We start from the raw sequence: 119,137 nt of genomic DNA on the forward strand, positions 1-119,137 counted from the left end.
CCTCATTCTCTCTGTTCCTGCAAGTGTCCCCAGAAAGATCTTACAGCCTTTTGCACTCTTTGACAGAAGATTCCTGGGTCTGACCATCTCCTTCTTGTGGGGCTTGTGTCACCACTTCTGCAGTGGGAAATCAGATTCCGCTGCAGGTTATTCCAAGGATGCCACAGGAGGCAGAGACATGCCATCATCCACTGATTGCCTCTTGGGTATGGGGGAGGGCAAGGATCAAGGGGACGCCACTTTATCAGATCCTTCTGCTTCATGCTCTGGCTAAAAGAATGACCTACCCAGGAGTCTGCGCTGCAGACATGCTGATTTCTCTGGAGGCCTTTGGAGACTATGCTCAGATTTTATCCAAGGCAGCTCCCTAGGGTAACTCAGCACTGTGATTTTCAGAATTGCTGAGCTGGGGCCTCACTAGCTGTTGCCACTTCTAATACCTCTTCTCCATCTGAAGGGCCGAGAACATCAAGCCCAACATTAAATGAAATGCAAAGGGAGCAGAAAATAAGTGAGACACAGGCTCTGATTTTCACGCGTGCAGATGCCCTCAGGAGGTCAGGCTGAGCACTAAATACCCATGGCCTGAGCCAGGTGTCCAGGACCCAGGTGTCCCTGCTTTGGTAGTCATGCATTCCCATAGGCTCAGTGTGAACTGGTCTCACATGCAATACAGTGCTTGGGGGATTATTAGAATGCATAAGCAGAACAGCTAGGGAAAGGTCTGTAAAACTAAGCAGAATTAAAATATTTTTTTCTTTTGAGTAGAGAAAAGTGAAAAGCACAGAAACAAGCCAGAACTCTCTCATGATACAGACTCCTTCTGCAGGAGCTGGAGAGGTCAGGGAAGTCTGGTCCTCACCCTGGGTGTGAGGTTGAGACGGAATTACAGTTCTAATTTCTCTGCAAGAGTTTGGCTTTTCTTAGGTGGGCAAAGATTAAATCCAAGGGTTTTCTGTTTGGGGTGCTGTTTTTTGGGTTTTTTTTACCTCAAGCATCCAGATGCAGAAGATGGTGGGACTGGCTGATGTGCACACAGGCAGACACACAAGGTGCAAAGAGCTTTTTGTGGTTACTGAGAAAGTATCTGGGTTCAAACAAGCTATGGAGTCTACTAGCAAGGGTCGAGATTCTGGATCCAGTGTTTCTTGGTCCTCTTGCTGTGTCTTAAGTACTTGAGTGACAGCCCAGAGATGGGAATTTGGCAGAACTGGAGAAAGGGGAGAGCTATCGAGGGTCTGGAGCAGCGTGCTAGAAAGGGAGAAGAAAAAGCCTTTTGCATCTGCTGCTACGGTTCGTGTCAGCATTGCCCATAGGGAGATTCCCGTTTTAAACTGCTCATCTTAAAAGTCTGCACACAATCTATTTTCTGCTCTAGTAAGAAGACACGCAACCATTTGCCTTGCAGACATAAAAGAGCACTTTAGCTGGGAGAGAAATCAATGCAGAGCAGGGGGAGGGAGGAGTATTACAGATGCAGCAAATAACCCAGGCCAAAGGGCTGCTCCAATTCAACCCCAGAGGGATGATTATATCTCCAGACGGCTCACAGGGTATTTGCTTCTGTTGTGTTAGTGCAGGCTACGAGCTGACTGTGGTGGCTGCTGCTGTCAGCCCCGACTATCCCCTTGCATAACAGGTATGTTTCCAGCCTAAGCCCTCTTGCACTTATTGCAGGAGGTGTCCAGAACACACATGAGTCTGTGCCCACCTAACAGCCCAGGCTGCTGGAAACATCTGGTAGATACCCATCCACAGAGAAAAGTTTGTGCTAAAAATGGTGCGCTCTGCCCTTGCTGCTGAGGTGAAGAGCAGCAATGTTCCCTCTTCTCCTTCCACACCTGAACAGCCCCCATCCTGCAGCAGCAGGAGGAGCCAGGAGTGGAGGGCTGTGCCTGATAGCTGACACCAGCCATTTGGGCAGTTCAGAGGGTGGGTCCACATATCTTCTGGTGCAGGTAGTGAGGCCATTAATCCTGTTACGTTACCATCCTGGGCGACTGCCTCTTTTGCTTGTGCCTTGGGCCAGATTTTAGGAGGGGGTCTACTGGCCACCTGCCCATAACCTTGAGCACAATCCCTTCCCTGCACCTGGAGAAGGAAGACACTTGTTCTCACTGTCTGTGTTTAGGTCTCTACTGAGGCTGTCACACTGTAAAGGATTGTAGTAGCAACTGTCTGTAGGTATAGCTGTGGAAACTACAGGGAATAGAAGAAATGGTTGAGCGACCATCCCTGGAGGTATTTAAAAGACATGTAGATGTGGTACTTAGGGACATGGGTTAGTGGTGGACTTGTTAGTGCTAGGCTAACAGTTGCACTCAATGATTTTAAAGGTCTTTTCCTACCTAAACAATTCTATGATCCTATGATTCTCAGTAAGATGGGAACAATACAGTGGGAGAGGAAGCAGAGAATATTGCTTTTTGGTTTGTCCTTAAGTCATGGAGGAAAGTGCCCAGAGAAGGCTGAGGCCCCGACAACCCTGGGGAACTCTTAGTGCTGGAGCTTAATGGAAAGTGGTTCATGTTCCGCTTCTTGGTATTGACCACAGTCTACAGCTCTTGCTTCCTCTCGCTGCTATTCCCATGGGCAAGTGAAAGCCCCCATCAATAACAGCAGAGACCTGCTTTTCCACTGCACCTCGGTGGAAATCTCCAGCTTGCTAAAGCCACTTTTCTAGGACCTCCACGCTGAAAACAAAAGAGGAGAGAAAAGTTATCCTGGTGTTCAGCATGATGAAAGTTGACAGGACTCCCCCTGCTTTTGCTTCTTTAGTGTTATCTCTTCGGCATTGTAACCAAATGCTTTACAACTGTGTCATATTATTTTTCCTGCAATAGTGTGCAGTTCTCTCTGATGAAAGAAAAAGGATTTGGTTTACAAGGTCAGTGTAGAGATATTAGGAGTTGTATTCCATTCACTGAAAAAAAGCCAGGTTTCCACTGAAAAGTAATTAAAGGCCACCTCTCTCATTTGTGTAGTAGTAGCCATGCCTGATGACTCTTCTATGGGGTCACTGCCAGCCAAAAACATCGTGAGCTGGTTCTCAGAAGGAAGAAGAGGTGCCATACCCAAGGGAGGTGGCTCCTTCCTTCTGGACTACCCTCAGGTGGGCCGGGCAGGGTGGTGAGGGAAGTGAGAGTCAAATGCTCTCTGGGAGTGCCTGCCTTGGGGTTGCCTGCAAGGGGATGGAGTGCTGGGGCCCACCTGTGGCTGAAGGAGCAGTGCTGGTGGCAATTAATATCTCCCAGCCATGCCTGCCTGGCATCTTCTCTGCAGCTGAGCAGTCTTACACCAAGTGCTGCCCATTGTGCTGTGCAATGCAGTCCCTCTGAGGCAGGAGGTGGGAGGAGGTATGAGGTATTGTGTATGAGTGGGCAGAGGATTCTGCTGGCTTCTTACAGGAGTGGATCGACCACAAGCTCTCCTGGAATCCAGAGGAATACGGTGGGATCACCGCCATCCGTGTCCCCTCTGAGTCCCTGTGGCTTCCTGACATTGTTTTGTTTGAAAAGTAAGTAGCATGTCTCCCTGCTCTGGGTTTAGGCCAGAGCTTGGGCAAGGCATGACTGCCACCACGAAGCCTGCACATGCTGTCAGAAGGCAACGTGAATGTTGGCTTCCCTTGTGTTCTGGGGAGGGAGTAGGACTGGGGCAAATGTAGTCCTGAACTTGGTACTATTTCTTCCTGTCCAACTCCCAGTGCTGATGGACGTTTTGAAGGATCCCTGATGACCAAAGTCATAGTGAAGTACAATGGAGTGGTGACCTGGACGCCACCGGCCAGTTATAAGAGCTCCTGCACGATGGATGTGACCTTCTTCCCCTTCGACAGGCAGAACTGCTCCATGAAGTTTGGGTCGTGGACATATGATGGCAGTATGGTGGACTTGATTTTAGTGGATGAAAATGTAGACAGAAAAGACTTCTTTGATAATGGGGAGTGGGAGATCTTAAATGCCAAAGGTATGAAAGGCAACAGGAAGGATGGGCTGTACTCTTACCCGTTTGTCACTTACTCTTTTGTGTTGAGACGCCTTCCGCTGTTTTACACTCTTTTCTTAATAATCCCTTGCCTGGGATTGTCTTTTCTAACTGTCCTGGTGTTTTATCTTCCTTCAGATGAAGGAGAAAAGCTTTCATTGTCTACATCAGTTCTAGTCTCCCTCACTGTTTTCCTTTTAGTAATTGAGGAAATAATCCCTTCTTCTTCCAAAGTCATCCCTCTGATTGGTGAGTATCTTCTGTTCATCATGATTTTTGTGACCCTCTCTATCATCGTGACTGTGTTTGTAATCAACGTCCACCACCGCTCATCAGCAACTTACCATCCCATGGCTCCCTGGGTTAAAAGACTCTTCCTCCAAAAGTTGCCTCGGCTGCTCTGCATGAAGGGCCATGTAGATCGTTACTCTTTCTCAGAGACTGAAGAAAAGGAAACCACCTCGAAATCAAAGTTCCTGGGGAAGCATAAACACAAACAAGCAAAAGACGGAGAGAAAATTGTTATTGCCTTTCTGGAAAAGGCAGCTGACTCCATTCGATACATTTCCAGGCATGTTAAAAAGGAGCATTTCATCAGACAGGTAGGTGAAGGGAGGGCAAGGGGTACCACGGTTTCCTTGACGGCAACGGCTTCCAAGCTCTTACCTTTTCTGCATGCCTTTCCCTCTGCCTCTGCCTCCTGCTCATATCTAAGACATGTCCTGGGAACTTCCTCTGCTTGATGGATAATATGTTTTCTGGGAAAATGCATTGCTTCATGGAGAACTGTACTGAGCTCTGAGAGTCCCTGCTCTTGACAGACGCAAGAGGCTACAGCAACCTCTCCTGGAGGGATTCCTGTTTTGGGATTATTTGCATAACCTTGTCCTGCTTAAGTTAGTGGTAGATAAGAATCTGGAAAACCTCTGAACTGTCACATGCTCTGACATTGTGTGTTTCACAACACTTACAGGCAGGCTCTACGGCAGTTGCCAGGTCTGCAGCTGCAGGGAGTCCAGGCCTCCCAGTGACAATACACAGTCCAACTGCTCTGTTTCGAGTGGAGGTCCTCTAGATTTTCATTAACATCTCTTCAGATTAGACCCTAACCACCACCTTCATCCTCCTCCCAACAATCCACCTGGCAATTAACGATGGAAAATTACTGAGTGCATCTCATGCAGGGTAGAACAGCAAAGCAATGCACCTAGCAGCACACAGAAAGAGAAAAATTTCTCTTAGCACCCTCCTGACAAAAGCCAGGGCTTTGTTCAAACTATGCTGAGAGGATTTCAGCAGAAAGATGACCAGTAAATTGAAAATGCATTATGTGAGCATATAGTGTCCGTGACTGAAGCCTTTTATTTTAAGTTGAAATAATTTTTAATAAAAAAAGTCCTTTGAATTGCTTTTATAAATAGCTCTTTTGTGTGTGCAGGGTTGTGCTGGTACTCACAATGCAAAATCCCCTTCCTGAATGCACTCAGTCTGAGCCAACAGAGCACTTAAGCAAGCACAAGCCAATGGGACCACTTGTGCTGGAAGCAATGTCTGCGTTGAAGTGCTGTACTGGAGCCAGGTCCTGGCGCTCCAAGGGAAATGCAGTTCTGTGAAAAGAAACCCAGTTCATTATGAAGCCATCTTCAAGCTTGAGTCTGTAAACTTCCATATATGCACTTAGCTAAAAGCTTTTGCACAAGCTGAAAGAAGTCTGATTACCATGTGTGTAAAACTATGGAATTGTTCTGGTGTTTTGAGTGACTTGCAGCTATGGGCACTGAAAAGGTGATCCATGTCAGTTTTAGGATACAGCAAGCTACAAACTTCTAATTTCAAACACAGGCTTTTGAAATTAAAATATATGTAGCAGTATCAACAAAGTCCTGGGCTCATTACTGTTTCTGTTTGTACTCCCTCTCTCCTTCCCAGGTTGTCCAAGACTGGAAATTTGTAGCTCAAGTCCTGGATCGCATCTTCCTGTGGTTGTTTCTGGTGGTGTCAGTGACGGGTTCAGTTCTCATCTTTACCCCGGCGTTACAGATGTGGCTGAACAGCACCTTGTAGAAAACGCTCCCACAGTGGCATACAAGTGCAATGCCAAGGGATGGTGGTGCCTTTGAGCTTGGTCTCTGCTGTATGGGATGGAAAGCAACAGCAAGAACGAGGGAAGCTGATGGTAACAGTGGGCATTGAGTACTGCTTTCTATCTTCATACGACTCTACCAGTTACAGATTTGGCTGAGATCAGAGAAGGGCTTCGGGTGCAGCCGAGTCCTAAGTTAAATTGGGGTTGCACAATTGGGTTATAAGTATTTTACTAGTAGCCCTGTTATATTACAATAAAAGCCAAGATTAATAGTTAAAATTGGAAATAGTACTTCTGGCACAAAAATTATACTTAAAATACAGATCTGTCAGTTAAAATGCTGCTTTATGGAAGAAGTTGTATTATGAACACAAACCAGTACTCAGTTTATCTACATTTCCAAGTAAAAACCACAAAGGCGCTACAGATCGCTTTGTGTATGTCTCAGAACTGGCAGCTGAACAGCATGTGTGCCAGAAAAAGTACAAATACCTCTCAGATGGGATGTTTGAAACCTTGACTCCATGGTCTCCCCTTAGCTGCAGGATAAGCTCAACAGTGGCAGAACTTACCACTCTGCCCAGCTGCTGCCAGCCTTTATGGCATGGACACTTCATCTCTCCTCTTGGGCATCAGGAAGCTACAATGTGTTAACCACTTTTCAGTATTATTTGCAATTTTGTCTGCTGCTTTGTGATGTAACAAAAGGCTGAACGAAGAAGGATTTTCCCCATGCTCTGCACTTAGAAATTATGATTCCTGCACCTGCTTGTTCACAAGACAAGTGGAAGATCACCTCAGGCATATTGCATGGAGAAAGGTGGCTATGCTACTCCGCAAGGCAGCAGGGATCTTCCTAAACAGTCAGTTGGAGGGAAGCTGCAGACATCACTTTCAGCAAATGAAACTTGTGGTTGGTGCAGAAGTGGAGTTTCACCTGAGAGCTGTGGGGTTGGCTGGCTACCAGGAAGACACATTTTTCGGTTTTGGCTTGTTCATGTTTCCCAGGCAATTCAGAATTTTATTCCTTTGATTCATTTAAATGGGATTCTTCTGCAAGATTAGAAACAGCTCTTAAAAGTGTAAATGAAACCTGATAGAAAACACACAGGTGAGGCTCTTACCACTTTTGCTGGGGCAGTGATTTGCCAACATGGAGTGCTTTAGAAAAGCCCATTCAGAATTTGCAGATATTTTCAAGGCTAGCAGGGGATTTGCAGATCCAATTCTTGACAACCTAAGTGTGAATATGGTGTTAAAGCTTTAGCTAGCCTTGAAACTTTCTCCCTAGGGATGGAGGTTAGAAGGTGTTAAAAGTACATGCCGGTATTCTTGTGCTCTGATTATGTGTGCACGCAAGACCTTTGTGAGTTAATATCATCCCATCCTGTTGTGTCACTGCAGAAAGTTCTGTTCACTTGTGCAATCGTTATTAATAAAGATGTATTTAGTAACAATTCCTGGGGTGAGAGTGCTCGTACACTAGGCTTTGTTGTTGTTTTGTTGTCAACAAAGCCTGCACCACAGCCCATTTTAAAAGCCTTGTCTCAAAACTATTCAAACAGAGGGGTTGTCACATTCTTGGAAAGTCCTCACAACTTTTTAGCTCTGTCTGCGTTTGAGGAGGGAGCATTCAGATCTGGTTATTGCAGGAACCTAGAAGAGACCCATTTAGTTTAGCATATATAGATAGATGTCTTGACATAAAACTCTAGTATAAAATCCTTACACATTGACCTTACTACCAGCTGCTTGCCCCTTCTAGCTTTGTTTGAGTCAGTTTGTTCCCCTGGCCAGCACCGTGAAATATCCATAGGAAAACAGCCAGGAAGCTCTTCTTTCCAGCGTTTACAGACTTTTAAAGTCAATTAGTGGCAAGTTTTCCCTCTGAGCAGTGCTGCCAGGGGGCTGGCTCTTAGCCGTGACAGATGACAAAATCCTCTCCTGGGCAAGTGCTTCAGGTGTTTAGCTAGCAGATGGTCCTGTCCTCACCGTGCGACATTTCAGTTGCCCACCCACAGGCAACACATGGCTGCATCTTATGTGGCTGTGTCTGATGCCACGCTGCTTTTTCTGGCTGATGCTGGTAGAGGTCAGCAGGGCTGAGGTGCTTTGAGTAGATGTATGAACACTGCACCAGTATGGCTTTTGGCCTATGGCCTTCCTAGCATTGCAATCTGGAACTGCTACATCCGTATCTCACTACTTGTTATTTCCTTGTGCTGACTGTTTCCGAGCTTCCCTGAATCTCTTTGCTGCTGGCCCACAAATGCATTCGGCATGTCCCACAGCCTGGCCTGCCACTAAAAAACACAACTAGGGAGGACATTCGGGCAGACAGTCCTCTGATGGGCTCCTTCCCTCTGCTTGTCCTGGTTCCGGCGGGGATAGGGTTAATTTTCCCTGGTATTCCATGCCATGTGAGCCATGCCCACCCTGAGCTGCCGGGGGAGGGGGCAGGAAGTCGCCGCGGAGCCGGCTGGGGCGTCCCAGGTCCGGTCGGTCGGTGAGCCATGGGCTCCCCGCAGTTCCGTAATCGTGTTTGTATATGCCTCTGTCCGTGTTATTGTTGTTGTTTGCCTGTTCCCTTTGCTGTTCTGTTAAACTGCCTTTGTCTCAACCCAAGAGTCTTGCCCTTTTTCTTACGATTCTTCCCGTATCGGGAAGGCCCGAGCGAGCGGCACGTGGCTCTTTGTTGCCGTCTGAGGCTAAACCAGGACACTGCTCCATGTGCTCTGCCTGTGGATGACAACGTTGCAAATTGCAAATGTTTTTAAAAAAACAGCAACCCTCTGCCTTACTACTGCCTCAACACTGCCTTGGTTTCTGAGCGCTGGTTAGCAAGGGCCTCGGCACTACTTGGCAGGACCATGTGTATCATCCACTCACCAACAGACAAATAGGGCAAACTCCTCTGGGCCTTTTAGAGGGGGGAAGTGGAAAGACTTTCTCCCTTGGGAAGAGAATGTAACAAGATGGTTGAGCTGTTATGTTGCTCCTATACTTTTAAAACTAATTAATAGATGCCATCACTCTCAAGGAAAGGATTTTTCTCGCTGCTAGTGCTACGCTTGTCGCTGGGACATATAATAAGAGGTGTTGCTGATGTGGTTTTGATGAGGTGAGAACAGACATACCACTCTGTGCGCCCTGCAATGAACATGGGTACTTTTCCTGTGGCTGGGCATGGTGTGCGACCCAACTTAGTGTCTGGGATGGCACCAGCTCTGGTTGAAACTTTTCCTGGTATTTCAGTTAGAAGGTCCCCAACATGAGTTGGGACAAGCAAAAATGTCACTTTTGTGGGGGTTCTTCCATGTCTGCTCAGAGGTGGGCCCCTACTGCAGGTTTTCCCAAGGTGAGATGCTTATTATGTCCCTCACTCCCACTATCTCTATTCAGCCAACAACTTTCACAAAGCTGACAGGAGTACACAAGGTTCCCAGTCTTCAATGTGCCAAATACATCTGAAAATGGCAAAAGAAGGATCCAGAAGTTACTGGGTGGGGGGAAGGAAGGGAAATAGTAGACTCAGAAGGACACAGAACGTGACTTTGTAAATCTTGCTTTCTTAGGATACCAGGCTGATGAGGTAAACTGTCCAAACCCCATGTTTGAGGTCCAGAGGCAAGATAGAGAGATGTGTAGTACTGTAAGTGACAAAGACAGGGAGCTGGTGCATGGAGGTCTTCTAACTGGAGACGAGGAGCTGTACAATTTTGAATGATTTGACAAAAAGTCAAGGATTTTGCTAAAGTCAGCTTACTGGCTGTGGGGTAGTAGCTGTCACGCCTAAGACACCAACGGGCACTTGCAGCCCAGAAAGCCAACCACATTCTGGGCTGCATCAAAAGAAGTGTAGCCAGCAGGGAGAGGGAGGTGATTCTGCCCCTCTGCTCTACTCTGGTGAGACCCCACCTGGAGTACTGCATCCAGCTCTGGAGTCCTCAGTACAAGAAGAACATGGACCTGTTGGAACGGGTCCAGTAGAGGAACACGAAGATGATGAGAGAGCTGGAGCACCTGTGCTATGAAGACACGCTGAGAGAGTTGGGGTTGTTCAGCCTGGAGAAGAGAAGGCTCCAGAGAGACCTTATAGTGGCCTTCCAGTACCTAAAGGGGGCCTTCAGGGAGAATGGGGAGGGACTCTTTGTCAGAGAGTGTAATGACAGGACGAGGGGTAACGGTTTCAAACTGAAAGAAGGTAGATTTAGATTGGAGATTAGAAAGAAATTCTTTACTGTGAGAGTGGTGAGGCACTGGAACAGGTTGCGAAGTAAAGTTATGGATGCCCCATCCCTGGAAGTGTTCAAGGCCAGGCTGAATGGGGCTTTGAGGAACCTGGTCCAGCGGGAGGTGTCCCTGCCCATGGCAGGTGGGTTGAAACTAGATGATCTTTAAGGTCCCTTCCAACCCAAATCATTCCATGATTCTATAATGCAGTACACCTTCAGCCACAATATTTTGATTGTTTGTATGGTCATAGACTGCAACAGTGAATGCTGGCAGTCAGATGTCTTTCCTGTAGAAATGAAACTTTCAGGCTCAGAATGCAGCTCTCCTCTTCAAATTCCCTTTCTTTCCCCTCCCCTCTTTTCTGCTTAAAGAGCCAGCATAGCCAATGTAATTTAGTAGCATCTCTAAACACATTGTACAGCAGGGTATTTTTTAATAATCAGGAATTCTTCAAGAAAGTATATCCCAGGAATGATATTTAATTGACAGGCTGACAAAACAATCCATGCTTGTTCATACATCTGTCGGTCAGTCACTGCATAATTATGCAACATCCAGGGCAATTACAGAAAATATGGTTTTCTTCTAGAAAAACATGACATTACATATTTCAACTACTGGATTAAGACAGTTATATTCTTGTCATTCCACCTTTATCTCCAACGTATAGATTTATTCAGTCCTATTCTCTTTATTATGGAGCATCAAAAAGAGTAAAAGGCCAGTCAGAAACAGAGTGTCATACTTTCCATGGATTGGTGATGCTCAAAGCAGAGACTGACACATGGCAGACATTGAAAACACTGTACTGACACTGTACAATTAAATTTAGAGCCTCCTATAGGACTTCTATAAGGGCTTTATACTCTTGAAGCCATTGGCTTTAATTGGAATGGTGCCTTTTAGAGAAGGATCCTTCAGCACTAAACCAACAGGAATCTAAACAGAGAAGGGACATGAGGGAAACTGTCCACATAGTATAGAAACCACATCAGGTGCACATTTACAAAGTGTTTCGGCATTAAGCGCACTACCACTGGGAACCTGGCTACACAGCAGCAACCTCAGCCCCAAAGGAAGTGTTCCTACAGCGACAGCTTTGCATACACAGCACTGACCCATAAGGAGTCAGCTCAGAAAATTACTGCAGAGCTGATTGTACCAAGGTGCCTAGCTTTACACTGGATTCATGATTGCCAGTCTTCTCCTGCTGGGATGTGTGTAACCCACGTTGGTCTTGAGTTTTAAAAACACAGAAAAACTCAGATCAACCCAATCCTGTCAAGCCAATTCTGCCTGTGATGAGACAGAAAACCCCTTCCCTGTTAGGCTTATGTCTCAGCATGAGCAAGTAAGAGTTTTCAGAGCAGAACCTGTGGACAGGGATCACTGTTAACCTGACAAGAGAAATGTGCCTTGCAAATCCTACTGGAGCTCACCAAGGTCTTGATATTCAGTATCAGGAAGTAAAGGAGACTTTGGTCACCTGCAAATTAAGTGGCAGATGAACTAGTTTTTAAATGTCGTAGAAGCATGTAGGTTTCAAATGTGGGTGCCTTCCATGGTAACCAGAGATAGTTCAGGTCTTTTCTGGTTTTCCATAGTGCATCCAGGTTATTCCTCTTTGGTGACTCTAGGATGCTTCAAATGATGTCAGCAGGGCTACATGCAGTGCAAAATACTTACTCAGTTTGTCTTTGACTATGATTAAGTGTTTAAGACCTGTCTGACTTCAAACATAAACGTAAACGTGCTTTGTTGATCTGGGACCCTCATTTGTGTACATATATTGCAGAAGATGAGGTCCGCTTATTTTAGATTGTATTGAAAATGTTACAGGGTCAATGGATTGGTTTGATTGTACTTTTATTTTGATTATTGGTTGCCCTGACACAGGACCACTACAAAAAGCATTGGTCCAGTCAGTAGGACTGTGTTACCTCATCTAAGTACTGTACCAAAGACTAGCTGTTGTACAAGGAGAGAAATAGAGAGGAAATGTAAATTAACTCAAAGGTGAGCAAGAGTTCTGACCAGGAGAGAAAAATGAAGCCAGGTAGAGTCCTCTCTGGGCAATGCACTCAGAAGTGCCTGAACTGTCCCAGTAGCCCCCTGTACTGAAACCAAGGGAAAAGCTCAATAACTTCAGTCTGCTCCTGTGATCTTGAGTGTGATTGTTATTGCTGATCTCACTGAGGGGAAGGACAGGAAGGCACTCTAAAAATCCCAGGCATTCTGCTCTAGAAATACCACATGCTCATCTCCTATTTTCAGTCCTCTTCTCATTCCATTTTGGGTTGTTTGCTTTCCTAGAGGACCCTTCCCTCTCTTTCTCCTTTTCTCTGTGCCTGGGTGCTGAGGGGACGATGAGCAGAAGGGTTATGTAAAAGGACAGAAATATAGGGGACAGTTCCAAACCGAAAAGGAAACAAGAACAAAAGTGCATAAAAAACTGTGGATCAAGTTATGTATCTGCTATTAGTGGCTGGATAAAGAGCCCTGCTGTCCCAAACACACAAAGGATTATAAATACCCAGAGAAATACTCTGTCTATCACCATAGCTACGTATTTCCAATCATCTTCCACCTGTAAGAGAAAAAAAAAGAAAAGGATAAAGTACATGTAATGTAACGTGCAACCGTGAGTTGACATTATGCAGTAGAAATGTCCCTTGTGCTTTTGAACATGAGGAAGAACACACTTGCAGTCAAGAATGTTGCTTGTTGTGCTTATAGTTGCTGCAGATTTCAAGTGTCTTTAGAGGGGGCTGATTTTCTAATAGTATTTAGCACTTTTGGCTGAGAACATTCAACACTGCCCTAGTCTGCTGAATTTTTCTAAATATTCAAATCTGTTGGCAAGCTATGGCTGTGACGCTGACATTAACAAATAGGACCCCATCACGTGGTGGATGCTGAGTGGGGCAGTTTAACAGCAGGCAGAATCATCATAGCTGCACATCACTAGACCCTGTCAAAGGATTTATCCTAACAGCCCACACAAGAAACAGTTCGCTATTCTGGCCTGATTTGCCACAGCGTCACTCTAATCAAGCCATACTGATTTCAGCAAACTGGACAGCTGGACACATGGACTTCAGCAAAGCAAGGGCCCTGACTGAGCAAACCACGGTGTCGTGTGCTAAGCAGGCCAGGCTGGATCTTTTATGTCTGAGAGATACATCTTAGAACCACATTCAATGAAGTTGCTGTCCTTTAAACTGTAGCTACCTACAAGAACCACTGCATCAAAACATTCACTCATAAAAAACTAGTGACTGGTTAAGAGCTATCTGCTGAGGGATCTTCCACTTGTTTTCACAACTTCTTGGTATTTTCCTCCAAGAGGCTGCTGCTGTGCTTTCTGTGAAAAAACAAACAAACAAACAAAAAACCCCAAAAAACCCACCAAAAAACCAAAACCGCAGCAAGAACTCCAGCTTCTTTAAATGTTTCCACAATTTTTAAAGGGATTTTATTTATACAGGACTAGTGCATAATAACACCCATATGGCTTTGTATATCTGGCAGAAGCTGCCGGCAGAATCATTTCCTCAGTGACTGCCCTAGAAAAAATTTCTCAAATTAAAAATCCTGCTTCCCATCCCTAGTATGCTTTGAAAGGTAAGATACAGAGCTGCTGACGCACACTCCAGACTAAGAATACAATTTCATGTGGCGGGAGAGATTTGCAAAATGCAAATCAGCAAAACTGGCAATGGAATAAGCTCTATAATCAAGGCAGCATGTTATTCAGACTGCTTCATACAAAGCCTCTTCTTTTTTGGAGTGCATTGGAGAAATCAGCTGAATACGGTACATGGATATGTTTTGGGCAGCTGGTGTGTCAGTGACAGCAGGGCTAAAATGTTGGGGTCAAGCAAAACGTGAAGGGCACAGTTACAAAGTAAGGCTCCACTCAATCCCCATCCTCCTCTGTGCTGATAGATTCCTGTATTTTGCTTTGGGCTGGCATGTATTATCCGCTCATCCCAGGAATTCAGTCACGGGGCCTTAATTGTAACCCTTTATTCAGAAAGTTATGGACTTCATTTTCAGATGCAACTTCTATAGGACATAAATAAGGGGAAAAAAAAGCAATTTGGGGATTGCACGAATGGGATTGCAGCATGAATTTGTGCTGATTTTGACAAAATATTCTGATAGAAAGAATGGCTCTCAATGTTTCCCTCTAAAAGTATTAGTTTTTCAATAAAAATACAACAGTATTTAATTTTTAAATGAATTTTTCCATCATAGAGCACCTAAAAAACTTCAAAACCTAAAGCAAACATTTCATGACAGGTCAAAGATAAATATTTCATTAGGTTCTAAACACTTTTAGAGAACATCTTGAAGTGTCAGAGAGGCCTGGGTGTGGGGGGATTTCAGATAATGTTTCTTGGAGCTGCTTTTAGTTGCTTGTGTTTACACCTGAGGACATGGCCCCAGAATTCTCTAAATTCCAACATGCATCATTTTCTATGACAGTAATCCCAGCCAGGATGAAATTTTTATTACCTCATACAAGCAAATCCATTAGTTCAAATGCTAAGTCTCATTTTTAACCCCCCCCCTTTTTTAATCTGTTTTTATTCAGCTGTCTTCCCCCAAAACTCAACATTTATTTCAATATATGTTTGTCATGCCTGAAAATACTGTATTGCTGAAGACACAATTAGTCAAATCACTGTAAAAAAAAAAGAAACAGAACACACCAGACTGAAACAAAGTACAGACAACAATATTCTGAAAGAAATATCTTTACCAGATTTATCACTGGCCAAGAATGACTCTTCTCCAGGTGAACTTACTGTGCTGCTAGACAAGCCCTGTTCTTTAAAATGCAGTTCCCAAATTTTCTTGTTCCATTACTAACACAGAAAAGCACCCTGATTGGCAAACAGCATCCTTAGTATCGAGATGTCTCTGCTTACCAGGGCTGAGCAGTTGGTGAGCAGTGGAAGAGGGTTGCTTCTGAGGATCTACAGAAGAAGGGTTGTAAGAGACCTTGAAAGGTCTCGACTAGTTTATCCTCTGCCCCATGGCAGGATCAACTCTACCTGAACCACTGCTTATCAAAGTTCATTCCTCAGCCTGACACTTGTCTTCTTTTCCTTTGGAGGGTGAGCCTCATGTCTAATCTAAAACTGTCTTGCTGCTTAAATTATCCACTGGAGATAGAGGAAGAACAGATGAGATCACTTTTCTTGTTCCATCCCCAATGGATGATTTATCTCCTCCCTTTGAGACCCATTCACAGGTCTCAAAATTTTCTTCTCTAGACACAACTCCAGTTCCTCTGGCCATCCATCCTAGATCATGTTTTCACTTGCTCGAAGTGTGGCCCCATGCCCAGCTGAGGGGTTATCTGCCTTACCTCTTTGGTTTCATTTTGAGACCTCATGTTCTCTGCGATAAATTGAACGCTGCTAATGACGTCCTTCACTTCTGGGGAGTACTCCGTGTGCTCTGCCATCCATTTCAGTGACTGATGGCTCAGTTGTCTTCTTTTGGTGGTAGTGAGTTCAGTTGCCTTATCACAGTGACTGCATCGCTGCTCTTTGTGTAATTTGGTACCTTTGTGCTTGCTGTGCTTTGACTTGCCTGATGTATCAGCTGATCCTGTCTTGGATTTTCTGGAGGCATTTTTTTTCTGCAGTTCTAGCGGTCTCTGCATCAATAGGACTTTGGGGAGCAGGCTAAGAAAGACGGTTTTTACCCATTTGGGCATTGTGTGTGTGGTTGGAGTCCTGTAATGTATATTCAGGACAAACACTGTGATGACAATTGACAGAGTCACAAATATCATAGTGAAGAGTAAATATTCACCTACGAGGGGAATTACTAAAGAGGTGGATGGGATTGTTTCTGTGATCACCAGTAAAAATACAGTCAAAGAAAGGAGCACAGAAATGCAAAGAGTCACTTTCTCACCACAGTCAGATGGCAGGTAAAAGACTAACACAGTCAGGAATGAAATGAAGAGGCAGGGAATTATCAGATTTATGGTGTAAAACATTGGCAACCTTCGAATGTAAAAGGAATATGTTATGTCTGTGTAGATTTCTTCACAGCAGTTATATTTGATGTCATGTTTGTAGCCAGAAGCATCAACTATTTCCCATTCACTGTTTTCCCAAAAGTCATTCATATCTACTTTGGATCCAATGATCAGAAGATCAATTTTGGCTTTGTCATAGGTCCATGAGCCAAATTTCAGTGAACAGTTCTGATGATCAAATGGGAAAAAGGTAATATCCATAGGACAGGAGCTTTTAAAAATAGCTGGTGGTGTCCAGGTGATCATTCCATCATAGCGAAGGAGGGCTTTGGTCTTGCCTTCAACTTGAAAGTCTCCCACAGCACTAAAAACACAAATGAGGCAAAGAAAATTACCATGAAAGAAAAATGTCTTTCATGGACACTGCAAGATGATACTTTTGAGAGAAAGGGTAAAATGGAAAAGTATTACTCATACTTATTATACAAGACAATATCTGGTTTCCAAATTTTATCTGCTGGTACCCGAACAAATTCAATGCCATTGTATTCTCTGGGATCCCATCGCAATTTGTAGTCATTCCAAATCTGAAAGAAGAATGGATAAGGATTTTAAAACCTTGAACTATCAGTAAATATCTGCTTCTCGGATATTCCTGTAAAATGGCAGGCTATGATAAAGACTGAAAGTGCAGCACACGTAGAAGGGGACAATGGACTAAAAGACAACAAGGCCATGACCTGGAGTAACACTGGACACATATGAATATTGTTCCTGTTGATTTGCTATTCCCTCCTCTGTGAGGGGATGGGATGCCAACTCTTATTCATTGCTGACATGCTGAGATGTCTGTCTTACTACATCAGTATAGCCCCCTACCTGTGCAAGGTTACCTCCCCACTGCAGAGAGGAAATAAAGGCCTTGCTGCTGCTGTCATGAGAGAGCACCTCACAGGATAAAGGAGGCCAGCATCAAAGGAGACCAGGATCCAAATCACTCAGTCTGCAAGGAACACAGCAGCGGGCACAGTAAGTTCTGTGGCTGGGTGCTAGATTGAGGAGGACAGGGGGTTCCCAGAGCCAGGGAAACCCGAAAAAAAGCAGAGTGCCCCACCAGGAGCTGGCATCTCTCTCGAGCAAGGCTGACTTGGTGGAGTGGGTGTTCCTGGAAGCAGCCGTGGGAGATTTAAACACCTCTAGGGAGCTCGAACACCCAGGAGTGCTGGCGAGTCAGTCAGGACATGGCATGGCAGTTTGCGCAGAAGAGCTCTGCACCCTGATTGTGGGCCCACAGCCCAGGGAAGTGCTCAAGGTCTCTGCCAAAATGCTTGTCACTTGTCTTAGAGTTAAACCTATGGAGTCTCCTCAGTGCTCCTATGGAAAAAGCCCCTCAGATGTGTGATGCATCCACCCAGATGGAACTGGTAAGGAGGGAGACTTCAGTGCAGGTGGTAGGTTGCAGTGAGAGCCCAGACACTTCTCCTTCTCCTGGCAGAAAGGTACGTACTTGCACAGGGTGTGCACAGGTTGGTGATCTGTTACATCAGGTGGCTGAGTTGTAAGAAATGATTAAAAGGTTGCCCAGTATCAGAGGAGCAGAGGCAGAGATAGATAGGCGGTTTCATTACCATGTTCCTGTAGTGTACAATGAGTACATCCCATGTACTGAGAATGAGGCACCTTGGACCCTGGTGACCACAAAACCAGGAGGGATGGGATCAACCTGTCTAGAAGGGACAAGGGAATCTTTGGCAGCAGGCTGGCCAACTTGGTGAAGCAGGCTTCAAACTGGAGGACTTGGGGGGTGGGGTGCAGGGTGGCAATGCTCATGCCAACTTATCCAACTGGGGAATAAGCCAGGCCAACCAGAGCAGTGACAAATGTTTCTTAGCTGACTCCCAAGATGAGATCCAGAAGGCCAACCACCTCAAGGGTGTGAATGGCTCCTGTGGATCTTCTTGCTCCCCTCCAGGGAAATCTGTGTGTTCAACTACCTCTCTGAAATGCCTGTACACCAACGCACACACCAAGGGGAATAAACAGGAAGAACGAGAGATCTGTGTGCAGTCGCAGGACCATGATCTCATTGCAATTACAGAGACATGGTGGGATAGTTCACATGACTGGAATGCTGTCATGGATGGCTATATACTTTTTAGGAAAGACAGGCCAGCGAGGTGAGGTGGTGGAATTGCTCTCTATGTGAGAGAGCAACTGGAACATATTGAGCTCTGCCTAAGGGTGGATGAAGAACGTGCTGAGAGTTTATGCGTTGGAATTAAAGGGCAGGGTAATATGGGAGACACTGTTGTGGGTGTTTAGTACAGACCACCAGATCAGGAAATCAATGAGGCCTTGTGCTGACAAACAAAGAAGGACTAGTTGGGGATGTGAAGGGGGATAGCCTTAGCTGCAGCCACCATGACATGGTGGAGCTCAGGATGCTGTGTGGAACAAAGCGGGGCAAAAAGTAGAATTACAATCCCAGACTTCAGGAGAGCTGACTTTTGACTCTTCAAAGACATGCTTGGAGGAATCCCATGGGTTAAGGCCCTAGAAGGTAGGGGGGCACAAGAGAGCTGGTTAATATTTAACGACCGCTTCCTCCAAGCTCGAGATTGGTGCATCCCTACGAGCAAGAAATCAGGCAAAGGAGGCAGGAGACCTGCACGGATGAACAAGGAGCTTCTCAAAAAACTCAGATGGAAGAAGGAAGTTTACAGAATGTGGAAAAAGGGACTGGCTGCTTGGGGGAAGTATAGGAGCATCGTCAGAGTATGCAGGGATGCAACGAGGAAGGCTAGGGTTTGCTTGGACTTATCAAATGAGGTCAAGGACAATAAGAAGGGCTTCTTCAACTACATCAGTAGCAAAAGGAAAATGTAGGCCTGCTGCTGAATGAGGTAGGTGCCCTGGTGATGGAGGATGCAGAGAAGGCAGTTACTGAATGCCTTCTGTGCTTCAGTCTTTACTGCTAAGGCCAGCACTCAGGAACTCCAGACCCTGGAGGTAAGAGAGACAGCCTGGAGTAATGAACACCCTCCCTCGATCTAGGAGGATCCGGGTCAGGGATCATTTAGGCAAACTTGACACCCACAAATCCACGGGCCCTCATGGGATGTACCCTCGAGTGCTGAGGGAGCTGGCAGATGTTATTGTGAAGCTGCTCTGCAACATTTTTGAAAGGTCATGGAGAACAGGAGAGGTGCCTGAGGACTGAAGAAAAGCTAATGTCACTCCAGTTTTCAAAAAGGGCAAGAAGGAGGACCCAGGAAACTACAGGCCAGTCAGCCTTACCTGCATCCCTGGAAAGGTGATGGAACAGATCATGCTGGATGTCATCTCTAAGCATGTGGAGGAAAAGAAGGTTATCGGGAGTGGTCAGCATGGATTCACTAAGGGGAAACAATGCTTGACCAGTCTGGTAGCCTTCTATGACTGGCTGGGCAGATGAGGGGAGAGCAGTGGACATTGTCTACCTTGACTTCAGCAAGGCTTTTGACACAGTCTCCCATAACATCCTCATAGGGAAGCTTAGGAAGGGTGAGTTAGATGAGTGGAGAGTGAGGTGTATTGCGAACTGGCTGAATGGCAGAGCTCAGAGCATTGTGATCAGCGGCACAGAGTCTAGTTGTAGGAATGTAACTAGCAGTGGTACCCAGCAGTCAGTACTGGGCCCAGTCTTGTTCACTACGTTCATCAACGACCTGGATGGGGGGACAGAGTGTAACCTCACCAAGTTTGTTGGTGATACAAAACTGGGAGGAGTGGTTGACACACCAGATGGCTGTGCCAGCATACAGAGAGACCTGGACAGGCTGGAGAGTTGGGCGGAGAGGAACCTTATGAAATTCAACGTGGGCAAGTGTAGACTCCTGCACCTAGGGAGGAATAACCCCATAGACAGGTACAGGTTAGGGGCTGACTGCTGGAAAGCAGCTCTGCAGAGACTTGGAAGTCCTGGTGGACTCCTCCCGCTCTACTCTGCCCTGGTCAGGCCACATGCAGAGTACTGCGTCCAGTGCTGGGTCTCCCTGTTCAAGAAGGACGGGGAACTACTGGACAGAGTCCAGTGGAGGGCTACAAAGATGATCAAGGGAATGGAGCACCTCTGTTATGAGGAAAGGCTGAGAGACCTGGGTCTGTTTAACCTGGAGAAGAGAAGACTGAGAGGGATCTCATCAATGCTTATAAATATCTAAAGGGTGAGTGTCAAGCAGATGGGGCCAGACTCTTTTCAGTGGTGCCCAGTGGGCACAAGCTGAAACACAGGAAATTCCATCTGAACGTGAGGAAAAACTTCTTTACTTTGAGGGTGGCAGAGCACTGAAACAGGCTGCCCAGAGAGGTGGTGGAGTCTCCTTCTCTGGAGATATTCAAAACCCACCTGGACGCGTTCCTGTCCAGCCTGCTCTGGGTGAACCTGCTTTGGCAGGGGGGTTGGACTAGATGATCTCCGAACATCCTTTCCAACCTCTACAATTCTGTGATTCTATGATTCTAATGAGGAAGGAGGTACATATATACACTAAGAGGCAGTTGCTGCCAGGGGACTTTATTGATTCCACAGGGGTAGCAAATTACCACATCAGGAGCAGCAAGGGATGCCCAACAGCTCTCTTGTATTGCTGTCTAGTGCCCTATCATGGGACCATGCTCCATGCTCTCGCAGCCTATCCCAAAGATCTTGATCATAAATACAGTGTCTTTTACAGAAATCAATGTCTGAAAGAAACTGGTTTTGTGGAAGTTGGCTTATTTTTCTCAGCACTTTATGTCCTGTAAAGGTCTTTGTCTATGTATAATTGCTAAAACCATCAGGAAAAATGGAAGCATGTTCCTCTTGCTAATAAATATTTTGGTTGGAATCTTCAATATGGAGATGACCTAGGACTGCAGAGGTGCACATTTAATCACTCTTTAACGGGTACATCCAGCTAGATTTATCAGATAGACTAATGATCTTGAAATTGGAGAAGAACATACCACACAGGAAAGATGGGAGATGTAACTTTATGGAAATAAGAATAAAAGATGGGAGAGGTAACTTCATGGAAATAAGAATAAAGAAATTACTTTTTCAAATTTGGCTATGGTTAATGGAGCTTCTCCTTATTCATATGTTTAAAATCCTTGTCACAAAACAAGCACTTATTCTATAGATATAGCTTACAAGGTAACACACTCTTTATCATACCAATGAAAAATGCATGAGAAATGCAAGGCAGTCACTTACATGTCTTAGCCACAAATTTGTTTCCATAATCTGATTTACTTCATCCTAGAAAGAAACACAGACATGCATATCTTCACTCCATAAATCAGTTACAGTAACCTGAGATGGCAACAAACTTACTCTGCTAAAAATGGAAACTAGAATTCCACATTAGCTGACACCAGATTTTTTCTGTCTGTTTTCAGGGGGCTTACATATTGTGCATGGTCACGTGCATTTTTCTACCGAAAAATTTTTAAAGATCTACTGAAAAATTATGCCCCACCAATATGAGACATACAAAGAGCTGTACTGTTCTGCCAGAAGCCTGAGTACCTGGAGAACACAAAACTTAAAATTGCTCTAACCAGTACCAGAGAAATAACGTTCTGATGGTGGCTATGTGTTTTGTTGGATTCAGTGTTTATAATACTCTGTTTACACACAATACAGCACTGGTCAAGATTCAAGGAAAATGGCATCTGTACCACAGTGTTCTTGCATTTCTATACAAACCTCTAGAGCAGATACACTCAACCAGCACTAGATTAGGTCACTGTCATACTGACACCTTCTTTTTACCGTCAATTATGGTTATCGTCAATCATCAATGAATCAGGAAGGTGCTGTGAGAGAGACAAAAATAAAAGCTTGGATCCTGTTCTAATGAGCCTTCAGCCTAAAAGTGTTCACAAAAGACTCATGTTACATATATCTATGAATTCAGGCTGACATTCACGATGAAAATATCTGCAAGAATATTGCTTTGGGTAGTTCTCTGGTTTTAAGCATGTGGACTTGAAAAATTTAAGACTTTTACAAGCCAAGGGTAAAAAATGTTATAGATGAATTTTCAACATTGCGTACTAAAGATCAAGCACAAAGATCATTTTGAAAGGCCTGTAGGGTTCCTACCTATGGGTTAAACTACCTAAGTTCTTGTAAAAATCATGACTGTTTCTTGAGAAAATTCAACCGATTCACTTATGATGCTCCTTTTTTTCTCCAAAGACAGCACTGGGAGCCAGGGGCTGCAATGTGAGACAGAACTGCTGAAACCTACCAAACCACCTGTAACATGGAAACAAAATACTTTGACTAAGGAACTCCAAAAGTTGACAAATGCCTTTACCACGAGGACTTCCAATGCTTTCATTTATACTCTCAAGATAACTTATCTCCCTGGCTGCTGTTGAATATTGCTCCTCAGTCTTTGCCTGTCACTTCATCATGGGCTCACTAGGTACCTCAGAATCAAAACTGAGCCTCTGTTTTGTGGATAATTTGCTTCACGGAGCAGACTTCAGCAAGGGTTAAGGTCAGGTTTTGCTTCTTCCACAGTTCCTCTGCCCTGCCCAGCAGGTCTCCACCTCAGACACACTCACCCTTGTATACAGTGCACCCCAGAACGCAGAACATTCTTCCCCAGCTCAATCAGGTGTCTCTGGAGTGGGCTAGCCCTGTGGAGAATGGACTTGAACATTTGGTACTACTGCTCTGGGTGCCACTGGAGCTGCTGCTGCCCGGAGCAGAGGGATTTGATACCACAGAGCAAGTAGATGAATCTGTGTATTCGAGCAACTGGAACAACTGTGCTGACAGGAAGAACAGCAAAGGTCTCAGTATGCACACGTATGCACACATGACTACGTCAGCTATGAGAGTTGCAGGTGCAACCACGACAGTTACATCTGCTGCTTTAGCAATTGGCCTGTTCGTAATTTGCAACCATCCCCAAATCTCAGCAGTATTCTGTAATGAGTCTTACCACATTTGTAAGCTGGGTAATGGCCAGTTCAAAATACACTGTGACAGGATCAGACACATTTTCCACTGGCCTGATGAACTGGTTGTACTGGGAGAAGAGTTTGTGAAATAAACGTTCCTCTGATTCACAGGCTGTGGTATCTGCGTTGTAAAGATAAAGAACAGCTATGTAAGTGGTAAGGAAGAGGGAAAGAAGGTGCTGCATAACATACTAGTCCATGCTTGTGTCCATATATCAAGACACAGGAGCACAGAGAGAAGAGGGCCACCAGAATGCTGACACTTGAAAGCATTTTCCTGTAGGACGTTGACCGCTGCTCCCTGTCTCCTCAAAGTGTAAGGTAATGGCCTGAATGGAAGTGTCTCCTAAGCTGGATCTACCCTATGGGCCTCCATTTGGCCCACCCCAATATCAGACCAAAGTAGAATAAGGTGGTGTGAGGTAGAAAAAGTAGAAATGTGGTGGATTTCATCTTTGGGATTTTTTATGGTAAAACTGAGAGTTTATGAAAAGCATAGCTACTTTCTCAGAAATTAAAACCTTTAGGCTGCAACTACTTGATCAAAATCTATGTCTGGGACTTTAATTACATGATTATAATGATGCTTCCTAGTCTTAAAAACTATGACTACATTTTATCCTCATGTTCACTATTTCAGCTCTTTAGATAGTACAATTTTTGCTCTGAAGGAAGTTCATTTATTAAGTTCTATGAGGGAAAAAAAAGTGGAAATATTAAAATTTCTTACAGAACAGAATGCATCTTTGTAATACAGAGCCATTCTTTGGGAACAAGCTGTAACCCCCAGTCAATGCAGGACAGACCAGACGGCTTAGCGGGAATAAGGTATATGACAGACACTGAGCTGCCTCACTGCAGAGTCAAGAATAATGCTCTTAAACTGTTACATACAGCCCAAACCTGAAATGGTTATTTTCATAGTGCTAAAGGCTACAGACTTTGATTTCAAAAGGAAAGATTAAATCATGTGGACTCTGGCGACATCAGCTCAGAGAAATACTTTCCTTGAATAACTTTGTTATTTCAATGTTCTACTACAATTCAGCACTTAAATTCAAAATACCTTACAAGGCAAAGATTTAGAACTTGCTCATATTGAGCAGTGCTGTGTTATCAAAGCTATATGATGATGCCAAAGATATTGCTGATACAACTGAGGAAAAAATAGTTTTTCAGACAGATGGTCACAAGTTTTTGCGTTAGTCCCAGACTGCACTAGAACACGTCAGGAAAGCAATCATGATAAGCCTTTATGACTGCAAATTTTAAAAGTAGAAGGAGCTTGTGTCAAGCAGTGTTGTCTCTGGCGTAGCATAGGACATAAATTCGCAATTTACATTTCCTTTAGTGAACACAAGGGTCTGTAGTTGCACAGATGTCCTACAGGGAGATAGATGCTTAGTCTCAGTGTACTGCACTGGTTTCACGCTTAGACAGTCCTTCCCCGGTTTTTGAAAAAAATTACATTTCTGCCTCTAAGGTAATACAAAGCATGCTCAGATTCAGAGGACTATCACAATTAAATGTTGAAATGTTGGTTACTGGTAACTTACATGTATGGAAAGAAAATTCTAGTAAAACTTCCATGACTTGATGTTTTGTTTCATCCTTTTAACATCATCTGAAGAAGATACATGAATGTCTGTAAAGTCTGGATGTTTGTACATCAGGTATTGTGCCATTTAAAAAGGAAATTGCAATTTCCTTTTCGCATTTCCTCACCACCATCCATTGCACTGTGACTAGAAGTCCCTACTGTGGGAACATGAGTTTCTTACCAGTCTCAGGACTAAAGCCGGTGAGCCTAAAATCAAGTTTCATTTGAAATTTTCCTACTGGCTTCTTAACAGACACATGCTTTAAAACAGAAACAGACAGGTATTTAGGCCTTTCATTTTTATACTTCAGTTACAGATTCTCATCCCATTGGTGCTGCTTTAAGACAATCCCTTATGCCATGCTAACACAAGCACTGTAATTCATACATGTCTTGGTCATCAGCAGAAATGAGACTTTCAAAAAAGATGTAGTGTCGTAAAATCAAAAATCCTGCAGAGCCTCATTGAGACACGTACATGGAAATCACTCCAACATATCTAACCTTAGATTACAAACAACAGTGAACAAAAATATACCAAGTTCTCACTTTTGAAGGTGTGAGTACAGAACGTGCACATCTTTAGTCTGCATTATTTAAGCAATTGCAAAATTCAAGCACCAAATGAAATTACTAGAACTCTATTACATATTCATTTTTTGCTAGAAACAGTTCATCAATTAATTATCAAACCAAAATGAAGAGTTTTATGTGTGAAAAGTAGTATTGCTTTAGCTGTCTTAAAATACTGTTGAAATGTTACAGATTTCAAGTTAGAAATAGCTGGCAGAAGCTTTACATTTAATTCATTCCAGGAAAACAGAAGCAGAGACAGTGACTAGAAAATATTTTAGAGACTAGTATCAAAGAGAGCCTACCTTTAATCAAGGATGTGAACACGAATGCCCACACACAGAAAGCAGGGTAACACCAACACAGCCACCTCTCAGGATGCATTGCTAGCAGCAGAATAGGGCTTCCTTTTGAGAAGAGAGGTTTGGGGAAAGGAAGAGAAGGCAAGAAGCCCCCTGGATGTTAAGTAGGCGGTACAAAGATGGATTTCAGTTTTGCATTTGCAGCAAACTCTGCAGTCTGCTGGGCAAAGCAAAGCCTTGCAGAGTTGCTTCCACTATCACCAGGCGAGGAGAGTGCTGCGCAGAGAGAAGGGAGTCGGGCAGCATCCTATCAGGTGACTTTTCACATTTCCAGTCACCCGCACCCTTGCCTCTGGGGGAATGTATGAGACTGCAGGAGAGAGAGGGAAGGCAAGACACAGGGCGGCCAGCTGCAGCGTGGAGCAGGGGGAGGAATTCGCTCAGCCCTCCACCCTCTGTTTAAAGAACACTCATCCAAAAGCAGCTGCTTTAGCTATTGCCCGGAGCTCACCTGAGTGAGTCTGTCAGAACACGCAGAGATGAAAGAACTTCAGTTTCTTGGCTGAGAACTAATCTGCAGCAGGAGAAATGGATGCTATATGGTTTTAACACCTTTACCAGGAACCATTCAAACCTTGAAATAAGCACAGCATCATGTGATAGAATTGCCTGACGGTATTCTGAGTGAATAAATCTAAGGCAAGTAGATTTATTATTGCCGTCTGATAGGAACAACTAAGTATGACAAAAAAGTCAGCTCACAACATCAATTTTTCTATCATTTTTTTGTGTGTGCAGTTATTCCCATGCCAGTAGCCTGCCAGTGTGGAAATGGCGCAGTAACAGAAAGGAAAAACATCAGGTGCTGTTACAGAAGTACCCAACAGGCCAAGTTCACCGGGACAGAGTGCTACTCTTAACCACAGAGGTTAAAAAAACAGACATCATGATCCTGTAGAGATTAATGCGTGTTCACTCCTCAAGCGTTCAGTATGCGTGTGCTTGCAAGAGGAATGCCTGAAAAGAATCTGTAGGCAACGGGTCCAAGATGCTGAGGGCCCTGTTTAACTGCAGAGGAGTGAAAGGCAGCACAGGTTACTTGGTGCCATCCAGCCTCCCAGAGAGCAGCTTGGGTAGGGAATCTTCTTTATGTGTGCTCAATCCAGCATGAACAAGTCCGAACGACTGGATGAATGATTTGATCAAAATAGAAATGCTGTTGATTTCCAGGCAGTTACAATGAAGTGTGGAGAGAACAGCCATAATCAGAAAAAAGAGTTTCCCCACACTGCAGAACAGAGGCAATACTGCAGCTCAGGATGAGAAAGTGATTTATCTTCTACAGAAGTTGTTAAAATATGGGAGGAAGGAACAGATTTGTCTGGAAGAAAGAGGCTCAGGAATGAGTTGCCTGCATAGAGAAGATATCTGAAGTGGGCAAAGTTGCCCATGGCAAATTTTGAGGAATGAAATGGCAGTCTTGGAGGATTACTAACAGCAGCCCTACTCCAGGGCTCACTGGAGTCAGGGAGCCTTGAGCAGAGTGATGAGAAAACAAAAAAAAATCAAAACACAAGAGTGTTTGGGGGGCTGGGAGTCATCTTGCACTCTCAAAAGCAGCAGCAAACTAAACATGGTTGTAAGTGAAGACTACAAGGCATGGCTGAGGCATCTCCAAGCTGAAGTTAGATATAAATTCTCCTTACAAATGATTTTAAGATGAAAATGTGGGTTTCATCATAGTGATATTTCTGGTAAATTTAAATTTTGCCACATTTTCCAAGGAAAAAAAAGTAAAAGTTACAAAAATATTTTTGCTTTGTGTCTGGTTTTCCCAAGTTGCAATGTTTGTTAGAACGATGTTAACAGTCCAGGTCCATAACCTTGCGGTTCTCTCTTCTTATCCAATGGAGCTCATATTTCCTTCTTGAACTTATGCTTCCCATGGTGCACTGTGGCTAACAGAATTATGCAGCCACGTGGCATCACAAGGTACCTGTGGCTGGCTGTAGTCATGGCATATGCACTCCTGTTAAAGTCCTGAGCTTGTAGAAACATGACATATGGTAACATACTCAGATGCAATTTGAAAACAAACTGACCCCAAATTACAATGTTTTGACATTTCCAAACAGGCCAGGGAATCGGGTGCAAGACGTTAACATACCTGCAAACGCATATCTGAGTTAAACTGAAAGGTCTTCAGAGGTAAGGGTAATGACTGCATTTCCCCTCTGAAGAGGAGGAGACCAGTGGCAGGGCAGCTAGCGTGGTGACCCTTACTGCCACACTCGAGGTAAAGAGTTGCTTTGTTATGGGGAGAAAGGGACTGGGGAAGCAGGCTGAGCTAGGAGGCAATACCAATCATTCTGTGGGCACATGGCAGGAGGGATTGTGCCACACCTGCCCTGCAAGTGTGTGCTACCCCTGGAGTGGGTGCTGCCTTTGGGAAAGGCTGAAGAGGAAGGCTGATGTTCAAACTGGGCCATGACAAGCTGCTGTTGAGGCATCCAGATGGAGAGTCCAGAGAGACCAGCCGAAGTACTGCCTCAGTGACAAGGAATTCAGCTGGAAGCGGAGCAAAAAGTTTGTGAATCATTGGCACTAGGGAAGATACCTAATTGAATCTAACATGAATTGGCCAAGGAAGGTATCAACATGCCAGCGTCAAACAGCAAGCATGTACTGACAGGCTTTCACTCTTCCTTTGCCCTTCATTTGTGGAAGAAGGGGCTAATTAAGTCCCTTCACATGTGCTTTTACTCTCCAAGAACATACTGACTCAGAGCAAAATTTCTGGCTTCCTCTCTTCAGGTGAGGAGTCTCAGGCAAAAGAGGACAAGCAGCTTTCAGGGATGCACCAAATCTGCTCACTATAAAGATTTCTAGCACATGGATGCACTTTATCCCTGGAGCTTGAGATTGTAAAAGTTGCATGGTGTTGACTGTGAAAAAAACACCACGACCCATATGAAGGGTTGCCTGTGCGCCCTGTAACTCTGGCTGAGGGCACATTTCCCGGTCCTATTGGCGATCCTAGTGACAGATCCTGACTTTTGGAGTCAGGACTGGGTTGGAATGTCTGATTTTTCCCTCTAAAGCCAAGCAGTTCACTGCTGGAGAGCTGTATCTGAATTGCTTGTAGGCTTTGACAGCAATGGGTTCACCTGCAGCAGGGCTGTGATGAACACATTTTCCATGGTGAGCCACTCATGTCCTTACCACCTTCTGGAAAGACACTGAACCCACTGTGGGAGTTCATTTCGCAGCCTTGTCAACTGTTTGCTAACTACCACTAGGCAAGTGAATTTGCACCTAGGGGCAACTGCTCCCCCTTCCACTGCTGGTCTACATGCACCGTGGGGGGATGAATCTCATCTCACTGTTTTCTTGCTCAGGGCTACCCATACATTTGCTTGTTAGGTCTGCGCTGATGTAGCTGTGAAGGTGGCAGGGATCTCAGCAGCACTGTGTGTTATGACTAGTCTGCTACTTACCACTTTTGCAAGCAGACAGCTGTTAGGGAAGCAATTAACTCAGCTACAGCTCACTCCTATCTGGGTATTCACACACAGCGCTTCCCTGGGGATGAGACACCTAATGCTAATAAAAATGATGACGAGGAAGGAAACTTTAATGGGATAGTGAAAGTATCAGTCTTACTGAAGCCACCTTTCTGACAGTTCTGTAGTCAACCTTGGATAGCTTGCGCATTAGCTAAGTTAAGGTAAAGAGGGAACTTGGTAAAACTCACAGACAGAGGGGAGATTTCTGAGAGTGGGAGATGCTTTAATTTGCGCAGGCAAATGAAGGATAAACTGTAAAGGCTGAGATGTGAAGCTGCGCTGCAGGCCCTGAGTGATGAAGGAATAGTTTAGTTTGCAGAGGTTGTTGTGACTAGTGCTTTTTCTGTGCCTGTGCTGCACAGACAACTCAACTGCTTGTGAACACTGACATTTTACCTTAAAATGCTCTGCTCTAATTCATGGCAGTTGGAGACTGTCACCTTCCAGGTCTTTCAAGCAAAGCTGCCATATCTTGTCAGGCATAACTCCAGTTGAGAGAGAAATAAAGCAGGCTTTTTAACCATTCAAGGCATTGCAGACCTTAGACAGGGAGGCAGAGGCCATCTCTGGGAAAACCCTGTGAAAGAAGTGCTCTATCTCAGCAAGCACTGGGCTTAAAGTGGAAATCACCAAGAGATGTTTTTCACACAAGTAGTTGGGTGAAATAGTCACAAAGATTTATACCTTCTGGAGGCAAAATTTCAGAATCTATTAACTGTGTTGTCAGAGTTATCCTTCACTAACAAGTGTTCATCTATTACTGAGGCAGGGCAAATCATTGCTCCCTGCGTGCTCCCTTCTTATATCATCCAGGAGGTGTTTTGTCTCAGCTGTTTTTCTTGGTTACTCCTGCTCTTTGTTTCTGAACTGCATTCCCCTAGATCTACTCCCTCCCCTCAACTCAGTAGGCAAATGCCTGTCTGATGGGCTTTAGATCTCAGTTCCATCTCCCACCTTCCCCATTTTCAAGTCCTTTTATTGCTCTCCTTCTCATACTATCCTTCTGTAACTTCATCATGGCACTGTCCTAATCTCCTGTGTCATCCCTCAGTGATCTGGCCTCTGCCTGCCTCCTTGCACTCACTTTCTTTTCCTCCCTCTCCCCTTCACCTTGCACCTGTCCACGCCGAAAACACTCCAATTACCACAAAGCCTTCCACTACCTGCTGGTCTCCTCCAAACCTGTTTCCTTCTTTTTTTCTTCCCTCTCATTTTTTTTTATTCTCCTCTCCTCTTTATCTATCCATCTTCTTGCCTCTCTCTCTCTTGTGGATGAAGCAGCAGAGGATCAAGAGGTGATGAGAAAGACAGAGGAAGGAGAGAAGAGTGGTAAATTTTCTCCTCTCTTATTCCTTTTTGTTCCTGTTACTTATTCTTTTCTCTCCCTTTATGCCTGCTACAATCTCTGTCTTTCTAGACCTCCCTCCTTTTCCTCTTTACCCCGATATCTGAGATCACTTTGTTTCTCCCTCTCTGTGCTCCCCCTTCTCTTCCTCCATTAATGTTTTGTCCTCTGAAGCTTGCTCCACCTGCCATAGCTTGGTGCTCCAAGACTGAAAAGCACAACACAACGCACAAACATGCATTGGCTTCCACGGGTGCTGAAGCACCACCTCCCATGTTCACATTGAGACATGTGCGCAAACACCCTCACTCTCACACAACTCTGAATACATTATGTTGTCCTCTCACTTGCATGTGTGTGCACGAGCAGAGCCATGCCCTTCTACCTATGTGAAATCTGGCATATCTTCTTCATAAATGCTTGACATAGAATCATAGAATCGTCTAGGTTGGAAGGAACCTTTAAGATCATTGAGTCCAGCTATTAACCTAACACTACCAAAACCACCACTGAACCATGTTGCTATGCACCACTTCTACCCCTCTTCTAAATACCTCCAGAGTTGGTGAATCAACCACTTTCCTGGGAAGCCTGTTCCAATGTTTGATAACCCTTTTGGTGAATAAATTTTTCCTAATACCCACTCTAAAACTCCCTTGGTGCAACTTGAGGCCATTTCCTCATGGAAATGCAACTGGCAACACCAGCCTGCTGAACCCTAAATTCTTTAGAGAACCAGTATTCCTACAGCTGCATAGAAACAATACCAACAGCAGCACTTCTCCATTCCTTTTTTTTATTCTTCTTCTGTGGCGTGAGAGCCACTGGGAAATGGAGAAACACAGCTCTTTCTGGGCTGCTTGAAGAATAAAGCATTATACTGCTGTTTGCTCTGACCTTTCATATGCTGTACCTGCCTCATCTGTGGCAATTACAGTCTCATCAGGGCAGAAGGTTTCTATTAACTTGTGTTAATGCTGAGTGCAGTTGGGATCCCCTGTTTTGTTTGACTCCTGGATACCACTGCAACAAACCAGGCTAATCAAGCATTTATCGAAGAATATTAGGAATCCAGTTTTCACTGCCTCGTTGGCAGACATTCAACTATCACAGAAGCACTTCCAGGTCATTACCCTTTGCTGAGTGTTAGTACAGTCCAGCTTGTGAAGTCTCACACCCTGAAGAGTACATTCACACAGCTGGTTCACCTCCCGCGCTCCCTGCAGCAAATCCTGGATGTCACTCATGTGTAAGCCCTGGGCTTTGGCCTCTCTCCTGCTCTGGGACCTCATGTGCCAACAGCGTTTGCTCTCTGATCCACCAGGCACTGACTAGTGGCTTCTAATGTGCAGGAGATATGAAGCATGAGCGAGGATGGAACTTCAATGGCTACTGTGTGCAAATGTGTGCAGTAATGTGCTCATGCTTCAGGATGATTTATATTAAAGCATTTTTTTGTTAGGTTTTAAATGATGGGTGGGAAGAGACCTTGCAGCTTGCATTGATTAGAGCATTTCTACATATTGAGGACAGAATTTCTTTAGTTCAGTAGCTTCCTATGTGATACAGTCCTTTCTTCCTTTTTCTTTTGTTTCAAAGAGATGGAACCACAATACCTCTGCCAGAATCCCCCTGCTGCCCCAGCTATAACGTCTGGAAAGTCAGGCAGTCATTACACACTGAGTAGCCAAGTACATTAATGGGGATGCCTGTTCCTATAATGCTACCTGCTAAGCAGCTGCAGTACCCACAGTACAACGCAAAGATCCATCTTTTATAAGCTGAAGCATCTCTGATGGCAACATCCTCAAAGCACCTGCCATTGTACATATGGGGTCAAATAGCATCACGGTTTTTTTAGCTACAGAGCCTTCCAGCTTGGGCTAACTCTTCTTTAAACTGATGGTGATTTACATAGGCTGATAAAATCTGATCCACTTCAAGGAACTAAAACCCAAATCAATCGTCTCTTTTTGGCTTTTGTAGCATTCTTATTAAAGCAAAAGTCCTCGGAGTATGTTTTCAACATGTAAAATACATGTTTCCACACTTCACTAAAAAACCAAATACCTTTTTTTGGCACAAACGTACTTTCACATTGTGGGGCGGCATGGACTGGATGTTTCTGTACCATTTTTTGACCTCTTTGCCAGACATGCCATTTCTCTTTAATCCCAAATGAAAATCAAAACATATTTTGAAGCAGCTCTGAAGGGACATAATGGAGATAGACCAGCAGACAATCTCTTTGTTTGTCCACATAGTTGTGATAAAATAAATAATGTAAAGACCACACAAGGCTGGGTAGGATCTTTTGGAAGCCACCTAATTCTACACTGACATCTGCAGTACCTCCAAGGATGTTACTATAGCCAACATTTTACTTCTAAGAAATTTAGCATCTCATAAATAGAGAAAAAAACAAAGCAAGCAGAAGTGTAAATGGAAATTCTCAAAAGGATGCTCTGACATAATATCCTGAAATGATGGATTATTGGATTCAGTGAGTGTAGGGGGCTCGTCTAATGGCCTCTTCCTGTAATGAGGATAATGGGTATAGTAGCAATATTGTTAGGGAAAATATGATAGCAATGAGTATGATGACTCAAAAGGGTATGCATCTTGGAATGAAAAGTACAGGATCAGATAGAGCAAGAGAGTGATGGGAATATGGCTGCAGTAAAGAGTCCCAGACTGAAGGTTTGAAATTTCCTAGCCTAAAAGGGATGGAGGAAAAGAAGAACATTAGGGGATTTAGCACAACAGGGAATGTTTCTTGGAAATAGGAGGAGCATGATGGCCCTAGAAAATAATTACTGGGGGACAATGTGGTTTTGTCTGTGTATAGCATCACAGACATCCCTGGCATCAAGCCAGATTAACATTCATTATAAATTGGCCTTGGAGAGGTCAGTGAGTAGACAGAAAAAAATATGTGATGACATAAATATTCTTTGAACAGGAAGCTCGGGTGAAATAAAGAACAGTTTTTCTATTCCTACTTCAACCATTAGCAACATATATAGAAAATAAAACCCTCAGAGAGGAAATAAGTTAAATACAGTATGTCTCCCAACTTTTATCCCAAAGTCTGGAGTAGGAAGAACACCAAACACTTGGACAACCAGAAGAGAGAGATGTAGGATAAATCTTCTCAACATAGATGTATCTCCTGGAAGCTTCCTGCCCACTGCATGTCCAAGTGCAGCAGAGATAAAAAACACTTGACTACACAGTGATAACACCGTATGCATTCCTGTCTCATTAAATGTTAGATTCCACCTGGGATAGAAACCTCAGAAACCCACCACATCTAGACCAGGCAGCTTGACGTTCCTCTGTCACTCATTTTCTGTCAGAGGACAGAAACTGAAGAGAAGCTAAGTGAGGGAAAAGCTTTTGTCAGGTTGGACACTTAAGTAAACCTTTATACATAGCTGATATTGAAGAAAAGCCTTAACAATGCACTGGGTACTCTGAAAGCCTAGGTCCCAGCTGGCACCCCAGCCATTATCAAAAAAAGCAACATTTGAGGGAACATGTAAATGCATGAGGTTAAAAATCCATGTCAGCAGGAATTCTGACATTCACTTCTCAGATTTCCCCGGTAATAAAACTAAGCCAACCTGTGGTACCTCTGCCTGAAATCTGAGACACTTCTCCCAGGTGACGAAAATGTTGAAGGACACAGTTTCTCCATGGATCATAAAGAGACCATAAACTTTCTTTGAGAATTGTTAAGACCTCAGTCTTTACTCCTTATTCTGGAATACTGGAATGATTTACAAATGTTTCTCTTAAAAATTCTTCATGTCTAGCCCCCCAACACCTCCCAGGGCATCACAACATTTTAATGGACACTGCAAGGGTGTTTGCTCAAGGTAAAGGGGACTCTGATAGAGAAGGATATCCTTCTGGAAGCAAGATAGGTGCTGCAGTATTTTGTAAGGGCTCAATATATTTAACGCATACCTCTAAAAGTGTGTGTAAGAATTTGCCATATCCAGTGAAAATGAATGGAAAATAGCTGAGCAAAAATATAAAAAAAATATGAACTCCACACTACCATTTTCGTTAAAATGAGCCAGGGATCTGCGAAGTTTAAGTAAACCTGTTCTAGTCAGAGTCTGTGAGATGCTCTCATCCTTAGTGTCCTGTGGCTTTTGAAGAATCTTGTTTGGGATTTTTTATGGTCGGTTTTGTGAGTAGTTTTGATCCCTTTCAATTAGCAAGTATTAATGTTATTTTTTTTAACCTGGCTTATTCCCTTTCTGCTCCTAAAGACCGTATCCCCACCCTGGAATAACAAAAGTAGTATTAAAAAAGTTGGATCTGAAAGAACCCAATATTTCTCTCTCCACCTGTTTTCCCAATGTGTCATTAAAGATTTCTGGAGTTTCTCAAAGCCATTGGGCAGTGAAGATGCAAGGGCAGCCACATATTCCAGTGTCAAAAAGACTGACTTTGCATGAGTTCTGCACAAACACACTGAGAGACATCCTGTCTTCAAAGGGATCAGTATCTAAACTGGCATAGGAGACAAGGCACGGAGGAAAAAAATCTCAATGGTGACATGAACACCTGGAACAGCCAAAGCGCTGAGCAATCATGGAATCAACTAAAACTGAAGAGGAAAATGTGGCCTTCAGGGCACTAACCACAAAGGGATACTTCCTGGACAATCATCCATATTCACAATCATAGTTTCATATGAAACTAAGCCCCTATTTCTGTTTCTAATCAGATTTCAATAGAAATTGGTCAGCAGGAGCCCTTCTGGCAAAAACTAAAGACACAAAATCTTGAGAAATTTTGGAGCAAAATGAACGATGGGAACAGGCAGGAATTCAGTCTGTCAGACCTCAATAGTTCTGTTACAATTCCACATGGAACTGAGAAATTGTGTAAATGTTTTTCTTTTGACTCCACGAAAACCTATCAAAGTATGCAGGTTTAGAGCAGCACTGATGTCAGACCCTTGGCACGCAATAAAGCACATTAAGTGTGCTTGGATTTCCCATCAGCTGAGAACTTTGGTCAGAATTCTTCTCAAAGGACATTTTTCTTCTCCAGATGGAACTGGTGCAAGTCTCTGGTGAATTTTGTCCTCATTGAAAGAGAAAATTATTATCTCTGTGTTAAAACTGCGTCTGCACTGTGCCACAAACTTGTACTTAGATTGTGCCAGCACATCTTAGCAGTGTTGTTTTAAATAGCCCAGAGATATTTTTCTGAACCATTTCTATACAGTTTGTCAGAAAATCATCCACATTTTCACACGACATTTTCATTTCCTTTTAGGTAAAAAATGAAAAACGAGGAAACGAAGTATTTGGCCAAACCTAAACTCCCTGACAAGTGCTCCTGGCAAGGAGCAGAGGAGCATGCTATGACTGTAGTGACATACAGAAGCCTTAGAATAGCAAGCAGCCAAGTGACATCTCCCACGAAATCTCATCATGACAAGCCTCCTATGTGAACTGTTTCAGTTTGGGGTTGATTTATATGAAGGGCAAGGAGAGGACTCTTTTACCCTTAGAAAGTGGTGCCATCCTTCTGCAAACAGAAATGCTTAGCCAAAAATCCAGACTTCAGCTGAAAATATTTTTAATCCACTTTATTCATTACTTAATTGCTGGCTCTCAAACAAAGTGTAGTGAGAAAGACAGCTGTGGGACTGACAGCATTTAAATCAATCACCATCTGCAAAGAACAAAGACATTGCAATGTAAGTGACCAAAGCTCCTGTGGTCTTGAAACATGCTACTTTGAGATGCCTGAGTTATGATTTTTGAGGCTGGCCTAAGTTTGCATGTGGAAGGACTGCACTTCAGGGCTGCCAAAGGAGGCTAGCTGCCCATTCCCATTTAAATGGATGACAAATTAAGATCTAAATTTTATGGTAATTCAGAAAGAAAGAAAAAACCCCTACCCTCTGCTATGTGAGGAGCAATCCCCCTAAGAAAACAGTAACTCGGTAACTGAAAACACAAGTGGGTGCATTCGGGTTAAAAAGAGGCAAGTGGCGGATCTTGCTTCTGATACGTTGGTGGACTTGCCCATCTCCCCTGTGGACACCTTCATATTAGTGAGAGAGGCATGGAAGCCATCAGCAAAGTTGAGTGACTTTCTTCTTTATGTAGCTTTATTTTTGTTAAATGACTGTCTGACAGCTACGAAGATCTGTACACTTCATTTAATGTATGGTTTTGTGAACCTTATGAGCTCAGACATTTCTAGGACAGGCTGAGCCATCAATACCTCTTGTGCCTCTGGCCAAAACGTGTAAGGAGAAAGTCTGATGTCATTAGGGTCAGACACCATCTTTTCTGTTGTGCTCTGAAACAGCAGGAAGGAAGAAGAGAGAAGGAAGAAAAGAGAATAACGGCAACCTCATAATGAGCGTCGTGACTAAGAGAGGGAGGAAGTGGAAAAATTAATTAAAAACATCCTCTACTTTAGTTATACAAGTATTGTCACTGCCTATTACTTATGACCAAGGCAATGTCTGAAGGGCACAGGCTTCAAGTTTTGTACACAGGCTTGTGATTAGACAGGAGTGTTTGGTGATGAGTTGCCATGCCACAGTTTTTGTGATGCAGTCTTAGGTTTAGGCAGAGCTGAGATATCCCTACCTTTGCTTCAGGCAGAAGTAGGTAATCTGCTTAATGGGAGATTAATTCTATCTAACTCTAGCTATCCAGAAATGGGGTGTCCATTTCAAGGCCTTCTCTGTTATCAGTGGAAGAAGATTTGCTGCTGCAGAGTTTAACTTAAACCAAGGACACCTCAGAGCCTGTTCTGCAGGGACCAGCGAACTCTGCCTTCTGGGTAGCTTAGGTTAGGCCAGACAGATCCCACCCTTTTTCCTCCCCTTGTTTCATCTGGCACAGCAGGATTGCAATGCTTTGATTCTTAGATGTTCTCTAGACTCTGAGACTGGCACAGACTCTCCATTTGCTGTATGCTTGTACCACCAGACACCCTCTACAATTTGCAAAGTAGGCAGTGACAAGGAAGATGTTCACGTGGATAATACTTAGGGCAGACTTACATGAACAATGAGAAGAATTTGCATCACTTAAGGAGAAAACTGGGTGACAGAAGTGAGTAAAAATATGACAATTCCTTTGCAGGCCTCCAGAGGCTCTGCAGCAGGTCCTATGTTTGTTTCCTGTGCTACATGCCTTAAGGCATTGTAACTATAATATAGTACATATATTGTATTTGAGCTCATGACTCATCTATATGAATATCTAATAAAGCAAAAATTGGTGCAAAACATATGATAATAAACAGTAATACAGTTGGGCAGCAGAGTGCTGTAACTAACTATTGTGATTTGCTTTTTGGCAGAGCATCCAGCAGCACATTATTAAGAGCATTTTAAATCAGCCTGCATTACTTGCATAAGGAGAACATAAATATGCAGTCACAATCTAAGCTGAAGCATGTGTTGAGTTTGAATGTGCAAAGCAGGCCAGGCAGATTTCAACTGTCATTCATACATGCTACAAAAGATGCAGCAGTTTTGAATCAAGAGTGGTGAAGAAAGTAAATATAAACTGGCAGGGCACCCCTTGCCTTCAGGGGTGCAAATTCAGCAGTAAAGTTCCAGAGCCACAAATGCAAACATTAAAGGAAAACACAATGAAGAGCAAGAAGTGACACCAAGTGGCAACCGTGATCCACAGGGCATCACAGCAAGTTGGTGCCATGTCAAACATCAGCACCAAGACAGGCAAGAGCGTGTCAGTGCTTGTCTAACATATTTACATTGTCAATCACCTGCAGCTTGACAAGGAAGAGCAAAGGGTGAAATTCCTGGAGTAAACCCACGAGGACTGAGCAGCAATGACAGCTAACATCTGCTGGAATTAAAACGTCGTTGGCTCATCCAACAAGACCCCCTAGTTTAGAGATGGCTAGAAGACTTGCAATTCAGACAAGGTCAAGGTTTGAAAGAAGTCAAAAATAGAATGAATGGACACATTTTTTGCAAAGACACCTCATTTTCCTTGGCTGCCTCTACAGCCAGTAGGAATTTTTCAAGTATCCTAATTTGTGTTTTTTAAAGTGATTTCTCTTGAAAAGAAAATGGTTAATTTTGGGAGGGGGAAAACCCCCAGATTTAAAGCCAGTTTGATAAACATCTCTAGATTTTACTGCCTTGGTAGCCTGTACCCACAGTATACTTTGATACTTGTCACATAAAAAGCTATCAAAGAGATTACAGAGCTCTATTTCATTTCTATCGTTTCTATAGTTTGTTTCATCCTTCCACCTTTAACCCAAAAATTACTCTGAAGAAATTCTTATCAGTACGGCTGAAGTTTGCAAAATATAAGCCAAAGAAGACGATATAGTTTGGAAAGTAGACATTCCAGTGCTGCTCCTTTGCATCCCCTTTTCCCCCAAAAAGTCATCCTTTCTCACCTATTTGGTCAGACAGAAACTATGAGGAGTAACATAGAAATCTGGGAGCAGCAAAATGTGCCCCATGAAGAAAAATGAAGCCACCATAAAGAAAAATAAAAACACAGGATGTCATCACTCCAAGGAGACCTCTTTTCAGACAGCAACCTCTTATTGACAAGAAACGGAGCGTTGACTCCCCTGATAAGGGGAATATATATCTGTGTGGTTTTGTGTGTGCATGTATATAAATCTAATCATGTTGATAGGTTGGGAAGGCCCTAAGACTGCAAGGCATACTTGAAACTGATGCATTGTGCTAATCTAAACCCTCTGATGATCCTGTCCTGTCCAGATTAGGCTGCATCACAGCGTGTAATGGTACAGAAGCATATGCCCATAAAATCCCAAATGAGTGTGCAACGCTTATGTCTGTTGAGCTGCTAAAGCTGCTTTGGACTTCAAAGGAAAGCAGTTGTGCTCCAGTTCAAGGAGTTTACCAGTTCATTTTCAGAAAGTGGTAAAACTGAGAAGTCTAACCGTGCCAAAGAGTTTACAATGTCTGTTCAGGAAACATCTGCAAACCCCTGAAGCTGGATGACCTTGTGTTCTGTTTTAATATATTGTTTGAACTTCAAAAATTGCAGTTTCAACGTGTATTATTTCAAGAGTTCTGTTCCTTGAAAATGAGTATTCAGTTAACTTGAGCACATCCACTCCACCACTGTGCAAATGGAAAAACCTTGCCTGAGAAGTGTTCCCATGGATTATCTACCCACAAGCATAACCTACAACTTCTCCTTGGACCAAAACCTGTGGACAAGCATAGCAACAATCTTTCAAGCAACACAACAAGTCCTTCTTGCTTTAGCCTGGGTACCGCTATGCACGTCTACTTTGCAGGACTTTTTTATCTCATTCTGTATCAAGCTAAGCATGAACACAAGTCTGCAATGCAAATCCCAAGCTTTTCTTTTCACTTGAGTGCACTCATTTTTTTAGCAGGCACTTCCTGCCATTACAAAAAGCTTCTAGAGAGCACTGTATGAAATGGTGGAGAAGCTGTCAAGAGGCCGTTGCCCTGGGACTGGTCATTGCTTTTTTAGAAGAAGGATGGGCCTTCTGGGGAAGCTGTATGAAATGCTGGCATGAATATTCTGCACTGTCATTTCCAATGGCAATGAAATGGGAAGGTTATCACAAACTCTTACTATTTATTTATGGCTTGTGTACAACTGTGACTACAGGTAGGTCTGTCAAGATACAAGATCTGCTATGAGTCTAAGCCAGGTAGTGTAGGGGAGGGGATATGCCCGAGAATTGTATGCACGTACTTAAAGAGACCTTTGGGGAGCATAGAGGAGAGGCACATCCATTTCACAGACAGCTAGAGACTGTCCAGCCCTGGCGGGGTAAGGGCACTGACTTGTTCCTCCTCTAATATGCTAGCATTAAGCCTTTGCAAAACAAAGTAACACGAGTTAATAAATCATTAGGCGAAGTATTTCCAGTGCCTTTCCTGAACTTTATTCCTTCAGTTTTTAAGTATCTCTCAGTGGCCTGTTACTCTGCTCTGTTCTTCAGTTCATGACTGAAATAGAAAGGCTGCAGAGCTGCGGGGAAGATACTGATGGACAGCTCTGCAAATTGTTCCAACTGAACCATAAAACTGTCAAACAAATGATACATGTTAGTTGTGATGGCCCTATGCCTCCCAGAAATAAAGTGGATCCTTAATGGAAGACTTTGGTAAGGAATTAAACATTAATTAGGACTTATACAAGATGGATATAAAAGGGATTAGAGACAAACCACACGTTTGCTGTGGCAATGGTAGAATCAAAGGCAGAGCACTTATTTCTGAACTTTGGTTTCTTGACTGATTATGAGCAATACAGACCTACAGCTAAGAATATCATATGGCAGAGGAAAACATCTTTATTCCTTGTTTTGAAAGGCGTAGTGGCCCTATGCCCTTAGTTTTCTTTACCTGCTTCACAAGCACAGTGCTGGGAGAGTACTTACGTTCTCAATTATTGACATGGTTCCTAACTGGAAGAGCTTCTAATGGGTTACTTCATCAGCTCATATGATGGCCACAGGAGGTCTAATATGGAAAATAAGGCTATAGATGTCAAAGTGGCAAATAGCTTTGTGATGGAGATATAGTTTTAATTGAGTACAGTTGTTTTGAGTTATTTAGACAAAATAAGCCAATGAAAGCTTTTCAAAGGCCTTAAATAGCAGCCATTCTGATTTTTCTAGAGGTCTTTGTGATTTGTTATTATTTTTGCCTCTGCCTCTCCACAGCCCACGTAAAATATCAGTTACAATCCATGCCCTGTGGAACAAACAAGTGAGAATGTGTAAACCCTGTGCCTTTCCACTTTTGGGACAGGCTTCCAAATCTGTATTAATTAGTATGTTGACTGGCATTTAACCTGAACTTAGTGTTCAAATCATGAGTCATCATTGACACTAACACCACCAGCATCACAGATTTCCAAAACTTGCTGTCAGACCGAACAGAAACAATTTTAATTCCAATTCACAAAAAAAAACCCAAAACCCACGTGTCTGTTGGATTCTGTTTACCAAGCATTATGACAAATGATAAGTTAATTGACCCATTAAGAACAGATACATAAATAATAAATATTCCCTCCTGGATCAGCTGTGAAACAGAAGCTGACACAAATATTGTAGCAACTGGAAGCACCTGGAAACTGTAACCACAGCTCAAGTATTTGCTCTTGCCCAGCTACAAGTGACTGGATTCAGTCTCCATTTGTTTAGTACCATGAAGTACAATTCAATTCTGTGAAAGGTCCACTGGTTAACATTCTTTGAACAGTAGCACACAGTACTACCACTACCACAGTTGGACCATAGAATTCGAAAGTTTCCCTTCTGGCCTTTAGCTATTCCCACTCACGCAGAAGAAAGGTGTGCACAGAGGACAAAACAGATTCACCGTGCTTCCCTGTTCAGACGCAGTGCACAGAAGGAATCACAGAGTTGCAGACAGCGTGGTTTTCTCTTCCAACTAGACTCAAAACTTCTGATAGGCACTTCTGCATGGCACTTCTGAGGCCATGCAGCTTCTTCTGCTGCTGCACTGCTATGGAAACTACCCCGTTTGCCAGCTCAATGTCTACAATGAAAACAAACTCATCAGGGTTCTGCCTGGTCCTTACACAGGCATGAATCCTTTCTCTTCCATCCTGGTAGGCACATTTTCTTCCCCATATTCAGAGCCAAGTTCCTGATAGTTGTGCTTTTCTGAAGCCACATGGCACTCTACCTGCTTTTGGACATACAAATTTTTGCCCACCCAAAGGTATGAGTGTTGGCGAGAAAGAGTTGTGGTTTTCCCCTTCTAACTTCAAGGTTACTCTGCGTGAACATTACAAAGGCTTTGTGCATAAATACAGACTAAGCTTTGCTGAGCAGAGCAGAAAAGTGAATTAAAAGAGCCCTGCCTTCAGCTGCATCTTTGTGACACCCAGCAGAGACAGTTTTGAAAAAGACCATGCTGCCCAGAAGGCTTCCCGGGAAATTGTCATGTCTGACATGGGAGGTAACCATCTACACGTGCTCACAAGCTGCCCAAGATGTGCTAGACGGTCACAAATTTATGAAAAAGCCTTGTAGCTGCTTCCAGTCAAGGACAACACAAGTAAGAAACAGGAGCTGACACTGAATGTGCTCTTCTAAGAAACCTCCATATATAGAGATTGCAACAAAAGGTAAATCTTTTACCTCTGCATGAGACTTGGAGAAGTTCGCTAGAAACTCCTCCAATGTTTCATCTCTTTGTATGCTTTTGGCAGAGTGACCTGTGGATATCAGCTACTCACCCTCTGCCCACCCTGTGCGCTGATGCCTGTTCTAGGAGCAATGATAGCACCAAAGACCGTTCAAGGTTTGAGGGATAAATCTGTTCTTTCCTCCACACTCAGCCTCCCTTCCTCAAAGCAAGAGATGGAACATGCTCTGACCATAGGTAAATGCATGCAAATATTCATTCCACCAGAAGACCTAAGGGACTTGAAAGAGAACTGACTATGTGGGGTGCCATACAAATAAATGGTAATTTTTGCCCTAAGGAGATGATGCAGCCAGGGAGGAAACTGAGGAGATAAGGTGGCTTGTGAGAAGTAGGCAAGGCAGTATATCATCCTTAGCTAGCCAACATAGTGCTCTCTCTCCTATACACGACCACAGTTGTAACAGATATATAGAAGCTGACTGCTATGTAACATCAATGACATTCTTTCTGGTATGCATGCAACACTCTCCCTACATTATAAACCAAATTTCGCTATGCGCAAAAGGGAACACAGATTATATGCAGACCTCAGAATTTATCATTAATCTAATTAAGGTCTTCACAGTCTAACTAAAGTACAGGAGATCGCTATCGTTAGTTCATTTACAGTAATATTAACATCCTGAAAACAAGATTAAGACTGATAGACACTAAATTCCTAGTATCTATCCCTTTTCTCTGCCCTTACGTTTAGCCTGCCATTGTCCTCCTGAGTGCTAAGACTCAGGGAGGACATAAGCTCTCCCTAAGCAAAAAGCGGATATCACACTGGCATGCCAATTTCTTCACCAAAGGTAGGCTAGTGGTTAAGCCCTGTAATGCCTCTCCATTATTAGTACTTAGTTATTGGAAAAAAAAAAACCAGATCTGTCTGTTATTTCCTCCCAGGCCTAAGAGCAGAACTCATGTTCTGGATGATTTTCTAGGCTTTGGGTTCCATACATTATAGAAAGATTCTTGTTCCTGCCACGTGGCACAATTAGATGGCTATGTGACAAAGCAATCTTGGCATTTTCAGGGATGATTTCTGAGGCCAAATTTGTAATTCGATTAAGTGCTGAATTCATTTAAGAGCTGGAGGCATCTGAACAGAAAAGCCCCCCCCTCCCACCCCCCCCGAAAAATTTGCTGTGCACTGGTTTCCTCTGTATTGTGCAGGTACTTTTTGACAGGGAAAAAAGAACACAGCAGGAAGAGCTCCCTGATAAACCTGAAGGAGCCTGATACATCGCTGTTCCCCAAAGATCTGCAGGGACACTGAAGGGAGAGCAGCTGGGCCCAAATGCTTTGCACAGCCTTTCTGCAAGGAGTGACTCAACTCAGGAATAACAGGCTTTACATTTCTTAGCTGTCCAGACTAAGACAGCGGCCAGGTAACTGGGAAGCTGGTAACAGCATAAGCATACTGTAAAGGGCCAGTGCACAGTGCAGCTCTCCTGCTACTTCCCTTCCATTCTCCCACCTTTTCCTCTGCCCATAAACCTCCTCAGGAATGCCTCAGCACAGGAAGAGCTCCAGGTCTGTGCAGGGTGACAGGAGGAGGCTGCTGTAAAATCCCCAGTGTCCTTTGACGGGGAGTGTCAGCTGTGGGAAAACTCCCTGGTAAAATGCTGCACAGAAAACGTCCTGCTGAGCACTTCTCAGCCCCTGGATGAGCAGAAAGTCAAAGGCAATAGGGGACATTCCCCTTGGCTAGGGTCTTTATGAGGGCTCTGCCTGACAGTCTCTAGAACTATATTTATAGCAAGCTGGACATAGGTGTTCAGCTCTGCATCAAACTTTTACACCTGGGAAATTGCTTGCTGGAGGTCATCTGTGGTAATCCTGGCATTTGCCCTGTCCCTGGGAGAAGAGGCTTGGGAGAGCTGCAGAGCAGGCTACTAGGTTTCACTGGTGTAGCCTGGTGTTTGGCCTGCAAATGCTCCCAGGAACATGTTGGCCCAATTGCCTACCTTGGTTGGGAAAAAGCAAACCACTGTCCCCAGATGCTCTCCATACAGCATCCCTGCAGATGTTTTGGGAACAGAGGCATATCATGCTCCTCCACAGGGAGCAGGTAACTCTTTCTGTGGCAGTTTCTTTCTCTGGCAGGAGGCACCAGGGAAGTTCTGGTGAGCAGGAAATACTTTCTGTTTGGAATTCCAGTTCTTCACAAGAATTACCTTGAAAAGCCTTCTTAGCTGCTTTCTCAGACATGGCATGAGAAGCCTGGGGGTGATGCAGAGATGCTCCCAGTTCTCTGTCTCTCCTTTCGCAAGGGGTTTTGTCTTATCTTCCATCTCCCAACTTCTGATCTGATGTGTTTGATGTGCTAGATATAGCACTTTGCCGTGCCTTGAGGGAAACTGTAGAAAACAAGGGAGTCAGTCTCTTTAGCCACTACCCCAATCTCTGAGAAGGACCTTCTTGGAAATGCTCTGTAGGTCATGGTCTTGTCAGACTCCTGGGGAAGAGTCTTTCCCTGAGCTTTGACAGACTCTTCTTTAAAACACCAACAGGGTGCCATCTGCATCCATGGCTCTGTTGTGTTTCAGGACTTTCTACAACACGCTTGATAACATATCTGAGAAGGGAGAAGGTTTCCTGGTCTAAGAAGGGAGAAGGCTTCCTGGTCAAATGAATATAGTTTTGGTTTGTCACCTTGTCTTCCAGATGTGACTTTGAAATCAGCCAAGCTGAGACAGAACAGCTCTGTTATGACAGTCCCTGAAGGAAAGTCAGGGTGGTCTCAAGGGCTCAAGCCTTCCTGATGCCAGTGGGGAAAGTCTGTGGTAGGAAACCATGGGGTTTCTCCCTTGCAAATATATTTTTGCTGAAATTTGCTGGTAGGTCTTCGTTTTGGGGCTCAGATTTTGCCTCCTCTGTAAGGGATAGCTTCAAAACTATTGCAGCTAGGTGCTGGAGGTGCTGTTATCTGTGCTTACCCTGCAATGAACCCTCCACACTTAAAGGCAGCGAGGTGCAGCATTGCTGTTAATAAGCAACAAACCAAAGTATGATGTTTGGCAGTCAGGTGTTCATCTCCTCCAGCTTATCGCTCTGGAGGAGAAGCCAACAAGAGAGGCAACATCAGCGAAGTTCTTCCCCGCATCTTTTCAGCTGGCAAAATGCCCGCAGCCCTCATTGAATCCCAGGTAGCAGCACTCACCCCAAAGGCAGTTGTTGCCCCAGCTCGGGGTGCAGCTAGCAGCATAGGGCTGACTTCCCTGACTATTGGCTCCCAGATGTCAGATCCCACTTGAGTTCGCACTTACACTGCCTGTTTAACACCTTCCTCAGGTCTTCTCAGAAACAGAGAGTTTGGAGGAAACAAGTATCCCCCTGCAGAAACCTCGTTGCCAAACTGGCATTTCCTGTAAGGATAAAGGCAATTTCTTAAATATCCTGCATGGAAACCTCACTAGAGCTCAGCGTGGGCCTTGCTGCTCTTGCAAGGCAGTGGAATACTGGAGCTGAGCCACAGCATGTGCAGTCCTGGGGAATTTAGGGAAATCACCCTTGCCAGAATCAAGTCACGCTGCCAGATCACCATTCTCACCTGAGCCTACAGGAGGTAACGCTATTGCCTGAATCTTGTCTGTGAGCCTTGGACACTCACAACAAGTCCCACAGGGACTGAAGGCCTCAAGAGGCAGATGAAGCTGCAGAGGAATAACATATCAGCAATCACAACCAAGCCACTTTCCAGTTTCTTAAAGATGGGGCCCAGTTTGCCACTCCTTCGAGACAGCAAACCTCCTGGCTCAAGGAGGATAACACATGGCATAAACTTAGTTGCGCAGAGCCTTTTCCTAGTTGCAATATTCTTGAGCTGAGGAGTCTGTCTGACTTCCCCTCTGGTAGCTCTGGCATAACTGCTTTGGTGAAAGGGGCTGAAATACCCAAGCTTTTGGGGTGGCAAATTTTGGTTGCTCTACTAAGACTGATAGCTTTGATTCCCATCAACACAGTTGTTGCTTCATTCTCTTGTTGGAGATCATCTGCAGCCCAGCTCTTTGCCTGGCAGCTCCCTGCAGTTTCCCTGTCACAGGGGCCCACGATTTCCCCTGCTAAATCCTGCTAAAGCCCCTCTTGAAATCAGACCGGAGTACCCCATCCACCCACTTAATCAGAAAGAATGAACACAAAACGGGATGCTACCAGAGTTATCTGGGGATGTGTAAGGGAGGCACAGTTCCCCGCATTTTTCTTCTAGTTGGCAAGGCTTGATGAGATTCCTGAAGGCAGTACAAGATGTAAAAGAGAGGGATCCTAAGGAAGAGAGTCCCACATCCATGGAAAACGCAGTCCTGATACACACCATAAGAAATAAACATCTAGAGAGTCAATTTACAGCCTTTCTGCTATAAAGTGCATTTAAAGCTTTCTTGCCACACTGACATCAATAAATACCTTCAGACCGAAAAACCGGACGTGGTTTCAATTCTGCCAGTACGTTCTTACGGGAAGGGCTGTTCTGACCGCCACGTACTGCTAGTGCCCCCCCCTCCGGCTTTGTCAGCTCAGGTCACCGGGACGCAGCAACAGCGTAGGGGTACGTTTCCCTCATGCGGCACGTACGAGAACTGCAGCAGCAGCAACCGCGCGACCAGCTACCTCAGTTGCGCTTCCTGAAGCGAATTAAACGAGCTCACCACAGGGCCGGCCGCCGGGAGCCCTTGGGGGCGGGCCCCTGGCGTCGCTTCTGTGGCGCGTCGGTAACGGGCGCCGGTGTGGCTGGGCCCGGCCCGGCTCCCCAGGCCGCCATGGCCCCGCTGCTGTGGCTGGCCCTGCAGCTGGGCGCGGGGTGCGCGGCCTGCCTGGTGGACGTGGACGTGGGGCGAGCGGGGCGGCCCCTGCAGCACTTTTGGAGGAGCACCGGCTTCTGGTAAGCGCGCAGTGCCGGCGGCAGGCCGCGCAGCGCCGGCGGGGAGCGGCCGGGGTGAGAGCCGGCCTCCTCTGGCCCGCCTCAAGGAGAGGATCCCCAGGGTGTGAGGACGCGGCCTTTCTGGAGGAACGTGGGCTTTTCCGGGCCTGCTGCTGTGGGATCAGAGGGCGCGACACCTTGCGCCCTTTGCTGCGGAGCCTGTCGTGTGTCACCTGCGTGGAGCTGGCAGTGGGACGTGGCCAGTTAACGTGAACAAAGTGGGTCACAACAGAGGGCCGGGTGACAAGATAGGGCTGGTCCGCATCCCCTCTCTGACTTGCTCCCTTGCCTCCAGGGTCCTCGAACACATGAAGTCCTTCCTTATCCCCAGCGCAGCACGAATGTTGATACTCGGAGCTCTTTGCCTTTCCTTTTCAGTGTTTCCATTGCCACGGTCCCTAAATGGGCCCAGGCCAGGCTTCCCTGCCTGTTAGTTCTAGGAGTTTGTTCTTCTTGCAGAACACTTTCAACATGCACCGTCTTCCTGATGTGGCCAGAGAGGCTGGTGGATCTAAGTCAGGGGGATGGGTGGGAGCATGTGTATATCCCAGCTCCACCGCTTTGTATCCTGGTAGTGCTTCGCTTCTCAGAGAAATCCCAGGCTTGCTGAGCTAGCTGGGGTTGAACAGCCTTCAAGTTTGGTGAGGTATGTGAAGGCTTCTAGCAGGATCAAAAGCAAGAGATGGTATATTCCTCAGTCGTGTTGCTATCTTACTCTAAGGTGATTATGAGCTCCTTCATTCAGGCATACAGTGGGTTAAATAACAGTTGTAGGAAGAAAAGTTGCAAGAGGGATGGAATCATCAGCGTGTGCTTTGGACAGACAAAAAGGAATTTGAGCATTTTTTTTGTGTAGTGCTTAAAGGTAGCCTAAGACAAAACTTGAAAAATTTTCCAGTACTTTTCCATGTTGGTGGGAAAATGGAATGGGACCTAAAATACATTCTAATAAAGAGAAACGTTTGGGCTTTCTATAATTTTATTTTTCTTTTGCTGTTTCATTTTTTTGTTTTGATTTTTGCTTGCAATGTTAGGAAACATTAATGAGAAACTGCCTTAAAAAACAGTGTGTTTTGCCCATTTAAACTACAGCCCAAGAAACACACATGATTTTAATTGTACAAAACAAACTTTGGAAAGCTGCAAACATGAAAAGCATGTGGGGGAAGGCAGAGGAGCAGCTGCAGAAGCAGAGGCTCTCCATGGGTCAGCAGCTATTCGGTTATAACATCTGGCCAACACTGGTGTTTCGCAAGTTGTAGGATCCCAGCTCCCTTGAAAGCTCACACTGTGATGGAACTGGATTCCAGTTATTAAAGCTTCTTTTCTACATCAGAGTTTCAAACAGTTGGGCAAATACATAGCTGTGGATTGGCAGTTGATAAAGCCGGGGGGACTGCAAGGCTTGATGTTCTCTTGGGTGGGCACTTTCCCCTCAGAACAGGAACAGACAGATACTGATACTACCACTAACAAAACCCACTGTTTTTCCCGCTTTCTTCTTTATCTCATCATGATTTCTGCTAGATTTCTCTCTAGCAGAACATGAATTTTGGAGTATTTATTCAGCATGGACTAAGTAAAAATAAGTGAATGCTTTATGCCTTGATTTCTGTCTTTGCCTCAGCTTGAACTGAAGGAGGTTTCAATCTCAAGAGTGGTAGTAAAGCACTCCTTCAAAAAACATATACATTATATGTATACGTATATGTGTAAGTATAAAAAAATGACATTATCCACTGGAACAATTAAAAAGACCCAAATGACTGGTACATTTTTAGAAAGAGTGGAGTTGGTAACTTCTCAATCTCACTTGTGTGACTTGAAGGCATCTCAGGGAGATGGTTTTTAAGTGCCTTATATACTGGTGAAGTTGCACAGAGGGGCTCACACGTGCTGGGTGATTTGTATGAAGCGCTACGAGGATGTAATCTGTGTCAAGATCTGCACTTTCAGATAAGGATGCAGGAGATGGGGTAGTAGATAGGCAGCGTCTTATCTAAGACAGAAGTTGCATCAAGTTCTTGTCCAGGTGGGGTAAAGCTGTTCCCCTTTTGCGCACAGGTGGTAACACAGAAGCAGGTTCATTCGGTTTGGTCCTTGGAGGTGGGTTGAATATTTAGAGGGCTACAGAGCAGGAGAGAATGACAGTCTGACTCGTCCCAGCATAGTTACAGTCCGTACAGAGCTGATCCACCCATCAGAGAAGACAGATCACAGTAGGCAAAGCATAAACAATGTTAGTTTTTCACTTATGCAATTAATATACAGTCTGTAGTTAGAGCACAAGTCACCTGTCTATGCAACATGAAGACACATGGAAATATTTTACCAAACCTTGGGGACAATGTTGGTTTATCTTTCTTGTAATACAAATGCTTTAACACTCAGGATTTGCACATTATCAGAAAGCTTAATGAGAACCTATAAGGATGCCCAAACTCAGTGAACTGGACAGTGTTCTAAATTTCTGACTTGTGGAGGGTAGGGGTGATATCTTCCTCCATTTATCTGTGGAGATAGAGGCAGAAGAAATTTGCTGCAGTGTTATGTTAATTTCAGTAGAATAAGTAGACATGAAAGTCATGATCATTTCTGTATAGCCGTGAGCAGGTTAAACTGCTTAGAGTATCAAACATAGAAACCAAACCTCAAGCCACATATTGCTGTGCTTCCTTATGCTTAGGAGTGAGGTGAGCATGGCGGAAGAATGTGGAGGCCCTGAGGGTCTAATTCTGCTTCTAAGAATGTAGCTTCCACAGCAAAGCAAGAGTTGGTGTCATTGCATGGACATCAGTAGGAAGCCCATATCTGTCTTACTGCAGGCCTCAGCAAGTCTGACTTCCACTCCAAAGCCTAAAAGACACTGAGTTCCCTTGTGATTAGTTACTCAGAGACAAGGTGACTGCCAATGTATGGCTTCTTCAGGCTAGTGCTGCCTGGCGTTGCTATCTGTGCAGCAATGACTGTGTGTAATCCTTTCCTTTGAGCATTGCAATGAGATGCACCCAAGTTGTGTTCTGCTTTGGCAGACTACATGCGTAGCCAGTTAGCCCCAAATAACCTGCAACTCCATATTGGTTTCATCTCATGTTAGACAGTGCTTGTCATGCCAGAGAGCATCTTGGAGGTGGTATGGGGATAGGGGTGTTTGGATACCCAGTGGAGCTGCCAGTTAATGTTGAAATGTGTTTCTTTTTTGTCCCTCCTATCCTGAAGCCCTCCTTTACCTCACAGCCGTGCTGACTTATTTGACCTGAGCAAAGACCAAGAGATGAACCTTGCCTACATTTCTTCTGTTCCGCATGGTGGCATTGAACAAGTTCGAATTCACTGGTTACTGGAATTAGTTGCTCTCAGGTAAGCAAACACCTCAAGTCAAAATCCGGAAAAATGTGACGCATCAAAGTGCCCAACAGCTGCTCACTTTGATATATTTTTAGTATAATTGCAACCTGGGCATGTCTTTGCTTCCTTGTAAGTCAGGTAAGTGCCAATGGAGGATAATCAATTTGGGGGTGTATAAGATTAAAAAAGAGAGAGTTTGTGTTGAGAAAGATGGGGCTAACCTGTATGCATTGTGCCCTAACAACAGGTTAAGGATCAGTTTAACGTTTCCTTTTGTCTGAAGAATCTTGTGGGTGTGCTGGTCAAGTTTTACCGAGGCCATCTCAGGTCATATGCTACAGTCATTCCACATCTCCCTTGCTGCCATGTCTACGCCTCAGCATCTTGATTCCCAGTTGTACCACGACCTCTAGAGAGGCCTCAGGCTAGCAGAAATTGGTTTCATGGACCATTGCGTGTACAAGGTTCTAGTGCAGCTTTTTTTAACTGGGTGCATCCTTTCTAAAATACTGCTTGGCACAGTCTTGAAAAGAGAGCTCTAGAGGAGTCTCTCAGTGGTTCCCTAAGCAAGGAAGAGTTCTGCTTTGCAGTCAGGGCATCTATGACCAATGTTACAGAGGGAGCTCTATGGCTGGATTCCAGGCAATGGTCATTCCAGCGGTTTTCAAGACTCACACTGATGTTCACTCTCACACTCATTGCTGCTGTTCCTTCGAGTCCAGCAGAGTTTGGTCTTAGTGCAGTAACACCAGCAACTACTCAGTACTGAGAAGAGCTGCTGGCAAAAACCAGACTTTGAGACTTTGGTTCCTGTCCACATCCTAGCTGTTTGCACGTGTACCTAGGGGTCCTCCTGGCCATAGGCCTACTTTTAATATTCAGGTCACAGTGTTATGCTCCCCTTCTAGGTTAGATGGGTCTTTGGTGAAAGCTAGGAATGGGTTGAAATAGGGTGATAGGCATAAATTCAGTCCATTCCTTACCAAACCATTTCAGGTGGCAATCCTGTCCCAAAGAAGACTTCTCACCCATCCTGTTGTGTGCTTTGCTAGCCATTAGCCCTTCTAAGGACAGTGCTGAGGGACGAGAAAGATACCTGACTTTTCCGTCCTTTAATTTAGGAGATATGGTACAGCAAAAAACCCCTCTGATTAATGAGATGAAAACAGGTCTGACTTAATGAGAGGTCCAAATGAAAGCTGCCACTATTTTATTACTACTTCTATCTTCTTTCCACTTAACTTGGGAGGGTTTTTTTGCATCCTGAACCCACCTGTGCACTGCATCAAGTGAGTGACAGGTAGTGACAACTAAAACAAGGTGACTTTAGAATAGCCTCTTTCAAAAGGATTCATATACATAATAGCATTTCTAGTTCTAGGGAAATACATGTCAGACTTTTAGGAGGACAATGTTGGAATTCCTTGATTTTCAAGTCCCATTTAACTCGGCTTAAACACACTCGTACCAATATGCCTACTGGTAAGAACCAAATACAAATTCCTAGAACAGGAGTGATTGGTCTGTGAGGAAAAACGAACCATAAAAACCCCATAGCTCTTAAAGTTCTGCCTGGCTTAGGCTGTTGCTGTGGTGAGCATATTTACAATCCACATCATTACTGCATCTGCTGTCCCAGACACAGGAGGATGGTAATTTACCAGTTGTGAGTTTGAGGAAGCAATAAGGAGGAGAGCTCAGACTCTGGAAATGGGATGTGAGCAGAGGAGTAGTAGGTTTCAGAGTGTACACAAGGAACAGGAGAAATTTTCTTCCTAGGTATTAGGGTGAGCTTGTGTATGTAGGTTAGTTTGGGAAGGTGTTTGGAGGTCCTGCACTCAGCTTAGTATTGCATCTGTACCCCAGAGCTGCCTCTGTATGTTAGTCCATCTGTGAATATAGCAGATGACACAGCTCCTCCTTGCCATCTTTTGCTGTGGAAGTTTCCCAGCAAACACCCTTTCCTGTGCTGTGCTTCCCTCTCTTAACCGGTCTGTGGGTTTTATACTCACTCTTGCAGGACCCAACTTCAGCAGGGGCAAGGACAACTGTTACTGGAGTCCCTGTCTGAGATCTCAGAGGTTTCTCCTGGGAGACAGGTTGGGTCTTTCAGGTTTCTGCAACCAAATGACTTAGAAGAATCATGAGTACCTTAGAAAAGAAGGTAGCCGCATCTACAGTCAGTGGCCAAAATCCCTCCTAGCAGCCTGTCTCAGCTGTGCCACGTGTTGGATCAGGCTTGACAAATGATTGAGAGAAAGGAATGTGTCTGTCATGGTTTCTGCTCAGCCTGTGCAGGGAGTGAGGCACGGAGTCCTTCAAAGTGGGACACAGTCCTGACACAATCAAAATTCTAGGAGCATGGAAACTTTGCAGTCAAGCAAGAAGCCCCAGAAATGCTGTAGTGCCTCAAGGGTAGGATTCTAACCCACTAGGGTCAATATTTAGCCGAGCTTTGACATGTAGAAATTAGCAACTTCGCTACGGTTTAGAACCAAGCTAAAACTGCTCATTTTGCAAAAACGTGCATTTGTCAAAGACAAGAAGACATTTAAGTTGTGAAAGGACAACCAGCGGACTGAGTGGCAGCAATGGTTTGGAAAGAGAGAGAGCATGGAGCCTGCAGACAAACATTGGGATTGAAAGAAGCAACAGGGGCAAGAATGAAAGTCCGAACAGGAGGAGTTCTGTACTGATGCTAAATTCTGTGCGTGTGCAATTCTCTTCCTGAACCAGCGATTTCCAGAAGAATATAAAGTGGTTTTGAGTGAGAACGCTGTAACACCAAAATTATGTTGTGTCCTGGGTTTGGTGAGTAGAGAAGACTTCTTGGAAGGTGATCGTAGGTACTTGACTGAAGCAGAGCACTTGGAGAAAACAGGACTAGGAGACACCACCACTTGTGGAAGGCTAACAGATACAGGCATTGCTTTTCCTTACAGTTGTGCCATCTGTAAAAACGTGCCATGAATGTTCCTCTGAAGAAGCAGATGTGCTCAAATAAAAGACTGCCACCTTCCCCTTCTTGCTTCTGTAATGGTCTTTCTCATTATGTCTTCTAAGCCCCCAATGCCAAGTGCATCCCCATATTTTAACCCTTTTCTAGGACAGCAAACCCACCTCTTATCTTTTTCTGTATTCCAAGTTATCCTGTAATTTCACCACCCGTGAAAGGATACCATGAGGCAAACTCTTTTGAAAGAACTGGTGGTTTTATTTTCCAACCAAAAGCACACATTGGTCTCTATGTCATGTGACACAGGAATATTAATGCTTATGGGGGAACCCAAGGTGTCTTTCATGGACTGGACAGTTCCCTGGTTGTTAGTTACCAGTGCCAATAAATACAGCAATTTTGACACCTAGACCACACATTCTGGCCATGGTGCACTGGTTAACAGGAGAGTTTGAGGTAAAGATTCCCAACTCTTTGTCCAGCTCCATGGGACCCACGCCGTCTGCAAGTTAAGAACCCTTTCCTATTCTTATGTAGCAGTTCTAAAGGTTGTTGGATACATGATTTATACAAGGCACCACAGTGAACAAAAATATAGTCAATCTACTTGTTAGATATAACATTTCCTAAAACGCATATAATACTTTATTTCAACATTAGTATTAACCTACTTGGAATTGCAATCCTATCCCCATCTCTTCTCCAAGTCACAGTACCTAATTCCTGGTAGAATAGAAGAAAATCAGCAGTTTTCAACATTTTCAATCTTCATACCTTTGATCTTGGCATAATGCAGTATAGCAAACATAAACGTGACATAAAAAGGCTTGCTTTTTTTAGTTACCTTTTACATACTGCTTAAAAATAATTTACAGTCTCCCAGCATCATCACTCCCACATGATAGCACTGAAAGCTGTTTCCCTGCTGTGTTTGACATTGTACAACACAACAACTTGATTGTGAGCCAGCTCTGCCAACAGAAAATTGTTCTTCTGATTTATTCTGGTCAATAGTTTCTTTCCAATAAAAGTCTTAAAGCTTACCCCACTCTTATGCAAGCCAAGTTTCTTTGCTGAAACTTTAGTGCCGTTCTTACAATAAATACGATGAAAAAGAGACTTCTGACTTAATTTCTCAGCCTGCTGGATAAGAGAAGGGCAGCCTCTCTTAATTTTTCTCCAGAAACTGTTGCAAGGATACCCCTTCCGCTGGAATCTCCCTTTTAATTTCTGTCTTAAGGTGAGATTCATCTAGAGTTAAGAGTATTTTTACATTTTTTCCTTTGTGTTCTAGGCTGGTAGCTTGACCCATAAAGATAAAAGAAGTCTAGATTGCTGGGATGTGTGTTGTTTTGTACTGAAACAATTCTATTTGACTTCCAATGACAGCTTGCTTTGGCTCAACAGCCTAAGAGTGTCTATATTGATACTGTCTGGCAGTAACTCTTGTAAACGCACTTCCTCATGCTAGGCCCTCCAGGACCTTCAAAGAGATATCCCCGGATCAAAGAATCGTTAGAAACAAAAGCAGACACAAAGCAATAGTTTGTCGTTGGGGTCTGCCCATTTGCTTTTATGACAGAAAGAAGGTAGGCATACCAACCCAGCAATTTAAAGAATAATGTGATTAAATTGTTTATGGCAGAAAAATGCTGCCAATGGTCAATCCTTTAATCTTGACAGATATTTGTGTCAGGTTTTACTGCTCTAGCAGTACTAACTGCGCAGCTGATATGCTTTTTTATAATGAGTGCATGAAAATGTCAGCATTGAATCACTTGCCTAATATTGTGTTATTCTCAATCCCTGTGAAGACTTTTTTTTTATTTTATCTTTTGAGAGTGCACTGCTTTTCCTTTAACAAAATATTTGTTCTTGAGAGCCAGACAGGCTCTGGGACACCTGGAGAACCTCAGTTTGAGTGTTCTTTCATTCAGTGACCTGAAAAGTTGAAATAAGCAAGTCATATGATGTGTTGACCTGATGTTTACTTTTTTAAACGGCACAGCAGAGAAATGGCTTCTGCATATATGAAGCCTATTTCTAGAGTCCGCTAGTTGTAAGAGGCACAGGTGTGATAGAATTTCCTTCCATGCTTGGTGCTATGTGTGAACCAATCATGAATAAGGAGAGAAAGATAGTGCAACTGTCCTACCTTTCATGCAGGTAATTATAAGCTGGAATATGAGAGGATATTCTGCCAATGCCATGGATACTAACTGTTACAATCAAAATCTAAATCTATGCTTATTTGTAAAGAGGAAACATGCATATATAACAACAAAACTGACTCTGGTGGTATCATTTGACATAAAGCAGAATGAACAGCAGTTAATGCAAATTCTTATAGAAAGTAACCCAGACCTGGAAAACATAGTTTAGTCGACCTTAAATCAAAGAATAACATGATAGGAGTTAAAAAAAAACCCAACAAAAACAAAACAAAAACACCAAACATCTGTAGTATGTACAAATAGTGGTGGAATTTTTAAAGCATATGGGGATACACAACTTACAAAGCATTGCTTCCTTTACTTGGCCCAGCTGTGCTACTGTAAAGTTTCATTAGCATTGATGGCGTCAGAGAAGACCAGCCAGACAGTTCTGACTGACCCATCACTCCCCTTCTAGGCAGGTCACAGATTTACCTTCCCACCCTACCCTCCTTTCTCACATTTTTTTTTTGCACCCAGGCAGGCACTTATAGGAAGAACATACTGTGCTGCATCACAGTTCTGAGATTTTACGTTTGGTGGTCCTTATATGTTCCTGAATTGGAGTTGCGTCTGCCCACCAGAGGCAACTTATTTTTACTGGATGGTGCAACTGCCTGGGTAACTGTTTGACTGACAGTTAAAGCCATTCATTTTTCTTAATCCTGTTGATCCTTTTACTAGTTGACAAAATTGTGCATCAGAGTTGTATTTTTTTCAGCGTCGCTAAGGGTATCACAACCATCAGTAACTAATTACCACAGATTGAAGCTAATAACATAGGTGACTCCAGCCTGTGTAATCAAGGTGGAGAGACATGCCACATTCAATAATATTTTATACATTTTATTAGTATGCGAATAGTGGGCTTCTAGTTGTTTAGAAGCACACCTAGAATGATGAAAGGGGGAGGGCCTTGAAAGCCAGAATTTAAACCATTATATATCCAAGATGCTAGATTGATTGCATTTTCATGGAGATGGCTTAGCCATCTTAAAACAAACTAGCAATTAAACCAGTGGGAGAGTCAGCTGACATTGGGCAGACCTTCCAGCACGACAGTACCATGATGTATGTTGGGTCACACGTGATCATGGCACAAGGTAGGAAGTCAATCCTGAACTGCCCTATTGCACATCACCTGCATTTTAAAGTGAAGGTTTGGGTAATAATCCAACCTGTTCCATCCGGGTCCTGGACTGCATCCCCAGTGGCTGGGCTGTTCTATGAGGCATTTGACAAACAGCAGAGCTCTTAAAGGGAGAATGGCTTGTAGGCCCATTGCTGTACACAGCCAACAGTGTGTCTGATAATTTAATTATTGCAAACTGCCCCTCCCCATCTGCCACTTTTGTAATGAATTGTCCAGAAGACACAGGATTAAATTGAGCAATCTGCTGAAAGCTTTTGGTCTTTTGCAAACTGCACAGCGTTGTGTATGCTGTAGAACAGCATTTCCTGTATACTCCCAAAATCTTTCCCAAAGTAACCTCCTCTTTTCAGAGAGTCTATCACTGAGGGATTGCAGCAAGCCAGGAGAACAGAAATATTTAAGTCCTTGTAGTCTTTCAGGATTTCCTTTAGAGTATTAACTCCAGTGGTGTCCAAAAATGAGATGGAAGAGCAATCTACAACAAGGGCTTGGAAATCAATTTGCTTAGGAACTAGCTGCAGAGTAGTTTCTCCAACACCCAGTCCATTAGCAGTTGTGTGATCTCCCTTTTTCAGATGCTGCTTCTCCTTCTTCTCATATTTCTTCCGTCTAGCAGCTTCTAGGTTAGGATCCAAGTTAGTCAACCTGTACAGAGACTTCAGGAAATAGTTTCTATTTGCATAGTAAAGTGGGGCCTCAAAACGGAATATTTTGACCTTTGGAACTGACGAGAGATTTTCATATTCTAAGTCGTCCTCATAAAAGCTGGTGTTTTGGATCTGACCGAGCAGGGCTGTCCGTGGCCGCTGTGTCCGAACTATGATGCATAACATGGAGAAAACAATGCCAACCAACAGCCCTATTTCTGTGCTGATCAAGGCAGAGGCAGACATGGTAACGACCCAAACAAGTGTGTCCACCTTATTCACGTGGTACCGTGCTGGCACATCTCGGAACTTCCTCAGGGCTCCTCGGAGGCTGACAATGATGATACAAGCCAGGACACACTTCTGCAAGGAGTAGAAGAGAGGTGCCAAGAAGAGCAGCACCAGCAAAACCACCATTGCACTAATTACTCCAGAGACTTGAGTCTGGCAGCCTGTAGATGTTTTGACGAGTGTTTTTGCCAGAGCTGCACTGGTTGCAAAAGAGTGGAAGAAAGATGGAATGATGTTGCAGAACCCCACAGCAAACATTTCCTGATTGGCTCGGATGGTGTAAGCGTATTTCTTTGCACACATTTCAGAAAGGGATACAGTAAAGACAAAGCTGACTATGGCAAGAGGCAAAGCATCTACAGCAACTCGGAGCATTAAGTTGAAATGTGGTACCTTGGGGGGAATAAATCCTGTTGGAATAGCTCCAGAAACACTGGATGCATACACTTCATTTAACTTCCCATAGTGTGAAACCAGTGTTGCCACAACAATAACTACCAGCTCTGTGGGAAGAGGAAATTTCAACTTATGCTTATACCGATCTCCCAGTTCCTTAGCAGTGACCAGCACCACGATACAAATGGCACTTGTGATGACATCACAAAGGTTAGCCTGAGAAATGTTCCGGAAAATGTTAATCCAGGTAATAACAAGCATCCCATGCCCTTGGCTACGTGGGATTTTTATTCCAATCAGATACTTCACTTGAGCTGTTAAAATGGTTAAGGAAGCACCAGTTGCAAAGCCATCTAGTACAGACTCAGATAGGTACATAGATACGAAACCCAGACGAAAGATTCCCATTAGAACCTGAGGAGACACAGAAAAAAAAAAAGAAAAAAGAGATGAGCCTTAAATGTTGCTGCAAATAATCAAGTACAGATGGGAGAGAACTAGCTGGAAGAAGATAGCATTTGGCTATTTGAATCTTAAAACAGGAATTATCCTTTTATGTTTCCAGTCTGCTTTTAAAACATGTGATTTCTTTTACTGTTGTGAGATCCTACAAACCGAAAGGTGAATGAGGAGTTTGACACAGGGTCAATCAAACATTGGTCTGAAGTGACTCCACTTAAATGGCTTGTCTGACTTATTTCCCGTGCAAAAGAGCAATGGATCCAAAAACGCCTCTGTTATACCAAAACCAATTTTCTTTTTTCACGTCTTAAAGTGAAGAAAGTTGAAACTTACGGCCATTTCTTTGTAAACAGAACTTGAATGACAACAGCTAAGATCCCTTCTTTAGTGGCACTCTTATATTAAACAACTTTTAATTTTAGAAGGGGAAGTGGAGCACAGACAGCCTTTGTGGCATGCCTAAAGTCAGAAGTGGCAGAAATGCTCACAAACTTTCCCAGATCCCAGAATACTGCCCTTAACTAGTTGCTTGTCCTTCCTTTGATGGCTTTGGAAAATACAGCTTCACAAGGTCGTAAACGTGACCTGAAATTTCTTAGTAAACAGGAAGATAGCTATCTCTTTCTTATTTCATATATTTATACAATTAATAGGTAAGTATGTTCATCATGCTTCCTTCTGTGTTCTCTTGATATCCTTGTGTCGGACAGTATGTTGGTAAGTCTCGAAGAGTCTAGTACAGCCATTGTCTGAAAAGTAGGTTAGTCAATCTATTTCCCCTCTTGTTCTTTCTGCTTCTGAATTATCTTTGAACAGCAGTTTGGTACAACACAGTCCCATTAATAAACACTGAATAGCACACTCTGAACCTGTGTAGAATTAGGTAAGTGAGTCTGCACCTTTATTAAAGCATCTAGGGAAACAGAGTTATTTCTTCATTGTAGAAGTGCACAGCTACCTGGGAATTTCCCTCATGGTAAGATCTGTATTAGATTCATTGTCCCATGAAAGACACAAGGCCAAGAGGCAGTAGAGTGTCAAAACAATGTTAACAGTCTTGCATAAGACTTGTTTTACCTGTGCTTGCTAGTAGCTAAGAAAACTGCCTACCTCATGCTTTCTTTGAGTTGCCTACAGTTAGGCTTCCTGGAGCAAACAGTCCAAGGTCATTCAAGTGAACTGACGCTGTATCTCTCATTGAAAGAGAGTCAAACTAAAGCTTATGTCATGCAAAGAAGCTTTAGGAACTTCATATCATGCCTCTGGAAGTCAGCAACCACTTACCTGGTACACTCCAGCCACAAATGTCAAGGCTGTAGCAATGCCAATAGCATAGCATTCTTTCCCACACTCAGCATTCATCCCTGCAATTGTAAGGTTGAAGGCAGTTGTGTTGGTCTGACTGTCATTCTGCAGAGAGCCATCACCTAAGGCTGGTGGAGCATCATCATTCAAGTCAAACCCAGCCAAGAGAAGTTCTCGGTCCACAACTTGTCCTACCATTAAGCTTATCAGGCTGAAAATGCCAACCGAGACATGACGGGATGTGCCCATTAAGAAATAGATGATGTTGGCGAAGAATGATGTGTAAAGACTATAAATGGGCTTCAGACCTGCCAGCAGTGAGTAAGCAATTGCTTGGGGCACCAAAATGATCCCAATCACTAACCCAGACATAACGTCCCCCCAGATGTACTCTTTGCAATGGTACTTAGGGAGCCATCGTAAAACAGGAAAGAAGTCCATGACAAAGTTCTTCAGCTTCTTTGGGGTACAGGAGCAGCTTTTCCTCAGCTTAGCTAGCATGACTTCTTTCCTGTTAATTTTGGCATGAGTCTTTCTTTCCATGAGAAAGCAGGAAGAAGTGTTATTTTCCATCCTGATAGCCTCAAGTGGTCTTTCCATTGTCCCAGTGTTTACTTGATGTGTGTGTTCCTGCAATATGAAGAAAACAGCTGTTAGGTTGCAGTTCATGAAATTTTTTTGAGCACAGATGCTTAACGTAGAAGTTTGTCACCTAGTTGTGCCTTTAAGGAAGCATCATCCCAACAAGAACACCATCACAGGGCTCTAGTGACACATAACACTAAGAAATAAATCTGCAGATTAAGCCCTTTCTTTTAGACATTTAAGAGTACATTTGATTGAATCCAGTTTATTTTACTAAGGAAAAATGGACTTGAATCAGTCATTTCTTTGTACAACAGATGTTTCCATCAGCTCTTCCTAATGCTCCATCATAGAGGTCTCTGTGATCAGAGGCAGCACTTGATGGTGTGAAATAAACTATATACTAGTGAGGCAGGCTATGGTGTTTCTAATAATGCATCTTGTAGTCACTGATGTGGAACTCGTGTGGTATAGTGATATATCACTGCAGCTGTCCTCAATGCACAGGAGAAAAATTTTGTTCGTAGAAGATGTAAAGCAGAGTTTTCTGGAGAGCAACAATTTAGTCATATGTAAAAGTTCGCAGACAAACTATTGATGGACTTTCAGAAGCTGCTACATAAGATTAACCTGTTGAATTGTAGATTGTTTTGATATGCAGCTTCCCTTAATTAATAAGCATCTCCTCACAAATACCCATTTTGCAACATATGGACCATGCAGCTAGATGGAATCTCTTGCCATCTCATAAGAGTGATACATGTTAGTATTTTCAGATTTAAACCCATAGTCACTCTAGCTTTGTTCTCCAGGGAATAAGATGCAACAAATAATTTTGTGGGCCGCAGAACAAACAAAGTGATGTTTCCTATGGGTCTCCTGCATGTCAGTTTTCTGATACATAAAGACTTGGAAAATTTGTGTTCTCCAGATGGAGGTGCTTTTCGTGTCTCTTGCCTCTATGAACACAACTGTTTTCACCAAACTCAATCTCTGCATTTTTGCTGAATTGTCAGATTAAGTTGAAGTTAGCTTAGTTCCTTCATAAATCGTTTGGGAGTAGGTGGGGACGTGTCTGAGGGGCAGAACAGTATAACATGCAAGTGATCTGTCTTAAACAGTTTAAAAATAAAAATAGGAGCAGGAAGGTGGAAAATGTCAAACAGGGTATGCCACAAGAGGCAAATCTTGTCTTATGGTTTGCAGTGGAAAGTCTGGATGCCTGAATATAGGTACTGTGAGTTAAGAGATGACACATATTAACCTAGAAGAGAGTATGTGCTAGTACAAGAGTATGCAGAATCTCTAGGGAAGAAGAACTTCTCAAGGCCAGAACTTCTCAAGCCCAGCCTCTCCCAGTGTCATAAACAGCCAGGATATCTGCATTTTGGTGCCAGGTGTGACATTGCAACATAATGCCGAAGTTTGTCTTCACTTGCAAGTAAAAGCTGTTTCTTTCCTCTTTCAGTATCTAGAGACAGAAGCCATACACATCAGTTTCCTAAAACTTGAAGTATGCTCACTGGCACTGTATTCTGTTGGTATATTTTAATGATTTTAAATAGTAAGTTTAGACTCTAATGACAGAAATCATCATTCTCTGTGTAAACTCCCTACTTTTTGTTAAGAAGAGTATTTTGATTTGTTAATGTTTGGTAACACCCAGTTACATACATATAGGCTTCCAAGCTGAGAAAAAAAAAAGGACTTATGAGTCCAACTGGAAGCATAATTGATAAGCAAAAGAATAGCTTACCAACAGCCTGTAAGCTTTCAATCTGTAGCACTCCAAATAGAGAGTGGTTTATTATAAAGTCTTCTATCTATCCTGCTTAGAGCTTTTTTTCCAAGATTTTAACAAATACCTTTTGCCAACAAATTGAAAACAATATGAAGACGCATATCTGTAACTAGTGAAAAGTCTTAAACAAATGCCCAGGTATTATTTTAAATGACACAGCGTGATTTCTAAGGCCATGCAAAGTTTAACTACAACTTGAAACAGGATGTTTAAGTGTTACAAAAGTAGGTAATTCATAATTTGGTAAAAGGCAGAAAAGAGATTTTTGTTAGAGATGTGTGGACTGATTGCCCAAGTTGAAAATGACTTGCATATTGTTGTCTAAATCTATTTGAAGAAATCAGTAGATTTCTATCCATCCCAATTATTTTAAATAGTTTTTAGCTCCCACTGCATAAGTTTCTTTGTTTGTACGTAAAGTTTATTTCCATCATAAGGGAAAACTAATTACAATTTGATGTAATTATTTAGAAAGATTGATGGCTATTTTTTATTAGTAATGCCTCATTTCTGTAGACTCCAACGTACTGTGTGATTATGCTAGGCAGGATCTGCTTAGACAGGAAATACGTTGGATCTAGTCTTTGTTAGAATGCAAAGTTGACAGAAAAGATAAAAGAAGTTACAACACCAAGAGAAGTACTAAAGAGCATATGATTAAAGTTAATAAAATACAGAATGCTAGCAACTGTAATAAAGACACTAATTTTTAAGATGCAAAAACCCAACACTTCCTGTCTTACCTAAATTAGTTTGGAGAATGAGAGGCTTGTGCATGAGGACAGCAAATCCTGTTCAAATGCCACCCACTTCTTACAGCCAAGTGAACTCAGACAGCCAAGAAACAAATACGGTGCCCTTGTTCTACATACTTAAAAGCTAGTGGGCAGTTCAATATCCAATGAGTGCTTTTGATAGACTATATAAAAAAGATTGCAGCAGCTTCTGTACACCAGGCTCATATATTCAATTGTACAGTTGCTGTCTGCCTCTCTCTAAACTCACATAATTTACTTGCAAGTAAATTTGTATTTACGAAAAAAAACATTAAGATTTGCACATATGCATTGTTTGTGCAGCTTCCTGAGTGATGGTAATAGTTTTTAATACATAAGATTATTGGAATATAATTTCTCTGGAAATCTGTTAACAGATGTTGTGCCTGAATGATAATTTAGTAATATATCTCAGCTGTACTGCCTTACTGGATAATCAGAATAGTAGCTTTTTGTAAAAGCCAATTTAAAAAAAAAAATGCTATAATTATAAAGCATGTATCTTTTCAGCAGTTTTGATGCATTTTTGACAAAGGTCAAAAAAACCTTCCTGGTGGAATAAATACGTTCAAGCTAAAACACAGACAAATGCTGACAGGAGGTCATTTTCTTCAATTCTTTTTTCTCCTGAAAACAAGGGTTTGCTTCCTGCAAATAGCCATTTATTCTGCTAGATATATTTTCAGAATCCATGTCAAATGAGCATGCTAGCTGTAAAACACTCTAAAACCAGCTCTAAACTGAGATGTTACTGGTTTCTGGAAACTCTAATGTTTGGAGTTTAATGGTTGCTTTTAGAACATAGTAACACCGTACCAAATAATGGAAGGGACGTTGTTACCATCAAAACAGTTTTCAGTTGTGTAATCCAGGAATTCTCAGGCTGTGATACCTATAGCTCAGTAATAACTAGTTGCTTCACCTGAAGAAAAGGGGATTCTACCGTGGCTGCATGCTATCCCTGTACATTTGTGCAGCCTAGGAGAGAGCTGGGAGCTTCCAATGCTCCTGCCATCTCCAAAGACAGGAGGGTGGAGAGCAGATCCTGTGCACATGAGTGGACTCCATCCTTCTGATTGTGGTGCTGAGATACAATACGATCCTTCCACAGTGGTAATACTCGAGCAATATTGAGGAGCCCTAGGGGTATCAGTAAATAGGTTCCTCTACTGGCTCGCCAAACTGACCCATTTTCAACTCAGCCCATACTAAGTGGTTTGTAAGAAAAGGGACAACCCCTATTTCCAACTCTCGCTCATCCCCCAGAGCTTCGCAGAACATAAAGTTTACATTTTATTCAAGTGAAGGCTTCCCATTGCTTGCTGAAAGAGCTGTTCTTAGCAGGGATGTGCAGATGAAGCAGCATATAGCATAGAACGGGTCTATCCATTGCATTTGACTTAGGTATCAGAACATTCTCAACTGTTTAATACAAGGGAAAGTTACTTGTGTGCACATTCATATACACGTGTATCATCCATATCATTACAAAGAAAAGTAGTCTTGGTTATTTTTAATTGTATTTTGATGTTTGGAATCTTCACAGTTAAGTTTTTTCAAGTTGCCCTTGACTGTATGAGCAAAAGCAAAAAGCGTTGGGTTTGGGGTTTTTTCTGCATGAGCAGAACCACTATATGAACCACTCATTCATTCAGGTTTAATGCAGTGACTCAGTTTCTTGTGAAAAAGAGAAACAAAGCAAAGAACCATTCAAGCCAGACAAACTGCGAGCTTTCCAACCGGCCTTAGTCTCATCTTTCTTCCTGTCTTTTCACCATGCCACTGACCTGACAAAAATCTTTCTGCAGGGAACGGAACATTCATCACAACATGTTCAGTGGGATTTCTCTTTGTAGATTAATTGGCAAGCGGTTTCTGCTCATACACATATAAGCATTCTGGTTGGATGAGTTGTTCTTTGTGCAACCGCACAACACAAAAAAACTTTATTCTGATGTGTTCTTTTGTCTCCCCATCCTGACTGTCCACCAGAAAATCTGAAGCTGTATCTCTAGAAAGCTCAAGAGGGAGTAGGCAGGGTGAGCCTGCGACTCTATGATAAGGAGATCTCTTAAATCCTGTGTTTCGGACAGCAGTCAGACAGTGTATCACAACTCTATATCAGAATCTCTCACTCTTGGTGAAATAGTGATTGGAAGTATAAGTTAGGATAGAGCCCTTTATATAGTTTAAGCCAAGTGATGCTTGCAGTTTTCTCTATGTTCGAACTGTGAAAATTCAGCTAAAAAACTGATGAGGGTGCAGCAGGTTTTCTATTTATCATCTGAAGTTTCATTGTATTTTTGTTGCATAAATGACAGAAAAACATGAGAGACGTCAGTTTAGCTAAGCACTTGATTTAAAGCACTTGTAGGTGTTGAGTTAAACTGTTACTCATCTTTTGTATCAGCAACCTTTTCTGCCTGTAAGAAACTTCTCTTGGTTCCTAAAGGCTATGACTACATTACTGTTCTGGTTTTGACCATTAACAAAGTTTTGAAAAACGTCACTGGTTAGCCTAATTTACAGTGCATAGATTCAACGTATAGAGGTGTGTTACGGTTGCAAACCAGACTTTCTTCAGAGGAAAATTCCCAGAAGCTCTGCCGTAGTGCACTCTGACCGTTTATTGTGGCATAAAAACCTGACCCAGCAATTGGTTCTTTGGAAAGATTTGAACAGATGTGGTGAGGACATTTAGTCTGTAGGACCTGCCTAGTCTGAAATAAAAATCCCCTGAAATGCATATAATATAATGCAATACTGCTTCAGCACCTACTGCATTGATTTATTAATCTGCTTTTATTGTGCAGAATTACTTAGAAATGTTGACATAACCTATGAGTTTTAGGAGGGATCAAGTGACAAAACAGAACAAGTGAAAAGATATTTCTCTCTGTCTTGCATAAGCTGTTGTATTTTTAGCTTTAGAGTACCAGGACCTAGATGTTCTTGGAAGCAAACTTAAGCAAGGTGCCAGCAACCAAAACCATTTACTTAAACACTGACCTAGCAAGCTTTTGGGCTATAGGCAAAGAAAATCACAGTGCTTTTTAGGAAAATCATGTGACATTTGATGGGCTCATTTTTTCCTATATGTGAACAAAATATCGTGACTTCAAAACATTTTCCTGATGAGTTTTCAACATTATGCTAATCTAAAGATGAAAGAGGGAAAAATAATACAGCTTATTGGTCTCTACAAGTCAGGAAAGCCAGAACATTCATTTAAGTCCTCTGCAAATTAACAGTGCTATACTATGCAGTTATTCTGAGAGTCAAGCAATCTTTTAGATTTCTGTATTTCTAATTTAAATTTGCAGTTCGCAACTTCTACTTCCAATTAGAATTTCCAAGGCAAGTTAGGCTCTTTTTCAAATGCCTGCATTCACCAGCAGTTGTGATTCAATTCATGTTTTCCCAAGGATTCTTAGTCCAGTGTCCCAGCGAGTAAGATGACAGCCACTGACATGTAACAATCCCAGAAGTGATGAGCAGGCTACAGTAGAACTCACATAGTCAGCCAGCAGCTGTTGTAAAGGCTGGCCCATCAGATCATCCTTGGGAATGATGAGACCTTGGAAAGGTTTCCAAGGCTTTAGTCATCAGTCACAAAACTAAACACTAAGCTCTGTCCTGCCCTGTGGTTTTGCTGGACTTTGTTTAATCACATGAAGCGGTTGTAGAGAAAACCAAATTGATACCCCATTCTCATGTTTTTTCCTCTTGCCTTCCCCGGTATCTTGGGTTTACTACATGCAAGAAGGACAATACTTTGGAAACCCTCTTTCATATTTAATCACTAAGAAAATGTTCAATTTTAATAATAATTGAATACTTTGAGAACTAGATAAGCTTCATGTAAGCTGCTTTTCTTAAATACAAATGAAAACTAGCCAAATGGCTGGTCTTGAACTCTTAGACCAGTTTTCAGGAAAGATTACTTCCATACCAGTTGCAGCTGACTACATGTTTTACAAACCTTTGTCCAGTATCTACCTTACAAGCAATATATAAGAAGAACAGTATAATCACAAAACATAAAAAGCAACACCAGTGTGTAAATAACTGAAAAGAGGCAGTTTTGCACCTTTTAAAACAGGCAAAGAGCAAATAAAACCTGAGTTCAGAGGTGTGGGAGGGGAGACAAATCTCTTACCTGGGTAGCTTTTTGACAGGAGTGTTCAGCTCTGTTTTTGCACGTTGGAATGAATGAAAGTCTTCACTCAGGCATTGCTCTATTTGCATAAAGGATAATTATTAGCTAAATATTCCTCTAGGGAAGAATGGAATCTTAAGCTTGCTGCTTGGTAGTGTGTTGTCACTTGTACTGCTCTGAAAACTTGGATATATAAGCAGCACTTGCTGAGGATTTGAGTTTAAATAATGTGTAAGATTATTAATTAACTAACACTGATCCAAAAATTATGCTGAGTTCAGTCTAGCACATCTCTGACCTTTGAAGCTGCTTCTCATCTGAGATTTGATCTCATTTATGCATCCTCATATAGCTTTAGTTTTTGATTTTACATATTCAAGGTGTAAGAATAGAACTGCAGTCTTGCCTGAGATTTGTCCATTTTGCAGGCTGGAATAAGTACTGTTCTGCTCAGTGCATAGGATGGGACTGCTGGAGGTCAGAGTTCCATTCCTACACGTCAGCGCATTCAGATCACAAGATCTCTGTTGCTTCTGTGTAAACTGAAGACTGTAAAATGTAGGCAGATCAGCAGGACAAAGACTGACTTTCTGTTCATTCTTTGTGAGGTATTTAAATGACCGAGTCCCTTTTCTGTTACCTTAGCTCTTTGGACAGGTGCAGACCTATCCAAATGACAAATAATCATCCATCTCCTCCTTTCCACAGAGGTGATAGATAATGTTTAATGGTTACTAAGCAGTGCAGATTAACAGACTGGGCACAAGGCCAGGGCTCACAGGAACTGCATTCAGTTGTGTATGTTTCTCAGCCAAGGAAGAACACGAACATGCATGCAATAAGAATTTGAGATGGGAGGAGCGAGGCCTGAAAAAGGTTGTGTTGCTGGATAGATAAAGATGGTTCCTCCTTCCCCGCCAGCAGGAGTGCTTGGACCGGGGTGTAGTGCACAAGCATGTCTACAGAGGGCCAGGTTCCAACATCGTCTTTTATCCCAGCGCAAAAAGTTGTTTGCTGCTCTTTGAAAATAAAAAGAAAATATGAAAATTATGGAAATGAGATGTCAAAACACCAACATGAGGGTGGAACAGAAAGGGAAGCATATCTCACTTCTGTGATGCAAAACTAGTCATGTATTTTTAAAACTACTGGCTGTTACCGAGAATTCAAACCTGGTGACAGTAGTTGTGACATTCTAATCCCAAAAGCTAAAGGTCATTTAAGTCTTAATAAAATCCTCTTTCTTGCCCCTTTCCTATAGAAAGTCTGGTCAAGCATTTCTGTCCCTTTGCCGTTCCCAAGGTAGCTCTTAGAATAAAAGGGAAGCAGTAGTGCACTTAATCTGTGTAATGAATTTTGCACACTGGTGGCAGTAAAATAGTGTGTCTCTTTGCTCTGGTGCACCACAGAACAGAAAATGGCTTTATCGCTTCTGTTAATTTACTTTCAGGCCTGTGGTATTTCTTTCTTGAAGATAAAGTGACTTAAACTCAGTCTCAAATTTGCCCTATCATCCATTTTACTACATAATTCTCAGAACCAGGAATCATCTTCTGTAATGATTTCTTAAAATCATAGAATCATAGAATTGTTGAGGTTGGAAGGGACCTTTAAGATCATCGAGTCCAACCTTTAGCCTACCCTGACAAGAGCCACTTCTAAACCATGTCCCTAAGTGCCCCATCTACCTTTTTTTTAAACACCTCCAGGGATGGTGAATCCACCACCTCCCTGGGCAGCCTATTCCAATGTTTAATAACCCTTTCAGTGAAAAAATGTCTCCTAATATCTAATCTAAACCTCCCCTGACGTAACTTGAACCCGTTTCCCCTCGTCCTATCACTTGTCACCAGGGAGAAGAGGTCAGCCCCCATCTCTCTACAACCTCCTTTCAGGTCGTTGTAGAGGGTGATAAGGTCTCCCCTCAGCCTCCTCTTCTCCAGGCTAAACAACCCCAGCTCCCTCAGTTGTTCTTCATAAGGCTTGTCCTCCAGACCCCTCACCAGCTTTGTAGCCCTTCTCTGGACACGCTCCAACACCTCAATGTCCCTCTTGTAGCGAGGGGCCCAAAACTGAACGCAGTACTCGAGGTGGGGCCTCACCAGTGCCGAGTACAGGGCGATGATCACTTCCCTAGTCCGGCTCACCACACTATTCCTGATACAGGCTAGGATGCTGTTGGCCTTCTTGGCCACCTGGGTACACTGCTGGCTCATATTCAGCCGGCTGTCCACCAACACTCCCAAGTCCTTTTCTGTCGAGCTGCTTTCAAGCCATTCTGCCCCAATCCTGTAGCGCTGCATGGGGTTGTTGTGACCCAAGTGCAGGACCCGGCATTTGGCCCTGTTGAACCTCATACCATTGGTCTCAGCCCATCGGTCCAGCCTGTCCAGATCCCTCTGCAGAGCCAACCTACCCTCAAGCAGATCAACACGCCCGCCCAGTTTAGTGTCATCTGCGAACATACTGAGGGTGCATTCGATCCCTTCATCCAGATCATTGATAAAGATATTAAAGAGAACCGGCCCCAGCACCGAGCCCTGGGGGACACCACTTGTGACCGGACACCAACTGGATTTAACTCCATTTACCACCACTCTCTGGGCACGGCCATCCAGCCAGTTTTTTACCCAGCGCAGAGTACACCTGTCCAGGCCATGAGCAGCCAGCTTCTCCAGGAGAATGCTGTGGGAAACAGTGTCAAAAGCTTTGCAAAAATCCAAGTAGATAACATCCACAGCTTTTCCCTCATCCACTAAGTGGGTCACCTTATCATAGAAGGATATTAGGTTTGATAGGCATGACCTGCCCTTCACAAACCCATGCTGACTGGGCCTGATCACCCTGTTCTCCTGCATGTGCCGTGTAATGGCACTGAGGAGGATCTGCCATGACCTTCCCAGGCACCGAGGTCAGACTGACTGGCCTGTAGTTCCCCGGATCCTCCTTCCGGCCCTTCCCCCTTCCGCATGCTGTCTGTGTCAGGACCAAAGTAAACTTGCCTACTCTGTTCTCCTTTACAACATGTTTCCAGTATTTGGAAACTCTGCAACTTCTAGTGTTTTCAATCCTGGAATTTGCAGAATAATCAGGTTTTGCCCCATTTAACATTTTTTTGGAAGAGACTTCTCTGCATTTCTCTCCAACAATCTCTCTCCATTTCTCTTAGGAGCCAATATCAGGCTCCTAAGAGTACTACAGGATGTTCAGGTTATCACCTGACCCCTACCACATGGAGTTCATCGTAAATTTGTTTTGCATCAAGATAGACTAAAAATAACACTTTCTGAATTTTTAAAAAGAAAGACTTTTCAAATTATAATTTTGAAATATGTGAACACTATTTAGGCACAGCACCATTCAAGTGAGGCTAAATATCTCTGAAGAGGACATTTCCACAGGGGGAAAAAAGTAACAAAGTGAAGTAGTCTATTATTCTGTCTTTGGAAGTTGTGAAAATAATCTAGTTTTGAAGAAACTGCATTTTACGACGAACAAGCTTTACTTAACATACAGAAGTACTGACAGCAGAAGGTTCATCAGTGCTTTAATTATGGAGGTGCTAGTTCACGCTCCGCAGCATGAAGCTGTTCATCAAGGCTTCAGTCCAACAATAATTTCTGAGTGGGCATTCTGGTTGAGTTCCACTGATGCTAACAAAGCAAGACTAAGTTCTAAAAGGACTGTCTTTCCATGTCAAATGCTCAATTGTGTGTTTAAGAAACAATTGTAATTGGCCAACATGACTGAAAGACATGCTACAATGAAACACTATCTTTAAGAATAGAAACTGCAATAAAAAAAAGAAAAAATTACCATTGACCAGTAATTGAGAGTTTACAGATGATTTTCCTTTGTGTGACTTACTGTTTATCCTTATGAACAGATGCCTAATATTAACTGGATCAAGAACAGCAAAAGGTTGAAAGCAAAATCTATCTGAGGGTATTTGTGAAATAAGTGCTGTAACAAGATAAAATACATTTTGCTTCATTGACACATTTACTTGAGGATTTTGGAAGATTTCAGAACAATTCACGGCATTGCTACATACAATTCATATCTGGTAACCTCATTATATATTTAAAAAAAATAGTGCTAAATTAGTCATACAGGGAAGGTTAAAAGTGTTTGCTTACTGAGCTACAATCAATAACATGAAATCTTCAAAGTACATAGTGCAAATGTAATAGCGTTGTTCTTCCTTCTGTGCAAGTGTCTGAAGTTCATAAATTCAGTGAATTATAAAAAACACTTTAGCCTAATATGCATTATTTAAAATGCTCTCAAGCCTCAATTAGTCTACAGTTTACCTTTAAACCGTAGCGGATGGATGATGTGCCTAAAAAGCATGCATTTGGTTGCTATTTAATAGGAAAGATGGGAGCACTAAAAATAAACATCCACTCTTTTGAAAGCCCCTATGTACTACACCTAAAACATTCCTTCTCTAGCTGTGGCAAAAAAATCTTCCTTAGTCCCTGCTGCAGGAGAAACTCTTGAGATCTGCGAGGTTCAGTGCAAACGTATATATTCTGAGTAAGACCATCCTTTACTGTGGATTCCTCCTTCTGTTTCCCACTACAAACAGAGCAAATTGATTAGAACTTACCAAAAGCACAAAGTAGCTGCAGTAATACCACCACAGATTTCTTATCAGCACACAGTAGCACAGTTCCTCAGGAGCACGGCTTTCTACAAGAGTGGGATAGAAATTCTGTCAGGATATAGTTTGGGTCTATCCAATGATATTACTCCAATGGTGTTTACAGTGAGATAACATAAATAAATAGTAGCATTGGAAAAAATCTTTGTCCTGTAGGGTGTAATCACAGGTGGAAGATAAGCTTAAAACCATTACATTACAGGGGCTGGTAATCTTTGCCTTCTTACTCATCCCTGCTATTCTGTTTTAGTAGAGCTAGTTGCAGTATGTGGAGATCAAATAGAGTGCAGTCCTGACTTATCTGTAACATTTTCAGGGGTTTTGTATACTTCCTTCAGTTAGACAAAAAAATAATGTGTTAAATGGCATTACAGTAGGCGGTGTGTGGAACTGTCCTTACACACAGTGTTGATCTGTCAGTGGTCATTAATGGAGTTGTGTCCTTTGAAAAAGGATTTTCATTAAAATACATCATGGAGGGGGATTGGCTAAAAACCTTTATGTCTGAGAAGTCTTTACATACCTGCAGCTGCCATTGAGTGTGAAATGTCTGAGCCTGTCTGCTTCGTAAACAAAACTGCCTGTTGTTTCATCCCTAAACAGCCAGAACTGTGGAAACAAAGCCTGCTTACTGATTGGTTTAGGATGAACGTTACTACTGATATTTGTAAATCTTAGAGGCAAATTTACTGTAGCAAGGGTAGTCTCTCAGGAATACTGAAGTTTCTTCACCCGTTCCTTGCATTCACATGTAATCTTAACTGGATATTCAAAACCCATTTCTGTGTGTGAAGAAAACAAAGGATGTCTTTCTGCATAGTTAGGTAAATTTTCATGTTTCATAAGGACAGAATATAGTGCACTTTTAACCAAAAAGGGAGGTACTTTTCATATTAGTGGCAGTTGTTTGGGATGGGGGAAGAAAGAAGAAAAAAGGCTTATATATGAACATCAAGACCATGGAGTGGAAGAGCTATCACTGCCGTATTTAATAATACATCAATAGCCTAAATTGTTTTGCCAAAGCCGGCTTCAGAATAGGATTATCAGATCTCAGTTTGGAGAGACGTATAGGTTTGCATCTCATTGAAAACTGTCTATAAATGCAATTGGTTAGTTTTACCTCCTTAATTGTAAGAGGTTTTGTTATATTTTACATTCAAGAGCCAAGAGCAGACACTGGGTTGCCATTTAAAGTGCTGCTCTTTCCAGATTGGGTTATAGTGTTCATTTGTCAGTTCTGAAGTATTCAGAAACCACTCATCACAAATATTCGCAATATTTAGAGCAAGACAGTGGATGACATCTTCATTGTGCCTTTTCACCATCGTACGTTATTAAACATCAGTAAATTAGGAAATGAACTTAGTGTGATGTAGTGAAGACCTCTTCTATTTTTTGTTTTGCAAATAAGTGGTATATTGAAGTTAGACATACAGTTGCCTATGGGCAGGCAAGGACTGGTATAGAGAGATACACCTGAAAGTACATCTACCACGCAAATAGATCCAGGAGCAGCTGGACTTTGTCAGACACCATGTACTGTCTGTACTTCAGGCATTAGAGCTAAGTACGTCAGCTGAGAGGTCTACCTGCAAACCTTCACACCTTCAGTATTTAGCTCCATGTTTTCCTTTCCTTAGACTGTTCATCAGTTGTCCCATTATGTGCTCCTCAATACAGATCTCAACAAGTGGAAACAAATTTTGATAACCATAAGATGGAGAAAGTTAGAAACCCAATAAAAATAGCACACTGTGCATTAGTGCAAAATTTCGGGTCCAGTTACAGCAACCCTAACTCATAGTCTAACCTATGAGCTTGCAAGATGTGCAGAGCAGACTAAACAGAGCATTGTTGAATTTGGTTCTTTTTACATATTTGGCAGCAGGGAGGGCAATCATTCCAACTCCTTGTTGTGATATTACCAAAGAGTAAATAAGCCATGTCCTGTGCTATAGTTGGATTCGCATACTTTTGAACTGTATTTCCACATAGAGCTAACAAGCAGAAGAATAGAAGGAGCATAAACAGAAAATGAAGGAGTAACAATAACAATACTATGAAATGAAACCACTAAGTCAAATATGTACCACAGAGACTCATTACTGAAGGTGCAGTATTTGGCAGGGTGCTTGAGTTAGAACGCTGGATATATACAGAGGAGAGCTCTGCTGCTGCTTGGAAAGAAAGGTTCAGTAACAGCTTTCCTAGGCAATGCCAAAAGGAGTTACATGCCTGAAGCAAGCTAGTTTTAGTACTTGGTTCAACATTCCTCTTCCTTGTGCATCTAAAAAGCCTCTCTTTAATCTTCATTATGGATTTAGTCTCCCCATCCCCTCTTTTTTTTGCTTTTGCTTATAGATTACATTATTTGGAGTTCCATCATCAAGGATAGCATAAAACCACAATGAACATTTTACTTGTAGCCACGTGCTATGCAGGAGAAAATCACTTCCATACATGACACTCAATTAGAAGGAAAGGTGTCCTCTAGCACCTCAGCTCACATATCGTGACTGAGCTTACCTTTTAGACACTGACTGAACCTTTAAATTTGTAGTGCAGGATCAGTCAAAAAGCATTTCCTGCTACTGGAGTCGCCTGATCATTATTTGATTACTTCCCTTCGTAAATGAATGTAGCCAAAACAGAGATCAACAAGGGATCACAACAAGATCTCACAACAGTCTAAATTATCTGTGCCTAGATGATCTGATTGGATATGTTTGCATGTCTGGAGAGGCCAGATAGATACTAAAATACCTCATGCCTTTGCCTAAATTGCTATGCTTTCATAGCCTGTTTCCCCTTTTACATCTTGAATTTGTTTTAAAAGGGGGGAAGTGGAAGGGTAAAAGACACAACAGTCTAACAGTATTTTCCTAGCAAACTAACTCACCTCGGCACAGGAAGCTGTTGATGCTTTGTCTGCCTTTCTCTCTCTTCCCCCCACACACAGCACGCTCATTGCTGAAAGAAGGACTGAGACTGTGCTCACAAAAGCAGGCTGAGTAAGAAACGGAAAATCATAGGCCGTGATTAGCATCAGCTTGAAAGCATTCATTGTTTGCTTGCACTTCTCTGCATGTCAGTTTTAGCCAGATCACAACAAGGATTTTGTGAGTTGCTTTGCAAGGTAAAGATCAAATAACGCTGATTTCAAAGAGGAAAGAAGCTAATTAAGATGCTCTATAAATCAAAGTCAATTCTATTTTTATATATTCTAAAAAATAAAAAGATTCAGCTGAATGCGCAGCCTCCTGGCTGGTTTGTAGCAGAGGCAGTGATTTCCAATAAATAACAGATGTTGTATTTTGCATTTTTGGAGCCAGTTTGTTCCTAAACCACAGAGATTCATCCTCATCCTTCTTTTTGCGCATGTATCATGCTGGTTGGTTGTGTGGATGGATTAACTGTGACAAGCTGTGACATCAGCAAGGGCTGCATGCCGCCTGGCTGTGTGGTTTTGTAATGCATCCTTCCATTGTTGCTGGGCTGACTCATTCACGATATAGGGTGGGTGAATTATGCGTAGTATGGGCCCAGCATGGACTGAAGTCTTCTCTGTGCAGAATCTATGCCGTAATTGTAAAGCAAACAGATTTTCAGTCCCCACTTACACAAATGATATAGCTGAGAAGTAAATGCAGAGAAGTAGTAATGCTAATAAATAAACCCAGAAGTGATAAAATATGCTAGTTCTTTAGTGTGGGTGGAGTAATCTTTGGCCTTGCAACTTTGAAAAGGCCTCTGAATGAGGTTTTTGATCTGCAGAGCGTGTGTGAAAAGCACAGGCTGGTGTTTGGCCTGGGGGCTGCTGAGGAGGACGAATCAGTGTTCCTGAACCTGCAAAAGGTCAAGTGATAGTGGTTATTTTGGGATACAGGGGTTTCATGAAAGGGAGCTGATTTACCGTACCTGTAATGGTCACAGGAAGCTAGAGCGAGCGGAGCAAGAACATGGTAGAAGCAGCTCTGGTGTGAGGACTGTATTGTCAGCTTCCATTGGTTTCAGAAGGGGGAAGTGTTGTTCGTTAATAACCCAGGAGCCTGCTGATTTCATAGTTATTCATTAATGATCTTGTGCTTAAACCTGCAGTATCAATCTAGTAGGTTTTTTTTGGTTGACATTGAGGAAACCTGGAGCAATAACTGCTGAGAAGGCAGACCCTGTAAAAGTGAATGCTAATGAGGGCTATTCTGCCCTTCATATGTTCTGAGGTATCATTTCCATAGTGCTTACAGTCCCTTAGGACCTGCTTTCAAGGTCTGGAGATTTCTGAAGTACTCAGCAGAACAAGAAACTTATGGAGAAAATTCGTGGGTTTGGAGCAAACAAGGTCTTTGTAACAGCCTGAACTTTAAACTGGCTTAATTTCTTTCCTCGTAGCTGCAAGAGTAAGTAAAAAACAAGGAGGCAGGATCCTTTTGTGTTGTAAGAGGGACTTGGAGGGCAACAAGTTGCCCTCTTGGAAAAGATAAACTTGCTGACATTTCTTTTTCAGAGCTTTTGACCTCCATCTTGATGCTGTGCTCACAGCTTACGTGCTTCACTAGCACTTCACCAGCCTGCTCTCCTGGCTAAAGAAATACGATAGTTGCTTCTGCAGACAGTTCCTTCTGGAGAACCTGCTAGCAGCAAGATTTTGAACTGGCATAGGTTATCAATGTTTGTTCCTGCATCTTTCCAGTGAACACCAAGCTCCTCTCCAGGTTCAATGGGCATTATATCTCTTCTGGAGTTTTATGATCCCTAAAATGGCATCATGTACTCTAGAAAGGGAGTAAGCAATTCCTTGGGACATTGTATCTAAGGATGCTCCTGATAGTAGTCACCTATTGCAACAACTGCTTACCCTTGATTTGCTCTTGAGAGGGGGAAATTAATTATCATGCATACTTACACTCGTCAGAACAACAGTGACTGTGTTACTATCAGTCCACATCCTGGCACCATGGCCAAGGGAATGTGTGTTTGCAGGAACTGGCTTACAAGGCCGGACAAAGATGGTTTAGCACAGAGCTAAGCATCTCTATCAAATGAAGAGTAATATGTAATATCATCATCACAGCAGACACCATAGTAGGGTAGTATCTTAGACTGCACTTTCACTTCTTTCTAAAACCATAACAGAAACCCACCCATGGAGCAGGGTCTTTTTTAGGTGGCTCGCTTGTGGAGTGCGCCTTTCAAGTCTGAGGTTAGCCAATACCCTGCTGAAAAATTTTATTTGCTCTTAAGGTGTCATTTGCACCTCTCCTCTGCCAGCACCTTGTGCTCCTATTTCCTATTTTGCCCACTAGGTGAGCAGTCTTTCCTAGTGGAAACTCCCAGTGAGGATGTAAGCAGGCTCTGCTGCCTTAGGAGTGGTGTTAGCCAGCTACTGTGGCCAATCTACCAGAAGAGAGACTGTTCTGACATTGGTGAAAGCAAGCTAGGTTATGGTAGCTTTGGGTACGCGCGATAACTGTGTCTACCAGAAATGCAAAGGGAGGTCACACCCAGTGAACGAGAAAGTCAGGATGAGAAAGGCACTACTCCAGTACATTGATATTTCCCAGTCATATCAATCCTAGGCCAGACAAAGTTCTCTTCAATAGAATAGCTCTGTTGATGGTTACCTTACATGTTACCTTTGAGTCTCTGAACAAGCTGTGACCTACTTAGCCACAAGGCTTCCAAGCCCAGGAAGTTTTGTTCAGTATATTGCAATACAGTTTGATAAAGTTAGCTTGACATGTTATCAGAGATTCAATACTAGACTGAAGATTGCCTGGAAGGGAAACACTCCCTGCCTGTTTTTTTTTTGTTTTTTTGTTTTTTCTTTCCCTCTCTTCTCTGTAGATAAGATATTTGGTCCAATGTCTGTGTGTGCACTTGCTTTCCAGGGCATGCAACCATATTCCTGGACTGAATCAACCTAGGGCAGAAGGGAAGCAGCAGATGCTGGGCCCAGAAAGGAAGCTGTAGTTGCTCATTATGAGGAAGGCCTTATCTGACAAGTCTCCCAGAAAAAGCCCAGTTGAGGAACATTTGAAAGCCAGGCATAGACAGGACAGTGATTGCCACTCCACATCAGAAATGCCCAACAGCAAACAATGAACAATCCAAGTCTGGCAAGCACTCAAATGAAATGACAAGGACACAGCCTTCTGCATGTTCATAAATAAGACATTGGTGTCTAGAAACCATGACTAAAGGGCAGAGAGATCAGAAGAAGAACAAGCGAAATAAAGGTAGAAGACTGTAAAAGTCTGTGAGCTTGCTACAAAGGGCCCAACCATAGGTACACAATGCTGCACCAGCAGGTCCTAGGTCAGATGTACAAAGCTGTTTTGAACAACTTTGACAATGCCAAGTGCATTTGTCCTGGGTCAGGAATTTACCTTGTCACACGCCTGTAACAGTTGATCTGGTCTTCAGTCTCCTAAAATTCCTATGTTTATAGCACTCAGTCTGACAGTTGAGCCAGTCTTCCCCATGCAGAATGTTTGTAAGTAATACTAGCTTGCTGTGCCTCACATGTGGCATTGAGCGTGGGTTCCAGACACCACATGGCATGCAACCATGCAACCCAAATTCTATTGATCCTGTATAGGTTATTAAAAAAAGCATCAATTTTACATCAGAAAAGTAGCATGGGTAAGGATAAGATCAAGATCTGAGAAAGCGGCTACCCTATCAGTCAAGTAATTGTTTTATTAATAGGAGCATTCTACCCAGTTCATTCGTGAGCAAGAAAAGAGTCTCATAAAGTGCCAGATCAGCCAAAGGACATAAGAAGTGCCTCTCTACACCTACACAGATAACACTCAGTACTGTCACTTCAGTCATGGCTGGCAATGGTATTCTGTTTTAAATGTTTTACTTCATTGATACGGGAGGAAAAATGTAGATGTGCTGGGATCTTAAGTGTACATGCACCAGATAGAATGCCTCGTTTACCCATATGTTTTCACATAGTACTGTGTAGACCTTGGACTGTACTCAGGAAGACACTAGTTCCTTTACTATTATCTAAATGGTATTACTAAGTTTTTACAAGACAGTAGAGTTAATCATTCTTATACTCACTGACTGTAAGCGTGCATGTAAGCAAATATTTCAATAGAACACAAGGTACAACTGGAAATAGTTAATGGATCTGAGGGAGCAGAGCTACCTTTTGCAACAAAGTATTTGTCTTTGAACTTTGGAATAGGACTGTCAGACTTTTTTTTAATCTCTATGTAAGCCAAAGAAACCCCCTAGATCCAAATGGCCATTCTTGAGTTCAGCTTCTTCTTCAACTTCAACTTCTAAAATGTACTTATGGATACTAAAGTAAATAAATATCTTTCTGCTATTTGCTTCTTTCACAGTTGCAACATTTAACTTTGGCGGGAACGTCGAGCCCATCAGTGGCTGCAGACATGACAATTTCTGTCAAGTGGTAGGACATAGTTTAAAAGAGACAAGCCAGCTTCAGGTCTTTGGTTAAAGAGTGTGACCATGCTGGGACTAAGATTGTGTGTTTGGTTACATCACAGGTGGAGCTGGTACAGTGGATATGGCTTATGTTACATTTGTTTTGCCTGTCCTGTTTTCCTGTTCTAGGTCATAGTCAGAGACGCTGATGTCACTCTGTCCTCTTCAGGTTGCACAGTTCTTTTCTTTATTCACTAGGCAATTCTGTCAAAAACTAGCCCTTCTTAATTCTCTGAGGACTTTGGGATTGCTATTGCAGGTTCTTCACTGAAACAATTTGTGAATCTCAGCGCAGAGCCCAGCATTGATTTAAGAGGTCTGCTGACTGCCCCATTCTTGCTTTTCATCCTGTGTGACCAGCATGCCTTGCTAGCACTGATCGGTTACAGGAACTGTAAGTCATTGTCCCTCCCCCTTCCATCATACCTGGGACATCTGCAGTTCACTTGTACAGCTGTCTACCCAAGCAGAGGCAGGGTGCCTAGGAAAGAGTAGGCAAGACGGCAGTGCTCAGGCTGCACTGTCCTAGAGAAATTACGTGTAGTGCTCTGGCAAGGCTGGAGAAATCAGTTTTGAGAGGCGCTGGCAAAACCCCGATCAGCTGTCCTATTTGACAAAGTGTGGACTTAGCTCAAGGGTGCTTACAAATCCTTTCGCTGAGTGTGTACTGAGGTCAGAATTTGGGCACCAGGCCAAGGCTGTGGCTTGGGCCAAATAACAGTAAGTCACACTACCGAAATATTGTCAACAGAAGTTCAATTCCTATTTGGCATTTAATACTGGCAAAAATTCTCCCTCCTGTCAGATTTCAGTTAAATCAGGCCACAAGTTCAGAAGTTACGGGAAATAACCAACCCAGATATTACATTATATTTATTTTCACTGGATACCAGGCGAGAAAAGCCTTTCAGGAATTTAAAACATATCTTCAAATGTATCGTAGGTAGATTGCAAATACCAGTTTTCTTCCCCTGGGTAAAAGAACTCCCATGTTCCAGTGCAGGTGCATGCCCAAATTTTACTACCTGTGCTCCTGCAAGATTCACTTGCATCAAGGGGTGCATCATGGTGCTAATCCTAAGTCTTTGAACACATGCATTCAAAGCTGGTTAAAAGGATTGCCGCCTGAGATCCTGGGAGTACGGGAGAAATAGTAAGCAAATGCTAACAATGCAGTAAAAGTTAAAGACATTGTGTGCATAAGTTCAGCATTCTTTGAAAGATACAAAGTTATTTCTCAGCTGGACCTAAACCCATAAGAAGCACTACTAAGGAAGCAAATTAAGAGAACATTAAAAAAGACTGCATATGAGATAAGGTGTAAGCCAGCTGGCCTAGCAGTAGGTAATCAAATAGAAATGAAAAAACAGCTTAGCAAAAAAAAAGTCTAGGTAAATTTCACTTCAGCAAAGATTTAGAAATCTTAATATCCTGTTAAAAACTCAAAATCCAGCAGGCAAGTTCATTATATTGCTTCTATTACTGCTGCTGGAATAGGAAAAGGGTATGGATTGGACAAGAAACATGACTTGCTTATGGCGAATAGCTGTTACTTTAGAGGAAGGGAGTTTGTGTACCGGTCCAAGAACCCTAGTTATATGTGAATGTTGATAGCCAAAAGAAGGCAGCCATCTGACCTTTCATCTGCAACCAAGTGCCAGCTTTGCTATAATATTTACATTTGTACTTTTTTTATTACATATATTCTTCAGAGTGATGAATGGGAAACTTCGCTACAATTTTACTGCCTTGGATAACCTTATGGATCGCCTGTGGGAAAATAAGCTAATCCCAGGTAAGGGCAGCTCCCTGCCTCCACAACTTCCTACATCTGTTTGCCCATATTGTGTGATCATTCTTAGAGAGCTTTGCCAAAGCTGATTTTGATGAAAATTCATTCTTTTCCTACTTGCCTTTACCCCATGTCTATGTAAATATAAACAATGTGAGCAAAACACTATTAGGGAAATTAAGACAACACAAATGATTTTACGCTGCTTTCAACAGCAGTTTGAGATGTATGAATTCGGAAATCGGATCTCTTGAACAGGAGAATGCTTTTTAGCCATTAGCATGTACCTAAAAGGGCCAGAGAAGCAGATACTCAAGGTATAGCTTCCCCTGAATTTCTGCAAGCATGCACTGTTTAAAGTTCCCTCTAAGCCCTGTATTTATGATGCTAAGTATTAGTATCAACTACTATAGTCATTGACAGGTAACGAGTGTGAACAACCCCAAATCTAAAATATTCGTGGTGGGGACATGTAGGAGCAGGAAGGAAAGCCCATTTAATGATGCTTCTTCATTAACAAGTTAGTTTCAGATAATGCAATAACCCCTTTGTTAATCAAAAGGACACAGCATTCACAAAAAAAGGAGACCAATCTTTTGTGTTTTTTCTAGGATTTGAATTGATGGGGAATCCATCAGGATATTTTTTAGATTTTGAAAATAAAGAACAGGTAGTAAGATGGAGAAACTTAATTAAACTTCTGGCCAGCAGATACATAGGTAAGTTACAAAAAAAACCCAAAAAAGATGAAAAAAACCCTGTTATTTATTCTGTTGTAATCCCTTCTAACTACCTCAAAAAGTTCTGTGTATTGTGATCAATTTCAAGACCCTGAATTTCATCACAGAATAGGAAAAAAAACCCTGCCAGAACAGACAATGGGATAATAGGCTCTTTTTTTGCTGATCTGTGACCAATATCCTGAATGAGTAGTGTGTTCTGGATGGCATATTTGGCCTGCCTCTGAGGACTGACTTTCAGCTTCATTGTGCTGTTGTGGTTGTAAACCACCAGCTTGCACTGGGACATGATAACCTGAATAATTCCCGCATGCCAGCTTCAAATACCTCTGCTGAGACAGAAGTCCAACCTGAATTAAGGCTGTAATTTACATTACGTCCCTTTCACCTTTCATCTTTTTCAAATATTGCTGCATTTCATTGAAAATGGGAGATTTTGAAACTACCAGAATCACATTTCCCTCATTATTGAAAATAGGCAATATTTGTACTCTGTTGTACCTCTGGATGCTGAACCTCACCTGCAGCCCTAATTGATAGGATTGTCTGGATCAGTGACTAATTGATAGGGTTGTCTGAATATGCCGCTCACTGATAAATGAGGCCTCTCCTACAGATAGGTATGGATTGCAGCATGTTGCTAAATGGAATTTTGAAACATGGAATGAACCAGACCACCACAACTTTGACAACGTGTCTATGACAGTGAAAGGTAAGCATGTTTTGGAGCACTTGCCAGCGTACTGAAGTGAAACAGGTTGTGGGATGGGTGGAGGAGTGACAGTGATAAAGAAGGATGCTGCCAAAGAAATAAGGTAGGTAGGAGAGATAAGGAATTTGAAAAGTATACCTAGTCTCTTTTTCTAAGGTCATGTAACTGGCTACATCTTGTTCCCTCCTTGAACATCAGTATAAATACAGGGACAGTAGAACAGGGAAACCAGAACAGGAGTTATGCTAAGAAGACACAGTTTGTTATTTGGATATAAAGTAAGGATGGGTTACTGAGGGTAAGGGGCTGAAGGGTGGAGTAAGAAGAAAACTGTTCATTGACAGATGCATGCTTCGGGAACCTGTCCTCACAAGACCTTTGGAAGAACCTTGTCAATGCAGCTGAGGTTTTGATGTCTTCTCCTGTTGTTAGTGCATAGGAAAGAGTAGCCCCAGTTTGTGAGGTCCTGCCAGTGAATGCAATAATAGAATTGGAACATCTCCCTGCAGTTTGAGATGAAGATTCTGTTTTATCATCTTTGATATATGCATCTGCTTGGACTTCAGGGTTTCTCAACTATTATGATGCTTGCTCAGAAGGATTAAGAGCAGCCAGTCCTCTACTAAAATTTGGAGGGCCTGGGGATTCCTTCCACCCTTTACCCAAGTCACCCATATGCTGGAGTCTGCTGGGTCATTGCTACAATGGAACCAACTTCTTCACAGGAGAGACTGGTGTAAGGCTGGATTACATCTCTCTCCATAAGAAGGTCAGTCCAAGATTTCCGTTTCAGGCTATTTTTTTAATCAGTCCAATCTGAGTTACATTTTATTCTGATTTATGAAGTTAATTTCCAGATGAGTGTCCAATCTATAGCAGGAAGCATGGCAACCTGTTCTAACAAAACTTTGAAGAAGTTCAGTTGCAAGACTTCAACTCAAAGCAAATTTGTCTTTCCCTAATTCCCAGGGGGAAACAACTCCTCTACCTCTTTTCCATTTATATTCTAGGAGGAGTTCATGGAAACAGCATATGCTGTAATGGATTAGGGAAAAATACTAATACTACCTGTCCCACAGCTTCTCAGGGACTCCAGAAACAAGTTTTCAGAATGTGTTTATGTCTGTATGTTACATCTGTGTGTTTACAACTGTTTGCTCACTTTCAGTAAGCAGATATGAAATACTGTTGCAGGGAGGTGGCAGTTCTCTCTACATCTTGCAACAAGAAGTAGAAGCAGTTGGACAAATTCAGAAGCTGTTTCCAAATTTTGCTTCTGTTCCCATATACAACGATGAAGCAGATCCAATGGTTGGATGGTCTGTTCCACAGCTGTGGCGAGCTGATGTGACCTATGCAGCTATGGTTGTAAAGGTAACTCATTTCATTGACGATCTTGTGACAGTAGGGTCTCCTGATGCATTAATGTAGTTGCAAAAGTAGACTTACACTCAGTTTTTAAGCAGCTACTTAGAATAATAGATACAAAAAAAGGAGAGCTCCGTATTGATACAGCTGGAGTTTCCCTGAATAGTCTGTTTTCAGTAGCTTTATTTAGTTTGTATTAGTCTTCTTCATCTTCCCTGAAAAAAAAAATCAACAACTGAGAACTACCCTTCCATGTGTTGGAGAATGTGTCAGATATTTTATGCAGTCCCTGAGTCAGATCCACCTGAGAAGACTATACTCACACATCCTCTCTCCATGCAATAAGATTGCTGTCATCTCACTACTGCTAGCTATCACCTCACTTATGTAAGACATTATTTCACAGCTCCTTCATCAAGAGACACCAAGTATAATTAAGAAGTCCCTTGAGTTCTCATCATAAGCCTGTCCTTTGGTTTTGGATAATGACTGTACACGTGTTGTTATTAATTACTTCTAGTAATTGCTGCTGTTGATCAGAAAAGCATAAGGAGAAGAGAATGCTCAGTATTCCTGACCCTACATGAATTGTTGGCCCCAGAGCAAACTCAGCCTATGCCCCTGCATAGCAATAGTTCCCACTGCAGGCCTGTTGCTTTGTGAGCTACTGCCTTATATAGCATCCAGAGTCTAAGTGCTCCTGTGCAAAGTAGTAATTCCCAAACCTGGAAGCATGTATGTCACCCGGAAACGAGATTAGGTCTTATCAGCTGCTCCTGTGGAGACAAAGCCTCTCAGCTCCTTGAAGCTACATACATACAGAAGCAGTCTTCTCCAAAGCAACCAGTCACTGCATTGCAGGGAGTTTGTGAGAACAAACAGCAGTGTCTATAATGACATGGTGATATGGAGAGGTAAAAAAAGACACATCCAATGGAAAATTAATGCTTGGGCGGATAGGAGCTGAAGCCCTGCGTTCCTTCAGGAACACGATTATGACACCTTTTCAGTTGTGAGCCTTCTGAAGTTCTGTTTGATTCTGATACCTGGGGATAATCTGGTAAACAGAGAGCTTGGAAGCGCTGATGTTTTGCAGGGAAGCAGCACAGCAACCAGTGAAATACTGGGAGAACTAATTGCCTGTTAGCACCAAGTGGGTAAAATGACTTATTGAGGAACAGAACCCAGGACCAGCTCCCAGACACTCATGTAATGGGTACAAAGTAACTCCAGAATTGGAGAACCATTTAGGTTTAATTCAGATGGTAAATCCAAATTATTTAATATTCAAGACAGAGGACCATCATTGGTAGTGAAGTAGCCCAGGAAATATATTAATAATTTATGCAGAGTACTAGTAATAGTTACGTCAGAGACTTTTTACTGGCAAAACTATGGATACTTCAAATTTTGCAGTGGTTAATATATCACTTAAAGAATAATTTCTCCAAGAGTTGTGAGGAACAGTGTAGTTCTTCAAGCTTTTCTAAATGGCAGAGTGACAGCTCTTTTCAACATGTGGTAAAGACTTTTAAAAAAATACAGACATTGGATTTTCTCCAGGGTGAAGTTCCGTCTTCTCTATGACTTTGCAGGTAATCACCCAGCATCAAAACCTGCTCATTTCCAAAGCCAACAACACCATCAACTACACACTGCTGAGTAATGACAATGCCTTCTTGAGCTACTACCCCCATTACTTCACACAGCGGACTCTGACAGCACGTTTTCAGATGAACAATACAAAGCCACCCCATGTCCAGATGGTGCGAAAACCAGTGCTGACTGTCATGGGCTTGCTGGCATTGCTAGGTATAGTAATCACTGATTAAAAAGCACATCAGTAACGTCTTCTACCTAGAAGCTTCATGCCTGAGAGAAATTATTCCAGCCATTTCAACACTGATAAAAGCAGGATTTCTCCTATGCTCTGTTTGACAGCTGTATTAGGAAAATGAAACTTCATTTCCTCTGAGAAATTAATAGCCCAAGAGAGGTTCCCAACAGTCTGTTATCCATTTGATTTAATTTACTGCATTGTTTATACCCTCTGTATGCCAACTACTTTGTTTTTTTGTTGAATGGTGCTTCCCTTTTGTGCCATCACATCAGGCTGCAAACGTCTTTAAGAAATACCCACAGCTGGAAGACCCATGCAGCATACTAAAGAAAGATCCTAATTCACTGTTATATACTTAGATGTTGCTAGCTGAACTGCTAGGCATAAGAAATGTTGTAGTATGTGCATGCTCTGCTGTTGTAAAAGAAGCTTGACTGGATGCCGTACCTGGTAAAATAAGCTAAAGCATAGCTTAATCTATAGATCCCCATGTTTTGACCCTACATTTTGACCCTACAGAGGCTGATACAGGACTGACTAGCAGGAATGCTTACACAGTTGTCATGTTTTTTAAAGGAGAAAAGCAGATTTATGCAGAAGTGAAGAGCAGTGAAGGCGAAAGCGTTCAAAACAGCACAATTGGTGTCCTGGCATCTGTGCACACCCCAAGTGAGATGCAGCGCTCAGACAGTTGGCAAGCTACTGTACTGATGTATTCAAGTGAGGATAACAGGACTTCATCCAACATCAGCACTGTCACAGTGAATGCCACCCACTTCCCCAAACTCAGAGGTAAACAAACATAATGTAGACAGCTCACACAATTGATATATAGAATAGAACATCTGCTGTAACACTTATCTGGAGTTGCCTTTCGTTGCAAGAATGAGTTTCATGTGCTAACTTTCTCTCTTATCTTTTGGGCACTCACAGATTTTCTGAGATATGATGGTGCTCCTCTAGGAAAGGTTCTTTCCTAATGCCTGCACTTTGACCCTGCCTTTAATGGCAGCTGCAAGTGGTACCTTTTTGGAAAGCTATTAATCTCAGTGTCCTTGGCTGGATATTGCCGGGCAACGATTCCCTTACTGGGATGACTCCAAGAAAGCCAACATGACCACATGATTACACATTTGATGCAGTTGTCCAACAAATGTGTGCAGCACCTGTGCAAAAAATAACAGGATTTCAATTCTGATTACGGACACACTAGCTTGAAATTTAAACTTGTCAAATATAAATTGTAGAGCCTTGAAAGAGTACTAGGCTCGTGACTTTCCAGCAGAAGCCAGGTTCCAAAGTGCTGAAATCACTTTTGAGATGGTACTTCTGTGACTTTGAGACATCTTCTGCTAAATTTATTCTTCTTAGTCTTTAAATCCAAGTAAAGAGTTTACTCTCTTTCATTTGTGTTCTTAAAGAGCTGGTGTATGTGACATACTACCTGGATAACAACAAAACCAATCCCTACCTGAAGTGGAAAAAGCTAGGAAGCCCTGATTTTCCTTCCCCACAACAGTTCCAACAAATAAGGGATGCTGAGGTATGACCATGTGTTTTCTTTAAGTGTTTTATGGGTAGAGTGCTTGTGAATTAGTTAACTACAGCTCAAGAGACAAGAAATCAGCCCAGGTAGTCAAAATTTCCTTAGCCCACAGTCACGCACATCTTGTATATGTATGCAAATGCACTCACAGTCATGAAGAGAAATGTAGCTGATACACAACTGATAGCTTTGCATTTGTGTTATACAAGAAGCTAAATGTAGATGACCAGCTTCTTTGCTAGTGGCCTACCGTTAACTAAGGAGGCAGAGTTGCTCCAGAGCAAGTTCCACCTTCTCTCTGAAACTTCAATGAGCTTTGAGACCCTTTCTGTTCTACCTCCCCAAATAAGTCACATGGCCCTGTGTATTTTACAGAAGGGACAAATTGCTGTATTAGAGAATTGAAATGAACCTCCCTCAATAACAGAAACAGCTCCCTTAGGTAGAAACTACCCAGCACAAGTTCAGATGTCACTTGGCATCGCTCAGGGGCTCACAGGGAGGCCTAGGGTTTCCCCTCATCCTCACCAGTTCTGAATGCACCCCAGAGGGGACTGAGATATAAGTCCTCTCTGAGGGCTTCTCTCCTCTCTACTGAGAAAAGCCATGCCCAGATTACTTACTGTGAGACTATATGAGCAGCCTGTCACTTTATCTCCCTCCCCCATAGTTTCCCTATGCATTCAGACCCATTCAGACAGGTTAAAATAAAGGGGCCCATAGACAGTAATTGCCTTCTGACTTTGGTGTACCATAACCCACTGTTGCTGAGGCCTGTGAGATATTATAGCAGCCATCAAATTAACAAGGGCAGCAGCAAGGTTTTAGATACTCTTGGCCATCTGGTGAAACCTCATCCTCGGAGACCAGCTGAGTGGCTATTGAAGCTAGCAATAGCTTTCACTGCACACCAGGAATCTATAGGTAAGTGACAGAGGTGTGGTTTGTAAAGACCACTAGCCTGAAAGGCATTTGTGGGAGGTTACTAAAAGTGACAGTTTGCGTGTAAAGGGCATTTCTGATCAACACAGTTTGTGAGGTAGAAGAACCCTCTGTTTCCTGAAGAGCTGGAAAACAGGCAAGATAGAAAAGTCTCCCAGTTTAAAGAACTTTGATGGCTGTAAGCCACTTATCAGCAACAACCCTATTGGAAATTTACAGTCACAAAGTAAATACACAGTCACTTTACACTGATGTAACAGTTGGCCCTAGGTGCTGCGATGAAAGATTATTCACAATGCTTTTTTTCGGCTCCACAGGACCCCGTGACAACAGGCCCATTCCCGTTTCCTGAAGGTGGCATTCTGACACTGAAGCAAGACTTTCCCGTTCCCTCAGTCTTTCTTATCCACATCTGTGCAAGACCCAGATCTGTTCCTGATCAAGTATGTGTTGTATTCCACTATCAGACTCACCAAATTAGAAACTTCTTCCTGCTTCAAGTCTCACTAAGAGGAGCTGGACTAGCATTTGGACCTATTATTTGTTAAAAGTACCATGTAAGATTTAGTAAATAAGCAATTCTTCTTTCATGAGAAGGCTCCCCAAGGCATAATTGAAGATAAAGCATTTCACTGCAAGTGATAGGAGCCATCACTGAGATAAATGCAAGTTTACCCATGGGAAAATAATAAAGCAGTACTGGAAAGTGCAGTATCTTTTTAAAAATCACACTATATGCTACCAGGCTTGGCAACAGCTCTCCAGGTAATAATTAGTAGCTAAAAATAAAATGGAATCACGGCTGTTGTAGATTAGACATCTGTATCTGCTCATTCAGTCCTGCCTATATTCATGGTGGTGCCCACAGCCGCTTAAGGTCCTCTGCAAGTCTGACAGCTTGGAAACATAGACTACAAAGCCACAGAGACAGGAATTTTGGTTTTTACTCCCATCTCAATTGAAAGAATTAAAGCAAATAATTAGTAATGAATGATAAATGCAGAAGTTTGACCTGCCTGATTGGTTTGTTCACTTTTCTTACATGGACATGTGTCTTTGGACAGGTGACTGGTGTTCGTTTGATCCCTCTCACAAAAGGGCAGGTCATTGTGTTGTGGGACGATGGCTGTGTAAATTCAAAGTAAGTAGCTTTTAAAATAAAGTGGATATAACCAAGTTATGAGCACATGACTCTCTGAGTTGCCACCAGTCCTACAAAGTGAAACAAGTTCACAAATGAATGACAGCTTCCTCCCTGAGAGATGCTACAGTGCATTTGTGTGACAAAACATACTGTAGGACCTACATTCAGTACTTACGGAGCACAACCCTGACTAATTTGCAGTCCAAGCAAGGGAATCTGCCTATTGCTCACCAGTATCTAGTCGCATTTTTGAGGGACTTGCCTTCAGCATAGCAGACAGGAAGATCCATGATAAAAGTTATAATAGCAGCAGGTGGTTAGGTGGGATCTTGCCCATCCCTGAAAGGGATGTGAGCTGAAAAAGAAAACCTCCAGTTCCTTGCTCCAGCAAGCTGTACCAGAATGGAAACTCTGTGTACGTGGACTGTCAGAGTTAATACAGTGTCCATCCAGACTCCCTGAGGAAGCACAGATTTAGCTCCTTTTCAAGCCAGTCTCCATAGACTCTTCAGCCCTGATAACGCTGATCTGGGAGTAAAAGTTGTTCAACAGTTTGTGATTCTGCAAGTACCTAAAATAGTAACTCAGTCTGGGTGTTCTGTGGGCTGTTGAAGCCATGGTTCTTCCTAATGCTGACAATTCATGCCATCCCACACTTGGTAGGAATGAGTCAGTTGAATATTTCCTATTTTTGGCCTTCTGTGGTGAAATGCCCTGGGATTAGGATTTGATTCCTCACCACATTATCAGTTGTATTTACTGAGCTGTCTGGTTTTCTTTTCTAGATGTATAAAGACATTTGAAGTGGAGTTCTCACTAGATGGAAAAGCATACCAGCGTATTAATGCCAAAGACACAATATTCACTCTTTGGGTCTACAGTCCAGGTAAGGCAGGAATATGCATATTATGTAATCTGTCATGTTAAGACTGCCACTCACAAGTGTATGAAACATCGTTTAGTAACTACTGAAGGTACATAGCTTGTTAGTGACATACACTCCCATCGCAAATAAGAGCATGTCCCTTCTTTTAGGACCACGTTCTCAGTGAAAGCCTTATTCCCACTGACTGACAAATAGTCATGAAGACATTATTAGGAGTATTGCCATAAGTAAGTTCCTTGTCATAGAAACCAGTCACACATCCGCTGGCCTGTCAAGCTCTCTGAGAGGCAAAGCAGTACTTTTGTCTCTATTTGTAGCTGATGTGGAAGCGTGCAAAAATGAGGAAAAAAAAAATTGCTCCGTGTGACCAGAGCTTGGTGTTGTGCTCGTGGTAGTAGACTCACAGCAAGGCAAGTCTAAGGCTTGGGCTCAGTCCCACAGGTATTTGCCATGCCTTTGCCTAAATTTGTACAATGCTCTTGGGGTAGGGCAGTAGAAGCAAATTGCCTTGGTAACACTTGTTTTGTACCACTGAGTCTTGAGGTTTTAGACTGCTTAAGGATAGTGGCATCAACACACAAGTAAGTGGGAGATCACATCCACCTTTCATTGTCTTCCATTTATTGTGTTCTGAGCTGCCCCGGCGGAAACTCACAATTCTGCTCTTTTTGGGTCACCTGTCCCTGTTCCCATACCCTTTACGGCTTGGCAGTCTTAAGCTATTGAGGTGCTTCCTTGTAAGCACAGGAGAGGTCCTCCTGCAGGATAGTTTGTTCTGACTGTCTGATGCCTAGCCAAGGAGACACCCCTCTCTCTGCCTTTTTGTAGAACTTTCTCTTTAGCCCTGACAAGCTGCCTAAGTTTTAGATGTTTCATACTAGAGAGCAGAGAGTTTCATCTTTGTCAACAGGCAAAGCTTCTCCCAGAGCCTTTGGTCATATCTCCTCAAGCACAGCCCAGATGCAATAGAAACATACCCAGATAAAAAAACAGTGGAAGAAGGTAGTGAGAGATGTTTTCTTTGGGTATTTTTTTTGTTAGTTTTGTGGCTTTTTTAACCAAATGTGGCCTAATCTGCAATGTGACTGTCCAACAAGTATTACTAATAAGCACTGATCAGAGCTGTGTGAAACACAGACAGACCTTGCCTCAAAGTGATACTACTAAAAACCAATTCAGAGAGGGTTTTGCCAGAAACACAAGCTCATCTTAGCCTGAGAAAGGCTTAGCCTCAGTAGTGGGTGCATAATAAAATTCAGAGCTATTATTGCAATGTAAAGGGTACACAGATAAGGAAAGACTGTAAATCACAGGTAAGGCAAATTTGTGAAATTAGGATTCATTATCATCTAGTAGTGCATATCTGGGGAACCTACCATATTTGTTTGTATCAAAACCAAAAAAAGAACTGCTTGAAAAAATCGCACATCTCAGCAGCTTTTATTGCTAGGTACTTCTTTCTCACTCATTATTTCTAACATTCTTTTTCGATTAGAAAAAAAAATACTAAAGCACACATAAAAATCAAGTAAATAGATGAGAAAAAACATTTATATTGCTTGTGAGGTTTAAGACTCTACTAGTGAAGCCTGTGTTCTTCAAACTGGATAAAGGATGAAAAGCAGCAGAGCCAGAACATCAGCTCACATACCTTTGGAGCAAGTGGTGCTCCTTCCTGAGTTGAGCAGGGGGTTTTCAGTCAGCCTGCACGCTTCTTCTCTTCTTTGTTGATCCTGTCCCCACATAACCTGTTCCAAAGGCACAATTGAGGCAGAAAAGTAACTCAGAAAAAAGGAAATTTCTAGTTGTGGGTTGCAGAATATGTCATAGCCTTCTTCCAAAGGGACTGCTGGGACAGCAGTCCTATAGTTGAACTTGCAAATCCTAATGAGGAGAGAGCAGGTCCTTGGTCCAACAAAGAAAAAGAACGAGTACTTGGACATGAGGAATCATTTTTAGTTAAGACAGGTACAGGCACACTTACATAGGGTGCAGAACTGATTTCACCACTTCCCCAGCCCATTCCACAAACCTACATTTTATAGGAGTAGTGCCTGCTCCGCATCCTCCAAGCATCAGGTGTCAGCCTTTCACAGTGACCATTTCTAATCTTTTCATTTGCAGGAAGCTCAGTCTCCGGCTTTTACAGAGTGCGTGCCATGGACTACTGGGGGAAGGCAGGCCTGTCCTCTCTTCCTGTGGAGTATGTTGAAGCTTTCAAGTGACTCCGAAGAATGGTGCCTGGCGGGGTGACTGAGTGGTGTATGCTCCCTGCAAATGACAACTCCCCAGAAAAATAAACTCCTCCCAAGCTGAGGAAGGAGTATCGAAAGGACCTGATGAAGCAAGTTAGGAATGCAAGTTAGAAGCAGCTGCTCCTATTAACTCTTCAGAGCTCAAAAGACAGCGTTATCAAACAGCCACAACTGACAATCCAACTGGTACGATTGTAAGAGGCTGCCGCAGTACTGAGATTCACCTTGGTAACTAGGACTTAAGGGAATAAATATTATTCCCTATTTTACACTGAGCTAATGGCTAGGACAACCAAAGATTTATAGAGGATACAAACTGCAGCAGGAACAGGACCATTGCTTCACTGTATGAGTGAGGATGGCAGGACAAGGGGGACCTCTGTGAGAGTGAACTGCCTGCTCAGCTGCTAGGCTGTCTTGACATAATGGTGTGATGGAAAAGCACAGAGCAACCAGATGTGTCCAGAGCATGAAGTGAAGGATCGCTGCTTCCCTGCTGGTTAGTCAGACATGCTCCAGTGGGTTATTTCAGAGCACTTAACGTGTCTTCAGGTGTATGAGGTTCTTCACCCTCTCACAGAGGGGTTTCCACCAGCTGTGTCTGCATGTGTGGCTGTTATATTGGACGCCGGAGCTATTCCCCAACGTGGGCAGAGGAAGGTGTAGGAGCTCATCCTTAAAGGGGAAGAAGGCACAAGATGGTCTAGCCTTCAGACTTCCCTGCCATTTCTGCTTTCTGCTTTTGTCCAAATCACCTATTTTCACTGTGTCCATCAGCCTCTTTGTGGTGGAGGCTCTAACCCTGAAAGCCCCTCTTTCTCTCCATGGCTGTCACCTAGCCTGGCCTTCTGCAGCCCTTAAAGCTAACGTCTCTCCCCAGCATGACTCCCCTCTCAGACTGCAAGTGACCTGAGGCTTGGCTTTGGGTGGCCAGGAGAAAGCTGACATGCTAGTTAGAGCCTTATGTGTTTTCATATTACAGGAGAAATCGTATTACATTCTTGAATGTGACAGGGCTGCTAGTGACAAACAGAAAGTTAACCAAGAACGGTTTGAGTTCCTGTGCTTTGCAAAGTGTGTGCACAAGTGTGTGATAGTCCCAGATGATAGACTACGGGACACCTCTGGCTGTCCTTGCAGCTGCCAAACACTTTATGTAACAGAAAAGTTCCCTGAAATTGCAGGAGTGTTTTTTTACTCTCCCCTTTTCACAACTGGCACAGTTTGAACCATGCCTTTAAAATGCTTATAGAGGAAAGGATAAATGCCAGTGAAAACAGCTGGAATGTTTTCCATAAGAGGAGCAACTTTATCACACAAACAAATCCCCTGCTGCTCTCTCTGCTGACATCAGCCACCTCACCAACATAACAACAAAGGCTGCGTATTTGATGAAACATTCAGGTCTCAGACAAAAAAAAACAAGCTTGCACAGTAGGAGAGAGCTGAACTACCTCAAATGGCCCCACTTTTACAGCACAGAAAATAAACATATACAAAAAGTCAGTATGTATGAGATTAAGCATTCTGTCTCCTTACCTTCTGGTTACTTGTTCATGTGCTTATGCTGAAAGTTAGCCTTAAAAGATTCATTTTGTCACAGAATTGAGACAAAGTATTTCTTGCATCACTTAAGTTTGAATAAGGAGTGCTTGTCACATCCTAACCAGCCAATTCCTCGCCCATAAAGGCTTGTGCAGGACAGAAAAGCACCATTGGAACCTACTTAATTGATAATTTTCTCAGTTTCAAAAAAGTTAGTGAGAAGTTCCACTTGGATGGAGATAGCAAAAATACATTTCAAAGTTGTTATAGCTACCCCTAAGTGAAGAACCAGAATATGCAATTAAATACATCTAGCAGTTAAGACATTCTGTTTTGCCAGTATAAAAAGGAACTACAGAAAAAATTACTTTTAGAAATGTTCAAGTATAGGTCCTTGAGAGATTTTAGTGCGTCTGAAGCTGGGGAAGATACAGGAGCTTGAGAGGACAGTTTACCCTGTTAGGATGTCCTATTATTTGATTAGTCTTCTGCTTTAAAATTTTCCCACACTGGCAGTCAGAAAATAGCGATCTTTATCAAACCAAGGACCAAGCACTAGTTGTAGGTGTTTGGAAATAGATGAAGCATAGCTGTTGTGAAGAGTATTGATTTTACAGTTCAGGGGTGTAGTAGAAAGTGTATAGGTGTGCAACTCATGAAAAATAGATCAAAAATCACTGCCCTGCTTTATTTAACTTAAATTATACCTCACACAAGTGAGGTCAGTAACGGCATATATGAGGCAAATGATGCAGAGCTGATGGGTCCCGGTGGAATGTTTGGCACAACAGAGAATGGCGACTCACGTATTCTTTCACTGTATTGAAATCTGTCCCCGTGGCAAGTGATTTCTTTTAGGGCAAGTTATCATCTTTCAGAAGATTTTAGGTTGGGAGTTTCTGCTTCTCCGCAGTGACAGACATGAGGCTTGCAGCTGCCTCTTTGAAGTGGTTTGTAATTCTCATGCTTACTTTTTTTGTCTTGTTAAAAAGCAAAGTAAGAGTGCTATTTTCTCTAAAGTGTCAAGCTAAAAATTCATACGTTACTGTATTGCTTTTTGAAGCCACAAAAAAAACCAGAAATTTTATTTGTAAGGGCAGAGCTTAACATATTGTAGATGTAACTAAAATCCACTTTCTTAGGGTGAAGTCCAGCCACTTTGAAAGTCTGTCACTAGGTTCCTCTCTTAGGGCTTTTACATTAAACATTATCCAAAGTGTGGCAGGCACAGTGCTTTTTCAGGTATTGGCAGTGGCAAATATGCGTGGAAAGCAGAGCTGACCAAAAATGGTGCACTTTCTGTTCAGAAACGAGTTTTGAATATTCACCAAGATTTTTTTTCTTCTTTGCTGCTTTGGTGCTAACTTATTCCTTTAAGCAATAAGCAAGTCTAAACAATTGCAGCAGAGATGAGAATTTGATATTTTCAACAAAGTATAGAAGATTTGGGCTGCCATTGTCTTTTTTATAGTTTAATGTCTAGAGAAAAATTCTGTTTAGTACTTGAGTTTTCACTGACTCTGTCTGATAGGGCTTCCAAAATTGCATGTTTAACTCTACCATCTCCTCCGTTATGGGACAGTGATCAGCCCCCCTTCACAGTTTCAGTTTTCAGAAGTGCCAGGTGTGCGTAGCACTAAGTGGGAGTAGAAGGCGCTTAGTAGTTCTGCAGCATAAGAACCAAAGCAAGACTGCAGAACGCTCAGGTGTGTCTCTTGCTGGCCATAAATCCAAGTAGGAAAATCTAACTGCAACTGCAAAGAGCGATTGTTTGTGTGCTCTTCAGACAAAAGCTTCTGAGGCTATGAAACAGTTTTTCAGCTGTTTGTTAAAATGAATCCTAGGGGAAAACCTTTCAAAGGAGTGTTTTGTGTATATAATTATGTATATACTGGATTTGTTACCATCTTTTGTGCTACCCAATAAAACCAGTTTTTAATCTTTCACATGAACCCTGTAAAAGCAGGATCTGATCACTGCGTTCTGGAAACTGCTCAAAACTCTTGTGTAAACAACTTAGTCTTGGGAAGTAAAGTCTGTTCTGAAGGTATAAAAGATAGCTTGTTTGGTGCAAGGTCCAACATTACATAACAATGAAGTGTGAAGGGAGTGTGACCATAAGAAATTTCAAGGATGGAGTAGGAACTTAAATGCATAGATTGCCTCAGTTATCACATCCCAGGGAAAACTGGCCTAACTCAACATGATATCGTAGGGTCAGATCTCAGGACTTGCAGTGTCCTTGCTGGGATGAGGTTCACTGGCATGTGAAGGACAATATCCATGCAGGGTTCCTCCTGCTGTTGCACAGTCGTAGGCTTTCTGCCAGCACTAAAGGACCTTCTGAGGACAAAACAACAGTCCTTTTCATTTGTAAACAGCTTTTTCTTTTCTCTTGTTAGTGGAAAGTTTGTGCGGGACAGAAATTATGACTTGGGATCTGTGCATGCACTTAAAACCAGGAATAATAGACTGGTTCTCATCAGCCAGCTCAAACAGCAGACAGAAGTGTGTCTGCCTCTAGACATACCCAAGATGTTTTACATTGAACGCAACAGAATAACCAGAGAGATCCGATTAGAATACACTCGTAGCTACCAGCCCTACCCTATCTCGTCGTCTTCCACGTTTCCTGGAGTCAGTGGAGAAAAATGGATATGAGCTAACTCCCATCTGTATGAATTCACCAGATCATATGATGAGGGCCTGCATATGGTCCTGATAGGAGCATGTTCCCCTGTTCCTCTAAGAACAAGGCATGTATAATACTGTGGTGTGCTCCTATGAACCTGGAGGCACAATCTTGTGTGGCTGAGGAAGGATTTCAGTGCCAAACTCATCTGTACAGGCTATACCAAACACAATAAGGATGCACTTGGTCCTGCATATAGATCCGTCTTGCTAGAACTCCTAGTTGGTCTGGTCATACAGTTACTATAACCATAGACATCAAAAACCCCACTTCTCTAGGACTGGTAGTATTTGTCTGTATGTCCTGGCCAAAGGCCAGGCTCCTTCAGCTATGGGTTAACATTGTCTAATCACTTGTGATACAAGTCCTAAGTTCACAGATCGCCACCCCACTACTTCCTCATGGGAGAAGGAAGCAAGTGGTGAACAATCAATGCACTGACCTTGCACTTAGCCCAGCACAAAAGGCTGATATATTTTCAACGCTCAATAGTCTCTTATCAATGTGGGGTTTTGTTTGCATTGCGTGCTGCTTCTCTCCTGTTTCTTTAGATGGTAGTTCTTAGCTTTAGATGGTAGTTCACTATCTTGTTCCCCATCAGGGTAGCTTTCCTAGACCAGAAGAGGAAGGAACATCTTTATTTGATGCTGACTGAGAGCCTTTGGAGTCCCACCTGGAAAACCTGTGAAATGCAAGCTTGAGAGACATCCCTCCGTCCCTGAGATGTCTCTGGCCTTGGAGAAGAGTCGTTAGTCAGTAGTTTCTATGCTCTTTCCAACAGATGCAGTAGATGATCATTGGATACTTAGGTGAGGTTGTACAAGTGTCTTCCAGAAGCTGTTCTGTAGCATAGGGCTCTGAAGGTCTTGACTCAATATCAATCAACCTTGTGCCACATACCTTTTGAAAGCCTCAGGAGTGGGGACTGTTCATCTTGCTCTTCCCTGTATGCTTGGTAATCACGACTGTTAAAATTTGTGTTGCTGACAAACTGCTGGGTTCAGGCAGGGTGCTGGGGGTGTTCTGCATTGGTAGTTTTATTCATAGGAAACATTAAAAATGAATGTGGTTTTACTAAGAGCAACATATGTAAAAAAGCTGACTCGACTTACCCTTTTTTCTACATGGAGTTGTCTAGATACTATTCTTTTGGTTCCCTCTATCTATGAAATTCGTGGCCATAAAACCTGTCAGTTCTCTGTCTTTCAGTTCTATACCTCTCAGATACTGGGGGCTGGATTATGAAGGCAGTGGGGAGTAAATTACTGCTTATGCCATTAGAAGTGCAATGAGGTCATTTAATGCAGTGTCCCAGTGCTATTGGAAGGAACATCTGCTTTATTGCATTTGAGATTCAGGGGCTAGTTAAAAATACTCTGTGCAGACTTTTGAGTACACAGGTACCAGAAATAACTGTAAGGTATTACCAGGCAGCAAGGATCATACTATCAGCCTCAGCTCAGAGTTGCTGTTCAAGAGGATTTTTTAGCTTTGGAGTTTAAATAGAAATGTTGGTGGGAGAGGTACGGTGTGTGTGCCCAGGCCCTGCAGGCATCCACAAGCCTTCATTGCTTTGTGCAGCCCCACATTGGACCTGTACCCGCATACCCCTTGCCCATGGTCCACAAACCCTCTTCAGCTCAGCCCAGGCCCCTACCCCCGTGGGAGCCCTGCTGCAGGCAGCTCTGCCGCTGCACCACCCTCCAGTCCCGTTCCTGGCCACAGCCACCTCGCAAGCATGCCTGCACCCTGCCGGGTGCCCTGCTGCCCTCGCTCGGTCTCTGGGCTTGCCAGATGAACACCAGAACCGCACTGTCACCGTGCATTTGTCTGATGATCAGCACTGCCAGGGAACCTGTCCCTGCCACCACCCTTGTCCTGCTCCCGTGGCCTGGTGTGGGGGAGGGACAATGCCCCACCTCTGCCTGGGTCCAACCTCGGCTGCCATCTCACCTCCCATCCGTGACCGGCCTTGCCCTTCCTGCTCCCTGACAGGACAGCAGGTAACAAAAAGCAGTTCCAGAGCAGTTTTTCTAAAAACATTTATTGACAAATGCCACATTATGTATTCCCTTGAAAATTCAAACGTCAACACTGTATTGCACACAGTTTACAAAACCCCCAACATTTTCATGTGTTTTTCAGGAAAAACACACTAGTCCATACTATGTTTTTCTTTTTTTTTTTTTTTTTGTTAGCTGAGTGGCGACTTCAAGACCAAGAGGTCTGGTTCCTGTGCTTAAGGATAGGATCAGAAGTGTACTTGTACTTTTTAGCAGGCCCCTGGAAAGAAAGAAAAGTAAACATTAGTCCTTGTAAGTAAATTTGCAAAGAAGTGCTTCAACAGCCTTGTAGTCTTCAGTGAAGCTACAGCCTTCCCAGGGTACTTCTGAGTCACAGTACAAGATTAGGATGGCAGGATGCAAAAGTTGCTGTTTGCGTGGTTCTGTGCCTGTTGGCATAGCACTTGTGCAGCCTTTGCTAGTCCCGGCTAGCCATGAGTTTTCGGCTTACAGGAGAACCTAGGCATAAGCCCACACACCAACTACCCTCCCTCTGCCACAGCAAGCGGTATGGAGGGGCGTGGGGCAGGGGTGCCCGTCCCAGTCCCATAGCGTTGGATGATGCCAGCACATGCTCTGTAGTGGAGGACTGGCTCATACAACCATGTGTCCTTCAGAAGGTTTTAGCTGCTATTTCTTGACCAGCAGTGCAGAACATATGTGGCAACCCCCCAGTCCAGATCCTCAGGCCTGGCTTAGTAAAGGGCCAATCTCCAGGCAAAGCAGCACGCATGTGAAGTGTGTGGGCACTCAGTTGCCAATGAAGAGGAATTTCTGCCAACAAAGAGGAATTTCTGTGTCCAGCATAGCCCTGAAAAACTACCTGCCTATCTCATGGACAGCAGCTCAGCTCCCATGCCTCCAGAAAAAAAGTTCTCTCAAAATGGGCTTTGGGCATGCTGTGTTCACATGTATGTGGAGGAACTGCTGACTCCCGCTGCCAACAGACACAGTGAAAGCTGCTGCTCAGAGCCCCTTGTCTCTGCTACTCAGACCACCCAGGACACAAATCATGGTGGAGCTAAGAAGAGTGAGGGTGCTCCTTCCTGTAGGCAGCTTCTCCTCCTTTCCTGGAGGACAGTGCACAGACCTAAGGTGCTGTTATGCAGGTGGCCAAGACAAGCATTTCCAAGTGCAGAAACACCAGGTTGTTAGGCCCATCCCTATCCTGTCTATTAGAGTAACAAAGCGGATCTTCCTTTGGTGGTGTGCAGTTTCAGCACACAGGATTCCTATAAGGGCAAGACTTAAGCTGCAGGCACTCTCCCTTGCATGGACTTCCCTTTGCAGCTATTTTCTTATTAGATATAACATTTGAAAACAAAAGTTGCTAAAAGAGTACAATTTAGTTTGTTATGCTTTTGGCACATTTACAGTAAATGCTATCACCTACTCTACAAGCTGCCGGTGCAGCCATTTCAGTGAGCTTGCTAATTAGCCCAAAGTACCTGACTGAAGCACAGGCTGGAACTGGCCAGACATGCAGATTTCTTCCTGCTTCTGACGCACAATGCGCTGGATAGCTGGAGGGAGGCCACGGGGGTTGCGTGAGAAGATCAGGGAGTAGCCATCATCACAGGAGCCGTCCTCCTTTAGACTGCGGCAGGCATAGGTAATGGCATAGTTATCATAGTCGGTGTCAATCACCCAGTAGTTGTCCCCTGAAACATCAGAACACGTTTGTTTGCCACAGTGGGCAAAACAGAGCAGAGATGGACCTAGTCATCCTGCAGGGAGATGCCTCGCTTCAGCATATGGCAGGGATAACTTCCCAAAGGATCTAAAGTCACGTCCTGCATCCAGCTTATCTCCACACCATGAAGTGAAGAACTGGGACAAGCACAGGGCATCTTGGGACCATGTTGTTCCCCATGATGCTCAGTGCATTTTCGCCTTTGGTTTCTTGGGCTGTGAGTATTAGGAGGATTAGGACTTCCCAGGTTTTCAATGACAAAAAAGGATTTTATGTTTCTCACTCAAGCACGGGGGGAGGAGGCATAAAGATTAAATTTTGGCCATACAGATTACATTTCCTGTACAAGAAGCCTCAGCAAAACATGCCTCCTGTTTCCAGCCTTGCTCAAATAAGTGCATTTTAGCATGTCTTATCTGCGAGTACTAAGTTCATGTACTTCTTTCTTACGCATTAGCAGGCCAACTCCTGCCCAAGTTCTCCAGCTAGAGTCCCACAGCTATGGGAGACTCAGGCACAAAGTATGGGGTGTGAAGGGCGCATAGCTGGTGTTCAGCACAAGCACCTTCTGCAAGGGGGACTGCAGCTAGCAGGTCCATGTTGTTACGTCCGGCTGTGTCTGTCTGAGGAGAACTGCGCCTTGCTGCAGAAGTGGGTCCACATGTCGCCTCCCATTAGCTATGAGGAGTACAAGGATGACTGACACCTTTATAATGCCCACTGTGGGACCCAGGAAGTACTGCTTCCCTATGGTCAACACCCCGCTTGGATGTACAAACTCGGTATGTGTGGCCCATTGCCTCTAATCTGCACCCTCGTTGTTAATATATGTGGTGTATAGGTAGGGTCTCTGGGGAGTCTCTGGATCCTGTCCCTTCTATGGAGATAAAAAGCACTGTTTGGATAAAGCGTCGCCCCAAAAGAGGATGCTTTGTCTCCACTTGGAGCAATCTGAGCTCAACTGTTTTTCTCGCTCATATACTGAAACACACAAATCTGAGCAGCTGTAAGCTATTGACCAGCGCCAGGGGGCTGGAGAAGTTCACTCACCACCGCTGGAGAGGTAGCTGGCCAGGCCCTGGTAGGTCATGTACATTTTTGCTGGAGTGGTTGGGTCAGGGACTGTATACTGAGCAGCCATGTCAGCACAGATCACCCAAAACCTGCAATGAGATCCATGAGACTGAAGGTAAAACTCTGTGGCACATGAGCTTCAAATGGGTGTCCCTCACTCAGGACTCGGGCAAGAGCCAGGCTACAGATCAGCACAGCTACCCCAGGCATGGGCATGGCCTTTCTTAGTGCTAAGTCAGTGTTTGTCATTAAGTAATGCAAATCTGTGACACCACCCCTGTGACCGACAGTGCCCTGCTGCTATCTGGTTCCCCCTCTGCTGCGCGACTACACTGCGGCTGGGGCGGTGCCCTGGCCCTCCTTCAGCTCAGCTGGCTTCTTACCACCTGTTTCTGTACAAGCGGACAGCCACCAAGCAAAATGATGGATGCTGTTTCTTGGCTCCCTGCTAGCAGTTTGCAGGGTGAGCTGACCTGCATTTGGGCTCATTCACCGTGTCCACCAGCGGAGGGGGGGAGCTGGCTCTCCTCTCTCTAACCCCTCCTGGCTCTACTGGCACAGGGACATCTGTTACAAGCATGGAAATAATTACAGCCACTCCGCTGTCAAAGCTCATTAAAAGCTTTCATGCAGGCTATGGGAATCCTGTAGCTGCCCAAACAGCCTGTCTTCATCATTTATTTCTTCTAATGCCCTTCTCTAGTTGGCATCTGTTTACTTTGAATGCCACCTACATCTTGGCAGTTTGTCAAGCATTACCTGGATGTGTGAAAGGGTGGAAGCGTGTTCATTCCCTTCCTTGCACAAGTGGCATTTCCCCTTTCCCCTGCCATTGCAGAAATAAATTCCCGGCAGCCTTGAGACCCCACTTGATCTCTGAAGAGTCCTTTCAAGATTTTTCCCACCTGCACTGCGTGACATGCCTGCAAAGCTTCATTTGCCCCATCCCCAAATACCCTGGAGTGCTGTGCTGTCAGGACTTATAAGGTTCATAGCCACCTGCTCTATTCTATTATTCATGCAGTTAGGCACTTCTTGGTAGTTAATGCACAACAGAATTAGTGATAGCCTACTGGAAGCCCTGGATTTTCTTTTCTACACCCAGAAAGCTATTTAATCCCTTCCCATGCTGTAATCCCTTGTAGTAACCATGACCAACAGACAAAAATTTAAAGCTTCCTTCCATCTGTCTATTTAGGCATTGCAACAGCATCTGAGAGTTAACCACGTTTTCCTCAGAAGTCCATCCAACACTGTGTTCAAAGATCTGTGAAAGTAATGCTCACTTACACTCCTCTCCTTCCCTTGAACACCTCAGTGAAATAAGAGCTGTCCTGCCCTTGCGGTGACACAGCCTTTGCTAGATCCTCTCACTTGGTTGCAACTCACTTACCTAACTGCTCCATCGTTAAAGATTTGACTTTATAATTGACTTTATCAGTAGTTTTGTGATGGACCCAGGCCAGAGCCAGGCTGAGAAGTAACCCAGGACTTAAAAGTGTCTAACCTCTGGCTTCTAATATGTTGCCTTGATTGAGCTTCCCTTTTTGATGAAGAAAACCTGGTTGTACTATGTGCTCAGGATAGATCACCATCCATGTCCCCCTCCTCAAGTACCTCATGGCAGCAGCTAGAGATAAAAGTCAAGATAGCTCACCCAAAAAGCTTCACACGGCCTTTGGAAGATGCTGTCATTGTGCCATCTTCCTCCACAGTGTATTCAGCAGAGATGTTGTCCTGAAGGAAAAGGCCTTCTGGATCCTTCTTGGCCAGGGCATACCATTTCCCTGCATACTAACATGAAAGACTGTTAATATCTGGATCAATCACCATGGCTAGCTTAGCACAAAAGCATTTTTGTAAATATAGCACCCTTCTAACTACCTGTTGCCTGGCCTATGGGGAAAGTCTGAGTTTGGGTGGGTATGTAGCACACAGGTCGTGCTGTGCCATCGGATGGATCCTTGCCTCTGAGCCAGGAGGAGCGGGTGTAGCAGCTCTGCACTTCTGCATGCGTGTACTCGTTGTCATGTGAGATGTTCCTGTCTCAGTCACCCTGCACTGGAAGCTTCTCCCATCCCAAGATCCCTGCTCCGAGTTAGACTGGTTCTTCCCTGTTCCTGCTCAGGTCCCTGCTTTTCTGTGGAAGATGCTGTCAACGACACCAAATTGCAGCCACAAAGACCTCAGCAATCTGGCTGGAGACACTCTCATGGCTGCCAGGGGCCACAGTTGGTCTCTGGTGGTGGAAAGGGTCTACCCAATGGGGCAGAAAGCAATGGCTCTGTGTGCTATGAGGACAAAAGGATGTGCTGGGGAGACTAGCAGCAGGGGAAAATGAAATGAGGTCAGGGGGAAGAAAATTGCTTGGAAAAAATGCGTCCCTGAAAACGTACAAGCAATAAAATGAAAACAAAATCTAAACAGGTGACTGACAGACAGAAAAACCCTCAGAAGTTAACATTATTAATAGAAATATTGAGGAAAGCAGAATTTAGCTGTGTTAAATTTGATTTTTCAGTGGAGCTAATGAGATCTGTTTGACAAGTTACACACTTAAGCCTGAAACAGAGTCCTTAATTCCCAAACACATGAGCCTGATAAAACTTTGACTTTTTAAAACTGGGATATTCCCAATGCTCTCCCCAGACATGGGTTTGTTTCCATCAAAGTCAATCTTACGTAGAGGAAGTAGTGTCCTGACCCCAGCTGCAGCTGGGAGAGATGTTGGTTGAAGGACAGTCAAAATAGGTACTGGGACACGTGTCTGGACCTTTCCAACACCAAGGTAGCCCTGATTTCCTCCTCAGATGCAAGAAGATTAAATGCTGTGTTTAAACAAGATTCAGTCTGTGTTCAGGATACCCAACTAGATACATTTTCAGTTTGCTGTGACTCCTGAGAATGGCTGGTGGTGGTTGGAAGCCCCCCAAGGCACATGTTTGGACTTTCTCTCTGATGGGGATCTAAACTGTTTCATTCATGGGACGGCTCAAACCTGCGATCTGTATCGAGCTTCAAGCTAACAGAAGATGATGTCTAAAAGAATAACATTCCCGACTTTCAAGGCCTGTTTTACCATAACACTCAGAAGGTTAAACAGCAGTGAGAGAAGAAAACTACAGGAACAGTGTCTAAGAGACAGCATGCAGAAGAAGTTAACTTTTGTTGAGGACCCCCTTTAGACTAACCCAACCCATAACCTGGAAAAACAGATCATGTACGAAGCTTCTTCACATATACTATTGAAGTAAACATAATTACCCTTTTTGGATCAAAATTGTCTTTCACAGAGAAAGACTCCACTGCACAGGTCTGAGCTAGGCTATGCTCAACAGTGGAGAAGATCGAAGCCAGGAAAACATACTGTGCGTATTTCATTCTGCAAGACAAAAGGAAAAGTGGAGTTTTATTTCATGCAGTAGATGTGGGTAGTTAGTGAGGTGCCTAGAGACACATTCCCCTTGTTTTAAAACTAGTTTCTTTCCATGCTGAGCTTCTTTCTGTACCAACTCCACTGAGAAACCACTGAATCATTGTGGTGCCTAAATCCAGCCAAAACTGAGCATCAATGGCAACTACTTTGTGAGAAAACTTTGCTTGCCATCAGTAGTGGTATTGTAGTTTGTGACATTTTCACTGTATAAATCAAGCCAGACTCTGGATAAATTTGGTAAGAACTGATAAAAATTTGAAATTTTTTGAATTCTTGAAAATTCAAGAAGAATACTAATGTTCTCGTGAGCTCTGGTGAAGCACTGTAGGTTGTAAGACTGTTCTTTCTAATTATTTCATGATGAATGTCCACTTTGCTTTCAGGCCAGCAAAGCTGTGTTCTTTATGACTAGTTCTCATCACCGAAACAGGCTCTTCCTAGCTGCCTAATTCTAATGACAAAATATATCTTGCTGTTGTCTGCCCTCAGACCATTCCCTCTACAAACATGACAAGTAATATCCAGTTTCTAGAGATTTGATCTGACATTGCAGTGCAGCCACAAGGTGGCTGTGGCTTTGTTTCTCTCCTCGGGTATCCCAGCTCATGGCTATGCCAGCACATTTGTTTCTCACACTTCTTGCAAGTATTTTGTCCTGAATACCTGTTCTGATGCCAAGATAAAACACAGTTACCTGAAACTTCCCTGCAGCATCCAAGCTGAGCTATCAGCCCAGGACTTCCAAACACCCCAGCAGCTGCTCTGTTCCCAGCTGCTGCCATGCAAACTGCGCTTCCCTGCTGCAGGAGATGCTAACCTGGCCCGCCTCTGCTGAGGAGAGACCTACCTGTTAGGGTAGTGAAGTTGGAGATCCCCGAGACCACTCTGCTTCAGTCTTTGCGCTGCAGTCAGCAGGCGAGTCTTGTGTCAATTGCCCTCCAGCTGCCTTTAAATAATGAATCTGCAAAGTCACTAATTGGTTATTTTTGCTCGTGTGCCTGAGTAAAACGCTTAATCTTGGATAATCCGTTATGTAAAAACCAACTGTAATCCTCACACTGGTGGGTCTGACTGCTATACTAATACAAACACAGCTTTTACATAATGGAAAAAGCTGCCCAGAAAGCTAATAAGCCCACTGATGTGATTGTACCACACCTTTGTCTCATTGAAGTCTTTCTGCTTCTAACACGTGTTAGGGGAATAAGCACGGAGCATTAACCAGAGAAACTCAAGGACTATACATATTCATCTGCATAGGCACGTGTTCGTATTTGACAACTTGCATGGGGCAGATACATAATTAGCTCTTCCAATATCTGCATCGTCAAATTAAGGTGATCCTTGCAACAGTAGAAAGATGTTATGCATTATCTATTAGCAGGACAAAAAAAAGTGCAAAAATGAAGATTTTGTCTTCATGTTCACATCGAAGTCTTGGAGTCCACAGTTCTCCTGTACATTGAAACATCTTTATACACATTTTTCCCACCTCAGCTTGTCAACATTTCCAGTTACATAAATACTATAGTTCTCTCCTTCCCAAGATGTTCTTCCTAGAAGCCTTCCATGGAGATGCAATAAAGCACAAAAAGATGAGAAGGCAGAAATAGCTAGAAAAACATTTTTGGTAGCAAACTGTGCCTGCCACTCTTACAATTTCGCCAAGTGCCTGAAGAATCTCCCCAACTGCACAGGTTGCAGTTGTACAACTGCCCGTGTACTCTTTCTACCCTGGCTCATCTGGGAGATTTAAGACTTCAGACACTCATCTAGCAGTTACTTCTCCCTGGGCTGCTGGGTGCTGGGGATCCTCAGACATACCCACTAGGGGTGACTCTATAGTTCCCCTAACACAGAGTAAACCCAGGTAGCTCTGAACCTCCTGGTACTGATCCAGCAATTTGGACATTCAGAGTAAGGCTAAATCCTTCTGGATGCATTGGACTTGCTGCGGAGGTCACTTACAGCTGCTTGCCCAGGAATTCCTGAACAGAAGCACTCAATCTCGCCCTGTAGCTGGTGTGAACTGTGTTGCTTTCCATGCAGCTTGTTTGGCATTGCCCGTTATCTGGGAAAGACAGTCCCTGCTTGCTGCCAGAGGAAACTTTGATTTGGCCTCTGTGCAGCTTCCACTTACACTTCAGAGGCAGGCAATGATACTTCACATGTGCATGTCCAGCGGGGGGACTGAGCATACCCTGAGTGGCTTCAAAGGAAACCCGGGCAAGTTCACAGGGCAGTGACCTGCTGGTAACTGGGACAGGAAGGTGAGACCACCCCTCCCAGGCCAGGGGTGACCAGGAACAGTACCACAGTATGTCCCCTTCTGCCTGATGAGGGGCTGGGTGCAGCCTCTGTGCCCTCCCCAGCCATGGTGGGGCCGCACCATCACATTGTTCTTGAATCTTTGTAAGTCACTTTCTTTGGGGCAGGTGGAGTGCTTTGGGGCTGAACAGTGTTATGCACAATGGTCCCCTCTTCTCCCTGGGCATTTTGGCTGGGTTTATCCAGGGACACCAAGACCTGGAAGTGTGGGGAGATGGCACACAGCCAGCTGCTGCGATGAGGTACCAGCTGCTTCATGTCCTGGGCAATGTGCATCTACAGGTCCTGCCCTGGACCCCTTGGCCTGATTTTGTAGAAAGATGCCAAACAGCCATTTGCCGAAATAATCCTTCAACTACAGCTGTCTGCTCACCTTATGTACTGTGCTCTGGGGATGAGCAGGGCCTCTGAAAAGATTGTGCGGGGCTGGTGGCCTCCAGCACCATGTGTGAAGATAACCAGCGCTGTTAATTCAGGCACAACTTGTTACCTATGGCCTTGTGCACACACTGTGCTGCCCACCTTCAGCTCCCCTGGCACGTGCTCCTGGTGTGCATCTTCACCAGCAGCATTTACTTCATTTAGAAGTGAAAGGAAAGTCAACCGAAGCCCACTTAATATCCTTAAAATTGTTGTCCACTTGAAGAATGACATAAAAAGTGACTTCTTAAACTGCTTTTTTAGGGCTAGGTGCCCACTATATTTTCAAAGGACGTTCCCCTGACACTGAATCCAAGTGCAGAAGTGTGCTTTTCCACCCTGACCCAGGGATTTGAGAGAGAATGAACTGCAGTGTTTTCTGTAAATTAGAAAGGCTTTGAAACAGTTACCACTTCATCTGTTTCCAACAAAACAGATTAGTTTATGTCCATGTGAGACATAGGTGACACTCGAAGCCATGCTTAGGTGACCACTTAATCCCCTGGAGATTAGAGACATGCTAATAATAGCTAATCACAGCACAAGGTTTTGGTTGGTGACCATAACATCTGTCAATGCATTATTTGCTGTTTGGAGCAAGAAGAAAACAAAATCAAACTACCCTTCATTTTCACAGTATTATGGTAGTTTGTGCTGGGCATAGAAGAAAAAGGGAGGCATCAAAGCATTGAAGCATATTTCTGGGCCTGTCAAATTTGGTGCAATGGATCTTACAAAGGCTGCAGGGTCTGGTTGTCAAAGGAGATATCTGAGGGCTTGCTCACCAAAACTGGCAGTTTTTCACTAGAGGAGGTGGCTTGATCAAATAAAACATATATTCAGTGTAATGGACTCAGCTCAAGAGTGGTAGTTACAATGTCCTGCTGTAAAACAGGTATGCAGGCGAGATAATTAATCTTATCTTCTTCCCTATCCTATGAAATACAGCAGCAGCAGTTTTGGATTTCCTACCCCTAGCAGCCCCCCTCCTTCTGCCTTATTATTGGAATAAGCATTGGGTAAACTGCTCTGGGAATTACTACAATTGCACTGCCGGATCAGATTTAGCAACATGTGCTAGCTCAGCAGTCGATGGCACAGTATGAGATCTCTAAATAGCCCCTGCACCAGGCATTAAGTTCCCTGATGTCCAGCAGACCATCAAGTTGTGGGCTTGTTTACCAGGGTTCTGGAGAACAACTACATGTAGATGCATTTTGAGTTGCCCTTGACATCTATAATAGTGGTTACTGCACCGTTAAGTTGGGAGGATTTCCTGCTCTAGCTTTAGATCTAATTTGTGCTGCTGAGGATGCAGGGCTTCCTTCTGGGGTGTCACACGCATGTGCCTGCATTGCTGGAGGACCCACATCCTAGTTCCAGGTCTGACAAGGACTGAGAGGACAGTGACAATCTGCTCTACTTCCTCACAAGGGTGGGAGGCAGGAGAAATAAGGCTTTCCCGCAACAGCACACCACATGAAGGCCGTTGGCTAAGAGGCTCTCAGTTTCTGTGACTTTTGCTCAGAAAAGCTGATGTTTCCCAATGAAAAGGGTGATGCAATGCAGATCAAGAGGAAATAATTTGAAGTTTGTTCCTCTGTGGTTCAAGGGTAAGGTTCTTGGGTGTGTTACGTTAGATAAAAAAGCATCAGAAATCATTGCCCTATGGCTTTCAAGGCACCATTCAAATACCTCACAGCTTTAAATGACATAAACTGAAAGCCACCTTTCCCTTCTGAAATACGATAGTGTCATTCTTGATAAATGTACTGACTGACAATTGGTAGAGCAGGAGCTCAGATGTTCCTGTGCACACCACACGTCACAGGCATAGAGAGGCACACGTGTACCCCCAGCTCACAAGCGAAAACAGGAGGCTGATCAAAGCACAGAGGAGTTTAGGAGCCTCAGCTCCTCTGCTGCGATGGGTAGCCAGCCCGGGGGAATGGTTTTCTCAGGGCCGTTGTCAAGGGCTTGGCAGCAAAACTGAGTTACAGCCGCTCTCCCAAACCCTTCAGCATCTTGCTGCCTTGGCAGCACAGGGTGAATGCAGAGCTGGCTAAAATCTCTCCTGACGTGGGATTTTACCACACAAGGAACCACCAGCCAAACAGGCAGATCAGTTTTTGTGCCGTCTCCAGGTTTCTGCACAACTGTGGGGACGATGGTTGCAGTTTGATCAGTGAGCTGCTGGTTTTTATTCTCCAGGCCATGACAGTTTCCCCGATGCCCTGTTGCTACTCTGTACCAAAAGACCATTTAGGTCTGAGGCAACCTGATGAAAAAGAGACCTTTTTTGACCATCAAATAAAGAGGTGGACATTTTACAGATCATAGAATCACAAAATCACAGAATGGTTCGGCTTGGAAGGGACCTTAAAGATCATCTAGTTCCAACCCCCCTGCCATGGGCAGGGACACCTCCCACTAGACCAGGCTGCTCAAAGCCCCATCCAGCCTGGCCTTGAACACTTCCACGTCCAGTTTTGGTTGTTGTTTTCTAGTATTTACTACTAGGCATACCGTTGACATACCTATATACATATCTAGTATTTACTACTATTGAACTGGTCCATTTGCAGACATTGGCAGGTTTATTCATTTTGGTTGCAACATTTGTTTAAAGATACAATATTTGTACTTTTGTGCCAACACACAGGCTCCTGGAAAGCAGAGATCATCCCTTTCGGCACAGGAAGCCTGGAGAGCCTGCCTGTTCAAAGTGAGCAAGGAGGGTGGCATCTGCAAACATGGCAGGAGTTCAGCTGTCTGGGGCTAAGGTCCTTGTTCTTGAAGACCGCTGTGGGCTATCACCACGGCCTGATCCTATTCTTTTCCCAGCAGAAAGCGGGAGGAAGAGGGAACAACCCTTGAGGCAGCCAGTACCCCCTGACACATTTTGCGGTGTGGTAACAGACCAGAGTTTATTTAATCCCCAGTGTCATTCCCAGGATGCCTTCCAAACACAAGAGGCACAGAGAGCATGTGAATGTCCCTGAAGGTGTAAATCATGCATGTAGTATTCTAAGTCTGGTCTCTTTTCTGTTCATGCAACGGAAGCAGCTTAAGACGAAAAATGCACAAATAAATCTGTAGGCTCTAACTTGTTGCAAAGTACGATGTGGCAGTGGCAGAACGTACATCTTCCATTACATTACATATTGAGACAGTAAGTGTTGCCTCCAGAATGTTGCTCCAGATTACTCCAGCGGGATATTTACAGAGCCTTACATGGCATGCATCTCAAGGTGCTTTACAAAAGTGATACTGCTGGCAGGGAGCTTGAGTAGTTCTGGATAAGACAGGATGTCCATGCCAGCCCTGATGATGGATTTAAAAGCTAAAACCAGAAGCACAAATTACCAAAGCCAGGGGAATCTGTATGTGCATGCAGCCAAAGGCCATTGGCCAGGCACTTGGCCTTAGTAAGCATTAGAGGACACAGTCTCCATCTGCAACAGAAGGCGGAAACAGACTAAGGAAGGAAAGTTTAGGTCAGAGCACCTCTCTGCACTCCAAGGAGAGGGCAGTTGGGAATGTGAAGCTGATTAGTGAGTCACAGAGCCAGAGAATAAGCCAAAGGCTTTCACACACAACTGTATTTCAGCTTTCTATCTCTGCTTCTTCTGTGGGAGAAAAGGATGGACTTCATTAGTTTGCTTTGGAAAAGGGAAAAGAGCTGAGGTTTTTTCTAAGCTATCAAAGATGATCAAATTTATTTTTTTTTCACAGCTAATTTTGTTGGTTTTATGGTTTAAACAGCTGATTTTCTTTGAAGGTGCAAGACCTGAGATAGGGTAAATCTTCTATGTACAGGAAACTTCACCGTTTTCACCATGGCATGCTTCTCGTCATCTGAGGGCACTTGTATAGCAAAGCAATTTGTTTTACAGAGGGGCCCAGAGGTTCCAGTCAACTCTCAGGGTCCCAAAGTGTTACCACCTCCGTAAGCTTGCAATTGGAATGCACCTGACCCAAAGACCAAGCTTAAATCCACTTCAGACTGAGCAACAAGCTGGAAACACTGAAAATTGCAGTGTTGCCTCAAAGAGATAATTACTAACGCCCATTGAAAATACCATCACTGCAGCAACCTTGGCTACAGGAAACCATTAAGCATCCCTCTGCCCACAAGGAAAGAAGGAGGAAGAGACAGGCTGCAGTGTGCCCAAACACTGCCAAAACCTCTGCAGGACTTACTGCGGTTCTGTGCTTGCAGCCCCACCACAGGGAGCTACAGCCACTCCTGTTATGACCAGAAAAACACCTATATGACCCACCCTGTTGCTGGTCTCTGGAATATAAATGAGTAACTTGCTTCCTCTTTGCTGCAGCCTTGTACCTGCCAATGTTGCACCCTTCTTCACACTGCTCTGCTGGGTGAAGTGGGACTACACAGTCTCTCCCAGCTTATTCTCATGATTTCTTGGCTTGACCTCTTCTTACCTGCGGTGGCTGCTCTCGGTCACGAATTTCTGGTTGCCCAGTTGTTCCAAGCAGTCTGTCCTTTGAGTTAAAGCCACTTTCTGTGATTGCACCCCTGTGCCCAGTACTGTCACCTCATCCTGGCAAGACGTATCCCTGAGCCATCTCCGTCTTCATTATCTCAGTGTGCCATCAGCCTCTTCCTAAGCTCACTAGAACACGTATCTCTCTGAGCATCTTCTCAGCCTGGTTTAGTTGTCCTGGAGCAGTTGTGTTGTGAATCATTCAACATCACCTGTTCCTATCTGAGTACCCAAAAGCAAACTCTGAAATCCTCCCCGTGGAACTCTTTCAGCCTACCCAACAGCCCCCTTGGCTTGCAGAAATGCTTCTTCATGAGAGGCTCAGGGATATTCCTCAATAACCAGTTCCAGAAGCATGGATGGGCATTTTCTGTTGGCTTTTGCCCCATGGCCCTCCCGGCTCATCACTGTACCCTCCATGGTCTCCATATTACTCCCCAGGTTTCAGTCCTTCACTGTTTCCACAACTTTTTATGGACTCATTAAGCTCTTCTTCCTCATTACTTTATCATCTATTCTGCTCTTTCTTTACTCTTGAAGTCAGAGTCAGTTTTTCTTCTCCACTTCTTTTCTGCTAAACAATCCTGTTCTCTGCCTTTTCCCCCCGACACTGGGGCCTTATTTCCCACAAATCACTTCACTCATCCGCGATGATGCCCTTTTGTTCTGTAGACATCTGCAAACCTTTTCTTAGAGCCTCTTCTCTCCTTTTCATCATTTCACCCTGACACTGCATGAGCAAACCTACTTCTGGGTAGATCTGAGCATCCTAATTTTGTTATTAGTGTTCCTTATTAAAGTTTTGTGGTTTGTGTGTCCTAGTATTGTATTTTCCTTAATTACATGCCCAGAGTATGTGGGGAAGATGATTGCATGAGGAGTGCATATGGTAGAGTTTGGGAAGAGTTTAATGATCTCTTTTGTTCCTCAGCTTCACAGGACATTTGACCAACTAAGTAATCTTCTTATTCAAGGTTCAGTGATTTGCACTAAGAGCTTTGGATACAATCTGTCAATTGGAAGATAATAAACTCATGTAGTCTTATTGCAGAAATTTCCATTGCTACTATATTTTAATTTTTTTTTTAACTCAGCTGTCTCTCCATAAAATTAAGAGGAAGAGAATCTGTGCATGTTCACAGTGTACGCAAGGAAGATAAAGACAAGAAGGTACATCACCATTCCACGTCTGGTGGACTTACTCAAGGCTCAGGTACATTTCCAGTCTTCTGACATGGCAAAGATATATTTTCTCATAGATGTCTCTCAAAAAACAACAGCCAGACTTGCCAAATCACAAACTGACTTGTGTGCTAGAGTGCAAGGGAAGGGTTGCCACTTCCAGAAACACAGGGCTCATCCTGGAGCACTGGGCAGTGCCGAGTCCATCCTCTTACACGCTATCATTCCCCTGAGTGCCTCAGTATACTTCCAGTATAGCAGTTGCTTTTACACCCCCTCTAAATACCAGGCAATTATAAAAGCAAAAAAAAAAAACCACCACCCCCCCCACACCACCTGGCTTTTATTTTAAAGTTTGCAAGATTCTGCATTTAGGTAAAGGTGGGTTTTATTCCAGACTATTTTCAGAAATAAAATAAAACAATTAACTGAGAACTAGCCCCAGGTTAACTTTCTGTCTCTTATCAATTTATGGAGCTTGAAAGCATTTTGGCAAGCTAACCTCAAGCATGCCTATTGATTGTTGCTTACTCAGAACACACTACTATCTAAAGTAAAAATCTGAATATATGTGTCTGTCCACAGCACCACCTCCTTTCTCTGAGAACCACTCAGATGCAAATCTCTGACTGTTTCCTGCAATTCACCAATGCAGTACTTAAATTAGTATGCTACTTTAAAAGTAATTCTCCAAAAGAATTAATAAGGTGAGGGATGTTGTTCCATTGTCATGACAAGATGGAGACAACATTCTGGCCAAAATGCAAGCAACGTTTTCTGAGGGGTGTCCAGGTACTAATTCTGACTAAAACACATTGCTCAGCCTTTGCAATTGAACTGCCAGCAGCACACTTTCCCCTGTCCACCGTAGTGCACGGGACTTAGACTTTATTATAAACGTGCAACAACCCTGCTACAATTCAGGTATCACCTACCCAGCCAGCAGAAAATAGAGCTCTAGCATAACCCAAGCTGCATTTTCTGCAGACCTCGGATCACCACTAAGCCGGGGTCCTGTGCTCCACTGCTGCATTTCTGTGTAACAGCCAGATCACGTTAAAACAAGAGTGTGGCTAAGGCTGTGCTCATGCCCACCCCCCAGCTGACACATGTTCCCATTGCTTTTGTTTCTCTACCCCCTGAGGTCCCTCTGAAGAGCATCCCTGCCCTCTGCTCCCACAGTTTGGTATCATCCCCAGACTTGCCCAAGTGCCCTCTGCCCCTCATCCAGCTCCAAGCACCTTGCCCACGGGCGCCCGCAGGGAGGCTGCGGCCATTTCCCACACACTGGTGGCTCCGCTAACCTCCACCGCGGGTGGGAATGGGGCTCCAGCAGTGCCTGGCATGGAGGACAGGAGCCCAGGTGGCAGGGTCGTGCTGTGGTGCCGTCTAAAGCTCTCTGGCCAGCTGCGGAGGGGAAGGAAAGGCCAGGGGAGGATGCTGATGTTTTGCGGGCTAGCCCTCGTTGCAGCGAGAGACAAGCTGTGTATGGCTGGAGGAGCAGAATGGACTCTGGGGCAGAAGAAGACCCTGGTCCAGGAGGGGTGAGGGAAATGGTTCTGACGCTTGCTGGGCTCCCATGGCTCCAGGCAGGAAAGCTTATTCTTGGATACAAGCAGGTGGCATGCGAATATTAGTTGGTAAATCAGATAAGCTGCAATCTCGTTATGCCAGCGGATGAGTGGGCCAGAAAGGTTTGAGTGTAGCTGTCAATACAGCGTCCTGTAAGGATAATGCCTAATCAAATTAGTCACTTGCAGCTCCCCTCCCCACAGCCTCTTGGTTAGGAGGAAAACATTGTTCCCATGAAGGAGGGGCATAAGCATCTTCAGACCTAACATCCCCAATGCTTGTCATCACCCTTTGTGCCTTGCAGGTAGTATCTGCACCATCTGCTTTGGACACAGTCCCATAAATGGTTCAAACAGTACTGCTTCTCTTGGGCAGTACATTTTGCACCACGTCAGCAGGATGATTTTACTTCACAATTGGAGCTTGTAGTAGTGTCCATCCTAGGACTGGGGAGAGACTGTGATATGAGTTGTTGGGAAGGGAGGAAGTTTATTCCCAGAGGCTCCAGTTCATTTTCCCAGCCACCAGCTGAGCCTTCAGGGCAGCTTAAGCATTTGAGATTTCCATTTGAAACACTGTTTAAAGGACATCCACCGACACCCAACAAGGCAGACATCTTATGCCAACTCTGCAATTCAGTTTTAAAGCTATTAAAAACAAATGTGTGCAACCACATGTGTTCAGATATTATGCTGTGTGACAGCCTAATGCAAGTTTCCTAAAATAGCAGCCTCATCCTCCTTAAAAACCCTCCATTGTCTGCCTAAGTCCAATCAAACAGCATTATCCTATTGCAAGCTTATACTGTATCCATCTCAGTTATGATTGATAGGCCTTATAGCAATGGCTTTCGTACTGTCACCTAAGTTTCCCCAAAGGCCTGGGGAACACCTGCAGCCTTTGCGCCGTGCTTTAAATTCTGTGTGTGTTAGCCCATCACCTTTCTCCAAGGGGTTTGCTCTGGCACTGCTGGCTCCCCTTGCACACATGATTTAGATTTCCACCCACCATTCCTATGTGGTTTCAACTGCATGGCAGTTATATGTTAAACCTGACTTGGCTTAAAAAGTATTGCCTCAGTTTCTCCACTTCTTCAGCTATAAACTGCAGTACTTGAGGACCTTTATTCTTTCCCCTTGTTAAGGGGAAATCTTCTTGTTAAGTTCTTGTTAAGTTTCAAATTGTGTGTGCAGAGGAAGGAACTGGGCTTAGATCTTTCATATTTTGGCTCTGGAGTGTCACTGTTGGACACTGCTTGTTTTTCTTACAAACATTTCAAAAAAACCCATTTACCTTGAACTGAACAGAAAGTTTCATACCCAGTGAAGTGTGAGTATCTGAGACTCTTGGATCCAAAAGAATGCCAGCTTCAATTCAATATGAATCGAACCCCTTTGCAATTTTTCAGCACCCAAAAGTGCATACAATGATTTGCATACCCCTTAATACAGCCACCAAACCTGTTTATGTCAGCTTATACACAAAGAGTGAAGCCACACAGCCTGGAAAACACCATATGTCACCAAGCCTAAAGGACCTTCTGTTCAGACATAGGGCATCCTGTGTACATCCCCCCACTGTATAGCTCCATCCTGTGGTATCCATTTCATACACAGACTGATTCCTGAACATTGAAATAATTCAGGGAAGTGGCTATGAGCTCCCAGGAGACCTTGTCTCCACAAATCTAACCTGGCACAAGGGAAGTCCACCAGATCAGAAAACCTGACAGGCCACAGTATGTGAGACCATAAGAGAAGCTACACTTCAATTCAGACCTTCTTCAAAGGCCAGGTGATAGGAAACTTCATTCCTTTGGGATATCTGAATCCAAAATGTTTTAGTACCCTGGCAAGTTTTTTAATTGATTTTGTTTTACCACTGTCTTCCCAGTCCTTTTTCCTCCCCATCATTGTGGGTTGAAACAAGGCTTGTATTTTACAGCACACTGAAGGGCACAGGTTGATAATGGGGTGAAGGCCTTGGAAGGCAGAAGGACGCCTCTGGCTTTCATCATGCATCACTCATCAATAAAATTACTCCCATCTGGCAGGTTTACACTGCTGCAAATGAAGTATTTCCTGGTGTTCAAGCAATGGTTTCCTTACATATAACTGGCTTGAGAGTTCGTGGACTGTGGGGAGGCTGGATCCCCAGGAAAAGGGGTTTCCCTCCAGCTACAAGAAATTCATCCACACCACTTCCAGCAGGCTGGTGTCATTACACGTGCATCACTTCTGACAAGAGGTGTTCACTGCGAAAAAGGATGACATCTCTGTTTCTAGGGGTATCCAGGCATTTATCTAGGGGTATAAGGTGAGAGCCATCCCTTCCCAGTGTTGTGGAAGCCCTTTCAGTGTAGATCTGAAATCTGTCCTACATGACTATGGAGAAGAGACTGTTCCCTTTTTCGTAGAAGTAGCCTTTTATACAGTTGGAGATTTGTATAAACAACTGTTTTGTTTAGAAAAGAGATGACTCAAAAGAGACATGACAAACCTCAGTCTTTCTTCAGAGGTCGCATTTTCCCACTGTCTTCCCAGTAACATGTCTGTTTAGTACAACTTGGCATAGTCTGTTACACAATGGAAGGTTCATCCTAATGGTTGTACACCTCCTTCTGCCTGGTAGTGTTGACACATGTTCAGCCTGTGATAAGCCCAGATAGTGACTCACCCCCATGAATTCACCAAGTGACTGTTCTCCACATAGGTAGGGCTTTCGATGCACCCTTGGTGAGTTCCAGTCCTCTTCTCCTGTATACACCTGTCTGCAATTGGGTTTTAAGATGGTGCTCAAACACATTTACAGACACCTGACCACGGCTCATACGCTGGCTTAATATGCGTTTTTCCACCTATCAGTGGAAATAGTGAGATTCTCTACATCTAAGACAGCCTCTGCAGAGAATCCTACTCAAGAAGTTCTTACATCTCATTAGTGAGCTAGTAACAATGACTCTTCATTTTACAAATAAATTTACTACCACCTTTTAACTATTTCATCTAAGCCCTCACGTTAAGAGACAGAATATCTTGCATGTCATTTCACAGAATGGTTTCTCCTTTGCACACTTCTATTTCACAGAATCCTCATGAGTCAAGAGCTGTGACTGTTGTTACTTTCCTCCTGTCCACAGACCTCTCACTCTGGCATGGAGCTGGTATGACACAGTTTGCTCTTGGCAAAAATACAGTCTGTTACTTATATCCTCTAGTTATTTACAGAAACATGTTTGTTCCGGTATTTTCTTAGAAGCTAGGTTTAAAGCGATCTGTTGTGGAATTCTACATTTCTTCCCTTTTCCTCTTTTG

At 43.4% G+C, this 119,137-nt stretch overlaps 5 protein-coding genes across 13 annotated transcripts in view; 2 read left to right on the forward strand and 3 right to left on the reverse strand.

Annotated features, from left to right (window-relative positions):
- The window catches only part of CHRNB3 (cholinergic receptor nicotinic beta 3 subunit), an 11,953-nt gene extending 5,902 nt beyond the window's left edge, over positions 1 to 6,051 (forward strand). The window contains exons 4-6 of the mRNA XM_063320006.1: positions 3,408 to 3,517; positions 3,707 to 4,589; positions 5,917 to 6,051. Coding sequence (XP_063176076.1) covers positions 3,408 to 3,517; positions 3,707 to 4,589; positions 5,917 to 6,051 — 1,128 coding nt within the window. The remainder of the gene's footprint in view (positions 1 to 3,407; positions 3,518 to 3,706; positions 4,590 to 5,916) is intronic.
- A 4,742-nt stretch (positions 6,052 to 10,793) lies between these two features.
- Positions 10,794 to 47,415, reverse strand: CHRNA6 (cholinergic receptor nicotinic alpha 6 subunit). 3 transcript variants are annotated; one of them, XM_063320988.1, is made up of 6 exons: positions 45,111 to 45,204; positions 23,297 to 23,436; positions 21,550 to 21,594; positions 16,791 to 16,900; positions 15,690 to 16,677; positions 10,794 to 12,896 (listed from the first exon to the last, which is right to left on the reverse strand). In XM_063320988.1, exons 1-6 carry the CDS (start codon positions 45,142 to 45,144, stop codon positions 12,774 to 12,776), a joined length of 1,440 nt encoding a protein of 479 aa, XP_063177058.1. In that variant the 5' UTR covers positions 45,145 to 45,204; the 3' UTR covers positions 10,794 to 12,773. The 3 variants fall into 3 exon arrangements, with proteins under 3 accessions (XP_063177058.1, XP_063177057.1, XP_063177059.1); XM_063320987.1 differs by lacking the exon at positions 45,111 to 45,204 and adding an exon at positions 25,794 to 26,122; XM_063320989.1 differs by lacking the exons at positions 23,297 to 23,436; positions 45,111 to 45,204 and adding an exon at positions 47,341 to 47,415.
- A 70-nt stretch (positions 47,416 to 47,485) lies between these two features.
- On the forward strand, positions 47,486 to 96,796 carry IDUA (alpha-L-iduronidase). Of its 2 annotated transcripts, none has more exons than XM_063319414.1 (14): positions 47,486 to 47,815; positions 51,074 to 51,214; positions 81,795 to 81,877; positions 82,486 to 82,593; positions 83,231 to 83,326; positions 83,893 to 84,095; positions 84,521 to 84,700; positions 86,290 to 86,506; positions 87,111 to 87,326; positions 87,956 to 88,077; positions 89,340 to 89,465; positions 90,087 to 90,163; positions 90,952 to 91,052; positions 93,177 to 96,796. In XM_063319414.1, exons 1-14 carry the CDS (start codon positions 47,496 to 47,498, stop codon positions 93,275 to 93,277), a joined length of 2,091 nt encoding a protein of 696 aa, XP_063175484.1. In that variant the 5' UTR covers positions 47,486 to 47,495; the 3' UTR covers positions 93,278 to 96,796. The 2 variants fall into 2 exon arrangements, with proteins under 2 accessions (XP_063175484.1, XP_063175485.1); XM_063319415.1 differs by lacking the exon at positions 47,486 to 47,815 and adding an exon at positions 80,342 to 80,476 and having other exon boundaries at positions 51,080 to 51,214.
- SLC26A1 (solute carrier family 26 member 1) lies at positions 54,402 to 93,186 on the reverse strand. 5 transcript variants are annotated; one of them, XM_063319408.1, is made up of 6 exons: positions 93,089 to 93,186; positions 92,704 to 92,800; positions 75,515 to 75,622; positions 72,559 to 72,641; positions 60,605 to 61,255; positions 54,402 to 59,272 (listed from the first exon to the last, which is right to left on the reverse strand). In XM_063319408.1, the coding sequence occupies exons 2-6, from the start codon at positions 92,795 to 92,797 to the stop codon at positions 57,752 to 57,754; spliced, it is 2,457 nt and encodes an 818-aa protein (XP_063175478.1). In that variant the 5' UTR covers positions 92,798 to 92,800; positions 93,089 to 93,186; the 3' UTR covers positions 54,402 to 57,751. The 5 variants fall into 5 exon arrangements, with proteins under 5 accessions (XP_063175478.1, XP_063175479.1, XP_063175481.1 ...); XM_063319409.1 differs by lacking the exon at positions 75,515 to 75,622; XM_063319411.1 differs by lacking the exons at positions 75,515 to 75,622; positions 92,704 to 92,800; positions 93,089 to 93,186 and adding an exon at positions 73,136 to 73,163.
- Positions 96,797 to 99,618: 2,822 nt separating the features above from the next.
- Positions 99,619 to 106,720, reverse strand: LOC134508578 (purpurin). 2 transcript variants are annotated; one of them, XM_063320400.1, is made up of 6 exons: positions 106,658 to 106,720; positions 105,639 to 105,756; positions 104,032 to 104,168; positions 102,351 to 102,463; positions 101,056 to 101,268; positions 99,619 to 99,827 (listed from the first exon to the last, which is right to left on the reverse strand). In XM_063320400.1, the coding sequence occupies exons 2-6, from the start codon at positions 105,753 to 105,755 to the stop codon at positions 99,817 to 99,819; spliced, it is 591 nt and encodes a 196-aa protein (XP_063176470.1). In that variant the 5' UTR covers position 105,756; positions 106,658 to 106,720; the 3' UTR covers positions 99,619 to 99,816. The 2 variants fall into 2 exon arrangements, with proteins under 2 accessions (XP_063176470.1, XP_063176469.1); XM_063320399.1 differs by lacking the exon at positions 99,619 to 99,827 and having other exon boundaries at positions 100,934 to 101,268.
- Between the last annotated feature and the right edge of the window lie 12,417 nt (positions 106,721 to 119,137).

Source organism: Chroicocephalus ridibundus, chromosome Z, assembly GCF_963924245.1.
Source record: "Chroicocephalus ridibundus chromosome Z, bChrRid1.1, whole genome shotgun sequence".
Lineage (NCBI taxonomy): Eukaryota > Metazoa > Chordata > Aves > Charadriiformes > Laridae > Chroicocephalus > Chroicocephalus ridibundus.

Excerpts from the sequence above, each read along its gene's own strand:
- LOC134508578 (XM_063320399.1), bottom strand. The coding sequence starts at position 105,755 with ATGAAATACGCACAGTATGTTTTCCTGGCTTCGATCTTCTCCACTGTT. Across the intron at positions 104,169-105,638 it reads ACAATTTTGATCCAAAAAGG|TATGCAGGGAAATGGTATGC; the intron begins GTAATTATGTTT and ends CTTTCATGTTAG. Across the intron at positions 102,464-104,031 it reads GGCCGTGTGAAGCTTTTTGG|GTTTTGGGTGATCTGTGCTG; the intron begins GTGAGCTATCTT and ends ATCTCATTGCAG.
- IDUA (XM_063319414.1), top strand. The coding sequence starts at position 47,496 with ATGCGGCACGTACGAGAACTGCAGCAGCAGCAACCGCGCGACCAGCTA. Across the intron at positions 81,878-82,485 it reads GGAAAATAAGCTAATCCCAG|GATTTGAATTGATGGGGAAT; the intron begins GTAAGGGCAGCT and ends TGTTTTTTCTAG. Across the intron at positions 83,327-83,892 it reads CGTGTCTATGACAGTGAAAG|GGTTTCTCAACTATTATGAT; the intron begins GTAAGCATGTTT and ends CTTGGACTTCAG.
- SLC26A1 (XM_063319408.1), bottom strand. The coding sequence starts at position 92,797 with ATGTGGGGACAGGATCAACAAAGAAGAGAAGAAGCGTGCAGGCTGACT. Across the intron at positions 61,256-72,558 it reads GCAGCTACTTTGTGCTTTTG|GAACACACACATCAAGTAAA; the intron begins GTAAGTTCTAAT and ends TTCATATTGCAG. Across the intron at positions 59,273-60,604 it reads TTGTGGCTGGAGTGTACCAG|GTTCTAATGGGAATCTTTCG; the intron begins GTAAGTGGTTGC and ends GTGTCTCCTCAG.
- CHRNA6 (XM_063320987.1), bottom strand. The coding sequence starts at position 25,872 with ATGCATCCTGAGAGGTGGCTGTGTTGGTGTTACCCTGCTTTCTGTGTG. Across the intron at positions 16,678-16,790 it reads GATATTGTCTTGTATAATAA|TGCTGTGGGAGACTTTCAAG; the intron begins GTATGAGTAATA and ends TTGTGTTTTTAG. Across the intron at positions 12,897-15,689 it reads CTCAAAATGAAACCAAAGAG|GTGGAAGATGATTGGAAATA; the intron begins GTAAGGCAGATA and ends TTTCTCTTACAG.